Genomic DNA, 138,713 nt, shown 5'->3' with positions numbered 1-138,713 from the left:
TATAAGCCTCAGCAGACAACATGTACTGAAAAGTTACCCCCTCGGCTTATATGCGAGTCAGTGGAGCACAACGGATGGTGGAGCAGGTTCTGTTACTAGCAGAGAAGTGTAAGGATTGTGCACTAGTGATCCTGCTCTAGTGATCGGCTATCATAGCCTATGACAGCCGATCACGCTGATTGGCTGGCAGGGAGAGGGAGGGGGGAATAAATATTCTTCCAGCTTGCTGGAAGAATGGACGCAGCCGGGGGAGGGGTTACTCATCAGGGGGAAACATCTTGGTGGTGGTTGGTTAAGTGAAAAAAGCAAACAAATAAGACTTTGCAGGGAGATGTAATGAGTGCGCAGCAAGTAATAACTCAGCCTAATAAACTGGCCTGACGCACAATCTGTGCCCACAACACACAGCTTTAATGCAGGCGCCAAACAATTCATCTGATTTATTCAAAAATAGGCTCAGGGCCCAGATCTCCAATAAAGTGTGTGTGTGTGTGTGTGTGTGTGTGTGTGTGTGTGTGTGTGTGTGTGTGTGTGTGTGTGTGTGTGTGTGTGTGTGTGTGTGTGTGTGTGTGTGTGTGTGTGTGTGTGTGTGTGTGTGTAGTACCCATAATTGCTCAGACTCCTCAGTTTCTGAAACCACGACTCCAACTCCACAGCCCTGATCTTATACACTCACGTATAAGCCTCAGCAGACAACATGTACTGGAAAGTTACCCCCTCAGCTTATATGCGAGTCAGTTGAGCAGAATGGATGGTGGAGCAGGTTTTGTTACTGGCAGAGAAGTGTAAGGATTGTGCACTAGTGATCCTGCTCTAGTGATCGGCTATCATAGCCTATGACAGCCGATCACGCTGATTGGCTTGCAGGAGGAGAGAGGGGGGAATAAATAAATAAAACATAAAAAAACAGGGAAATATAGTAAAAAATAAATAAACGTTCAGAAACAAATAAACATACATCCAGGGGGCCATCTTGTGTGCTGAGTTGTGCGGCCCTGCAGCGAGGCCTTAAAGCTGCAGTGGCCATTTTTGTGAAAACTGGCCTGGTTTAAACAATGCATATTGCCTGTCTGTCATGATGATCCTCTGCCTCTAATACTTTTAGCTATAGCCCCTGAACAAGCATGCAGCAGATCAGGAGCTCTGACTGAAGTATGACTGGATTAGCTGCATGCTTGTTTCTGGTGTGATTCAGACACTACTGCAGCCAAGAGATCAGCAGGACTGCCAGGTAGCTGGTATTGTTTAAAAGCAAATAAATAGGGCAGCCTCCATCTGCTTCTCACTTTAGATGTGCTTTAAGAATGCTCAGTCCAGCCTGTAGCGAAATCGATTAAAATACAGAATTCTAACCGATAGGATTATGAAACTGACTAAATGTGTTTTATTAACAATAAACTTTATTCCCATCCTTTAAATTGATACATTTCTTATTTTCAAATGTTACTATGAAGGAAAATGAACCAGGATAGAAAGGACCAGTGTGATGTGAATTATCTAACAACATATCTTTCTTATGAAATCTTTATGGTTTGAATGATGATTGGTGTGTCAGGGGCATAATTAGGGGTGTGGCAGTGGCGTGGCTTAAAGGATACCCGAAGTGACATGTGACATGATGAGACAGACATGTGTATGTACAGTGCCTAGCACACAAATAACTAGGCTGTGTTCCTTTTTTTCTTTCTCTGCCTGAAAGAGTTAAATATTAAGTATGTAAGTGGCTGACTCAGTCTTGACTAATGCTACGTACACACATGCGACAACGATCGTTCGTTAAGAACGACGAACGAACTTTTAATTGATGAAAGAACGACCTAAGTAAAGGTAGTTTTAAAATGTGTGTAACGATCTGATCGTTAGAACGAACGTTACATCACAGAAAGCAACTATTGCGCCTGCGCATAAAAATGAGAAGTTCCATGGAGAAATAGTGAAATGCGCATGTCAAGCCTAGTACGAACGATCGTTTCCAACGATGTACTACTTTTGCAAACGATCGTCGTTGGTTAAAATCCGCCGAGACAGAACTTTCTTTTGTAGCGATTTGGCTCGTTCGTCGTTTGCCTTAATAGTCGGTGGTTCGTTTTTTGTAACGATCGTCGTTGGTAAAGATCGGGGAACGATCGTTACAAACGACTATAGTCGCATGTGTGTACGCACCTTCAGACAGGAACTGACTATAGTGTGACCCTTACTGATAAGAAATTCCAACTATAAAGGTGGGTACACACGTCAGATAAAAGTCTTTGGAAAATGAAAGATCACAGACCAATTTTCCCCCCTTCCATGAAGTATGAGAGCCATACTCTACACAGTCTATTCTATGGAGCTGAACTCCCCATCAGATAAAAATCTTTGCAAGATGCTGCACACAAAGATGCTGTACACATGCAACAGATCAGTATCTGCAAAAGATCTGTTCCTGCAAAAGATCCATTCCTGCAAAACGCATTCATAGTCTGATATCTGCAGACCTCATACACACCTTGTTTAACTGACAATCATCTGCAGATCAAATCCACCAGGTTGGATCTTCAGATCGGCAGATAATTGGCTGATCTGCAGATGAATGTCCATTAAACAAGGTGTGTATGGGATCTGCAGATATCATAGACTATGAATGCATTTTGCAGGAATGGATCTTTTGCAGGAACAGATCTTTTGCAGATACTGATCTGTTGCATGTGTACAGCGGTCTTTGTGTGCAGCATCTTGCAAAGATTTTTATCTGATGGGGAGTTCAGCTCCATAGAATAGACTGTGTAGAGTATGGCTCTCATACTACATGGAAGGGGGTAAAATTGGTCTGTGATCTTTCATTTTCCAAAGACTTTTATCTGACGTGTGTACACACCTTTAAACACTTTCCTAGCAGAAAATGGCTTCTGAGAGCAGGAAAGAGATAAAATAGTTCATAGATTTTAGCTCTGGCATACTTCAATGAATGTGTCATTGAGCAAAAACAATAAAACAGTTAAAACTTAAAAAGTAGATGTCAACATAAAGTAAAACTGGAATATCTTAAAAGTCATTTTTAAGAGAAGGAAGATAGATACAATCGTTTATTTCATTCGTTTATATTCGCCTCGGTTGTCCTTAAATTGTCCCTCTTTCTTATCTCAAAAAGTTGAGAGGCATGAATAAGTGATTATTTAACATCTGCTAATAAAAAATTCCGACACTAGCAGCTGACCTCACGCCTGATCGCCGCTGTCATGTAATACACAAGGGGCTTGATTCACAAAGTGGTGCTAACTGTTAGCACGCCTGTAAAAACCCCCTTAGCACGTCTAAACGAGCTTTTTGTGCGCAAAACTTTATGCGCGTAAAACTTTACGCACACACTGGCACTGCGCAGAGCGCTCCACGCGAAGAACCCATTAAAGCCTATGGGATTTAGCGCGCGCATAAAGTAAAATAAACTTTGCGCACGATCTGATTGAGCAATCCGGTGCTAACCTACTTAGCACCCTGGTTAGCACGTCTAAAGACTTTAGACGTGCTAAGTAGGTTAGCACTGCTTTGTGAATCAAGCCCAATATGTAATAGCTGAATTTAATCATTAAATTCCCGTCCCAAGAATAGAAATATTCATAGAATCCCAGAAGGATGATCAATAGTGCTTAATTTTTACAATAATTATGTATAAATGATTTAGTCAGTGTTTGCCCATTGTAAAATCTTTCCTCTCCCTGATTTACATTCTGACATTTATCACATGGTGACATTTTTACTGCTGGCAGGTGATGTCAATGGGAGGAGATGCTGCTTGCTTTTCAGGTAATTGCAACAAGGCTCCCACAGTGTGATGTCAGAACCATGGTCCTGACATCACACTGTGGGAGGGGTTTCACCACAATATCAGCCATACAGAGCCCCCTGATGATCTGTTTGAGAAAAGGAATAGATTTCTTATGGGAAAGGGGGTATCAGCTACTGATTGGGATGAAGTCCAATTCTTGGTTACAGTTTCACTTTCATTCACAGTGCGACGTTGCGTTTTAATGTGGTTAAAGTCGCAACGCGTCTGTATTAAGAGCTAACGCACTTAGACTTTATAACGCAGCTCCGCACCGTGCCACTGTGAATGCGACCTAAGAGGATCATAAACAATGAATTGTTGCTCTACATAAAGATGGCCTAGGCCAGTGTTTCTCAACATTTTATTGGTATGTACCCCTTTTAAAATCCTGTACTCACCAAGTACCCCCTAGCATAGTAAACATTATCACAAGTACCCCTTGACAAATATATATTTAATTGTAGTACATGATAATAGGTTCTAAACATTTTCTAAGTATTTACTATTTACTATATGCTTTTAATTAGCTAAAATACTAATTTGGTGTTGTTTAAATAAGATTTATCATGGTCTAAAACTCTAAATTTGTTGTTCTTGGTTAAGTATATCAAGTCAGAGTACCTCCTGGAACCATCAAAAGTACCCCCTGGGGTACGCGTACCACACGTTGAGAACCTATGGCCTAGGCTATAAGAAGATTGCCAACACCCTAAAACTGAGCTGCAGCAGGGTAGCCAAGACGACTGGACAGGTTCCACTCAGAGCAGGCCTGGCCATGGTCGGCCAAAGAAGTATATACAGAGGTTATCTTTTGCCAATCGACGTATGAGCGGGGCTGGATTTCTGGAAAGGCCACCAAGGCTTTGGGCGGCAGCTAGCCAAGGGGCGGCTGGACATGGAAGAGGGATTGCCATATAAGGAAGAAGAGGCTGCCCAGTTGGACATCTGTGGGGCATCTATTCCTCACACGGGAGGAGTGCAAAGTATCTAACATTCACCAGCTCCATCATGGCGGAGTGGTGGAGGAGCTCTAGTGACCTCCAGGCCAAAGAGAGATAAAGCTGTGCTGGAAAATACTGCTGGGCACACAAGATATTTTGGCATTCCTCACTTAAAGCTGGTTCACACTAAGGGCGCTTTTGGCTTTTTTTAAGCGCTGGCGATTTTCAAAATCGCCCCAATAAGCGCTTGTGTAATGATTCCCTATGAGAGTGTTCACATATGAGTGGTTCAATTCCGATCCACTCACCAAAGACCTGCCTGTACCATTTTTGGGGCGATTTGCCTATGATGGAAGGTATAGGGAAATCACAAAGCGCTTGAAAAAGCGCTTTGTATAGCGATTTCCCGAGCGCATTTTAAAATAAATACATTGTATTTATTATTTTCCGGGTGAAAGAGTTCTCTTCCTGACTGACGTCAGGAAGTGAAAAAAACGAATCGCTCTGCAAAAGCGCTTAGAAAAACAAAAGTTTGCTTTCTTAAAACAGAAAGAATTTGCGATAGTTCAGGTTGCAGTGAGCTTGAGATGTCTCCCAGAGCAACACTGCTGAATATATGCAAATTAACCATTGTACCCTTAGAAGCTAAACACACCTCCAGAACCGCTGGAATGCAATGATGTGTCAGCTTGTTAATGTGTACAGAGCCATAATAATCCAACATGCATACAGACTGTTTCGGATTGTTTGATCCTCATCAGTGCATGGCATGGATTAATTTGGCTCTATGCAGTAGGGCTTGTAACACCGAGAGGTACAGACTAACCAGCAAGCTCATGGTGACCCAGAACTCATTGGAGTGTGTAAGGGACTACAATGGTCCTAAAAGCCCCCTTACTAAAATGCTAAGAAAAACAAAAGTTTGCTTTCTTAAAACAGAGAAATTTGTGATAATTCAGGTTGGAGTGAGCTTGAGATGTCTCCCAGTTAGGAAACTTACTAAAAATCACTAACGCGCAGGTAAGCGCCGGAAGGTGCTAAAAGAAATCGCGCACAAAATCACAAAATTCTGGTGTCAGTCATTGCGATTTATGATGTGAATAAGGCCTTAGGGGTGTATTCAGTTTAGTTGCCAGTGGTTTAGAAATTAATGACTGTGCTGAGTTATTTTGATGGGACAGCAAGGTCACACACCTGAAACCAGCATGCAGCCAGCGGAGTCACACCTAGAACAAGCATGCAGCCAGCGGAGTCACACACCTGAAACCAGCATGCAGCCAGCGGAGTCACACCTAGAACAAGCATGCAGCCAGCGGAGTCACACACCTGAAACCAGCATGCAGCCAGCGGAGTCACACCTAGAACAAGCATGCAGCCAGCGGAGTCACACACCTGAAACCAGCATGCAGCCAGCGGAGTCACACACCTGAAACCAGCATGCACCCAGCGGAGTCACACACCTGAAACCAGCATGCACCCAGCGGAGTCACACCCGGAACAAGCATGCAGCCAGTGGAGCCACACCCGGAACAAGCATGCAGCAAGTGGAGCCACACCCGGAACAAGCATGCAGCCAGCGGAGTCACATCCAGAACAAGCATGCAGCCAGCGGAGTCACACTTGAAACAAGCATGCAGCCAGCGGAGTCACACTTGGAACAAGCATGCAGCCAGTGAAGTCACACCTAGAAACAAGCATGCAGCCAGCGGGGTCACACCTGGAACAAGCATGCAGCCAGCGGGGTCACACCTGGAACGAGCATGCAGCCAGCGGAGTCACACCTGGAACAAGCATGCAGCCAGTGGAGTCACACTTGGAAACAAGCATGCAGCCGGCAGGGTCACACCTGGAACAAGAATGCGGCCAGTGGAGTCACACCTGGAAACAAGCATGCAGCCAGCGGGGTCACACCTGGAACAAGCATGCAGCCAGCGGGGTCACACCTGGAACAAGCATGCAGCCAGCGGGGTCACACCTGGAACAAGCATGCAGCCAGCGGGGTCACACCTGGAACAAGCATGCAGTCAGCGGGGTCACACCTGGAACAAGCATGCAGCCAGAGGAGTCACATCTGAAACAAGCATGCAGCCAGAGGAGTCACACCGGGAACAAGCATGCAGCCAGAGGAGTCACACCGGGAACAAGCAAGCAGCCAGAGGAGTCACATCTGGAAAAAGCATGCAGCCAGTGGAGTCACACCTGGAAACAAGCATGCAGCCAGCGGGGTCACACCTTGAACAAGCATGCAGCCAGAGGAGTCACATCTGGAAAAAGCATGCAACCAGTGGAGTCACACCTGGAACAAACATGCAGCCAGCGGAGTCACACCTGGAACAAGCATGCAACCAGTGGAGTCACACCTGGAACAAACATGCAGCCAGCGGAGTCACACCTGGAACAAGCATGCAGCCAGTGGAGTCACACCTGGAACAAGCATGCAGCCAGCGGAGTCACACCTGGAACAAGCATGCAGCCAATGGAGCCACACCTGGAACAAGCATGCAGCCAGTGGAGTCACACCTTGAACAAGCATGCTGCCAGAGGAGTCACATCTGGAAAAAGCATGCAGCCAGTGGAGTCACACCTGGAACAAGCATGCAGCCAGCGGGGTCACACCCGGAACAAGCATGCAGCCAGAGGAGTCACACCTGGAACAAGCATGCAGCCAGCGGAGTCACACCTGGAACAAGCATGCAGCCAGCGGAGTCACACCTGGAACAAGCATGCAGCCAATGGAGCCACACCTGGAACAAGCATGCAGCCAGTGGAGTCACACCTTGAACAAGCATGCTGCCAGAGGAGTCACATCTGGAAAAAGCATGCAGCCAGTGGAGTCACACCTGGAACAAGCATGCAGCCAGCGGGGTCACACCCGGAACAAGCATGCAGCCAGAGGAGTCACACCTGGAACAAGCATGCAGCCAGCGGAGTCACACCTGGAACAAGCATGCAGCCAGCGGAGTCACACCTGGAACAAGCATGCAGCCAGCGGAGTCACACCTGGAACAAGCATGCAGCCAGCGGAGTCACATCCAGAACAAGCATGCAGCCAGCAGACTCACATCCGGAACAAAAATGCAGCCAGTGGAGTCGCACCTGGAACAAGCATGCAGCCAGTGGAGTCACACCTGGAACAAGCATGCGGCCAGCGAGTCACACCTGGAACAAGCATGCAGCCAGCGCGGTCACACCTGGAACAAGCATGCAGCCAGCAGTCGCACCTGGAACAAGCATGCAGCCAGCAGTCGCACCTGGAACAAGCATGCAGCCAGCAGTCGCACCTGGAACAAGCATGCAGCCAGCAGTCGCACCTGGAACAAGCATGCAGCCAGCAGTCGCACCTGGAACAAGCATGCAGCCAGCAGTCACACCTGGAACAAGCATGCAGCCAGCAGTCGCACCTGGAACAAGCATGCAGCCAGCAGTCGCACCTGGAACAAGCATGCAGCCAGCAGTCGCACCTGGAACAAGCATGCAGCCAGCAGTCGCACCTGGAACAAGCATGCAGCCAGCAGTCGCACCTGGAACAAGCATGCAGCCAGCAGTCGCACCTGGAACAAGCATGCAGCCAGCAGTCGCACCTGGAACAAGCATGCAGCCAGCAGTCGCACCTGGAACAAGCATGCAGCCAGCAGTCGCACCTGGAACAAGCATGCAGCCAGCAGTCGCACCTGGAACAAGCATGCAGCCAGCGGTCGCACCTGGAACAAGCATGCAGCCAGCGGAGTCGCACCTGGAACAAGCATGCAGCCAGTGGAGTCACACCTGGAACAAGCATGCAGCCAGCGGAGTCACACCTGGAACAAGCATGCAGCCAGTGGAGTCACGCCTGGAACAAGCATGCAGCCAGCAGAGTCACACCTGGAACAAGCATGCAGCCAGTGGAGTCACGCCTGGAACAAGCATGCAGCCAGCAGAGTCACACCTGGAACAAGCATGCAGCCAGTGGAGTCACGCCTGGAACAAGCATGCAGCCAGCAGAGTCACACCTGGAACAAGCATGCAGCCAGCGGAGTCACACCTGGAACCAGTCCTGTACAGAAGTGCTGATTAGGGATGATCAATGGGATGCTAATATTTCTGAGTTCATGCAGGAGTATGTCAATTTTTATACAAATATAGGCAGCTTGAAAAATGGACCAATGAATCTAAACCTTGGTGAGACCTGATTGGTCCATTTTCAAGCTGCATAAATTTGCATACAAATTTACATAATCCTGCATGACCTCGTAAATATTTGCATCTCATTGATAATCCCTTGTGCCGATATTCCCTCTCATATTCTCACACACAGTTATTATTATACCGACTACAATAAATGCAAATAATAATGCAAAAAAAACCTCAAAAGGAGAGAGCATACAGAGAGGCATCCAGGAAATGACTGCCGGAATCCGCTGTCTAGACGAAGGCAGGAAATGACAGCAAACGTTTGATTGTTATGTAAATCACAAATCTTTTCTTTATAATCGCAGTCTGAATTGTGTTAAGTAGTAAAATCAGCCTGCAGGTATGTGAGTGGGGGAAACAGCGCAGGGGCGGACGAATCAAATCCCGTGCAACGTAAATGACAGTTTCAAAGACGTTACATTAATGTCACCCTTAATTATTTCTGAATGATTGTTCGGGCAATATTGCAGGAATTGAGGGCTGTACAGACAATCTGCTTGGTGACAGCTGAATTGCGTGTGCGGTTGGCAGAGGGGGGAAAAGGGGCAGTTCACAAGTATGCGGTGTTGGGTAAATTACTCTTACTACTTCCTGATTAGCAGGAAGTAGAGAGAGTGAGCGGCTGCAGACAGAGGAGCCCAGCCGCACTATACCGGGAGCACCTATGCCTGGCTATCTATACTGTGGACACCTATGTCTGGCTACTTGTACTGAAGCACCTATGCCTGGCTACCTATATTGGGGCACCTATGTCTGGCTACTTGTACTGAGGCACTTATGCCTGGTTACCTATACTGGGGGCACCTATGTCTGGCTACCTATACTGGGGGCACCTATGTCTGGTTACCTGTACTGGGGGCACCTATGTCAGGCTGCTTGTACAGAGGCACCAAAGCCTGGCTACTTATACTGGGGGCACATATGTCTGGCTACCTATACGGGGGGCACCTATGTCTGGTTACCTGTACTGGGGGCACCTATGTCAGGCTGCTTGTACAGAGGCACCAAAGCCTGGCTACTTATACTGGGGGCACATATGTCTGGCTACCTATACTGGGGGCACCTATGTCTGGTTACCTGTACTGGGGGCACCTATGTCAGGCTGCTTGTACAGAGGCACCAAAGCCTGGCTACCTATACTGGGGGCACATATGTCTGGCTACATATACTGCGGGCACCTATGCCTGGCTACCTATATGGGGCACGTACGTCTGGCTACATATACTGGGGGCACCTATGCCTGGCTACTTGTACTAAGGCACCTATGCCTGGCTATCTATATGTGGCACCTATACTTGGCAACCTATACTGGGTGCACCTATGCCTGGCTACTTTGTACGGGGGGCACCTATACATGGCTACCTATACTGGGTGCACCTATGCCTGGCTACCTGTACTGGGCCAACTATACTGGCTACCTATACAAGTGGCAACTATACTGGCTACCTATACTGGGACACCTATGCCTGGCTACTTGTACTGGGGGCACCTGTACCTGAATACATATACTGGGGACACCTATACCTGGTTACCTATATTGGGTGGCTAAATATACTGCATCGCAGATAATGTTTGTGAGTCCACTTGCTTGCAATATTTACACCCTCGCCCTGGGTGCAGTTTAGCCTAGAAAATACCCTGCACTAGATGAGTACAGGACAGGTGACAGGTGAGCTGCTTCTACACTCACTACGGGCCCAAGAGGGCATATTACGCCTGCAGGAGGGGGGAGACCGGATGGGGGACTGTCTCTTTGGAATGTGGAGCAGCATAACTGCATCACACCCGACCAACCCCTTTTAACCTCCTTAGCGGTCTGGACGAGCTCATCTCAGCTCAGCTATAAAACACTTTCCTAGCAGAAAATGACTTCTGAGAGCAAGAAAGAGGTAAAAAAGGGAATTTTCTTATCAGTGAGGGTCTCACACTGTAGTCACTTCCTGTCTGAGTCAGGACTGAGTCAGCCACTTACATACCTGATATTTAACGCTTTCAGGCAGAGAAAGAAAAAAAGGAACACAGCATAGTTATTTGTGTGCTAGGCTGTACATACACATGTCTGTCTCATCATGTCACAGTTCAGTTCGGGTATCCTTTAACGAACATTCCGTACAGATCATCTGGCAGGACTAAAGATGTCACCACCAGGGATACATTTCAGAATGTAAATCAGGGTGCGGAAAGATTTTACAATGGGCAAACACCGACTAATTAATCTATAAATGAATATTGTAAACAATAAGCAAGCATGTCATTTTCACTACTGGTCCTATTGGAGAATGCCACTATAATAGCAGTCACAGGCTGCCTCTGTTAGCTGCCTATATCCTTATTGTAGCCAAACAAAAAAGTGATGTAACATAGGGACAGGATTCAGGTCTAAAAACAAATCTATTCCTTCAAAACAGGGACAGTTAGGACCTTTTTCTGTAGTTTACAAATACGCGGCTGAACCTATGCCTGCTGGCAGGGCCGGAGCTTCCATAAGAAAAAATGGGCAATTGCCCCAGGGCCCCAGAGCCTGTAGGGGCCCCCAAGGTGCCCCTCCCCCATCTGAACTGTTGCTCCCCAGGGACTCTGCAGAGTCTGTTAAGTTGGGAGGTGATTGGAGGAGGGTCAGTAGCCAGCTCAGGGGCCCAGGAGGAAAATGTGGCTGCAACAAAGGGCCTCTAATGACGCTTTTTGGTCGGGGGGTGTCTGTTAGGGGGCCCCCAGGCTAATTTTGCCCTAGGGCCCAATTGTTACTTGAACCAGCCCTGCCTGCTGGGACCTGTTGTTCATAAACAGGAAAGGAAAAGGAACGGCATGCGACAAAGCTCCATTGTAAAATGAATAATTAAGTTCCTGGAGAACTGGAGCAGCAATAATTCACCAATCACAATCCTTGCTTCATTCACCAGCTGGAACCTGATTGGCTGATTCCAGCTGCTGCTCCGCTTTTGCTCCAGTTTCTCTGGTCTAGATTAGAGAAACGCTGCAAGTCTGCATCAGGGTAAAACAGTGCAGGAAGCAGATTTCCCACTAAGGTGCCCATAAACAGTACCATTTTATTCATCAGATGCAATCTTTCGATGCATTTTTATGATCAAAAAGTAATCGGAAGGTAATTATCGATTGTTCCCATAAACAGGTTGATTAGGATATTCTCGCTCTTCTAATTAGATTGTAAAACCCAACATTCGAATCGACTGAATTTTCTGTTCCAATCAGCCATAGAATCGTTTTACATTGATTCTCAACACACACACAGCGCAGTTTTCTGTACAATTCAATCGTAAAAATTGCGTTGAAGGATCGCATTGGATGATAAAAAATGTACCGTTAATGGCCACCTTCACCCGAACCAGAACTTTGCATGGAGATCATGAGATTTGGAGGGCTAATGACTGACTGATGACCTGATAGCTGATGATTAAACTAAACTGTCAGGTATCAATCATTAAGGGCTCGTTTCCACTGTAGCGGTGCGGAATCGCCTGGATTCCACCGCAGAAGAAATCGCTTTTCCGCATGCGGATTTACCCGCGATTTCGCATGCGATATCGCATGGCAAGGAGCCAGGCGAATTTAACCATGTCACTGCCTGTGTAAAGCTCCATTGCTTTACATGCGAAATCGCGGGGAAATCCGCATGACAAAGCCGCATGCGATTTCCCTATTGAATGCATTAGCGGCGATTCGCCCGCATTCCTGCCGCACGCGAAATCTGACGACCCTGTCGTGCAGATTTTTCCCGCACGCCGAAACGCACCCGCACGACGCACAAGTGGAAACAATCCCATCCACTTGTATTGCCTATGCGAATCCGCATGCAGTGCCTGCATGCGGATTCGCTATAGTGGAAACGAGCCCTAAAGGACAACTGAAGTGAGAAGAGTATGGAGGTTGCCATATTTATTTCCTTTTAAACAATCCCAGTTGCCTGGCAGCCCTGCTGATCTATTTGGCTGCAGTAGTGTCTGAATCCCACCGGAAAGAAGCATGCAGCTAATCTTATCAGATCTGACAATAATGTCATAAACACCCGATATACTGTATGCTTGTTCAGGGGCTACGACTAAGGGCTCGTTTCCACTATCGCGAATCTGCATGCGTCCAACGCATGCAGATCCGCACATGTAATACAAGTGGATGGGCCTGTTTCCACTGTAGCGTTGTTGAGGTGCGTTTTTTTCAGCGTGAAAAAAACGCACAAAAGAGCCAACGATTTCGCCTGCGTCGGGAATCCGTGCGAATCGCCGCTAATGTATTTAATAGTAAAAACGCATGCGTTTGTTACGTGCGTTTTTACCCGCGATTTCGCGTGCGATTTCGCACCTTTTTCAATTTTATTTAGCCCTGGCAGTGTCATGGTTAATTTCGCATGGCACCCTGCCATGCGAAATCGCAGGCGAAATCGCGGGTAAAAACGCATGTGGAAACGCATCCGCATGCGTTTTTACAAGCGTCGGAATGCGGCCGAAATCGCGTCGCAACAGTGGAAACAAGCCCTAAAAGTATGAGATGCAGAGAAGCGGCAGGACAGACAGGCAACTGGAATTGCTTAAAAGAAAATAAACATGGAAGCCTCCATATCCCTCTCGCTTCAGTTGTCGTTTAAGCCCAGAACACACTTTCAATTATGATTGGCCAATCTCTGACCAATTTTATAGTCTCCATGTAGTATGAAGGTCAACCAACAGATATTGAGTGCTATGCACAGATTGGTTTGGTAAACCATCATACTGAATGGAGGTGGTAAAATTGGTCAATGATTGGCCAATCATAATTGAAAGTGTATATCGAGCTTTAGCCTTTCTGAATTTGCTCATTCAATCATCAGCTTTTGCAAAAAAAAAAAAAAAATGGAATTTAAGAGTAATGTCTCTAGTCTATAGGTGGCCACACACCATAACATTATTTTATATTTCTTTCCAGTTCAAGAATTAAAATAATTTTTTTGTAAACGATTGTATTATTTTGAGAAATCTGACCAATGCATCACACACCTGTGTTCAATTTCTACCCAGTTACGTCAACAATGATTGAAAAATTGCTTTACATCAAGAAATTGACAATCTACCCCACACCATTCAATATTCTGAAAAATGTATGAAAAAAATCCACCACTCCCGATCTACTTTTATTTTAAAAAAAAAAAAAAAAAGGGGGGGGGGGGGGGGGAATTCTATCAGCTTTCTTGAACAGTTAAAAAAAAAAAAAAAAGTTCATTTTTATTGAATTGCAATTAAAATTGAATCGTTTTATTGTATTGTGTGTTCCCACCCAGCTGCAAAAGCTATAAACTATACAAAAAAAAAAAAAAGACACAAAAAATAAGACACCTGTGTGCCCACCCACACACACCAGTTTGGGGCAGCCAGAGGTGCCCCCCAGAATGAGGTACCCCCAATATTAGGTAGCCCCGCAGTTTGGGTAGTCAGAGGGTCTTCCAGTAATAGTCCCCCAGTATAAATAGACAGAGGGGCCCCCAGTATTAGGTAGAGCCAGTATCTCCCCTTTGCTCCGCTTGCATTGCTCGACCCACTGAGGACCCCATTATCTCTGCCGGCCATTGCCATCGGGCCCCCCTTGACTATGGGCCCCATAGCAGATGCTATGGCTGCTATGTTCCCACCTTTATTAAATCGCTCCTGCTTCCTCCAGCAATCCTAGCAGGATGCTGGGGCTATCCGAATCGATAATCAGAATCGTATAATTTGCCAAGTACGATGGGTATCGCACTGGGAATAGTTTTTGGTACAGACAGGCAATAGTGCTATGTAACAGGCAGGGGCATACGACAGTAACTGAACTTTTAGCCAGAGGTTATGTAACTGTCTGCGCACAATTATCATGCAGCCAGACACAATGGTGCCCCTAAGCTGGTTTTCGCCCTGAGAAGTCGCCCTGATTCCTTCAGCTATAGCCGGCTCCTTTGCTTTTTGTCCCATCTCAGTGGGACGTGTAGCTCTACAAACAGCTGGGAAGCCCACAGAGATACCTGCCTGAGGTTTGAAGGGAACCCACCCCCTCCCCAGTGCCACATATCAGGCAGCAGATGCTCGGGGCTGCGTTGGAAGCGTGAGACCATGTGAATGTTAATGGGCTGAGTGGTGCAGCTGTAGAGAGATTACCAGAGCGGAACATGCCATCTGTGCCACTTATCCTATTGCTGCTACTAGCAGCCCTGGCACAACCTCCCAGCTGTCGCTTACCTGCGCCCTGCAGGGGTCCGGCCAGGCTCCACGCCACGAACAGGAGGGCACAGAGCAAACATCCCTCCCGGAGCATCCTGTCCCTTCGCTTCCTCCTGCCCAGCACGAGGAGCCGTGCCCGGGTGTAGCTCCCGCCGGCGGTGCCCTCCATGTCCCCAGGGGCTGTAAGGTGCGAAGGCGGGGTGGGGGGCTCCAATGGGTGATTGTCTCCCTAAGGCTGGAGGGCGCAGGGTGCTGCAGGGGGCAAGAAGCAGCGTAAGGTCCCACAAAGCATTGCAGCGCTACAAGGGGACAAGCTTCTCACACTGCTGCTCCTACACACACTGATCAGACTGGGAGGGGGGGGGGGGCTCGCCGCCACCTCCTCCTCCTCCGCTGCCTCCGCCTTCCCCTCCTGATCACCCACCCACCCTCATGCCAGTCACCAGAGCCCACCGCCACCCTTCAACTTTCATCTTCTGAGACTCAGAGCAGATTCCCCTCTGCAGAATAATAGTATAATCCCCCCCCTCCTCCACCCACCTGCCGGGGGAAGAGGCTTCATTAGTGTCACTGCTGCTGACAGCCGGAATGTGACAGCAAACTTTGCTGCCCTAATCTGTCGCCTGGCACAAGTCGGTGTCCTTTTTTTTTTCTGTAATGAATTACAAGCAGAAAGTTTTGAATAAGGATGACACCTTTTTCCTGGAGTACTTGATAGATTTAAAGGGAACCTAAACTGAGAGGGAGATAGATGTTTCCTTTTAAACAATACCAGTTGCCTGGTAGTCCTGCTGATCTCTTTGACTGCAGTAGTGGCTGAATCACACCACCTGAAACAAGCATACAGCTAATCCAGGACAACTGAAGAGAGAGGTATATGGCGGCTGCCATATTGATTTCCTTTTAAGCAATACCAGTTGCCTGGCAGCCCTGCTGATTCTCTGCCTCTAATACTTTCAGCCATAGACTCTGAACAAGCATGCAGCACATCAGGTGTTTCTGACATTATTGTCAGATCTGACAGAATAGCTGCATGCTTGTTTCTGGTGTTATTCAGACACTTTTGCAGCCAAAAAGACCAGCAGGGATGCCAGGCAACTTGTATTATTTAAAAGGAAATAAATATGGCAGCCTCCATAGTATTCTCAATTTGGTTGTCCTTTCAGTCAGACTCAGAGCACCTGATCTGCATGCTTGTTCAGGGGCTGTAGCTGAAAGTATTAAGGACACAGGATCAGCAGGAGAATCAAGCAACTGGTATTATCATACCTCCCCCAACCTTTTGAGATGAGAAAGAGGGACACTTAAGCCACACCCCTGATCACGCCCCTGTCACACTGCTAGTCACGCATACCTTAAAGATTTTATAAGAAAAATATGTTGTTTTATAATTCAAACCACACTGATCGTTTCTATCCTGGTTCATTTTTCTTCATATTAACTTTTTAAAATGAGTAATATATCAAATTAAAGGATGGGAGTAAAGTTCAGAGTCAATCAAACACATTTTTCAGTAGATAAATATATATATATATATATATATATATATATATATATATATATATATATATATATATATATATATATATATATATTTTTATTTTTTTTTTTTTTTTTTTTTTTTTCGATTTGAGAATTCCAATCTCTGTTTTCAGGCAAATAAGAAGTACCCATACACGGTACAATTTTATCTTTTTTTTCTCGATCAGAGAAATTTGATCGATTATTATTCCATTTGGTCGAATGGTTTTTACAATTCTTTTCGAGGTACCATAGACGGACGTTCGATTTTTCCAAACATCCGAGAAAAACGATCGAATCTGAAGAAAAAGTTGGTTTATCTAACCGTGGTTTCTTACACAACCTACCCTACACTATACAATTTCACAAACAATGAGGGATTGTTCACACTAGGGGTGCTTTTGCCCTTTTTTCAAGCGCCGGAGATTTTGAAAATCACCCTAAAAAGCTTGTGCGATGATTCCCTATGAGAGAGTTCACATCTAAGCGGTTCGTTTCCGATCTGCTCAGCAAAGTGCTGCCTGGGCCATTTTCTGAGCGTTTTTGCCTCAATAGAAGGTAAAGGGAAATGGCAAAGCGCTTTTGCATAGCGATTTCTCCAGCGCTTCGATGAATAAATACATTGTATTTATTCATATCCGGATCAAAGAGTTCTCAAGTGAAAAAAGCCAAATCGCTCTGCAAAAGCTCTTAGAAAAGCGTCGGGAGGGGAGGAAGAAAAATCGAAAATCGCTGCCGTCAGCGATTTCGATTTTAGATGTGAACAAATCCTCACCAAGATTTTTCCAACATGTCCGATCAGATTTTTATCAAAAAAACTGAATAATCGTTCGTTTGGTTTTTTTTTCCTCAATCGAAGAAAAGGATTCATTTCCATTTTCACTCTATTCGATCGTTTTGGTTGAATAAATGAGAAAATTGAACGTTTTAATTGTACCTTGTATGGTCACTATTAGACTCCTCAAATCAATGAACCGCACACACGTGTATTTGGTTGTAATGTGTGTGGCCACCATAAAGTGTACCTAACCTTAGACCAGTGGTCCTCAAACTAAGGCCCGCGGGCCGAATGTGGCCCCCTGAGGCTTTTTAACCGGCCCCCCACACACAAAATATATTATAGATGCGGTTGGTTACATCTTTAAATATTGGTGGTCCGCATATAGAATGAAGCCAGAAAGCAGTAATTCGCTGATTTCCAATCAGATTCCACATCAGGTGACACTGTTGTCCAATTGTACTGAAGGTTGTCACCTTAGTATGCATCACTGTCTGTCCCGCAAAGACTTCTATGTATACTCCGCCCCCCCAGCATTCTGAAGTATGTTGACCCGGCCCTCAACCCAAAACGTTTGGGGTCCCGTGCCTTAGACAATAGTAATGTATACTTACCAATACCTAGGGCTTCCTCCAACCCCCTGTAGTCAGTAGAGTTGGGCCGAACCTCCGATTTTAGGTTCGCGAACCGGGTTCGCGAACTTCCGCGGAAGGTTCGGTTCGCGTTAAAGTTCGCGAACCGCAATAGACTTCAATGGGGATGCGAACTTTGAAAAAAAAAAATAATTATGCTGGCCACAAAAGTGATGGAAAAGATGTTTCAAGGGGTCTAACACCTGGAGGGGGGCATGGCGGAGTGGGATACACGCCAAAAGTCCCCGGGAAAAATCTGGATTTGACGAAAAGCAGCGTTTTAAGGGCAGAAATCACATTGAATGCTAAATGACAGGCCTAAAGTGCTTTAAAACATCTTGCATGTGTATACATCAATCAGGTAGTGTAATTAAGGTACTGCTTCACACTGACACACCAAACTCCACTGAACAGAACAGGTATGCAGTGGCGGGTTCACTAAACAGGTATACAGTGGCGGGTCCACTGAACAGAACAGGTATGCAGTGGCGGGTTCACTGAACAGGTATGCAGTGGTGGGTTCACAGAACAGGTATGCAGTGGTGTGTTCACAGAACAGGTATGCAGTGGCAGCAGGATCACTGAACAGGTATGCAGTGGTGGGTGGGTTCACAGAACAGGTATGCAGTGGTGGGTTCACAGAACAGGTATGCAGTGGCAGGATCACTGAACAGGTATGCAGTGGTGGGTGGGTTCACAGAACAGGTATGCAGTGGCAGCAGGATCACTGAACAGGTATGCAGTGGTGGGTGGGTTCACAGAACAGGTATGCAGTGGCAGGATCACTGAACAGGTATGCAGTGGTGGTGGGTGGGTTCACAGAACAGGTATGCAGTGGCAGGATCACTGAACAGGTATGCAGTGGCAGGATCACAGTACAGGTATGCAGTGGGCTGAGGGCTCACTGAACAGAACAGGTATGCAGCCAGGAAGAAGTTAAGCCTAACTAATCTTTCCCTATATGAGAGACTGCAGCAGCTCGCCCTACTCTCACTAATGCAGGCACACGAGTGGCCGTAATGGCCGCCGCTGCCTGCCTTATATAAGGGGGGTGGGGCTCCAGGGGCTAGTGTAGCCTAATTGGCTACACTGGGCCTGCTGACTGTGATGTAGAGGGTCAAAGTTGACCCTCAGGTGCATTATGGGGCGAACCGAACTTCTTCCGCAAAACGTTTGCGTGCGGTACCCGCACGCGAACCACCTAAGTTCGCGCGAACCACGTTCGCCGGCGAACCGTTCGGCCCAACTCTAGTAGTCAGTTACCTCCCTCACTGTCCTCTCCGGTCCCCTCCATTCTACCCCTGTCAGCAGCAGTGCAGTCCCTGGCTGAGCCAGACGGGGACTGTCTGCTATGCATGCTGGTTCCTGGCCACTTACACCCTATGATTGTCAAATAGACGAAAGCACTCTGCACATGTCGTTAAGACTGTAACTGTGCTTACGCAGAACACTCCAGCCTATGGGAGCGCATGCGCAGAGGCCTGCAACACGGCTGAATAGTGGACTCCACAGCAGCAGATGGGAGGGAACCGGACTGACACAGAGGAAGCTAACTGACCGCAGGTAAGTATAAGAACAGACTGAGAAGTTGGTGATGGATTCTAACATGCCTTGGAAAGTCTGAACTGTCACCAAAGGCTCTTAATGGACAACTGAAGTGAGAAGAATATGGAGACTGCCATATTTATTTCATTTTAAACAATACCAGTTGCCTGGCAGTCCTGCTGATCTATTTGGCTGCAGTAGTATCTGAATCACGCCAGAAACAAGCATGCAGCTAATCTTGGCAGATCTGACAATAATGTCAAACACCTGATCTGTTGCATGCTTGTTCAGGGGCTATGGCTAAAAGTATTACAGGATCAGCAGGACAGCCAGGCAACTAGTATTGCTTATAAAAGGAAATAAATATGGCAGCCTCCATGTCCCTCTCACTTCAGTTGCCCTTTAAATCCCAGAGCAGTCAGATAAGGTTGTTTAAACAGAGCAGATACAATATTATTTACAGAGAAGAGAGGTATTGGAAAAAGTCTATTCTGAACATTTTTCACTTTCAATGTGGTGACCGTTATTTGGAAGTCTATAAAGCGCTTGTCATGCTGATCGTTAGATAAAGCAGATAACTATCTGCAATCGCTGTGATTTTAGGAAACCGGCGGAATCTTACAAAAGTGGCGTTAAGCTGATTGTCACTTTAGTAAACATGGTGTTTAACCGATCGCTGAAAACAGCTACCATTTTCAACGGGGGGGGGGGGGGGGGGGGGGGGGGGAACTTTTCCGCCAGTCATGTGACCATCACTGTTATAAATAGGTCCTTCTGAAGCCTTTGATTATCCTACCTGTGCCTTTATGTTTAGAATTGGCAGTTGTTTGTGTACATTTGCCAAGACTCCATTAGAAAGCTTTTGGGGTTATTTAGAGCAACAAACTACTGCTGAGACTGCCTAGGTAGACAGAAATCCTGGCATGTCAGTACTTACCAAGTGCTTATCTTAAAGTAGACCTGAACTCTTGCACAGGAGATAAGGAAAACAGAGAAATGCACCCTGTACGTATTTTGAACGTTTAGCCTAATTCCCCCTCATCTGTGTTTAATCACAAGTTGTAATATGATCTCTCAGCTGTGTCAGCTGACTGCCACGGCAGGGCAGCCACCTTGTAAGCACAGGATGGTAACCCTATGCCTGCTTCCATGAAAGAAGGAAGTAGACACCCTGCAGATTTATTGCAGGATTTGCATTAGCTGTAACAAAGAAATGAGTTCAGGACGCTTTATAGTAGACATCAATAGACATTCACATTTATGTATTTTTTTTTTATTTTTTTTTAGGGGGGAGCATAGGCAAACGCAGGGGGGTATTACAGCTGCCCAGTATCCCCCCTCAGACCAGGGCCGATGCAGTGTCTGGGGACGGGCACAAGTTGAAACACCATAATATCTGCAGGTATCCTGCAGCTCCCAGCACTGCCCACTTTCTTTCCCTGCTACAGTTGACTTGGGATGTAGCAGAAGCGTGTGTACAGAGCATGGAGCAGCTCTAGTGAGCCAGGTATGCACACAGCCCTGTGTCCTCCTGCTGTGTGAATGCTTCACTTTCTCCTTTATTAAAAATACCAGCTGTCCTCATTATTATCTGCATCCAAACTGCTCCTGATCGACCCGTTGTTGGTCGGATGAGAAATTGCATTATGTGTACCCAGCATGATGTCCCACCATATTATTATACTGTATTGTGCATGGCTGAGGGAGACCTTTCAGGAATCCCCCCTTTGAAAATCCTGAGTTTGCCCGTGGGGAGCAGTGTCGGACTGGGAGCTGGAAAAGCTGAGGAAATCCACCTGCTGGCCAAGCAGCAGTAACCCTGTGTTATCACTCCCAATAGAAACCTGCAGCAAGTGTTCACTGTGAGCAGCAACACCTGATTACTGCTGCTTGGCCAGCAAGTGGGTTTCCTCAGCTGTACCGCTGCCCCCTGCTCAGTGATGTACTCCAAGCTGGGCAGCAAGTACATCACTGGGATTCCCATCCATCTGCGCATGCCCGCCGCGACGCACTGTGCTTTGTTGTTTACACTACATGCATCGCCCATAGACTTCCATTACACCTAGAACCATGCATTAGCTGTCCATGCGTTGGCTCAGATAAGAATAAAATAAGTGAGAAAAGTCTTCTTAGACTGTCATTGCTTTTGCAACCCCTTGCCGTAAAATAGTGGTTAGGCAACGCAGGAACTGCCTGCAAGTGTAAAAAGGGGCCTTCAAAGGAATTCTCCTGTTTTAGATAAGTGCACTACTTGTGCCCTCAGCCAGCAGAAGTCGGTGTGCTGTAAACTCTTGGAAGGCTTTGATATCTCTCTGCTAGCAGAAAATATAGAAACAATGCAGAAGTCTCCTGTTATTGTCTCACACTGCCCCCTAGTGACAAGTGGCCATAAATACACATTACAGCAGTAGTACTTAGTAGCAAGCAAATGTAACAAATAAGAAATGAAAAAGTGCTACAATAAATTGGCCTGGAGCACTGCAAGACTCTAAAAAATTGGCTGTTAAATGGATAAAAAAGAAAAAAGTTGAATTGTGGTGCTTGGCTGCCATCGTCACAGCAAGGTACAGAGATAGCGGGTTTTGCATTCTGATTGATATTTCATCTGACTGATACCAAGTGAGGCACACTGGAGAAACTATTGATATTGCTCCATCAGTTTCTGGTCTGGTAAGTATTGATCATTTAGCCAGTTGGATAAGCATGACATGCCATGTGTGGGCTTAATGTTTAACGCCAGCTTCTGTTTCTTAACGCAGGAGTGTCACCATAAAAATCAAATTTCAACAGCAACTGGTCTGAGTGTATTAAGTGATAAAGATGCTAATCCTGCATTCAAAACTTTTTCTGCTGTTATGGGTTGGAGTTATCACATACCTTAGGAGCATTGGCCCTTTAATTGCCATTGCCAAACAGTTGCATGTTGGGGGAGCTTTTTATCTATAATATATTCCACCTCTTCTTCCCTTTATTTCTCCCTCCTTCTAATGACAGAAGACTGTGCACTTCCTAGTATAGACCTCAGTGGGAGTGTCTGAAGACTCTGGGAGGAGGGCGGGTAACGAATACACAAATAGCAAGAAGAGAAAAAAGAGTGAGGGAGGAAATGATGTCAGGAGGTCAAAGGTAACCAAGATGGAAACTGCCTAGAATAGGATTCTCTGCTTTTCCTTTATAAAATTCACAGGAATCATAACGTGGACACTACAATACATCTGTTATATAAGTAGAATGAGTATGTATCTACTTATATATGTGTTTTTTGTTTCTAGGTTAGCATCTGTGTCACTTGTTCTTTAAAGGGCTGCTATCGTGAAAAATATATAAATAAAAAGTACATTTCTCCCAGAGTAAAATGTGCTATAAATTACCTTTTATCCTATGTTGCTGTCTTTTACAGTAGGTAGTGAAAATCTGACATGTTTTGGACTTGTCCATCTCCTCGTGGGGGGTTCTAAGGGTTTTCTTTATTTTCAAAAGCACTTAGTGAAATGCTAATTGCTTAGCCCAACTGCCACAATAGTGTGCAAACGTGTGTGCTTTTGTAAAGAATAAATTATATACTGAGAAACACCCATGAAGAGATGGGCTATGCAAAAACGTGCCAGTTCTGTCAGATTTCTGCTAACTACTCCCAGGGGCGTAAATAGAAATCACTGGGCCCCCCTGCAAAACCTTGGATGGGATCCCCTTCCACCCCACCCACTTTCTGCACAGGTAAACGGAGAACCAATGTTATTCAGTTGGCTAGTGCACACCTGAATGTGTTTTCCCCATGCAGATAAAAACAGATAGCAGTGAAGCACTGCAGGCATTTTCTCTATCAATTACATTAGCTTCTCTGATAAAATGTGTATGTTTTCACACATACAGACACACATGGGGCTTGAATCACTAAACCGTGATAAGTCATATCACGGCCGCGCTAGCATTTTCGTGGGCAATCGCGAATTTTCGCACACAATCGTGAAATTTTTCATGGAAAACGTGAAAAAAGCTAGCGCGGCCGTGATATGAGTTATCACGGTTTAGTGAATCAAGCCCCTGGTGTGCAGAAAACGCATACAGAAAACCTACAGACGAGTGTGCTCCCAGCCTCAGCTTATTACACTCACTCTGTCCATCTCTGGTGGAGGCGGAGCAGAACTGGCTCTGCAGACTCCTCCAGCATCACTACAGTACACAGCACTTGGGGAGGGGTAGAAAGGCTGGAGGCAGAACAGCGCTGTACACAAGACCCTGTGGAACACTGAATAGGGACTGTCTATAAATCTTTGTCTGCAAAACTTTGATTCCTTATCAGTGGCTGAGCAGATGCAGTCATTAGAACAATTGTGCAGAGAGCAGAAAGTTTTTTTCTCTCTGTGCTCTTGGTTGTCTCTCTCAGGACAGGGAAAAGAAACGTATCCCCTCACGGGGCCGCTTGCAGCTTCTGGGCCCCCCGCGGCTGCATCCCTTGCAGGGTCTATTGTTACGCCCCTGCTACTGTAAGTGACAGCAACATAGGAAAAGAGTAATTTATAGCTCATTTTACTGTATAAGAAACATACTTCTTATTTGTATGTGTTTACATGTCTTTTACATTTTACAATTTTTCTTGATAGTGGTCCAGGTCCTTAACCTGTCGCCGACCGCGTCACGCCACTTTTTCCGCTCCGCCTTCAGTCTCCCAGCGGCGATCGGAGACGCCAAAACTGGCGGCCCTGTACTGGGGACAGCTGTGTGACATGGCTGTCCCCCTGGGGGACACAGTAGCGATTGGCAGTGATAGGCTGGCGGAGGGAGGGGGAAATATTAAAGAAACAGTGTTTTTTTTACAAAATAAATAAGAAAAATATTTATAGAAAAAAACCATTGGGGGAGCGATCAGACCCCACCAACAGAGAGCTCTGTTGGTGGGGCGAAAAGGGGGGGAGGGGCGGGAATCACTTGTGTGCTGTGTTGTGTGGCCCTGCAGCGAACCCTTAAAGCTGCAGTGGCCCAATTGCAGAAAAAATGCCTGGTCTTTAGGGGGGCTTAGCACTGCAGTCCTCAAGAGATTAAACCGTCAGTCTGCCTGTATTGAAGTGGGGGGGGGGGGGAGGGTAGCACCTGAGCTTTCTCTGGTTTGTGCTGCATGACACATGCTTTTTCTGGTGTATACTTTTTAAAAAAAAATTCCTGAAAACATTTTGATTTCTTTTCGCCCAGTTTCGGACAATGAGTAGAAGACCGCAGAGCCGCACGCTGTGCCGGGAACCCCGGCTAAGAATGCTTTTTAAAGGTAATTAAGCTTCTTAGAGCGGTGGGTGCAGTAACCCTTTAATCCAGGACTGACAGTAAAGCGGCGCACATTGTAGCACACAGGAGGTTAATGGGCATCCGGCCTGCTCGCTAAACCAGCACTGATACGGTGAGGATGAGGGTCACCAACCTAAGATCTCCTCCTCCAGCTATTTTCAGCCTCTGTATTGACTGCAAGGAGTAAGCTGCCTGGCATGGGGGGGGGGAGGTAACCGTATATATCTGTAACAGTAGCCTGGCTTTATGGATTATGTATTGCCGCAATGAAGACACAGAGCACGCTGATCATTCCCATTAGCCATTGTCTGTCGTAACGCGATGGAGATTATCGGCCTGTTTTCAGTTAGTGATGGCCCAAAAAAGTAAAAATGTAGGCAATAACTGTCATTTTCTCATAAAACAGCAGGCTTTTGCAGGGGTGTTACTATAAAAAATATATAGCAATAGACCACTGCGCCTCACATCTCTACTCACTATCAATATAGTGGCAGACAACCCAAAAGTGCGTCTTGTTTCAATGCGTATCAGATAAGTCAGCCAAGGATATCCGTTCCAGCAGTGCAGGTTAAAAAAACTTTAAAGGGGCTCTATGGGGGGGAGGGGGGTTTGAAAATAAAACCAGACACCTGGGGTTTCTATCAGCCCCCTGTAGCTGTCATGTCCCACGCTGTCCTCCTCCGATCACCCGTTCCCCACCGCCAGCACCGGGCAATTAATCGTCTAACAAGACGAATAATGTGCGCTCCCGTTCGTGTCATTGGGAGCTTACTGCGCAGACGCAGTACTAGGTTTTCTTCTGATGACACACGCAGGAGCAGTCGGCTGAGATGCCGCGTTAGACCGGGCCTGCGCCGGGGACTGTTGGATCGTTGGAGGACGGCGAGGGACATTACTGCTACAGGGCGCTGGTAGAAGCCCCAGGTAAGTGTCTGTTTTTATTTTCAACACTTCCCCCCCCCCCCCCCAGAGAACCCCTTTAATATAAAATGCCAGGGACTGTGTTACAGGCATATACTCCGACCGCGGAACACAGAGCAGCACGTCGCCTTCAATCCACCCGGCTTCCACGTCTGACGTCAGTGCGTGCCTCCAACTCCGCCCTACGTGTTTCGTCATCAAGGGGCCTGAATGAGTCACACAGCATGACGAAATACGTAGGGCGGAGTCAGAGACGCACTGACGTTAGACGTGGAAGCCGGGTGGATTGACGGCAATGTGCTGCTTTGTGTTCCGCGGCCAGAGTATATGCCTGTCACACAGTCCCTGGCGTTTTACATTAAAGTTTTTTAACCTGCAATGCAGGAATGGATATCCTTGGCTGACTTATCTGATACGCATTGAAACAAGATGCGCTTTTGGGTTGTCTGCCACTATATTGATAGTGAGTAGAGACATGAGTGGTCTATTGCTATAATCTGTCTGGGGTGGAGTGACCCTTTCATTGCTTTGATCCCCTGAGTACTATAAACTTCCCATTTGAAGCGCAGTGGTTCATTGCTATATTCTAAAAAAAAATATATAAAAACTATGAAAAATTTGACAAGGCCCTCCCCAGCATTCGCAATCTTTCCTTTGCCTACCCCTGGTGCAGGGGCTTAACTAGAAATCACTGGCCCACCTGCAAAACTTTGGATGAGGCCCCTCCCCCTGCACACTGAATAGGGTCTGTCTACAAATCTTTGTATGATTCCTTATCAGTGGGTGAGCAGATGGAGTCATCAGAACAATTGTGCAGACAGCTCTCCATGCCCTTAGTTGTCAGTCTCTCAGGTTGGGCCCCCCCGTGACTTCTGGGCCCCCCTGCAGCTGCATCCCTTGCAGGGTCTATTGTTAAGCCCCTGCCCTGGTGACCATCACAGCCAGGGGCGTAAGTACAATTCATAGGGCCCGCCAGCAAAAATTTGATGGGGCCTCCTTAGTGTTCATAATCCTTCCTTTGCCCCTTCTTGGTGACCCTCACCACATGGGGGTCCATCTTGCAAGGGGTCATAGGACAAGTGTGGCCTGCAGGATCTTTACACCCATAACATACAGCCACACAAACACCTGATCTGAAGGATGGGCCCCTGTATCAGAGGGAGTGGAGCAGTAGTTGGGGCTGCCCCTGGGTTTTGGTAACATGAATTCCTTTCCCCAGGAATTATGATAGCTGGATATCCGGCAGCACGGTGGTGTAGTGGTTAGCGCTCTCGCCTTGCAGCACTGGGTCCCTGGTTCATTTCTCAGCCACGGAACCATCTGCATGGAGTTTGTATGTTGTCTGAGTGGGTTTCCTCCGGGCACTCTGGTTTCCTCCCAAAAAACATACAGACAAGTTAATTGGCCTCACCCTAAATTGGCCCTAGACTATAATGGATATATGGCCATGGTAGGCATTAGATTTTGAGCTCTGAGGTGCCAGGCCGAGGCACAGGCGAGAGAGGCTTCAGCCTAAGGGCGCAGTGTAGGAGGGGGCTCACAAATCACTCAGCTATCATTCCCCTATGGCAGTGATGGATAACCTTGGCACTCCAGCCGTGGTGAAACTACAAATCCCATGAGGCATTGCAATACTCTGACAGCTCTAAGCATAACTAGGGAAGGCAGAGGCATGATGGGATTTGTAGTTTTGTCACAGCTGGAGTGCCAAGGTTAGCCATCACTGCCCTATTGTGTTTGAAGCAAAGCGCAAATAAGAAAAGGGGATACATGGCAGCGACTGCAAGTCAGATAACTAAAGATTAAAGTGTTGGGGAGGGGGGTTGGGAGCCCTGGAGCCATGGCTGGATTTCAGGCAAGGCCACATAGGCCATGGCTTAGGGCACCAGGAAGCAAGGGACGGCTTCAGGCTGGTACACTCATGCAGTCAGTCAACCTGCCAACATGTGAACTGCAGCAGGTGGGCAAATGTCTGGAACTCAGGGAGGGAAGAGCCAGCAAACATGGGCAGCTTATTGTCTGTGACCTGAGCTGTCACTCATCACAAGTCTAACTCCGCCCTCCACCAGCTCCAACCTATCAGAGCAGAAAGTATTGATTTGGCCCATAAATGGGATAAAATTATTAATCATTCCGATCATTTCAGATATAATCGATCCACAAAACAGACCGATGAAACAATTGACAGTTGGTCGTTTGTAGTCGATAGGCATCATCAACACTGTTCAGTCCAATCAATCGGTAAAATTGCATCGTTAATAAGCATCTTTAAATACATTGATTACTATGATCAATAAAAGTGTGTGTGTGGTAGGACGCTAGCTGTTCGTCAGGGGGCGGCTAGTGATAGTGGCCTTGGGCGGTAAAAAGTACAAATCTGGCCCTGCCTGGGGCGCTTCTTAGTCTAATAGCAATCAGTGTGTGACGGCTGGGGTGGGAGGGATGGAGGAGGGGCCTCTTAGTCTAATAGCAATCAGTGTGTGACGGGTGGGGTGGGAGGGATGGAGGGGCGCACTTTGGTGTCTCAGCCTTGGGTGCTGGAGGATCTCGTCTCGGCTCTGTGAGGGACAGTCAGTGACAATACATAGTAGTGCCTTTATACTCTGTACAACGCTGTGGAAGATGTTGGCGCCCTAAAAATACTAAATATTAAAGGATACCCGAACTGAAATGTGACATAATGAGATAGACATGTGTATGTACAGTGCCTAGCACACAAATAACTATGCTGTGTTCCTTTTTTTCTTTCTGTGTCTGAAAGAGTAAAAATATCAGGTATGTAAGTGGCTGACTCAGTCCTGACTCAGACAGGAAGTGACTACAGTGTGACCCTCGCTGATAAGAAACTCCCCTTTTTTACTTCTTTCTTGCTCTCAGAAGCCATTTTCTGCTAGGAAAGTGTTTTATAGTTGGAATCTCTTATCAGTGAGGGTCACACTGTAGTCACTTCCTGTCTGAGTCAGGACTGAGTCAGCCACTTGCATACCTTATATTTAACTCTTTCAGGCAGAGAAAGAAAAAAAGGAACACAGCATAGTTATTTGTGTGCTAGGCACTGTACATACACATGTCTATCTCATCATGTCACATGTCAGTTTGGGTATCTTTTAAAGGGAACCCGAGGTGAGAGTGATATGGAGGCTGCCATATTTATTTCCTTGTAAACAATGCCAATGGTATGGTTTAAAAGGAAATAAATATGGCAGCCTCCATATCACTCTCACCTCGGGTCCCCTTTAACTAGAGATGATTGCAGAACGATATGCTTAGGATTGTGCTGCTCTTTAACATTACAAAAGTCTACTGACATAGATCTGGCGCTTTAAACGCCATTGCTCAATGGACGTCACATCCTTGGTCACACCCCTTAATGCTAATAAACACAGCAAAAAAAATTATAGAAATAAATGAACAGTAAAAAAAAAAAGAGGTAACCGTTGCGTACAAAAGACATTACACACTATTTGTGTGCAATTCAGTCTTGTAAAAACTCTGAATTAGGAGGTGAGAAAGCAGGCAGTGGCAGGGCCGGTTCTCTCATGAAGCAAGGTGAAACATTTGCATCAGGTGCAGAGATTACAGGGGCAGCATGTTTGTACTGTGTTTACACTAACAGCAGTCAGAGTAGGAGGAGAAGCGAGAGGAGAGTGAGGTGAAGAGGTCATCATTGGGGAAAAGCAGCTTGTTGTGCTGTGTGAGGAGTCTGACAGTGAGTGAGGAGGGGGGAGGCAGGAGAGCATCATTGGGGAAAAGCAGCTTGTTGTGCTGTGTGATGAGTCTAACAGTGAGTGAGGAGGGGGAGGCAGGAGAGTATCATTGGGGAAAATCAGCTTGTTGTGATGTGTGAGGAGTCTGACAGTGAGTGAGGAGAGGGGAGTTCCTAGCTTTCTGTTAGGGCTGGAACCCACTAGAGCGATTTTTTTGAGCGTCTAGGGAGCGTGAGAAATCGATAGCAATTTCCCTAAACGCTCTGCCAATGTAAATTGATGGTGCAAATTCCACAGAAGCGATTGCGATTAGCAAAATCACAAACGCAGGACATGCAGCATTTTGTTAGCGTTTGCGCTTCAATGCAAAGTATATAAACGCTGGCGTAATCGCTCATCAAAACTTGCATGGAGCGATTTTGCTGGCAAATTGATACACTTTTTAAAATCGCTCCCTAAAACGCTCAAGGAATCGCTTACAAACTGCTCATACGAAACGCTAGCGATTGCGATTAGCGATTGCGTTTTGCAGTGGGTTCCAGGCCTAAGGCAGGACATTCACTGCACGATATCAGCCCAAGAGTCGTGTGAGTTGATCTGCCAGTTGTTATCGGCCACTCGTCTAGTCAATTGTCACGCGTACACATGCACAACTATTGTCCAACAGACCAAGTTTGGAGGATAGTTGGGTGGAAAAGTTGCACATGTCGTGTACAACCCTTTATACACATAACAATTTAAGGTGAAGAGTATCTGTAATCAATTGATTGTAATCTGTGTGCCACATGGGCACATAACCAATCCAGGGATTGAGTTGTATCGACTAAATACATATTTCACTCAATGACTAGAGATGTTGCGAACGGTTCCCGAACCGTTCGCCGGCGAACATCTCTGAATCTATGGGCCTTGTACTACTTCCGGGTCGCTATGACCCGGAGTAGTATGTCTGCGCTGGCCCCGGCAGTGCGCGTCCTAGATCGCGCTCCTGTTGCCGGGCACTTTCTGCGCATGTGCGTGACATCACGCTCATGGCCCAGAGAGTGCCCGGCAACAGGAGCGCGATCTAGGACGCGCACTGCCGGGGCCAGCGCAGACATACTACTCCGGGTCATAGCGACCCGGAAGTAGTACAAGGCCCAGAGAGATTCACCCGGTGAACGGTTCGGGCCAACTCTATCAATGACATGCAGAGAAATTATAACTTTTACACAATGTGATATATATATATATATATATATATATATATATATATTTATTTTTTTTTAGTGGGGTTGATATTTGAACTTTCTAAGGGCCCTCTTCCACTAGCAATCGCTAGCGTTTGCGCTAAACGCTAGCGATTGCGATTCAGCAAAGTCCTAATTTTTCCCGGCGATTGCGATTTAGCTATGCACTGCATATCATAGCAAAATCGCGACAAAAATCGCTCCGCGGCGCTTTAGTAAAAAACGAATCGCGGTAGTGGAAATTACCTACCGCGATTCCTATGTTGTGTGGCAAACCCTAGTGATTTTAAAAATCGCAAGCGATTTGCGCTTTTGCGATTCAGCATTGCAATCGCCTCTAGTGGAAAAGTGCCCTTAGGGCCAGTGCACACCAAAAAGTGCTTGCATAATCGCAAACGCTCAGCGCTTTTTGAAGTGATTTTACAGGGTGATTCTAGGCGTGTGCCTAGCGATTTTCTAATCATGCCTAGCAGGTTTGGGTTTTTTTGGAGCGTTTCGGTGTTGCATTTTTTATATTTTGTTACAGTAGAGCTGTAACTGACCGGCTTCTGTAACAAAAACGCTTGGAAAATCGCTCTGATCTAGCGCTTTTCAGAGCGATTTTCCACTTTCCTATACTTTACATTGAGGCTGAATCGCATCAGAAATCAGCAGAAATGCTGCAGGACCTGCGTTTGCGTTTTGGAGAAAATCACATCGCTCTGGTGTGATCCATTCCATTCAAATACATTAGCCAAGCGCTTTTCAAAGTGCTGGCGTTTTTAAAAGCGCTCAGAAGCGCTCTTGGTGTGCACCAGCCCTTAGTTATAATTGAACTACCATAAAATTACTTACTGTTTGTTACTTTGTAAGCAAGCATCGCACAACCGATAAATTGCCTGTGTAACGATGACTTCTTATAAACAAAGAATAATAAATATATAGACAAGTGTTTGTCCGTATCCAGCCCTTGGCATGGAAAATTCTGGACAGCTTTATGGTTACCATTCTCACAGTAACAATTTTGCTTCAACATAAACAATGACCAAATAATACAGCTTAGTAACACTGATAAAGACCATGCAAACAATCATCTCTTCGTAACTCAATAGTAGTTCATTATGTCTTATCTGGAAACTTCCAGAGTCCATCAATGAAATGTTTTGGTCTTTGCCGATGGTGGATCTGTCACTGACCGGGGGGAGTCACGGTAATACTTTCCTTGTGATTTTCACAAGACGAAGGATTTAGGCCTCACATGCCGGCCGAGGGGTCCGGATGATTCAGCGTAACAAATGATAGATTGTCTGTCCTTTAGATGGTGGGCGTATAATGGTCACTATGTGACCTCTCTGTGATGCTGTATAATCATAATCTTCAGTCTCTCGTATAAAAGCTCTCATTCTTTGTATGCCGAGTGCAGAATGGCAGGTCTTGCTCAAACCTGGAGGGTGTTTTTTAATTACAAAAGCAAAACACAAGCTGCCACTGTTAACCTCTTTCCAAAGACGTTTTGGAGCTGTGTCTTTAGTCCCATCAGAGGCCCTGGGAAGCAGTAATTTAAACAGAAGAGAAATAGGTCTTTCTGGCTGTTGAGGACAGCATGACTGTGGTTTGGTCAGACTGTGGACTAAACACTCGAACTCCGCAAACTTGGGGACAGCATGACTTTGGTTTGGTCAGACTGTGGACTAAACACTCGAACTCCGCAAACTTGGGGACAGCATGACTGTGGCTTGGCCAGACTTTGGTCTGCAACACTCAAACTCTGCAAACTTGGGGACAGCAGGACTATGGAGTGTTGTAGACCAGAGTCTGGCCAAGCTAAACACTGCAAACTTGGGATCAGCATGACTATGGCTTAGTCAGACTCTGGTCTGCTACACTCAAATTTCATAAACTCGGGATCAGCATGACTGTGGCTTGGTCTGACTCTGGTCTGCAATATTCAAACCCTGCAAACTTGGGATCAGCATGACTATGGCTTAGTCAGACTCTGGTCTGCTACACTCAAATTTCATAAACTTGGGATCAGCATGACTGTGGCTTGGTCTGACTCTGGTCTGCAATATTCAAACCCTGCAAACTTGGGGACAGCAGGACTATGGCTTGGCCAGTCTCTGCAGTCCTCAAATTCTGCAAGTGGCATTTGCAATGGCTGAAATAAAGGCCACATCCACATTTTAAACAATGTCCTAAATACTTCTCTTTAGTTATGGGTGAGGTGAGACGTGAATTCAATTCACCTTTTGCCTCATCTTTACTGCTGTTCATAATTGTTTGCTGAAACCCTCCAGTTGGACTCCAGGACAAATGGTGCCAATGTAAAGAATGGACTTTCATGGACTGTGTAGCAAGAGATTTACATTATTATGTTTTTATTGTTTTTATTTATATAGCTCTAACATCTTCCGTAGCGCTGTACATAGTACAAAACAAATAGTGGGGAGCATAGATACATGAGATGTTCAAAACTCAATCAGGACAACCAGCAATACAATTACATACAATGTTGATGAGTGTTTTGAGATATCACCAATACTGGTACATGTTCATATGATAAATTACCACAGGATACGAAACACTAGGAGGAGGTCCCAGGCCTGCCCTTGGAAGCTTACAATCTATAGGGTAGTGGGGTGGAGACATTAGGGAAGGAGGCACAGGGGTTAGCGGATAAGGCAGTGACCCTCCAATGCCAACTATAGCAAATTATAGACTTGTCTGAACAGGTGTGTTTTGAGAGAACGATTGAAGATTTCTAGGCTCTGAGCATGAAGGACTGGCTATGGAAGAGAGTTCCAAAGGAGAGGTGATGCTGGTGAGAAGTCCTGGAAGCAAGAGTGGGAGGGGATGACTAAGCTAGAGGACAAGAGGGTCTCCTGGGTGAAGCGAAAGTTCCAGGTGGGATGGTGTCTGAAGATTAATGAGGAAATGTAATGTAAGGAGGTGGCCACTTATGAAGAGCTTTGTATGATGGACCCTTTGGGTAATAGGTAGCCAATGTAAAGACTGGCAGAGAAGGGCTGCAATAGATGAAGGATAGCAGATGGAAAGCATGGAAACCTCACAAAGCTCTGAAGTATTAGAGAGGAAACTTAAAGCACCCCTTGCCTAAGGCAAACCCACCACTTGTCAGTACTACTGTGCATTTCTGGGAAGGGGGGCTTTTGTCAATTTGAGCAACCCCACTTAAATGGACTCCAAGCACCTTTCATGGGCATGCCTTTAAAGTGTAACTGTCGGGCATAAAATCAAAAATCAATTCTTTATTTTTATCTGGTAAACAAGTAATAAGGATGCTAACCAGGTAATCCAAAAGTTACAATCACTATTACTTTTCTTGTTGATAAATGATCATTCCCCAGATTACATGACTCTGTATTTGGTACACACAAAATTTGATACACAAAAAGGAAGTTGCAGGGCATGCTGGGTTGTCCTTTTTTTGCTTCTCTACTTCCCCTCAGACTTAACTAATGCAGCCTGATTGGCTGAAGCCTCTTTCCCTCCTGTTTTCCCCTCCCACACCTCTGTTCCTCTCTGATTGGCCAATATTTCTCATGCTGAGACAATGCACTTTCTATAGTGAAGGGCAGGCAAATCAGGCAGAGGAGAGTAGGGCAGGAAATGACATCAGGATTGGCTTCAAAATAGCCACACTTAAAATGGTAAATGATACGAAGGATTTTTTATTTTTTTTACTGTAGAAAAATCACTAAAATCAAAACGTGGACAGTGCAATACATATGTTATGTAAGTAGAGCAAGCATTTATCTACTTATATGTGTTTTGGTTTTTTTCTGAGATAGTATGGCTGACTGACAGCTCCTCTTTAAGCAAGACGACTTCCAACAAAGTCGTGCTATGACCTCTCTGGAGGAGCCTCTTGCAATGGCCATGCGAGTCACTTCCTCTTTCTGCTTCATTCAGTAATGCACTTCTCTAACAGAGAAGACAGGGGTGACCTGGAAGTTATAACATAGCCAAGATGGCAGCTGCGATTTTTAAATTGAAATCAACTAAAACTATTTGGTGTAGAACAGAGATTCAGACATCACATGAAAAGTATGCATCTTTAAGTACTTTGCAGTACTGGGCGGGGTCTTAAAGGCATGCCCATGAGAGGTGCTCGGAGTCCCTTTAAAGCATACCTTAAAACTAAAAAAAGAGTTTCACATAAAAGAGCTTCTGCCAACCCCTGCAGCGGCCCTGTGCCTGCACCGTCACTGAGCGATCCTCTAGTCCCCCGGCTCAGATTCATCATCGCCGACTTGCAAGTCGCCATCCACGGCAACTGCGATGCCCTGGCTGTGCACGTCCTTGTTCACACTCCCATCTCTGGGAGCATCCTGCATCGGCGCAGTACGAGAAAATCTCTACTGCACCTGCACAGGGCACTCTCGCCGATGGGAGCGCAAATAAGGAAGTTCGTGGCCTGGGCCGCACAGGTGCAGAAGATGGCGACTGAAGAAAGCGAAGCTGAGCCACGGCGAGGGCTAGAGGATCATTTGGTAATGACGCAGGCACAGGGCCGCTGCAGGGGACTGGCAGATGCCCCTGGTAAGTGTAACTTTTTTTTTTAAAGGTACTTCATATTTCTTTTAAGGATCCTCTGCACAGCCCTGCCTGACACTAATGATGGAGGCTTACTCCTGACACTGGTTGTCTTACTCCCAACACCCCTGGTGATGACAGTACCTACCCTGGGTGCAGCTCTGGAAACAAAAGTTGTTTTTGCATTGTTTTCACTAAGATATCCTCTGATTAATTTATGATCAAACGCTCAGTCCAAGTCGCTCCGTGAACACAGCAGGATAGCGGAATAAAGCGGCACAACTTTTACTTATTATTGGCAGACAGCGATGACCCGATGATCCGCGTTCAGCGCAGTGACAGTGCGTTCGGATGGGCTGCCGGGGACGGCGAGCGCACGATGAGCGGCGCCTCTTCTGTACCGCCGCGCTTTCATGTTTACTGACATGATTTTATTTATGTCTGTTTATCGTTTAGTGAATTTCTGCCTCGCCGTAGATTCTCGCAGTATCGTTTCCATGAGAACATATTTTCAGCTGTCACAGCGAACGTGCGATGTAAACAATCTGCGGAGGAATATCACACGTTATATCATCCACTCTTTCTGTGCCAGAGAATTCTGCGTTCCGCGCCTGCGACGAGCCCCCCCTTTCTGAGAACAACTTGTTTTTCCTTTTATGCCTTCATTTCCAGATCTAAACATGAAAGGAACATTCGGTTGGATGTAGAGATGCAAATAATTTCCAGTTGATGCAAGATTATGCAAATTTTGTATCCAAATGTATGCAGCTTGCGGCTAGGAACACACATAGCAGAAATCGTTTTTGCTACTAATGGTAGTCAATGGGCCGCATAAGAAAATGCATATAAAAACGCATATGCGTTTTATTTATGCGTTTTAAAACATGCTTTTTTTTAAAAATGCTGCTTTTGTTGCATAATTTTCAAAAAAGCATCAAAAAGGCACATAATGAAAGTTGACGGTAATGCAAGGGTATGCGTTTTTCATGCGTTTTTCTATGCGTTTTTTTTATTACTTTCTGATGTATTTCCGCTTCCTTTTGTCTTCCTAGTAATTTGCATAAAATGCAATTGATAAACGCAGGGAAAAAGCATTTGTGTTTTGTATATGTGAACCGCAAACTCATAAAAACACACTCAAAACGCCTCCTACTTACTATTTAAATGGCTGGTGCCGTCATGTCTTTTTTTTTTCTTTGTGTTACCCACCCATCTCTCTCTGTCATTATTGTTATTATGTACTTTTATAGCTCTTTCATCTTCTGCAGCACTTTACAGAGTACATAGTCCTGTCACTGACTGTCCTCAGAGGAGCTCGCACTCTAATCCTGTCATAGTGTAATGTCCCACCCAATTATTATTATGTATTTATATAACACTGACATCTTCTGCAGCACTTTACAGAATACATAGTCCTGTCACTGACTGTCCTCAGAGGAGCTCGCACTCTAATCCTGTCATAGTGTAATGTCCCACCCAATTATTATTATGTATTTATATAACACTGACATCTTCTGCAGCAATTTTACAGAATACATAGTCCTGTCACTGACTGTCCTCAGAGGAGCTTGCACTCTAATCCTGTCATAGTGTAATGTCCTACCCAATTATTATTATGTATTTATATAACACTGACATCTTCTGCAGCACTTTACAGAATACATAGTCCTGTCACTGACTGTCCTCAGAGGAGCTCGCACTCTAATCCTGTCATAGTGTAATGTCCTACCCAATTATTATTATGTATTTATATAACACTGACATCTTCTGCAGCACTTTACAGAATACATAGTCCTGTCACTGACTGTCCTCAGAGGAGCTCACATTCTAATCCTGTCATAGTGTTATGTCCCACCCAATTATTATTATGTATTTATATAACACTGACATCTTCTGCAGCACTTTACAGAATACATAGTCCTGTCACTGACTGTCCTCAGAGGAGCTCGCACTCTAATCCTGTCATAGTGTTATGTCCCACCCAATTATTATTATGTATTTATATAACACTGACATCTTCTGACATCTTCTGCAGCACTTTACAGAGTATAGTCATGTCATTGACTGTCCTCAGAGGAGCTCACAATCTAATCCCTACCATAGTCATAGTCTAATGTCCTACCATATTGTTATTATGTATTTATATAGCACTGACAGGTTCTGCAACATTTTACAGAGTACATAGTCATGTCACTGACTGTCCTCAGAGGAGCTAACAATCCAATCCCTACCATAGTCATAGTATAATGTATAGTGTAATGTCCTACCATATTATTATTATGTATTTATATAGCACTGACAGGTTCTGCAACATTTTACAGAGTACATAGTCACGTCACTGACTGTCCTCAGAGGTGAAAAGAGCCGCCCAAGGTATGATAAAACTGCTTTAAAAACAGCTAAAAGGAAAAGGGTGAGGTGGCTTACCTCAATGAAGACAAATTCATATACTAAACAACGACATTTTATTGGTACTGGCAAAGCGTTTCGTGGGTGTGTGCCCACTTCCTCAGGCCGAATAAAGTACCAGAAGATTAATGAGCCCAAGCAGAAGGCGCCTGGATATGGAGGCAGACACATTTATTTCCTTTTAAGGGGACCCTGAGCACTGGGTAAAAAAGGAAATAGTGACTTACCTGTGGCTTCCTTCAGCGGCGTCCTCCTGGCTCCTCTCCTGGTCCCGGCTGCAGGGCCGTTTTAAGCAACAATGGGGCCCCAGGGCAAAATAAACCTGGGGGGCCCCCCAACAGATACCCCAGAACAAAAATCGGCATTAAGGGACCTTTTTTGCAGCTGGTAAGGTCAGGGTGTGAAGCCCCAATCGGTCGGAGCTCCACATTCTGGCTACCCCAGCCTGCATGGGGGACAAGGGGTTAAAAAGTTTCAGGAGGAGGGACCCCACATAATTAAAAAAAAAATTCCCACAATCTAAACATAAAAAAAATTGGGAAAATAGGAAAAAATACCAGGGATCTTCATACAGCCATATTGCGGCTGTATAGCGATCCCTGGCCAAAGCGCTGCGGCTGCGTATGGACCCCCTGGAAACCCCGTCAGGAAATGTATTGCTCTTTCTTTTGACGCCTGTAAAATTACACTACCGTTAGGTTTGCTACTAAAAGTGACATTTACCGCATTTAAAAGTATACTTTTTTCCTTCGAAACTTTAAAATCGATTTTCTCAAAAACTATAAGGTCTTTTTGAAAAATTGTTTTTTCCTCTTATTTTCAATGATCTCCTTAACATATCCTGCAAATTTAGGGTTTCTAGCGTTTAAGGTGGATTTGCTATTAACCGTTAAAGTCGGCGGGTTTTTAAATGTGTATTTTTTTTCCTTTGAAACTTTAAAATCGATTTTCTCAAAAACTATAAGGTCTTTTTGAAAAAAAATGTTTTTCCTCTTGTAGCCACTGGGGACCCCTAAAGGCTAAGGGCCCTGGGGCAGCTGCCTCCTTTGCCTCTATGGTAGCGCTGGCCCTGCCCGGCTGGCAGCTCCGTGATTAGATGACTTCGGCACAAAGTCATCAGGTCTGCTTCCCTCTTCCTTAATTAGCGGCTTCACGTCATCATGCCGGTGAGAGTCCTGCACATGCGTGGTTCTCTAATATTGAACCGCACATGCGGGGAGGATGCTAAGGAAGAGGGAAGCAGACCTGATGACTTCGGGCCGAAGTCATCTAATCACGGATCTGCCAGCCGGGACCAGGAGAGGAGCCAGGAGGACGACGGGGGACCTTGCGGCCTACACTGGGCACAAGGTAAGTGAATATTTCATTTTTTTACCCAGTGCTCAGGATACCTTTAAAGGGAACCTTAACCCCCCTCTTCCAAGGGGCAAACAGTTTAAAAGACAACTGAAGTGAGAAGTATATGAAGGCTTCCATTTGTATTTCCTTTTAAACAATACCAGTTGCCTGGCAGCCATGCTGATCTATTTGGCTACAGTAGTGTGTGAAAAACACCAGAAACAAGCATGCAGCTAATCTTGTCAGATCTGACAATAATGTCAGAAACACCTGATGTGCTGCATGCTTGTTCAGGGTTTATGGCTGTAAGTATTAGAGGCAGAGGATCAGCAGGATTAGGATAGCCAGGTAGCTGGTGTTGCTTAAAGGGAACCTTAACCGGCGGGGGAAAAAAATTCACTTACCTGGGGGCTTTCCCAAGCCTCCTGCAGCCGTCCTGTGCCCGCGCCGGTCCTTCAGTGCCCTCCGCCGCTAAGTTTCGTTTTCGGACGACTGCCAGTCGTCCTCGGGCAAAGCATCCTCTTCTTCCGGATTCCCCGTCGTAAAGAGCCATAAAGCGCGTCCGCATGACGCGTTTGGCGTCATGCGGACGCGCTTTACGACGGGGAATGCGGAAGAAGAGGACGCTTTGCCCGAGGACGACTGGCAGTCGTCCGAAAACGAAACTTAGCGGCGGAGGGAGACCGGAGGGCACTGAAGGACCGGCGCGGGCACAGGACGGCTGCAGGAGGCTTGGGAAAGCCCCCAGGTAAGTGAATTTTTTTTCCCCCGCCGGTTAAGGTTCCCTTTAAGCAACACCAGCTACCTGGCTATCCTAATCCTGCTGATCCTCTGCCTCTAATACTTACAGCCATAAACCCTGAACAAGCATGCAGCACATCAGGTGTTTCTGACATTATTGTCAGATCTGACAAGATTAGCTGCATGCTTGTTTCTGGTGTTTTTCACACACTACTGTAGCCAAATAGATCAGCATGGCTGCCAGGCAACTGGTATTGTTTAAAAGGAAATACAAATGGAAGCCTTCATATACTTCTCACTTCAGTTGTCTTTTAAACTGTTTGCCCCTTGGAAGAGGGGGGGGGGGGGGGGGGGTGGGTGCCAGGAACAAATAAAAGTAAATAGATACTTAGCAGCACAGAGAAGGTTAAGCGGCCGCGAGCCGGTCTCGGTGGGATTAGGGCCGGTGACCATATGGCACACTCGCCCATATTTTGTGGCTGAATTTCCTTAGAAACTAAAGTTTAAGAGCGTCCAGAGTGATAATCCACTTAGGGGCAGCTTACGATCAGCTGTGCTCCGGTTTTGTGTGTGTCACTCTCAGGTGTTGCAGCTAACAAAAATAATTTAAATATCAATATAATTATTTTTGTTTTGTTCCCCTCTGATTTCCCCGCTAAGGGCCTGAGCCCACTGCTGCGTTTATAAAACCGCATAGAGACACATGAGTTTTTTAAGCGTTTTGAAATGTGTTGAAACGCGTTCAAACACTTTAAAAACACATTTCAAAACGCTTTAAAACTGCTTGCATTTCTATGCGTTTTTATAGCCGCAGCAGTGGGCTCAGGCCCTACAGGGGACCACGCACCATACAATTTTTTAAATATCTGTTCATTTCAAGAATTGCAATCAATTTTTCTGACTGAATGTAACATTTCAAAAATATGACCAATGTACCACACAGGGCGTAACTAGAAATCACTGGGCCCCCCTGCAAAACTTTGGATGGGGCCCCCTCTCCCAGCACACTGAATAGGGACTGTCTACAAATGTTTGTCTACAAAACTTTGTATGATTAGTTATCAGTGGCTGAGCAGATGCAGTCATTAGAACAATTGTGCAGAGAGCAGAAAGTTTTTTCTCTCCTTGCCCTTTGTTGTCATTCACTCAGAATGGGCCCCCCTGCAGCTGCATTCCGTGCAGGGTATATTGTTACGCCCCTGGTACCACACACATATGTTACATTTTTCCCCAACCATGATAGAAATGATTGTAAACTCTGAGAAAATTGCTAGGGTAAGTATATTCATAAATTGACAATCTAACACACACCATACAATCTTTAGAGGAATTGAAGAAAAATTTTAAAAATTCCGGATTGATAAAAATTGAAAAAAAAAAAAAAAATCGGGAAATCCGATCGGATTTTTCAGTCGAATAAAAAAAAACTTGATTTTTTTCGGGAGATCCGATCATATTTATCAAATTGACGTAAAATCAGATCATTTTATTGTATCGTGTGTGGGCCACCTTTAGACTGGAAAGCACAGCTGGCCATTTACTCATAGTCAGAGGGAGATAGGAGGGGGGGGGGGGGGGAAGGGTTTCAGGGGGACCCCAAGATACTTTTGCCCTGGGGCCATTGGAGCTAGAAGCAGCCCTGATGGCACTTGTAGAGGACCTTTTCCGCCACCAGAAGCAAGTCACTTACAATGGTCCGCTGCTGCTTTGCATTATATACAAGAGTACCGCCCCACTTACCATGACAACTGAATACTGTATTGAGGGAGGGATTTGTCGACTGAGCTGAGCTCCACACAATCTAATTACGCCCCTACACAGAACCTTCCTCTACACTTTCATCTAGGCTGCTTCAAGTCACATGAGCATTTTTTTTTAAACAATACTTTTAATTACCTACTTTGACACAAAACTATTGGTTACCAGCTACCCTGAGAGATTTAGCTTTATCAGAGGCATGCTATAAAACCGGGATCGTTGGTCACGCCGACGCTCTGATCGCACTGCGAAATGATGTCACCGTCCTCCTCGTGGACATTCCTGGCATAAGATGGGGACGGAAAATCACAAGCCTTTGATTATCAGAAAGGAGAGCAGCTCTGTAAAATTTCACACGCTGGCTAGAAGGAGGCTTTCCATTACAATCGCTTATTAAACTCTGACCTCGTCTTCTGACCCCGACAGAACTCCTGTGACAATCCTACGCCGCTAACAAAGGGAGGAATGTGAAGGTAAAAGACACCGATGAGGGTGGCGAAGCAGTATAGGTTGGCCAGGTACAGTTGCCCCCAGTATAGGTTGGCCAGGTACAGTTGCCCCCAGTATAGGTTAGCCAGGTACAGTTGCCCCCAGTATAGGTTAGCCAGGTACAGTTGCCCCCAGCATAGGTTAGCCGGATACAGTTGACCCCAGTATAGGTTAGCCAGGTACAGTTGCCCCCAGTACAGGTTAGCCAGGTACAGTTGCCCCCAGTATAGGTTAGCCAGGTACAGTTGCCCCCAGTAAAGGTTAGCCAGTTACAGTTGCCCCCAGTATAGGTTAGCCAGGTACAGTTGCCCCCAGTACAGGTTAGCCAGGTACAGTTGCTCCCAGTATAGGTTAGCCAGGTACAGTTGCCCCCAGTACAGGTTAGCAAGGTACAGTTGCTCCCAGAATAGGTTAGCCAGGTACAGTTGCCCCCAGTACAGGTTAGCCAGGTACAGTTGCCCACAGTAAAGGTTAGCCAGGTACAGTTGCCCCCAGTTGTTTAGGTTGGCCAGGTACAGTTGCCCCCAGTACAGGTTAGCCAGGTACAGTTGCTCCCAGTATAGGTTAGCCAGGTACAGTTGCCCTCAGTATTGGTAGCTTGGTATAGTTGCCCTCGGTATAGGTTAGCTAGGTACAGTTGCCCTCAGTATAGGTTAGCCAGGTACAGTTGCTCCCAGTATAAGTTAGCCAGGTACAGTTGCCCCCAGTATAGGTTAGCCAGGTACAGTTGCCCCCAGTATAGGTTAGCCAGGTACAGTTGCCCCCAGTATAGGTTAGCCAGGTACAGTTGCCCCCAGTACAGGTTAGCCAGGTATAGTTGCCCCCAGTATAGGTTAGCCAGGTACAGTTGCCCCCAGTAAAGGTTAGCCAGTTACAGTTGCCCCCAGTATAGGTTAGCCAGGTACAGTTGCCCCCAGTACAGGTTAGCCAGGTACAGTTGCTCCCAGTATAGGTTAGCCAGGTACAGTTGCCCCAGTACAGGTTAGCCAGGTACAGTTGCTCCCAGTATAAGTTAGCCAGGTACAGTTGCCCCCAGTACAGGTTAGCCAGGTACAGTTGCCCACAGTAAAGGTTAGCCAGGTACAGTTGTCCCCAGTTTAGGTTGGCCAGGTACAGTTGCCCCCAGTACAGGTTAGCCAGGTACAGTTTCTCCCAGTATAGGTTATCCAGGTACAGTTGCCCTCAGTATTGGTAGCTTGGTATAGTTGCCCTCAGTATAGGTTAGCTAGGTACAGTTGCCCTCAGTATAGGTTAGCCAGGTACAGTTGCTCCCAGTATAAGTTAGCCAAGTACAGTTGCCCCCAGTATAGGTTAGCCAGGTACAGTTGCCCCAAGTATAGGTTAGCCAGGTACAGTTGCCCCCAGTATAGGTTAGCCAGGTACAGTTGCCCCCAGTACAGGTTAGCCAGGTACAGTTGCCCCCAGTATAGGTTAGCCAGGTACAGTTGCCCCCAGTATAGGTTAGCCAGGTACAGTTGCCCCCAGTAAAGGTTAGCCAGGTACAGTTGCCCCCAGTATAGGTTAGCCAGGTACAGTTGCCCCCAGTACAGGTTAGCCAGGTACAGTTGCTCCCAGTATAGGTTAGCCAGGTACAGTTGCCCCCAGTACAGGTTAGCCAGGTACAGTTGCTCCCAGTATAGGTTAGCCAGGTACAGTTGCCCCCAGTACAGGTTAGCCAGGTACAGTTGCCCCCAGTTTAGGTTGGCCAGGTACAGTTGCCCCCAGTACAGGTTAGCCAGGTACAGTTGCTCCCAGTATAGGTTAGCCAGGTACAGTTGCCCTCAGTATTGGTAGCTTGGTATAGTTGCCCTCAGTATAGGTTAGCTAGGTACAGTTGCCCTCAGTATAGGTTAGCCAGGTACAGTTGCTCCCAGTATAAGTTAGCCAGGTACAGTTGCCCCCAGTATAGGTTAGCCAGGTACAGTTGCCCCCAGTATAGGTTAGCCAGGTACAGTTGCCCCCAGTATAGGTTAGCCAGGTACAGTTGCCCCCAGTACAGGTTAGCCAGGTACGGTTGCCCCCAGTACAGGTTAGCCAGGTACAGTTGCCCGCAGTATAGGTTAGCCAGGTACAGTTGCCCCCAGTATAGGTTAGCGAGGTACAGTTGCCCCCAGTATAGGTTAGCCAGGTACAGTTGCCCCCAGTTTAGGTTGGCCAGGTACAGTTGCCCCCAGTACAGGTTAGCCAGGTACAGTTGCTCCCAGTACAGGTTAGCCAGGTACAGTTGCTCCCAGAATAGGTTAGCCAGGTACAGTTGCCCCCAGTACAGGTTAGCCAGGTACAGTTGCCCACAGTAAAGGTTAGCCAGGTACAGTTGCCCCCAGTTGTTTAGGTTGGCCAGGTACAGTTGCCCCCAGTACAGGTTAGCCAGGTACAGTTGCTCCCAGTATAGGTTAGCCAGGTACAGTTGCCCTCAGTATTGGTAGCTTGGTATAGTTGCCCTCGGTATAGGTTAGCTAGGTACAGTTGCCCTCAGTATAGGTTAGCCAGGTACAGTTGCTCCCAGTATAAGTTAGCCAGGTACAGTTGCCCCCAGTATAGGTTAGCCAGGTACAGTTGCCCCCAGTATAGGTTAGCCAGGTACAGTTGCCCCCAGTATAGGTTAGCCAGGTACAGTTGCCCCCAGTACAGGTTAGCCAGGTATAGTTGCCCCCAGTATAGGTTAGCCAGGTACAGTTGCCCCCAGTAAAGGTTAGCCAGTTACAGTTGCCCCCAGTATAGGTTAGCCAGGTACAGTTGCCCCCAGTACAGGTTAGCCAGGTACAGTTGCTCCCAGTATAGGTTAGCCAGGTACAGTTGCCCCAGTACAGGTTAGCCAGGTACAGTTGCTCCCAGTATAAGTTAGCCAGGTACAGTTGCCCCCAGTACAGGTTAGCCAGGTACAGTTGCCCACAGTAAAGGTTAGCCAGGTACAGTTGTCCCCAGTTTAGGTTGGCCAGGTACAGTTGCCCCCAGTACAGGTTAGCCAGGTACAGTTTCTCCCAGTATAGGTTATCCAGGTACAGTTGCCCTCAGTATTGGTAGCTTGGTATAGTTGCCCTCAGTATAGGTTAGCTAGGTACAGTTGCCCTCAGTATAGGTTAGCCAGGTACAGTTGCTCCCAGTATAAGTTAGCCAAGTACAGTTGCCCCCAGTATAGGTTAGCCAGGTACAGTTGCCCCAAGTATAGGTTAGCCAGGTACAGTTGCCCCCAGTATAGGTTAGCCAGGTACAGTTGCCCCCAGTACAGGTTAGCCAGGTACAGTTGCCCCCAGTATAGGTTAGCCAGGTACAGTTGCCCCCAGTATAGGTTAGCCAGGTACAGTTGCCCCCAGTAAAGGTTAGCCAGGTACAGTTGCCCCCAGTATAGGTTAGCCAGGTACAGTTGCCCCCAGTACAGGTTAGCCAGGTACAGTTGCTCCCAGTATAGGTTAGCCAGGTACAGTTGCCCCCAGTACAGGTTAGCCAGGTACAGTTGCTCCCAGTATAGGTTAGCCAGGTACAGTTGCCCCCAGTACAGGTTAGCCAGGTACAGTTGCCCCCAGTTTAGGTTGGCCAGGTACAGTTGCCCCCAGTACAGGTTAGCCAGGTACAGTTGCTCCCAGTATAGGTTAGCCAGGTACAGTTGCCCTCAGTATTGGTAGCTTGGTATAGTTGCCCTCAGTATAGGTTAGCTAGGTACAGTTGCCCTCAGTATAGGTTAGCCAGGTACAGTTGCTCCCAGTATAAGTTAGCCAGGTACAGTTGCCCCCAGTATAGGTTAGCCAGGTACAGTTGCCCCCAGTATAGGTTAGCCAGGTACAGTTGCCCCCAGTATAGGTTAGCCAGGTACAGTTGCCCCCAGTACAGGTTAGCCAGGTACGGTTGCCCCCAGTACAGGTTAGCCAGGTACAGTTGCCCGCAGTATAGGTTAGCCAGGTACAGTTGCCCCCAGTATAGGTTAGCGAGGTACAGTTGCCCCCAGTATAGGTTAGCCAGGTACAGTTGCCCCCAGTTTAGGTTGGCCAGGTACAGTTGCCCCCAGTACAGGTTAGCCAGGTACAGTTGCTCCCAGTATAGGTTAGCCAGGTACAGTTGCCCTCAGTATTGGTAGCTTGGTATAGTTGCCCTCAGTATAGGTTAGCCAGGTACAGTTGCCCCCAGTATAGGTTAGCCAGGTACAGTTGCTCCCAGTATAAGTTAGCCAGGTACAGTTGCCCCCAGTATAGGTTAGCCAGGTACAGTTGCCCTCAGTATAGGTTATCCAGGTACAGTTGCCCCCAGTACAGGTTAGCCAGGTACAGTTGCCCCCAGTATAGGTTAGCCAGGTACAGTTGCCCCCAGTACAGGTTAGCCAGGTATAGTTGCCCCCAGTATAGGTTAGCCAGGTACAGTTTCCCCCAGTATAGGTTAGCCAGGTACAGTTGCCCCCAGTACAGGTTAGCCAGGTACAGTTGCCCCCAGTATAGGTTAGCCAGGTACAGTTGCCCCCAGTATAGGTTAGCCAGGTACAGTTGCCCCCAGTATAGGTTAGCCAGGTACAGTTTCCCCTAGTTTAGGTTGGCCAGGTACAGTTGCCCCCAGTACAGGTTAGCCAGGTACAGTTGCTCCCAGTATAGGCTAGCCAGGTACAGTTGCCCTCAGTATTGGTAGCTTGGTATAGTTGCCCTCAGTATAGGTTAGCCAGGTACAGTTGCTCCCAGTATAAGTTAGCCAGGTACAGTTGCCCCCAGTATAGGTTAGCCAGGTACAGTTGCCCGCAGTATAGGTTAGCCAGGTACAGTTGCCCCAGTATAGGTTAGCCAGGTACAGTTGCCCCCAGTATAGGTTAGCCAGGTACAGTTGCCCCAGTATAGGTTAGCCAGGTACAGTTGCCCCTAGTTTAGGTTGACCAGGTACAGTTGCCCCCAGTTTAGGTTGGCCAGGTACAGTTGCCCCCAGTACAGGTTAGCCAGGTACAGTTGCTCCCAGTATAGGCTAGCCAGGTACAGTTGCCCTCAGTATTGGTAGCTTGGTATAGTTGCCCTCAGTATAGGTTAGCCAGGTACAGTTGCCCCCAGTACAGGTTAGCCAGGTACAGTTGCCCCCAGTATAGGTTAGCCAGGTACAGTTGCCTGCAGTATAGGTTAGCCAGGTACAGTTGCCCCCAGTATAGGTTAGCCAGGTACAGTTGCCCCCAGTATAGGTTAGCCAGGTACAGTTGCCCGCAGTACAGGTTAGCCAGGTACAGTTGCCCCCAGTATAGGTTAGCCAGGTACAGTTGCCCCCAGTATAGGTTAGCCAGGTACAGTTGCCCCCAGTATAGGTTAGCCAGGTACAGTTGCCCCCAGTATAGGTTAGCCAGGTACAGTTGCCCCCAGTATAGGTTAGCCAGGTACAGTTGCCCACAGTATAGGTTGGCCAGACACTCTCCTCACTTCCTGTTTCTGCCCGGTGCTCTCCCTAAACTTTTTCCCCCTGAGGAAGGTGCCTCACTTGGCATCATGGGCGGACCGGGCCTGGGCCACAAGCATCATGATTGTCCCTCATGTCACAGTGTATCCCCTTACTGTAGCCATACACTATGCTTCATACATTAGGCCCAGGAGTTTAGGTGATAGAAGAGGACACTAAAGGTACAAGGGGACACAGGGGCACACAAGAGGTGGAGCCAGCAGAGGGAGAGGAGGCACAGTGGGGAAGGTAGGAGGACACACAGGACAGGAACTTGTGTGTCCATACAAATATAAGACATCCCCTGAAATAAACCCTAGAACATATTTTGGAGCAAACAGTAATAGAAGACACTGTATAATTTTTGGGCAAACACGGTTTATGGTCACTGTGGGCGGAGTAAGGCGATGACTAGAAGAAGACATTTTTCACCCTGTTTGCAATTCTATACTTTCCTTTGTAAATTAACTTTTCAAATTAAAATAAAAAAAAACCTTAGCTGTGCTTGCTTGTAGCTAATCGTTCCATACACCCCTAAGCTCTCAGAGACCGGTTATTTCCTGTTAAATTGCTCAAAGGGAACTTCAGCCTAAACAAATATTCTATCATTAAGTTACATTAGTTATGTTAATTAAAATAGGTAATATAATCTCTTACCCACCCTGTTTTAAAAGTACAGGCAAATGTTTGTGATTTCATAGGGGCAGCCATCTTTTTCATGGGGCAGCCATCTTTTTGGTTGAAAGGAGGTGACAGGGAGCATGAGACAGTTTCCAGTGTCCTGATCACCCCTCTCAGCTGCGTGCGCTAGGCTTCAAATCTCAAATTCAAAAAAAAAAAAATTGCACCAAAACAGCACAATGGGAACAAAAACATCAGAAATCCCATCATGCTTTGCACAGCATCAGGGGAAAAATGCCCAGGCAGTTTTCTTCTGTGCAGCTAAAAATAAGGCTTGTTTAAGAAAAACAAAGTTCTGATGCTGTGAAACTGTTAAAGAAACACCAAGTCTTATCAGTGCTGCTAAGTAGGTTCTTAGTCTGGAGGTTCACTTCCTGTGACCTTCAATGTCCCGCCTCCTCATTTAGACACCAACTGTAATGCAGGGATGCTGTGAAATGAAGTCAAGCATCTACTGAGTCACCTTAGGACTATACTCCAGATCAGGTGTTTTTGTGGCTACACTTGTTATGGGTATGAAGATCATGATGGCCATACTTGTTTTATGACCCTTGTGAGATGGGCCCCAGGCCATAAAGGGCACCAATAGGAGGCAAGGGGCGTAAGCACTGAGGGGCCTCCTCGAAGTTTCACTGAGGGGCCCCATGAATTGTAGTTTTGCCACTGCTTCTTAGCATCCTTATAAACAAGTAAAATAAACAGGCACTACAAATAAAGGGGGCCCCCCAGCATTTATTCCCCTTTCTCTTTTCCCCATTGGTGACCACAAAAGCGTGAGGACCCATCAGCAGGGGGTCATGTGACCACGATAGCACCTGATCTGCATCAGAGAAGGTTCGCTTTATGAATCCGTGGCCTCCGTACAGCACACGTCTCCTTCCCTTCCCAATTATCCGAAAGCTGCGAATGCGACAAAGCGTTCCTGCGGGGTCACGGCGTAGAGGGAGGCGGCGGAAGGGCCAGGCGAGCTGCTGGAGATTCTCCGCTCCGAAAACTTTTCACACTCTGGCTTCTCCCCTCGCCGTGCTGCAAATATATCATGAAAGAAACCGCCAATCTTCTGTGAACTTTTTATCTGTCGCTCCAGCCGAGCGTCTGTCAAAGTAACGCTTTCTGGAGCCGGCCCCTGACTACTTAAAGGGATACGCCATGTTTTAAGACCTTTTCTCATCCCCTCCTTCTGATGCGCTCTAAAATGAATAGAAAAAGTTAGCTTTCTCCCTGTGTTTTCAGCCGAAATAAAGTCAGACTTTTAGCTGTAACGAGGCCATCCACAGTCAGGCAGAGAAGGATAGAATCCCATGTGATGCTGGAATTTAAAGGGGAACTGAAGAACGTAATAAAACAAAGTGTTTCACTTACCTAGGCCTTCTGCCAGCCTCATGCAGCCTTCCTGTCCTGCGCCGCTCCTCCACGATCCTCCGTTCTCCCGCCGCAAGCTAGTTTTGTTGCCGTCGACTTGTAAGTCGAAGGTAACTGCGCCTGCGCGCCCCGAGCCACCCCGCATATCTTTTTCTGCGTTCCAGCCTGCAGTAGCGTCCTGCGCTAGCAACGGCAACTGCTGTCGGGGTGACGGCAACTGCGCCTGTGCGCCCCGAGTTGTGTATCTTTTTCCGCGTTCCAGCCGGAACATGGAAAAGATATGCATGGTTCGGGGCGCACAGGTGCAGTTGCCGTCCACTTCGAAACTAGCTGCTGGCGGGAGAACGGAGGCTCGTGGAGGACCGGCGTGGGACAGGAAGCCTGCACGGGGCTCGCAGAAGCCCCAGGTAAGTAAAACACTGTAAACTTTATTCCCATCCTTTTAAGTGATATTTTTCTTATTTTCAAATGTTAATATGAAGGAAATTGAACTAGGTTAGAAAGGAACAGTGTGGTTTGAATGGCAAAACAACATATTTTTCTTATGGAATCTTTATGGTATGCAGGACTATGGGTGTGTCGGGGGCGTGGTTAGGGGTGTGGCAGGGGCGTGGCTTAAGTGCCCCTCTTTCTTATTTCAAAAAGTTGGGAGGTATGTTGTTTTTATAATTCATATTCCTTATTCCTACTCTGGGAAAGTGTATGTGCCAAACCCAATTCCGGGCACAACCCAGTCGTGCTTGGCAATTAAAAGATTTCTGATTCTGACTCCCTGCAACAGCTTATAAAACAATTACAAAATTAATGTGAAAACCAAGAAAGCAATCAATCTGAAGCGTATATTTGACCAGCTGCTGAGATGTAGCCAGCACAGATGCCCCGTGACGGATCAGTGAATAATGGCGCACAGCACCTATGCATAAAAATGGCGCCGCATTAAAAAGATACGCTTATCGCCATTTATCGTTAGTACTGCATAATAATGGCGCACAGGGAAAAAATAAGAAAAATGGCACACACTAACGTTATTTATCAATAGTGGCACACACTAACGGTATTTATCAATAATGGCACACACTAACGTTATTTATCAATAGTGCCGTTCATTTGCCAAACAGCAGACGTTATTGCCCACAGTAACGTTATTTATCAAGAGCGCCCTACATAAGCCAAACTGCAGACGTTATTTAACTGCAAAACGGTGAATAGATTTAATGTAACACTGTCAAGGTTAGGGTTAGGCACCACTGTGGGGGGGTCTTAGGGTTAGGCACCACCAGGGGGGTCTTAGTGTTAAGCACCACCAGGGGGGTGGTTAGGATTAGGCACCACCAAGGGGGTCTTAGGGTTAGGCACCACCAAGGGGGTCTTAGGGTTAGGCACCACCAGGGGGGTCTTAGGGTTAGGCACCACCAGGGGGGTGGTTAGGGTTAGGCACCACAAGGGGGGTCTTAGGGTTAGGCACCAACCGGGCAGGTCTTAGGGTTAGGCACCACCAGGGGGGGTCTTAGGTTTAGGCACCACCAGGGGGTCTTAGGGTTAGGCACCACCAGGGGGTCTTAGGGTTAGGCAACACCAGGGGGGTGGTTAGGGTTAGGCATAGGTACAGAGAGGGTTCTGTGTGTTAACGGTAAATAACAATAAGGCTTTAACGTTAAATAGCGATAAGCGGCAAACGGATTAGCGGCAACACCGTGCGCCATTATTCTCAGGCGCCATTTTCAGATGGATCCGCCCCGTGTATGTACATACGGTAAAATGTCTCTCCAGCCCGGTGGGTTTGCTCACCATATGGCGAAGGCTGAGCGAAGGGAGGCAAATGCTCCGAAGAAATGTGCTTCTAAGGAATGAATTAGGAATAAAATTACTCATCAGTGTACCGAGGAAAAATGCAGCGGCAGAAGATGAAGGGAATGTTTCTCCGGCTTCTGACAAATAATTGGTTGCAGAGGGATTCCGTATCGAGGCGAGACTGAGGTCCAGAGCGAAGGGGTCTCTGAGTCATCCGCTTCACACCTCCATCCTCTGCTTGGTGGTACGCAGCGGACCCCTCTATAACCGAGACGCATCACCCACCTGGGGGGCTGCAATATTACTCACAATCGCCAGGGTGTGGAGAGGGAGAGGAGGAGGAGGGAAAGGGGAAGGAAAGTGGACGAGGGATGGAGAGAGGAGGGATGAAAGAGGAAGACGAGGAGCAAAGGATGACTAGAACAGAGGAAATAGAGACAAAGGAGAGAGGGAAGGGTTGGGGAAGAAAGTAAAAGCAACAGGAAAAACGAAGAAGTAGGAAAAAAGAGGGAGATGAGAGAAATGTAAAAGAGAGCAGGAGGGTGTGTTAAAGGACAACTGAAGCGGTAGGGATATGGAGGCTGCCACATTTATTTTCTTTTAAGCGATACCAATTGTCCTCTCACTACAGTTGCCCTTTAAAGTGGGATTATACTCCCAAAACGGAAATTTCAGTAACTACTCTTACATACATAAGAGAACATTTCCCTGTGTGTACAAATGTTAATTTTCACTAGGAGACGCTTCCTTATCTCTTGTACTCGGCAAAGGCAAATGTAATTGTTGCCGGCTGAAACTCTCTGAGGCATGTGCCTTCACTCCGCCCCCTCCTTTTTTGCTGAACCGATACAGCTGTTGTCAGGGCAATGTGTCTGTTCAGCAGAGGGAGGGGTCAGAGTGAAGACACAATCCTCAGAGAGCTTCAGCTGGCAACAATTACATTTGCCTTTGACAAGAGATAAGCAAGCCTGTACTGCTCTCTGCAGTGAAAATAACAGTTCTACACACAGGGAATGTGAGGGAATGCTTTCAAATGTTTTTTCATGTAAGTAAGAGTAGTTGCTAAAATTTTATTTTTCAGAGTATAGTCTTACTTTAATGGGAACCTGAAGCAAGAGGCGTATAGAGGCTGCCACATTTAAACAATACCAGTTGCCTGGCTGTCCTGCTGATCTCTGTGACTGCAGTAGTGTCTGAATGACACACCTGAAACAAGCATGTAGCTAATCCAGTCAGACTTCAGTCAGAGCACCTGATCTGCATGTTTGTTCAGGGTCTATAGCTTAACCACTTGAGGACAGCAGTGTTAAACCCACCTAAAGACCAGGCCATTTTTCAAGAAATAGGCCACTGCAGCTTTAAGGCATCACTACAGAGCCGCACAACACAGCACACAAGTGATCCCCCCCTTTTCTCCCCACCAACAGAGCTTTCTGTTGGTGGGGTCTGATCCCTCCCATGTTTGTTTATTTTTTTTCAATATTTATCTTATTATTTTTATAATAAATGTTACTATTTATTTGTTTTTTGTTTTTCATCCCCACGCCAGCCGATCACCCCTGAGCCTCTGGAGGGGACAGCCGTGTCGCACGGCTGTCCCCAGTACAGCGCTGCCTTAGATCGCAACACTGTAAGGGGTAATTAGACAGCGGTTTTGCTGTCTAACAGTCTCCTAGCGGCGATCGCCGGTGGGAGACTGAAGGAGGGGCAGAGCTCCGCCTACCAAGTGGAGATGCGCGCGCATTCTCCTGCAAAACAGGCCCGCAGGACCTTAGTTAAGGTATGTACACGTCCTGATTTTCCGTCCAACTTGTCGTTTGAACAACAAGTTGGGCGTGTGTACCGACTGATAGCAGCCGGTTTGCCTGATCCGCTTTGCAGATCAGTTGGACCAACTGTTGTTCAAATGACTGTCAGGTCCGTATGTGTGTACAAGCGACTTCTAGTTGTTTGTCCAATTAATAGACGTTCAAACATACAGTCGTTTGATCAGACATTTAATCTAGCCCACTGTTCTATCCAGTCCGTTGTCCATTATCAAGTTGGTTAAACGACATGTAAATTAGCATATCAGCTCCTGTGTTGGTCAGTGTGTACAGGGCGTTTGGCGTTTGCACTCAAGTCATTCAAATTACCAGTTTTAACGATAGTCAGGCGGAAAGTTCGATATGTGTACGCACCTTTAAAAGTATTAGCGATAAAAGGATCAGCAGGACAGCCAGGCAATATGCATTGTTTAAAATAAAATAAACATCAGCTGCTATATCCTTGTCACTCTACGTGTGCTTAAAAAAAAACAGCAGAGAGAGGAAAGAGAGAGAGAGAAAGGAGTAGATTAAGGAGAAGAGAAGGGATGGAAACCAAGAAAAGAGGGGAGAGGGGGAGGGGGGGGGGGCGACAGAGAAGAGAGCAGATAGGTGAATGAGAAGTGGCACCTCTCTATAGTAAAGCAGGCCATACACTCGTTAGATTAGCAGCAGATAGATCATCAGATAGATCTCTGATCTATCTGATGTGTTTAGGAACATTTTTTACTAGGAACAGATTTCCAAATAGATTTCAGTATGAAATCTATTGAAAATCGATCTGATGGCATTTTTTTGCCATCAGATTTCCATTAGGTCCAATGCAGAATGATAAGCCATCTCAACAGATCGACCTAGATTTTCCAGCATCTCAGATCGATTGAAATCGGCCGCAAATCGATCGATTGGTCAATCGATTTGCGATCGATTGATTGGCCGATAATTGGCTGAGTGTATGGGCACCTTAACAGTGACAAGGTGCCTGGAATGTAAACAGCTCTCATGCTTTCTCCACAGGAAAAGGGACCGCTGGCAGAGGCAGGTGTGACGTCAGCAGTGTAATGGTGTCGGGACAAGATGTCTGATGGTGACAGTAGTAGGGTAAAGCACAGCAGGGGGCAGCAGCTGGAACAGCCACACTGCAGCGGTAACAAACTGACAGCGGCCGTGACGATCCTCATATCTTTATCTGTGCACTGGGCTCCAACAGGAAAATAAGTCTTCATCATCTTTCACAAACTCCGCCCATATCAACTATTAGGCCACGCCCAACTCCCCCTACAATTATTATTTTATGTATAAATCCCCAACTTATTAGGTAGCACTGGACAATAAATACGGTTAAAGAGAATGAAACAGAGCACACAAATACATTGTCATGCGTCCCCGGTGAACGTTTAGGTGTGAGGCTAGGCTCTGGCCCTGAACAAGCATGCAGCAGATCAGGTGTTTCTGACATGATTGTCAGATCTAACAAGATCAGCTGCATGCTTGTTTCTGGTGTGATTCAGACACTACTGCAGCCAAATAGATCGCCAGCACTGCCAGGCAACTGGTATTGTTTAAAAGGATATAAATATGGCAGCTTCCATATCACTTTTACCTTTGGTTCACTTTAACCACTTCACGACCGCCCCCAGCCGATGGGCGGCGGCAAAGTCCGGGCCCAAACGACCGCAATACGCCCATCGGCGGGGGCGGCTGCGGGAGTGGCTATGCGGCGATCGCGTCATTCGTGACGCGATCAGCCGCCGGGGACTGGCTCCGCCCCCCGTTCGCTGTAACCAGGGCCGGCCCTAGACTATTTGCCGCCTGAGGGGGGGCGCGCTCCGGGGGGCCGCCGAGCTGGAGGGGTAGCTAGCAGAATGGGGGTATTGGGCCTAGCGGCGGGGAGGGGGTCGTACCCCCCCTCCCTCGCCTGGGTCCCCCGTGCTCCGCTCCCCTCCAGCCTTAAATACAAGCAGCCGCTATGTGTAAGAGGCACGGGCGGGTAGGACTCACCTCTTCCTCGTTCCAAGCGTGCGCTCCACTGACGTCACTTCCTGCAACGCTGCAGGAAGTGACGTCAGTGGAGCGCATGCTTGGAACGAGGAAGAGGTGAGTCCTACCCGCCCGTGCCTCTTACACATAGCGGCTGCTTGTATTTAAGGCTGGAGGGGAGCGGAGCACGGGGGACCCAGGCGAGGGAGGGGGGGGTCCGACCCCCCTCCCCGCCGCTAGGCCCAATACCCCCGTCCTGCCAGCTACCCCTCCAGCTCGGCGGCCGGCTCCCCGCACCCACGGACGGGCGGGTGCCGCCCCTGGAATTTTTCCGCCTGAGGCAAAAGTTTCACCCCGCCTCATGAGCGGGCCGGCCCTGGCTGTAACCCGCCGGCCGTTCGGAAGCGCCGGCGGGTTACTAGCACCCGGATCGCCGCATGTAACAAGTATAATAGGCTTTGTAATGTATACAAAGCCTATTATACTGGCTGCCTCCTGCCCTGGTGGTCCCAGTGTCCGAGGGACCACCAGGGCAGGCTGCAGCCACCCTAGTCTGCACCCAAGCACACTGATTCCCCCCCCCCCCCTGCCCCCTGATCGCCCACAGCACCCCTCAGACCCCCCCTGCCCACCCCCCAGACCACTGTTTGCACCCAGTCACCCTCCTAATCACCCATCAATCACTCCCTGTCACTATCTGTCAACGCTATTTTTTTTTTAGTCCCTAATCTGCCCCCTACTCCCTCCTGATCACCCCCCCACCCCTCAGATTCTCCCCAGACCCTACCCCAGACCCCCCCCCCCCCCGTGTACTGTATGCATCTATCCCCCCTGATCACCTGTCAATCACCTGTCAATCACCTGTCAATCACCCGTCAATCACCCCCTGTCACTGCCACCCATCAATCAGCCCCTAACCTGCCCCTTGCGGGCAATCTGATCACCCACTCACTCCAATAGATCGCCCGCAGATCCGACATCAGATCACCTCCCAAATCCATTGTTTACATCTATTCTCTCCTCTAAACACCCACTAATTACCCATCAATCACCCCCTATCACCACCTGTCACTGTTACCCATCAGATTAGACCCTAATCTGCCCCTTGCGGGCACCCAATCACCCGCCCACACGCTCAGATTGCCCTCAGACCCCCCCTTATCAATTCGCCAGTGCAATATTTACATCTGTTATTCCCTGTAATAAGCCACTGATCACCTGTCAATCACCCATCAATCACCCCCTGTCACTGCCACCCACCAATCACCCCCTGTTACTGCCACCCATCAATCAGCCCCTAACCTGACCCTTGCGGGCAATCTGATCACCCACCCACACCAATAGATCGCCCGCAGATCCGACATTAGATCACCTCCCAAGTGCAGTGTTTACATCTCTTCTCTCTCTTAAACACCCACTAATTACCCATCAATCACCCCCTATCACCACCTGTCACTGTTACCCATCAGATTAGACCCTAATCTGGCCCTTGCGGGCACCCAATCACCCGCCCACACGCTCAGATTGCCCTCAGACCCCCCCTTATCAATTCGCCAGTGCAATATTTACATCTGTTATTCCCTGTAATAAGCCACTGATCACCTGTCAATCACCCATCAATCACCCCCTGTCACTGCCACCCACCAATCACCCCCTGTCACTGCCACCCATCAAACAGCCCCTAACCTGCCCCTTGCGGGCAGTCTGATCACCCACCCACACCAATAGATCGCCCGCAGATCCGACATCAGATCACCTCCCAAGTGCAGTGTTTACATCTCTTCTCTCCTCTAAACACCCACTAATTACCCATCAATCACCCATCAATCACCCCCTACCACCACCTGTCACTGTTACCCATCAGATTAGACCCCAATCTGCCCCTTGCGGGCACCCAATCACCCGCCCACACCTCAGAACGCCCTCAGACCCCAGCCCTGATCACCTCGCCAGTGCATTGCTTGCATCTATTTCCCCCCTCTAATCACACCTTGAGACACCCATCAATCACCTCCTGTCACCCCCTAGCACACTTACCCATCAGATCAGGCCCTAATTTGCCCCGTGTGGGCTCCTGATCACTCGGCCAAACCCTCAGATCCCCCTCAGACCCCCTTCCGATCACCTCCCCAGTGCATTGATTGCATCTATTTTCCCCTCTAACCGCCCCCTGAGACACCCATCAATCACCTCCTGTCACCCCCCCTAGCACTCCTATCCATCAGATCAGGCCCAATACATCCTGTCATCTAAGAGGCCACCCTGCTTATGACCGATTCCACAAAATTTGCCCCCTCATAGACCACCTGTCATCAAAATTTGCAGATGCTTATACCCCTGAACAGTCATTTTGAGAAATTTGGTTTCCAGACTACTCACAGTTTAGGGCCCCTAAAATGCCAGGGCAGTATAGGAACCCCACAAATGACCCCATTTTAGAAAGAAGATACCCCAAGGTATTCCGTTAGGAGTATGGTGAGTTCATAGAAGATTTTATTTTTTGTCACAAGTTAGCGGAAAATGACACTTTGTGAAAAAAAACAATTAAAATCAATTTCCGCTAACTTGTGACAAAAAAAAAAAAATCTTCTATGAACTCACCATACATCTAACGGAATACCTTGGGGTGTCTTCTTTCTAAAATGGGGTAATTTGTGGGGTTCCTATACTGTCCTGGCATTTTAGGGGCCCTAAACCGTGAGGAGTAGTCTTGAAACGAAATTTCTCAAAATGACCTGTGAAATCCTAAAGGTACTCATTGGACTTTGGGCCCCTTAGCGCAGTTAGGGTGCAAAAAAGTGCCACACATGTGGTATCGCCGTACTCAGGAGAAGTAGTATAATGTGTTTTGGGGTGTATTTTTCCACATACCCATGCTGAGTGGGAGAAATATCTCTATAAATAGACAATTGTGTGTAAACAAAATTAAACAATTGTCATTTACGGAGATATTTCTCCCACCCAGCATGGGTATGTGTAAAAATACACCCCAAAACACATTATACTACTTTTCCTGAGTACGGCAATACCACATGTGTGGCACTTTTTTGCAGCCTAACTGCGCTAAGGGGCCCAAAGTCCAATGAGCATCTTTAGGTTTACAGGGGTGCTTACAATTAGGCACCCCCCAAAATGCCAGGACAGTGAACACACCCCACAAATGACCCCATTTTGGAAAGTAGACACTTCAAGGTATTCAGAGAGGAGCATAGTGAATCCGTGGCAGATTTCATTTTTTTTTGTCGCAAGTTAGAAGAAATGGAAACTTTTTTTTTTTTTTTTTTTTTCACAAAGTGTCATTTTCCGCTAACTTGTGACAAAAAATAAAATCTTCTATGAACTCACCATGCCTCTCACTGAATACTTTGGGATGTCTTCTTTCCAAAATGGGGTCATTTGGCGGGTATTTGTACTATCCTGGAATTTTAGCCCCTCATGAAACCTGACAGGTGCGCAGAAAAGTCAGAGATGCTTGAAAATGGGAAAATTCACTTTTGGCACCATAGTTTGTAAACGCTATAACTTTTACCCAATCCAATAAATATACACTGAATGGTTTTTTTTTTATCAAAGACATGTAGCAGAATAACTTTCGCGCTCAAGTGTATAGGAAATTTTACTTTATTTGAAAAATGTCAGCACAGAAAGTTAAAAAAGTCATTTTTTTGACAAAATTCATGTCTTTTTTGATGAATATAATAAAAAGTAAAACTCGCAGCAGCAATCAAATAGCATCAAAAGAAAGCTGTATTAGTGACAAGAAAAGGAGGTAAAATTCATTTAGGTGGTAGGTTGTATGACCGAGCATTAAACCGTGAAAGCTGCAGTGGTCTGAATGGAGAAAAAGGCTCTGGTCCTTAAGGGGCGAAAAGACTGTGGTCCTCAAGTGGTTAAGACGTTAGCGGCAGGAGTCGGGGCTCTGCGGAGGGGTAACCTATTTCTGATGCTAATTTCTCCTGCCTGGGAATAACCTGGACGGTTTTCTTCGTCATTAGATAAAATGTCTTTCTTGTTCTGTAGGATGACAAATCCCTCCCGCCGTTCACTGCAATTATCCCTCAACCTCTTCCCTTTTGCACAGGAGAAATGCGGCCCTGTATTCCCGACGGGCATTTCACAACTTCCAAAAGAAACATCATGAGGGGAAAAAAAAAGAAACAGATCAAAAAAGTAAAAAAAAAAAAAAAAATTCATGCCATCCAGATGTATTATTCATCGCCAACAACGCGAGCTTCTATCAAGCTCCTGCCTACGCCAGTAACATATGGATCAGCATATTGCTTGATCTACGTCCCAGCAGCCTCCGCGCATGGCGTCCCTTCCTGCCAGTGATAAATGACTCGCGTACCTCGTTCACCGCCTGATAAGCCATAACTGGCTCAGATCAGCTTCCCTCGACAGGCAGAGAATAAAGCCCACGTTCAACTCCATGACAGTTCCTACCTACAGGAACCTCAGTGCGCGTCATTCATTGTCCCCCCCCCCCCTCCCAAGTATGCTGGGGCTCCCCTTTCATATGCAGCAGCACCCTTCCTATTCCATGTGCAGCCCCCTCCTCCATGTGTATAATTCATGTACAGCAGCCCTCCTCTCATTCCATGTGCAGCCCCCTCTTCCATGTGTAACATCCATGTACAGCAGTCCCCCTCCCATCCATGTGCAGCCCCCTCATCCATGTGTAACATCCATGTACAGCAGCCCCTCCCATTCCATGTGCAGCCCCCTCTTCCATGTGTAACATCCATGTACTGCATTCCCTCCCATCCATGTGCAGCCCCCTTTCCCATGTGTAACATCCATGTATAGCAGCCCCCCTCTCATCCATGTGCAGCTCCCTCTTCCATGTGTAACATCCATGTACAGCAGCCTCCTCTTCCATGTGTAACATCCATATACAGCAGCCCCCTCCCATCCATGTGCAGCCCCCTCTTCCATGTGTATCATCCATGTAAAGCAGCCCCCCTCCCATCCATGTGCAGCCCCCTCTTCCATGTGTAACATCCATGTACAGCAGCCCCTCCCATTCCATGTGCAGCCCCCTCTTCCATGTGTATCCTCCATGTACTGCATCCCCTCTCTTTCATGAACAGCTCCCATGGACCATTAGTTTCCCTTTTTCATGTGTTGCTCCCCATTTTAAGTCTACTCTTTCTTATGAAGTAACCCCTCTTTGATTTTCAGGTGCCCCTTGGGCTGCAGCCGCCCAATGCCCGGGCCTCTGTGGCCTCTCCTGAAATCTGGGCCTGTTCCCACTCTTCATTGTGCTCCATTCTTCCATGCTGACACCTGTGGGAGATCCGGGATCTGGTAATCAGGCAGACAGTGTGGTCAGGGGTTGTTCTATGGTGTTGGGTGGGTTGCCACAGTTATAGTTGTCATGGCTACATCATGCTGAAGATAGTTGTCCAGTGCAAAGCCTGCAGGGAAGGATGGTGGTGGTGACAGAATCATTGGTTAGGCTTGTTGTGCTTTGTCTGCCTCTAGGGACATCTTGCGGCCCACCCTTTCCCTCATTTGTACTGTGCTGACCTGACCCCGCCCACCCCATGTACAGCTCTGTGATCACCTGACCTACCCACCTCCTCCCTCTTCACGCCTCTATGATCTCCTGACCCCACCCATCACCTCCCATATGCTACTCCTTGTGCATCACAGAGAAAAGATGGGCAGGGTCTGTTCTGCATTCACAGCAAAAGACTGGATGGCGCCTCCTCCTTGACTTCCTCATATGGGTAATGATGAGATAATGGGAGGAGTTTGGACAGTTTACAGCCCAGCAGCATGTGCCATTAGCACAGGATGTCAGCAATTCAGATCCAGTCAAGGTAGTAATTAAAAAAAATAAAAAATGAATAAAGCACAAATGGTTTATTTGTTGTGCACAAACTTTTAGCATTGCAAATTATGAAATATCCCACACGAAATGCATTCCGATAAGACCAGGAGCCTCGTAGAACGTACAGGCGCTCTAAGTATGAACAAAACCTTCTCAAGTGCTGAAGGAAGCGGCTCTATAAATACATCCTTCCTATAGCTCATAACCTACTTTAGAAAGAAGAAATGACTGATTCCTATTGGTTGCTACAGACAACGCTGCTTCCCCTCCTCCACCTGTGAGCGCCTTGATGTTCCGCCGCCTCCTCCGGGTCTATAGGATGAAGCCAGCGACACAAGACAACAAGAAATCTCAGTGACGAGTTCTGCTGTGTCCACAATTATCCGGAATCGCGAGCGACCATCTCGTTACCAGCTAACGAGCGTCGGGGAAAGCTGGCCGCTGCCACAGCACTCACCTCTCCGGGAAAAGACACCAACATTAAAGGGAGCTTTGAAGAAGTCTCGAAAGCGGCCGCCGCCAGCTTCCATCCTCGTTCTCTGAGCAGCCTTGGTGCATGTGATGTGACGCGCGCTGTGATCAGGGGGACACGGCTGCCATATTGTCAGTCATTATACCGGCTCCTGCAACACTCACAAATGGGAGAAACTGTGTGTGTGGATATATATATATATATATATATTTATATATATATATATATATATATATATATATATATACCATACATACACTTACACTGCACATAGATCAGGGTCAGCCAGTATAAGAATCAGGTTCATTTGCCAAGTACAAGGGTCATAACTGGAATTGTTTTAGGACAAACAGGCTCACATAGTACAATTAACCCTTAGGCCTCGTTCACATTGCGTTCCGCTGCCGCTAGCTTTCGTGTTGGGTGTTTTTTGACGCATTTTTTCCCCTTCCCGGTGATTTCTGTGTGTTGAGTGGTTTTTGTAAGCGCTTTTGCAGAGCAATTCCGTTTTTTCACTTCCCGACATCAGTCAGGAAGTGAACTCTTTGATCCGGAAAAGAATATAATGTATTTATTCTTAAAAACGCTCATGCAATCACTGCACAAAGCGATTTTGTGAGAGTTTTGCGTTTTTCCTATTGATTTCCTATTGATTCCTAGTGATTTTGAGCAAATCGCCTCAAAAATGGCTCATGCAGCGCTTCTCTGAGCTGATCGGAAATGAACCGCTCAGATGTGAACTCTGTCATAGAGAATCATTGCACAAGCGCTTTCAGGGCGATTTGGAAAAATCGCCAGCGTTTAAAAAACTCCTAAAGCGCCTCCAGTGTGAACGAGCCCTTTAGGTGGCCACACACCATACAGTTAAAATATCCAATTTTTCACCAATTTGATAATTTTGATCGGTTGTCCCAAAAAATCGAGAGCTATTCTTTGTTTTCGATCAATCGGTCGGATTTCCTGTTTTTTTTCTATTTGTGGAGATTGGACATTTTCGAAATTTCAGACCAAATTTATGAAGAATTGTATGGTGTATGATGGATTGTCAATTACTTGATGTACAGTTCCAATCAATTTTTTCTGAGCTTTGAATTATTTTATTCATGACTGGGGAAAATGTGAACATCGGTGTGTGGTATTGCTGTGTCCCATAGACTAACATTGCTGCATAAACCGCTACGCTAGCGTTTCTGCTATGTGTGCATCCAGCCTTAGTACCAAGTCTTATTTATTCAGTAATCGTGAAACACAACCATTCCAAAGACCAACAAGCCATTTCGGGGCCCCCGGGGTCATCACTTGAGCTTTGCTTTAACCTCCTAGGCGATACAATAAAATCGCCAGGGGGCAGCGCAGCATTTTTTTTTTTAATCATGTAGCTAGTCTAGCGCTATCAGCGTGGAGCGGCGGCGATCGGTATATACACGCAGCTAGCAAAGTGCTAGCTGCGTGCAACAAAAAAAAAATGCAAGTCGGCCCACCAGGGCCTGAGAAATCCTCTGTGGCGGCGTACCCCGAGCTCAGCTCGGGATTATCGCCCAGAGGGTTAAAGGACAGCTGTAACGAGAGTGATATGGAGAGACTGCCATTTTTATTTCATATAAACAATATACCAGTTGCCTGGCTGTCCTGCTGATCTAATTGACTGCAGTAGCATATGAATCACACAAACAAGCATGCAGCTAATCTTGTCAGATCTGACAATAATGTCAGAAACACCTGATCACAAACGCATGCTTGTTCAGGGTCTATGGCTAACAGTATTAGAGGCAGAGGGTCAGCAGGGATAGCCAGGCAACTAGTATTACTTAAAAAGGAAATAAATACAGTGATTTGCAAAAGTATTCGGCCCCCTTGAAGTTTTCCACATTTTGTCATATTACTGCCCCAAACCTGAATCAATTTTATTGGAATTCCACGTGAAAGACCAATACAAAGTGGTGTACATGTGAGAAGTGGAACGAAAATCATACATGATTCAAAACATAAAAAAAAAAAAAAAAAAAACTGCTAAGTGGGGTGTGCGTAATTATTCGGCCCCCTGACTCAATACTTTGTAGAACCACCTTTTGCTGCAATTACAGCTGCCAGTCTTTTAGAGTATGTCTCTACCAGCTTTGCACATCTAGAGACTGAAATATTTGCCCATTCTTCTTTGCAAAACAGCTCCAGCTCAGTCAGATTAGATGGACAGCGTTTGTGAACAGCAGTTTTCAGATCTTGCCACAGATTCTTGATTGGATTTAGATCTAGACTTTGACTGGTCCATTCTAACACATAGATATGTTTTGTTTTAACCAGCTGAGCGGTCTGGACGAGCTCAGCTCGTCCAACACCGCCAGCGGCTGCCGCTCAGGCCCTGCTGGGCCGATTTTAATGAAATAAAAAGCAGCACACGCAGCCGGCACTTTGCCAGCCGCGTGTGCTGCCTGATCGCCGCCGCTCTGCGGCGATTCGCCGCGAGCAGCGGCGAAAGAGGGTCCCCCCAGCCGCCTGAGCCCAGCGTAGCCGGAACAAAAAGTTCCGGCCAGCGCTAAGGGCTGGATCGGAGGCGGCTGACGTCACGACGTCGGCTGACGTAGATGACGTCACTCCGCTCGTCGCTATGGCGACGATATAAGCAAAACAAGGAAGGCCGCTCATTGCGGCCTTCCTTGTTTATTCTGGGCGCCGGAGGCGATCGGAAGATCGCCTCCGGAGCGCCCTCTAGTGGGCTTTCATGCAGCCAACTTTCAGTTGGCTGCATGAAATAGTTTTTTTTTTATTTAAAAAAAACCCTCCCGCAGCCACCCTGGCGATTTAATCAGAACGCCAGGGTGGTTAAACCATTCCATTGTTGCCCTGGCTTTATGTTTAGGGGTCGTTGTCCTGCTGGAAGGTGAACCTCCGCCCCAGGCTCAAGTCTTTTGCAGTCTCCAAGAGGTTTTCTTCCAAGATTGCCCTGTATTTGGCTCCATCCATCTTCCCATCAACTCTGACCAGCTTCCCTGTCCCTGCTGAAGAGAAGAACTCCCCGAGCATGATGCTACCACCACCATATTTGACAGTGGGAATGGTGTGTTCAGAGCGATGTGCAGGGTTAATTTTCCACCAAACACTGATCAGAAATTCCCCTTTTTATCACTTTCTTGCTCTCAGAAGCCATTTTCTGCTTGAAAAGTGTTTTATAGTCGGAATTTCTCATCAGTGACAGTCACACTGTACTCACTTCCTGTTTTAGTCAGGACTGAGTCAGCCACTTACATGCCTGATATTTAACTCTTTGAACAAACAGAGAAAAAAAATAAAAAAAGGAACCCAACAGTCATTTGTGTGCTAGGCACTGTATATACACATGTCTATCTCATCATGTCAATTCGGGTATCCTTTAAGCACACAATCCACAGGTTGAAAGCAGGACAGACATCAGGGGGGGGGGGGGGGGGACAACTGACACGGCAGTGCAGGGCCCAGGGCTTCTGGGGGCCCTGGGCCCCCCCAAAGTGCTGGAAGGGCCGCATGTGCTGGCTGCAGGCCTGTGGCTCACTAGCCAGCACTCCGCGTTCCAGCACTGTGAGAAGAGTGATATCAGCGCTTGAACGTGGGGAGCAGATGAGTGAGCCCGCTACAGCGGACTATCTATACTGGGGCACCACCTATATATGGCTACCTATACTGGGGCTGGAACCACCTATACATAGCTACCTATACTGGGGGCACATATGCCTGGACACCTATACTGGGGGCACCTATACCTGGCTAGAGCAGGGGGACGAGCTAAGACAGAAGGGGACAAGAGGTAACACAGGGGGATAAAAGAGGCACAGGAAAGAAAAAGGGGGGGGGGGACAAAAGAGAAAGGATAATGGACCTACAACTACCTATCTCCTTTGTTAAACAGGGACTACCTGTATTTTGCTAGGATTTGGCTCCACCCACAACATGCCACGGTCATGCCCACTTTTTGCCGCATCATGCACTTCGTGCACAGACACAGGGGTGGGGTGGCTAGTGGGGGGGCCAGGTCTGATGTGTGAGGGGCCCCAAAATCTCTGATGGCAGCCCTGGTTGAAAGCACTACGTTATAGTGATGGCTCTTTGCTGTGAACAAGAGCCGGTTCTCAGTTTTGAAAGAGCCGATGCCTCAGCCGCCCCACACAGCTCTGATTTGCTGTGTAATAAAGGGCGCTGAGGCATGCTGGGAGATGTAGTCCTCCTCTTGCAGCTTGTAGGGGCGGAGCAGTAGCAGGAGGGATTGCCCAGTCAGAGAAGCAGTCTGGAGTTGTCATGGAGACGGGGGCGGGGCTTTTACTCCGATTCTGAGTGGTGTCTAGTGAATTTTAATGAAGAGCCGATTCAGAGCCGTAAGAGCCGGCTCTTTAATGGGAGCCGATTCAGAAGAGCCGATTCTCCGAGAAGAGCCGGAATTCCCATCACTACTACATCTGCACACGATTCTCAAATTGCATCTACCTGTGTATGTGACTTTCTACATCTGCACACGATTCTCAAATTGCATCTACCTGTGTATGTGACTTTCTACATCTGCACACGATTCTCAAATTGCATCTACCTGTGTATGTGACTTTCTACATCTGCACACGATTCTCAAATTGCATCTACCTGTGTATGTGACTTAATTATTTTTTTATGATCTGCCCTTACTCTAATATCTAAATTGCTTGCATTTACCTGTACCCCCCCCCCCTCCTCCTCCCCCCAGCTATTGTTATCTTACTGTCTGCTTGATTCACACCTCTTTATCCACCCAGCTCTAAGTATTTGCATAGTCCACCCCCATGCTGGTCAACTTCCTGTCCAGCTCACAGCTGATTGTAGTGGAGGCTAATGGTCTCTAGACCAATGTTATTCAAACACTAGGGCTGTGTGGATGTTCATAAGGATGCTGTGTAATCGGCTTTGACGATTGTCGGCTCGCATTGTAAGGATCGCTTTAAGGATCTTACTCATTGAATTTACCAGAATTCACCAGCAATCCAGCAGCATTAAACCACCCTGGCGTTCTGATTAAATCGCCAGGGTGGCTGCGGGAGGGTTTTTTTTAAATAAAAAAAAAAAACTATTTCATGCAGCCAACTGAAAGTTGGCTGCATGAAAGCCCACTAGAGGGCGCTCCGGAGGCGATCTTCCGATCGCCTCCGGCGCCCAGAATAAACAAGGAAGGCCGCAATGAGCGGCCTTCCTTGTTTTGCTTATATCGTCGCCATAGCGACGAGCGGAGTGACGTCATCGACGTCAGCCGACGTCGTGACGTCAGCCGCCTCCGATCCAGCCCTTAGCGCTGGCCGGAACTTTTTGTTCCGGCTGCGCAGGGCTCAGGCGGCTAGGGGGGCCCTCTTTCGCCGCTGCTCGCGGCGAATCGCCGCAGAGCGGCGGCGATCAGGCAGCACACGCGGCTGGCAAAGTGCCGGCTGCGTGTGCTGCTTTTTATTTGACAAAAATCGGCCCAGCAGGGCCTGAGCGGCAGCCTCTGGCGGTGTTGGACGAGCTGAGCTCGTCCAGACCGCTCAGCAGGTTAAGCAGTCACTAAGGTATTTGCATTATTTACAACTTTAAACACTGCCAAACATCTCGGCCTACACCAGGGGCGGCGCCAGGGGGGTGCAAGGGGGTGCTCGAGCACCCCCTAGAATTGTCCAAGCACCCCCAAAGCACCCCCTGGAGTGAACTGACAAGTCAGTTCACAGCGGCAGCCCGAAGCAGCAGAGCAGGGCTACGGTAAGATGGCCGCCCGGAGCCCTGTTCTGCAGACTTCGAGTCTGCAGTGCATGGCTTCGGGCGGCCATTTTCCCGTAGCCCTGCTCTCTGCATGCAGGCAGGAAGTCTCGTCGTGACGTCGGGAAGGAAGAGGATCGTGGGCGCGCGGGCGCTGCGCGCCACAATGAGGTCGGGACTCGGGACAGGAGGTCGGGAAAGAAGGTCTTCTGGCTGTAGGTGAGTAAATGGGTTTTTCGTTTCTTTTTCAGGTGATGCTGATTGTGCATATTGGGGTCATATCTGCTACGGATTGTGCATATTGGGGTCATATCTGCTACGGATTGTGCATATTGGGGTCATATCTGCTACGGATTGTGCATATTGGGGTCATATCTGCTACGGATTGTGCATATTGGGGTCATTTCTGCTACCGATTGTGCATATTGGGGTCATTTCTGCTACCGATTGTGCATATTGGGGTCATTTCTGCTACCGATTGTGCATATTGGGGTCATTTCTGCTACCGATTGTGCATATTGGGGTCATATCTGCTACCGATTGTGCATATTGGGGTCATATCTGCTACCGATTGTGCATATTGGGGTCATATCTGCTACCGATTGTGCATATTGGGGTCATATCTGCTACCGATTGTGCATATTAGGGTCATATCTGCTACCGATTGTGCATATTGGAGCCATATCTGATAACGATTGTGCATATTGGGGTCATTGGACGTTTTTTGTTAAAATCTGCTCACATTACGTGTATTTTCTTGAGAAAACCTGCACAATTATGTGAATTTTCTGGGAAAAGGGTCACCAAAACTTGGGCCCTCTGTCTTTGCGTTGCACTTTTAAAGGGAACCCGAGGTGAGAATAATATTGAGGCTGCCATATTTATCTCCCTTTAAGCAATACCAGTTGCCTGGCTGCCGTGCTGGTCCTCTGCCTCTTATTCTTTCAACCATAGACCCTGAACAAGCATGCAGCAGGTCAGGGGTTTCTGACAATATTGTCAGAACTGACAAGATTAGCTGCATGGCTTGTTTCTGGTGTAATTCAGTTCACTACTACAGCCAAATAGATCAGCAGGGCTGCCAGGCAACTAGTATTGTTTAAAAGGAAATAAATATGGCAGCCACCATATCACTCTCACCCTGGGTTCACTTTAAATTACAGTTAGCCCCGCCCTCATCCGGTCATGACCACGCCCATTTCTTCGCGCGCCGCAGGTTGTAGCCACACCCATTTTTTGCCGTGGCGCGCGCAGGTCGTCAGCTCCCCCGGAAATTGGTCCAGCACCTGCATAGCACCCCCTAAAAAAATTTCCTGGAGCCGCCACTGGCCTACACAAACCATCTCTCCCTACTCTCAAACTCCATGACTCCTCCACCTTTCTGCACACCTCTTCCTCCACTATCTACATATCACAATATGCTCTTCCTCCACCTGCTCCTTCACCACCTAGTCCTCAATAAGGTCACCTTATGTAACTCTACCCTCCCATTTTACCCTCCAACCCCACGCAACTCCCATACCACTCCATCACTGACTCCATGCACACCCCACTCTAAACATGTCTCCACCCCCCTCACAGTTCCTTCCCGCACCCACACTCACTCACTCCCTCTCCTCCCTCATTCCCATCCAGACCTCTCACAAGCACACCACCCCTCTCTCCTGCGCCCTCTGGAATGCTAGATCAGTCCGCAACAAACTCACTGAAATCCATGACCTTTTCCTCTCCAACTCCCTCACCCTCCTTGCCCTCACAGAGACATGGCTCACCCCCTCTGACTCTGCTGCAGCAGCGGCCCTCTCCTATGGGGGACTTCACCTCAGTCACACCCCCAGACCAGAAAACAGGTCTGGGGGAGGGGTGGGTCTGCTCCTCTCCCCGTCCTGCACTTTCCGTGTCCTCACACCACCCCCTTCTTTAAACTTTACATCCTTTGAGACACATGTTATCCGCCTCTACCATCCCCTTCCAGCAGTCATCGCAGTCCTTTACCGCCCCCCATCCACCTCCATTAAACAATTCCTGGACAACCTGGCCTCTTGGCTCCCACACATCCTCTCCTCTGACCTCCCCACAATCATACTTGGGGACTTCAACATACCCATGGACAGTCCTTACTCCCCTGAAGCCTCTCAACTGCTCTCCTTCACTACTTCCCTTGGCCTCTCCCAACACACCAATTCCCCCACCCACCGCGCTGGCCACACTCTCGACCTGATTCTCTCAAAATCCGCCACCCTCCCCAACCTGGACATCACACCCTTCCCCCTCTCCGACCATCACCTTCTCACTTTCTCCATCTCCCCATCATCCTCCCCCAACCCTCCTCCACCCTCAGGTCGTTGGCAGAGAGCTTTGCATAACCTAGACCCAACTGCACTAGCCAACCCCCTCCACTCCCTCTCATCCACCCTCCCTAACGTTACCTGCCCAAACCAACTGTGGCCAAATACAACCAGGCCCTTTCAGCAGCCCTAGACATTGCTGCACCCCCCACATTCCGCCCCAGCCGTCCCATCAACCCCCAGCCCTGGCACAATGCACACACTCGCAACCTCCAAAAACAGACACGCACCTACGAACACAAATGGAGGAAATCCCGCAGCAACTCCGACTTCTTGGCGTACAAGGCCAACCTGCAGCTGTTCTATACCGCATTAACTGATGCTAAACAAAAATACTTTGCTGCCTTGATCGGATCCCAAGCCTCCAACTCTCGGCGCCTCTTCGCCACCTTCAACTCCCTCCTTAACCCCACCACTCCTCCCCCCACCTCCGCCCTCTCAGCCACTGATCTGTCCACCCACTTTACCGACAAAATACCCAGCATCCGACGGGAAATCTCATGCCTCCACTCCACCACCTCTTCCTCCCCCACCAATACCTATTCCCCACCCCACCCTCCACTCACTGCCTTTACTCCTATTACAGAGGACCAAGTCAGCCGTCTCCTAGCCACTTCTCCTGCCACCTCCAGCCCCCTAGACCCTGTGCCATCCAAATGCCTCCGTCCTCACTTCCCTGTTCTGGCTCCTGTCCTCACCACTCTGTTTAACCTCTCCCTCTCTACGGGTACCTTCCCCTCTGACTTCAAACAGGCCACTGTACTTCCCCTACTTAAAAAACCCTCACTAGACCCCTCACTTCTATCCAGCTACCGTCCTATCTCCTTACTCCCTTTTGCATCTAAACTCCTAGAGCGTTTAGTCCACCAACGCATGACCCATTACCTTGACTCCAACTCCCTATTTGATCCCCTACAATCAGGATTTCGGCCAGGTCACTCCACCGAGACTGCCCTCACCAAGGTCGTCAATGACCTCACGCTTGCCAAGGCCGAAGGAAAATACACTATCCTTCTCCTCCTAGACCTCTCATCAGCATTCGACACTGTTGATCACTCCCTGCTACTCCAGTCACTGCAATCTGTGGGTATCCAAGACCGTGCCCTAGCATGGTTTTCCTCCTACCTCTCAAATCGCTCCTTCAAGACCTCCTTCAATGGTTCCTCCTCAACCTCCTTCCCACTTTCAGTTGGGGTCCCCCAAGGCTCTGTTCTTGGTCCCCTGCTGTTCTCCATTTACACCGCCTCCATAGGAAAACTCATCTCCTCTCTGGGTTTCAACTATCACCTATATGCAGATGACACCCAGATTTACCTCCATACCACTGACCTCTCCACCACCACCATGGAGAAGGTATCCTCTGGTCTCTCAGCTATTTCATCGTGGATGTCTGCCAGGTTCCTAAAATTAAACCTGGATAAGACTGAGCTCCTAATCTTCCCGCCCCGTGCTGCTTCACCCCCCACTGACCTCTATGTCACTGTCAATGGCACAATCATTCATCCAACCACACAAGCCCGCTGCCTGGGTGTCACCCTAGACTCGGCCCTCTCCTTCACCTCCCACATCCAAACCGTAGCTAGAGCCTGCTATTTCCACTTACGCAACATCTCCAAGATCCGGCCTTTCCTGACCCCAGACACTACCAAACTCCTTGTCCATGCCCTCATCATCTCCCGCCTGGACTACTGCAACTCCCTCTTGTCAGGCCTTCCTCAAAACCGCATCGCCCCCCTAAAATCCATCATGAACGCAGCAGCCAGACTCATCTACTCCTCCCACCGCTCTGTCTCCACAACTCCCCTACGCAAATCCCTTCATTGGCTTCCAATTCACTTCAGAATCAACTTCAAGATCCTATGTTTGGCATACAAATCCTTACACAAGTCCTGCCCAACCTACATCTCTGACCTGGTCAGCAGATATACACCTGGCCGCCCACTTCGCTCCTCCAACGACCTCCTCTTAACCACCCCACGCATCTCGCACTCCCATGCCAGACTGCAGGACTTCACTAGAGCTGCCCCTATCCTGTGGAACTCTCTCCCGCTGCCCATCAGGCTCGCTCCCACCTTCAACACCTTCAAAAAAGCACTCAAAACTCACTTCTTCAAGGAGGCCTACATCAACTCGACACTACCCTAATCCTTTCTGCCAATAACTTCTTGATGCACCCCCTCCTTTTGTGTCACCAGCCCCTCCCTCTAGATTGTAAGCCTTTGGCAGGGCCCTCTTCCCTTGTGTATCATACTTGACTGTGTGCACTTAACCCAGAATTTGGAACTGGTAATTTTTTACCACTACCATTCCAGTTTATGATCTGGCATTGTACTATTATCTGCATTGTGTTGTGTATCTTATTGCTATTACCTGTATTGTTGTATCTATGGTCCGTTACCTGTATTGTTCTGTCAACCCTGTTATCATTGTCTGTAAGCCTATTTATTGTACAGCGCTGCGTAATATGTTGGCGCTATATAAATCTAATAAATAATAATAATAATAATAATACTACGTTAGCATGATATAGCAGCCCAGCAGGAAGGAGGGCACTGCACACAGAGTCGCTCATTCTACACATCATATCTCAGTAACATACAGATTTATTCCAGCACAGCACCCTGTAGTGTATGCTTTATGGCATGCTGTTTATCTGTTACGCTTTATGCTAATCGGAACCCTTAATGGTCAGATCTGACCCTCATTAGTGGCAGAAGACCCACAGATAATTACAGGGTTTGGATAAAAGTGACCCTGTGCAATGTACAACCTCTCGCTGCATTTACTGATTCCTAATTGGCGTGAAAGGCCGGCATTTATTCCATCACACACCATATCAGCTTGGCTTAATGCATGACTTTATTCTGGATTATCATATATTATTACATCAGAAAGATTTACAGTAACAAGTATTACTGTATGATGTATAAGCTCATTAACCATACATTATTATGTCCATCTAAGAAGCATTAACCCCCCCCCCCCCCCGAGTCTATCCAGATGATGCAATGTAGTATAAATCTAAGACCCTCCCAGGAGATTATGCTAATTCACCCATACATTCTCACAGCTCGTTTACATACTGTATATACAGTATTTGGGTTATTCCTATAGGTTAAAGTCAATGGGAATCAATAAAAATCAGGCAGATACTTACCTAAGGAGAGGAAGGCTCTGGATCCTATAGCCTTCCGTCTCCCGGCGCCTCCTTGGTGCAGTGCTGGCTCCCCCGTTTGAATCCCCCGCCGTAGGGGACTTGAGAAGTCTTTGGGAACCCGAGTGCTCCCGAGGACAGGCGGCTCCATACTGCGCACGTGCGAGTGCGCGAGAGGATGCTTGCGCAGTATAGAGCAGCCCGTCTTCGGGAGCACTCGGGTTCCCGAAGCCTCCTTTGGCGGCAGAGAGAGCAGTATTTGACCAGATTGGTTGAATACTGCTACCAGGGGAGGCAGCGCTGGAACATGGGGACTGAGAGGAGCTCTACAGGAACGCACGGAGGCGCTTGGCATAGTACCAGAGCTGTTTTTGTATATGCTCCATCTTATTGCCTGAGGAAGCGGGTCACTCCCGCAAAACACGTATGTTACTGGAGTATGTAAAAATAGTTTTGCTGAAAATTGATCAGCATTTTGTTGTGGTAAGTCCACCACTACCTCCTAATTTTTAAACATTTCAGATCTTTTTATCCTTCTTGGTGATAGAACTAGATAGGGACTGTAGGTTCGTTCTTAACCTGAATCTGTTCTCAAGTCGGAACGCTGTGCTATCTCTGTCCGTTTTGCCTCCAGTGCCCCCCTGTCTCCCTCTCTGCCTGTTTGTCCCCTTCAGTGCCTCTGTAGTCTCTGTGCATGTTGACCCCCCTCTGTGCCTCTCTATGTCCCCACCTCTGTTTGTACCCCCATGCCTTTTGTACCCCTTCTGTGCCTTTGTTTGTACCCCATGTGCCTCTGGTTGTACTCTGTCTCTCCATTTCTACCCATTGTGCCTCCATTTGTACCCCCCTTTTGAATTGTTGTACCCTTTGTGCCTATCACCCCCCCTCCCCTGCCTCCGATTTTACCCCTTGTGCCTCTACCCCCCCCCCCCCCCCCCTTTATCCCTTCGCGCTCTGCCTATGGACTCACCTTCCAGCCCGAGTCCAACACTGTCTGTCCTCCGCTCTCCTGCTCCATATAGCCACCACTAGATGCAGCATCGCACCGCTTCCTGTATGTCACATGACATCCAGGAAGAAAGTGGATGTTGCATCTAGCGGTGCTGTACGGGGCTATATGGAGCAGGAGAGCGGAGGACAGACATCGTTGGACTCGGTTCAGAGGTGAGTCCAACACTGCTGCGGGTACATGCGCTGGCACTCAGGGAAACTTTGAAGCCGCTTCTTCAAACTTCCCCGACGCAGAAATGATGTAATCGACGGGATCGGGCCGTTCGTATGTCGGGCGTTCGTAACCCAGGGACTACCTGTACTTCCCCTCCCTAGGTAAATATCTGGCAATTTTTTTTTTATATAGATTTCCATTGACTTTAAATAACGTATACTGAGGATTGCAATTACAATCAGGATTCTAAAGCATCGTCCACAAATCTGACTATAGTTGTTTTAAACAATCATTTCAGTAGATATCGGCCAACTATCGTTGGTAAAAATGTACAAAATGATCATTAACACCAACGAACCACGAGCCGTCGTTCCAAAATCCCGACCCAACCTTCCAGGTTTTTTTAATCGATTATCTTGTGTGTTGCGGAAATCATTAAGGAAACCATCTTTCACAAACCACAAAGCATGCATAAAAACAACTGTAAAATGGTATTCTTTTTGCTTTGTTGACCAATCGCTATTTTAAAGTTAGTTGCTCGCTTATTACGAACAAACGTTGTCGTATGTGTGCACACGCCTTTATCCGAGCCTTGCAGATTTATTTGCCAGTACTGTATTGATTTTGGAATTATCAGGCAGTTTGTGAGAATTTTCTGTTAATTATTAATTTGCACTTGAAGTAGGGAATTGTCCACGAAACAGGTTTTATCCAGCAGTGCTTTTCAATATTATAGCATCTTACCTATGGTATTGGCTGGGAGGCCTCTTGGGGATAACATCTCAAGCACCCTTTGGCACACATACAGTGGGATGCGAAAGTTTGGGCAACATTGTTAATCGTTGTGATTTTCCTGTATAAATCGTTGCTTGTTACGATAACAAATGTCAGTTAAATATATCACATAGGAGACACACACAGTGATATTTGAGAAGTAAAATAAAGTTTAGTGGATTTACAGAAAGTGCGCAATAATTGTATAAACAAAATTAGGCAGTTGCATAAATTTGGTCACCACAAAAAAAGAAATGAAATCAATATTTAGTAGATCCTCCTTTTTCAGAAATTACAGCCTCTAAACGCTTCCTGTAGGTTCCAGTGAGAGTCTGGATTCTGGTTGAAGGTATTTTGGACCATTCCTCTTTACAAAACATCTATAGTTAATTTAGGATTGATGGCTACTGAGGATGGACAGCTCTCTTTACCTCACACCACAGATTTTCAATTATATTCAGGTCTGGGGACTGAGATGGCCATTCCAGAACGTTGTACTTGTTCCTCTGCATGAATGCCTTAGTGGATTTTGAGCAGTGTTTAGAGTCGTTGTCTTGTTGAAAGATGCAGCCCCGGTGCAGTTTCAGCTTTGTCACCGATTCCTGGACATTGGTCTTCAGAATCTGCTGATACTGAGTAGAATCCATGCGTCCCTCAACTTTGACAAGATCCCCAGTCCCTGCACTGACCACACAGCCCCACACCATGATGGAACCACCACATTTTACTGGTTTGTGCTGTGGGCGGAGAAAAGGCTTCCTCTGCATCACTCTCGCATACAGCATCTCCTTGTGTAAAGTGCACCGAATGGTTGAACAATGCACAGTGACTCCACCTGCAGCAAGATGATGTTGTAGGTCTTCGGTGCTGGTCTGTGGGTTGACTGACTGCTCTCACCATTCGGTGCTTCGGTTTATCCGAGAATTTTCTTAGTCTGACACTTTGAGCCTTAACTTGAACTGAGCCTGTGGTCTTCCATTTCCTTCCCCTAAACCATGTTGGTGAACAATCTTTGTCTTCAGGTCATTTGAGAATTGTTTAGATATCCCATGTTGCTGTTCTTCAGAGAAATGTAAAAGAGGAGGGAAACTTACAATTGACCCCTTAAATACTCTCTCATAATTGGATTCACCTGTGTATGTAGGTCAGGGGTCACTGAGCTTACCAAGCCAATTTGAGTTCCAATTATTAGTTCTAAAGGTTTTGGAATCAATAAAATGATAATTTTATTTAAACAATTATTGCACACTTTCTTTAAATGCATCAAACTTCATTTCACTTCTCAAATATAACTGTGTGTGTCACTGTCTCCGATATGATGTATTTAACTGACATTTTTTATCGTAACAACCAACGATTTATACAGGACAATCATGACGATTAACAACGTTGCCCAAACTTTCGCATCTCACTGTATATTTGTTAAAGAACAAGTGACAGCTATACTAACCTAGAAATAAAAAACACCTATATAAGTAGATAAATACTAGTTCTACTTACATAACAGATGTATTGTGCTATCCACGTAATGATTCCTGTGAATTTTACAAAGGAAAAGCAGAAAATCCTATTCTAGGCAGTGGCCATCTTGCCAAGCTAATGCTGACACCATATCCTCCCTGACTCTTATTTCCCCCCCTCCCTTCTCTTGCTCATTGTGTATTCATTAGCTGCCCTCCTCCCAGAGTCTTTTTTTTATTTACACATCCAATCACTGAGTCACCTCAGCCTTGCTTGTAAACACAAGTGATCAGCTAGGCTGCAAAATAAATGGAAGAGGAGGAATATATTATAGATAAAAAGAACTCCCAGCATTCAACTCTTTGGCACTGTTTGGCACTAGGGCCAGTGCTCCTAAAGTATGTGATAACTCCAAACCATAACAGCAGAAAAAGTTTTGAATGCAGGATTAGCATCTTTATCACTTAATACACTCAGACCAGTTGCTGTTGAAATTTGATTTTTATGGTGACAATACCGCTTTAAAGAAAACCTGTAACTGAAAAAAAAACCCACTGGGGGATACTTGCCTCGGGAGGGGGAAGCTTCTGGATCCTGACAAGGCTTCCCCCGTCTTTCCGGTGTCCCGGCAATTGAGCGCTGCAACCCCCGAACAGCAGCGAGGTAAATATTTACTTACCACGATCCTGCGCAGGCGCGGTAGCGGATCTTCATTCACGCTAAGGCTAGTCCTTTGTGCCTGCGCAGTAGAGTGGATCGATCTGGCTCAGCTATTTCCGCCTTAGCCCTAAGAGCCGCTACTCCTTGTCAGGCTTTGTCAAGAAGGTCTCGGAGGAGCCAGTGCTGGATTCCCCCAGGCTACAGAGGAAGGGGAGGCCTTATTGGGACCCTGAGGCTTCCCCCTCCTGAGGTAAGTATCCCCCAGAGGATTTTTTTTTGTTACTGAGTCTCTTTAATCATACTCCGTAATTGTGGGTGATGCTTTTTTTAGACATTCAGTTGTGTTTTTAGCTGTCCAGGTCTTTGCATGCAAATTCTAAGCAGTTTTGAATGTATTTGATTAACCTCCTTGGCGGTAATCCCGAGCTAGGGTCGGGGCGGAGAACCGCAGCTAAGAGCGGTAATCCCGACCTCTTCTCGGGGGAGTCACCGGAGGCTGTGTGTAGAGCAATGCGCGCAGAAGGCGTTTGTACGTACCTCCCGGGGGATCCCGACGTCAGCCACCATCCTTCTTCCTCTCCTCCGGGGTTCTGCTTCCTCCTGGTGAGATCGCCGCCTGTCGCCATGACGACAGCCGGCAATTTCACTTTAGAGTTGCACCGCCACCCGGAGGATGGAGGCATAAATGCAGCGCTGGAGCCAGGGAGGGGAGTGATTTTAAAACTGCTTCAGATCTCCATGGCAGCATGATTTTTTTCCAGGTCTTAGGGTCTGAAAGGGTTCAAAAAATTTGCACCGCTTTTAGACCCTAAAATACAGGGGAAAAAAAATCATAAACCAAGGGGATTAATCCAACACCAAGCAGAATATAATTTACATTCATTTTGGATACATGTATAGATTAGCATCTCTATTTTTTTTTTATATAGGCTTTTATCTTTGGTTAGGTCCCATAACTGGCTTGGAAAAGCCTAATGAACACCTATAGTGAATTGAGAACCAGAGGTTTATATCCCTAGTGACCAGGCCATTTTTTTACAATTCAGCACACATCCCCGCCCTAAATTGGCCCAACACTACTATGTCAGGGATTATATTGTAAGCCTATCAGAATGACAGTGACAAGCCTATCCCTCTGTGCAGCGCTGCATTACATACATTTCCTCCTGCAAATAATGATCGCAGCCTGCCAGCACTGATCAGCCGCTGGCAGGCTGCTCGCTGTGCCCTGCAGTGTCTGACGGGAGAGCGCGCATGCATCTAATCTCACTCCTTGCGAGATCACGCCATTTGGCATGACTGAGGAATGAGAGAGTCAATCTGTGGCCACCATCCTGTTTTAGGTGGTCATAAAGAGGTTAAAGGGAACCAGAGACGGAGCACCCTTGTGTATTTTACCATATATATCAGTAAGAACATTAGAGAAAACACTTACCAAGCTCTCTGTTTCATCCTCACTGCTTAAAGTGTCTGTTATCAGCTGTTAAGAATCCCGGACTGAGCATTCAGTCTGGCTTTGCAGGGAATAATTATAGCTGAGTCATTATAGCAGAGCCACAAGGGGACAGGCTTGGGCTTGAAAAGACACCAGAGAAGACAGACTCAGCTATAATCTTTCCTAGCAAAGCTAGACTGAATGCTCAGTCGGGGATTCTTCTCAGAGGTGATAGCAGTCAGATTAAACAGAGAACAATGAAACAAAGAGCAGATTAGGTGTTTACTGTCATGTTCCCACTGATTTATAAGGTAAAATACAGGAGGGTGCATCATCTCTGGTTCTCTTTAAAAGAGAAACTGTAGTAAAAATAATGTAGCGAATAAAATTGCTTTTTTTGTCCATTTATAAATTATGTATTCAGTGTTTGCTCATTGTAAAAACTTTCCTCACCCTGATTTACATTCTGAAATTTATCACAGGTGACAACATCTCTAGTCCTGTCAGGTGATCTCTACAGAATGTTTGGTTACTGAAAGCCAGTACAAAATATACCCAGCCTCCCAGAATGCATTCATGTGGAAATCCTAAATAATTAACTGCATTCGACACATGTCACTGCCATGCCTTGTTATGATTAGAAATAATCTGTGGAACAAATAACTTCTGGCTAAACACCTACCGCTGCTCATTGGATATCCCACCTCACCTCTATTTTAGTTTTTTTTTATTCCGCTTCTCATTCAGTTGCATGTTATTGGGCAGGAATGTGCACAGGCGCATAGATGCTGAACCACATATGCCCAGTGGCAGGAAGTGGCCAGCAAGCATCCCTGTTTCAGGTGTGTGATTCAGGCACTACTGCAGCCAAAGAAATCAGCAGGAAGCCAGGCAACTAGTATTGTTTAAAGTGGACCTGAACTCAGAACTTCCTCTCTGCTCTAAGATACGCAACAGCCTAATAACCTTCAATCAAAAAACATTTCTTTGTTACAGCCGATACCAATCCTGCAATAAATCTGCAGTGTGTCTACGTCCTGCTTTCATGGCAGATGTAGGGTTGACATCCTGTGTTTACAAATTAGCTGTTCTGCCGTGGCAAAGGAGATTCCTGAGCTGACACAACTGACAGATCAAATTACATTTGTGATTAGTCCCAGATGAGGGGGAATTTGACAAGCTAGAGTCTCTAAATACATACAGGGTGCATTTCTCTGTTTTCCTTCTGTCCTGTGCATGAGTTCAGGTACACGTCAAAAGAAATAAGCATGGCATCCTCCATATTTCTTTCACTTCAGGTGTCCTTTAGCATGTATGTTTAGCAGTCTGCCTACATGCAGTAATTATAGGTTTATTGCTTCTCTCCATGAAGTTTGGATGTTTCTCTCCATGTTTGTGAGTACTTCCTCCACATAGCACAGAAACAGAATAGTAAGTTCGCTGGCTCTCCCTTTAGAGACTACAGCAGGGTTAGCAGGATGTGATTGGAGCACACCAGGGTAGCCTACTGAGAGTGGCTGCTGCTCCCCATAGCCCTTCTCTTGGTGTGTACAAGCTCCATAGTACTTGCCGAATGGTAGCTGATCATATAAGTGGCTCACTATCCATGGATGTAATTCATGTGGAAAGGTTTCCCTCTAGTGTTCAGAAGAAGAAAATACACTTTAAAACAGCCAAAGACAACACATGTAAGTTCAGTTCACCTTTACAGTAGCTTCTGAAGAAACCATGACAATTACCGGTCATAGCAGTGCAGTCACACTACCTTCAGGTTCAACATTACACACAAGTGCCGCACCTCGTACAACAGAGGCAATCCGACCGCCGCAGTCCCAGACTCGCTGCTGAACCGCTGGCTTCATTCAATCATATTAAAAAACAAAAAATAATGAAATAAGCTACTGTTCATGTCTCTCCTTGTTCTGTCCAATAAAACAGGAAACAAAATGACGGCGAGTCTGTCTTCTATGATCCAGGCCGACCTATAACCCCACAAATGTCGCAGGGCTGAGAAATGACATTCGTCCTCTCAGTATGAAGCTCCAAGAGTACAAAAATATTTAGTCTAAAAAGAAAAATCGGAAGATCTGGTCGGAAGGGTAGGAGAGAGGGAAAGAGGGGAGAAGGGTGGGAGGAGGAAAGGGGGGCAGGAGAAGCCAGGTTCTGAGGTAAAAAGTCTCTTCCAGTAAACTCTGATCAAACGATGGCGTACTGCGAGTATAAAAGTTCCCGGATTTTGTAAAAGTCCTCACAGATGCAGCCCTCTAATCCGATGCGTCCCGTCTCCGTCTGGAAAAGTATTTGTTAAGACAATTATTTCAGTGCTTATATCTGAGCATAAAATATAACGTCAGTCCTGGTTATACCTCAGTTCAATCTACATCTCACCCATCTATACAATTCATCTCTCTCTGAGTCTAATCATACCACCCTCTCCAAAGCCATGTACCGATGAGAGTTCTAAAAGGTAATGATTAGGGTTCCAGACACTAGATTCTATGTTTTAGGCTGGGTTCACACATAGAAGATATATAGTTCCGTTCCAGTCGTTTAACCTCCTGAGCGTTACGCCGCTCAGGAGGTTTTGTTACTTTTTACCCGATCATGAAATATTTGTGGCAAATGACTGTAAACCCTCTAGCTAGCACTAGGCCAGCTAGAAGTGTCCGGCACCCTCCGCTCCCCCGTTTATACATTACCCCCCCCTGGATCCAGCGATCGCGTAGCCTCCCCGGACAGCTCCGGTCTTCACTATGGGAAGGATCTCACATGACGTCGCCAACGTCATGCGCAAACCCGATCCTCCCCATGGAGAGACCGGAGCTGTGCAGGGAAGCTGCGCGATCGCTGGATCCGGGGGGGGGGGGGGGGGGGGGGTAATGTTTAAATGGGGAGATCGCAGGGGAGTGGCTGGTGCCCGACACTTCTACTAGCTAGCCTAGTGCTGGCTAGAGGGTTTACAGTCATTTGGCCAAAGGGCAGTATGCCCGCCACAGTGTCGGGCATACCGCTAAGGAGGTTAAAAGGAAATAAACATGGCAGCCCCCATATCCCTCTCACTTCAGCTGTCCTTTAACCTTTTCTACACCTCAGAACTTTCTATGTCTTATCCATACATCTGTACACCCCGTACCTTATCCTTCTCTATAGCTCATTACACATCAGTATTCCGTATTCCTCATTACACATCAGGACTCAGTATCGCATCCACGTTTGTGGTTTATACCACATCATAATTTAGTTCTCTCCATTATACTTGCACAGCATAGCGCACCCCCCCCCCCGGCTTTACTGAGCCCAACAAGGGCACATCTGGAGGAGTGACGACTGTACACACAGCAGTCGGGGACAGCGATACTCACCCTGCGCACGGCCACCAGGTTATTACACACCAGGACTCCACCAACAAATTCCGCCTGGATCCCTTCACGGATCAGCACCTGCTTGAAGTCGGATAACCGCGGCTCATTCATAAACACAGACTGGTGACCGGGAACCTGGCAAACACACCAAAGCCGTGTTATTCCGTGACATAATGGACATCTTAAAGGGAAGGTCCAAGCAAAAAAAAAAAAATGAGATTCACTTACCTGGGGCTTCTCCCAGCCCCATGCAGCCATCCTGTGCCCTCGTAGTCACTCACTGCTGCTCCAGTCCCCCGCTGGCAGCTTTCTGACCTCGGAGGTCAGGGCCACATTGCATACATTTTTACGCATTCCCGCTAGTGCAGGAACATTAACATATACATTTTTACGCGTTAGTGGTGAAACGCGTACATTTTTGTTCCTGCACTAGCTGGAATGCGTAAAAATGTATGCAATGTGGCCCTGACCTCCGAGGTCAGAAAGCTGCCAGCGGGGAACTGGAGCAGCAGTGAGTGGCTACGAGGGCACAGGATGGCTACATGGGGCTGGTAGAAACCCCAGGTAAGTGAATCTCATTTTTTTTTTTTGCTTGAACCTTCCCTTTAAGGTACTTCTTCAACTAAAGCTTCTTACCAGATTTAAAAAAAAAAAAATCAAACACTTTAATAAAGCAAACCTATATAAGAATGAGCTCAATAAGTTGAATGCAGATACAACCAGCAATGAGGACTTGCCTATCTCTTTTCATACTTGTGGTCTGCAGACTCTCTAATCCATGTTTTCAGTCTCTTATAGGGGAACAGGAAGTCTGTGCTGTGCCCTGTATTGGCTTTCCTCAGAGTATGTGAAAGTGACAGTCAGTTCCAATGAAACTGTCATTATATAGTGACCAGTTGAAAGAATTGATTGGGAATGCTGGGAAATCTCGTAACAGCTCGATCAGGTGCGCAACAGGGTTTGGCCGACGGACCCCTGGCCAGTGTCCCCCTAAGTGTACGTGTCGCGTTCCCCTCGGGCTCGGGGTGAGTGTTGCAGGCTCACCTGTCACATGGTGAGAATCCTCTCCTCCGCCTGTGTCTGTCTTTTAGAACGGTCACTGGAGGCACCTGTACTACGTGACAATGCCGCATGTACTGACGTCATTGGTGCACCCCCCAGCAGGTGGCAGCACTTAGACAATTTCCAATTGATTTCATGCCAAAATCCAGGTAATAGATCCCTAGGATCAGATTTGATCAGATAGGGGTCTACTATATGATGGTTGATCTGGTGGCAGATCGACGGAGGTATAGCCACCCTACAGTGGATTCGAGATAAACTTTTACTCATTGTATAATTGTGTTCCTTTCATATAGTTTATAGGGCATTCCTCAAGCCAAATACTTTTTGTTTTAATACTCTAATTCCCTATAAACTAAACAAGCCACGCCCACAGGTTTTCAGAGTGCCTTGGCACTTTCAGACAGTAGCAAGGGCTCATGGGAGCTCAGTCTGGGCAGGTGTTACTAGCCAGAGATTTCAGAGGCAGAGGAGGAGGGATTAGGTTTTCACAGACTGAGGGCTGGAGATGCAGAGCAGATTGCCTGTGTGTAATGTTTACAAACAGAACATGGCTGCTGTCATTGTATCACAGGAAGAAATAATCATATTCTTTTTAAGATGCAGCTAGATTAAGTTTGCAGCTAGATTTGCTGTGTAAACTATCTAAATTTTAGATAAGATATATAGACAAGTTACTTGTCAAAGTTAACACCCCTCCCCTGCATAGCAACAGATGTGTCGCTAGCCTAGAGACTGATGACGTATCTGTACAGCATCAATAGTGTTTTGTCGCCCATGGGATCGTGTATCAATCCCTGACGACCTAACGAAGGCGTGGTTTAGCGCTGAAACATGTAGCGATGTCAGACGGCATCCACGTTGCCAGGCTCCATTTAGCGCATGTCCCTCCACACGATCATTGCTCCTGCAGCTCCGGCAGAGCTCAGGGGCTGAGAGAGGACTCGTTGGCAGGCCTGATATGCGATTGTCCAACACACTGTTTGTAAGTGCAACTTTTATGTGATTGTTTTGATTAAAACGTTAATGCACCATTGAAGCGCTTTTTTTCCTCTCGTTTCTTTGTTTTAAATCTATAGGGGATGGGATTGGAGAAATATTGTATTTTCGTTCCTGGTTTTCCCTTTGAAATGCAAAAAAATTACTGAAAACATCCACAAAAAGTATAGATCAATTAGGTGTAAGAAGCAGTGATAAAGTTATGGCCAAATGATTGGGAGAACAACTGATATGTGAAAATGGCTTGGTGGGAAGGGTAAAATAGCCTGTGGGGTGAATTGGTTAATTAGGATCAGGGAATTTTGGAGTTAATGACAAATACGGTTATTGCATTTTAACCTATCCTAGAAAGTTTCATGGGCCCGGGAAGTTACAAAACACAATCTCGGGATTAGTGGTCACATGGTCAGAGTAATTCACAATTCTTATTTACTAGTAGCTCCCCCTAGTGGGTGGAGGAATGATGCGCACCTCATTGCTTGGTAATGGCTCCAGTGTAGGAATGACCTCGCTCTCTTCGGAAAACTCCTTCTCGTCATCTCCAAACAGGCTCTTTATGGCCTTCTGCTGGGCGATGGTGGATTCATCCATGGATGGCACGTCCACTATCATCTCACTGTCCTCCCCTTCATCTTTTACCTCTCCTTCCTCCAGGATGACCCCTGTGTCCACCTTGGACACCCGCATGTCTAGGATTCCGTCCACCCAGGCCAGCTCTGTGTCCTTCGCTTTGCAAAACTTGAGGGAGCTGACGAGGGAATCCTTCAGCCTCACCTGCAGGGGGAAGAGAGACATTCTTATTACTAAAGGTACCGAGCAAGATCAAGAACAATAATATACCGGCCACCGCCCAGCTTCCAATTACTCAAAGCATCCAGTTCAGATCCAGTTCCTCCCACCATCAAGCAAAGCTCTCCATAAACTGCCACCTATGCATGTTTCTCACTAACCTCAAGATGGCCGACACAGGAGACCAGGGTTAAAATCTTGGCTCTTCCTGTTCAGTAAGCCAGCACCTATTTAGTAAGGAGACCTTGGGCAAGACTCCCTAACAGTGCTACTGCCTATAAAGCGTTCCCTAGTGGCTGCAGCTCTGGTGCTTTGAGTCCGCCAGGAGAAAAGCGCAATATAAATGTTCTGTGTCTCGTCTTGGCCAGATATTGCCCCGGCTGCTTCTCTTATGACACCTTCCTGTCACTTCCTCTCACTAAAAAAAGTTGGATACATACCTCAGTCAGGGAGAAGCCTCTGGATGGTCCAGAAGCTTTCCCAGTCTTCCAACCCTCCCATTCCTGCACTTGGACCACTGTTGCAATCTTTGACATTAAAGTCGAAGATTGCTTGTGACCACGCTCCTCTTAGTGTACAAGCGCGGTCGGTCGCAATGCACAGGCGCACAGTGCAGACTGCACATGTCATGGAGCCTTTGGTACATAGCTTTTATTCTCTGTGCACGAATGGCTCCATGCTACTGTACTACATAAGCATGGCTGTCTGTGCGCTGGTGCAGAGTGGCTGCGCTTGTACACTGAGGGGACCGCAGCCTCAAAGAGCATGGCAGCCAGCAGAAAAGGAGTCATGGACCCTAGGGAAGCCAATTCAGTATGCCACTGGTGTAAGGGCTGGATCACACAGGCGTTTTTGTGGCTTTTAACGCGGTGTTTCAGATGCAGCGTTTTTTGGGATCTACCGCCGTCCCATTCAAATGGGAGCGTTTAGAGCTGGCGTTTGCAGGCCTTCATGAAAGCCTGGCGGTAGATCCCGGCGTTGCTTCTAGTCTTGAAAGTAACATGCTGCTTTCAGAGGCGGTAAACGCCAGGAAACAATAGCAGAGACCAGAACTGCTAGCCTTGAAGGCTTTCCAAAAGCTAGCGGCTAAACCAGGGGTCTCAAACTCAATTTATCTGGGGGGCCGCAGTAGGCAAAGTCAGGATGAGGCTGGGCCGCATAAGGAATTTCACAATCGCGGGGCATGGCCGCCTCTGCCCGCCCCTCTCACTCTTCCTTTACAGAGAGGGGCGGGGAGAGGCAGCGATTGACGTCAGGAGGGGCAGAGCTGAAGCTGAAAGCTCTGCCCCTTCCAGGAAATGCCGGCGGATTGCCCCCCGGGCGCTTTGAGGGCTCTGAAGCCCTCGTTTAGCGGCGGGAATGCAGCAGATTACTTGGGAGCACTGAAGCGAACTATGAGGAAGTTTTTGCCAGCGAGGGCCACAAATTATTGTATCGAGGGCCGCAAATGGCCCGCGGGCCGCGAGTTTGAGACCCCTGGTCTAAACGCTGGTGTTTGAACATGGCGCAGAGCAAAAGCTCAGCAGACGCCTGTGTGAACCAGCCCTTAGTATGAACTTTCTTTGTTTTTTAAAACTGCAGAATTACTTTAAGTTTTTGTACTTCTGTACAGTGTTATGGAAGACGTCGATGTTATACAAATGGAAAATAATAAAATTGAATGTAAATACACTGAATGCTTCAGCCTGCAGCAGCGTGGTCATGTGACCTGAGGGAGCCAAGTAGCCCAGTTCTAGGATGTTCAGGGATCCGCTGATACTGCGAGAATTACATTGGGACTACACTCTGCTGACTGAGAACTGAGCAACACCAAAGCCTCGCTTGTCTTGTAGGAATGGTCAATGGGATGCAAATCATTCCAAGTCAATTCAGGAGTATGCAAATTTTGTATGCAAAGACGTGCAGCTCGAAAAATAGAGCAATCAAATTCTAAAGAGGGGCAGCACGGTGGCGTAGTGGTTAGCGCTCTCGCCTTACAGTGCTGGGTCCCCTGGTTCGAATCCCAGCAGGGGCACTATCTGCACAGAGTTTGTATGTTCTCCCTGTTTCTGGGTGGGTTTCCTCCGGGCACTCCGGTTTTATCCTACATCCCCAAAAAAACAATACAGATAAGTTAATTGGCTTTCCCCTAAATTGGCCCTTGACTACGATACACACATGGACATAGGACTATGGTAGGGACTAGATTGTGAGCCCCTCTGTACAACACTGCGGAGGATGTCAGCGCTATATAAAAATACTAAATAATTTTCATGTTGCTTAAATTTTCATAATCCTGCACCAACTTGGCATGATTTGCATTAAAAGGACCACAATTGTGAAAAATTGTAAAGTTTAAAATGTATTTTATACGCATTCGTATAAGATGTAGAGTACATTTCTCTCTGAGTAGAATTCAGAAGTGTTAGAATTTAAGTACCGTATATACTCGCATATAAGCCGACCCGCATATAAGCCGACCCCCCAACTTTTCCCTGAAAAAACAGGGAAAAATGATTGACCCCCATATAAGCCGGGGGTAGGAAATGCTGGATTGGTGCAGCCCCCCAGTGTGTCCCAATATAGCTAGTATAGTGCCCAGTATAGGTAGGTAGTGTCCAGTATAGCTAGTATAGTGCCCAGTATAGCTAGTAAAGTGCCCAGTATAGCCAGTATAGTGCCCAGTATGGGTAGGTAGTGCCTCAGTTTAGCTAGTATAGTGCCCAGTTTAGCTAGTATAGTGTCCCAGTATGGCTAGTAAAGTGCCCAGTTTAGTTAGTATAGTGCCCAGTTTAGCCAGTATAGTGCCCAGTTTAGCCAGTATAGTGCCCAGTTTAGCCAGTATAGTGCCCAGTTTAGCCAGTATAGTGCCCAGTTTAGCTAGTATAGTGCCCAGTTTAGCTAGTATAGTGCCCCAGTATGGCTAGTAAAGTGCCCAGTTTAGCTAGTATAGTGCCCAGTTTAGCTAGTATAGTGCCCCAGTATGGCTAGTAAAGTGCCCAGTTTAGCCAGTATAGTGCCCAGTTTAGCCAGTATAGTGCCCAGTTTAGCTAGTATAGTACCCAAGTATGGCTTGTAAAGTGCCCAGTTTAGCCAGTATAGTGCCCAGTTTAGCTAGTATAGTGCCCCAGTATGGCTAGTAAAGTGCCCAGTTTAGCCAGTATAGTGCCCAGTTTAGCCAGTATAGTGCCCAGTTTAGCTAGTATAGTACCCAAGTATGGCTAGTAAAGTGCCCAGTTTAGCCAGTATAGTGCCCAGCATAGGTGGGTAGTGCTCCCCCCCGCTCCCCCCGCGGCCGCCGCTGCTGCTATTACCTTGTTAGACAGCGGCCGCTTCCTAATCCGCGTTCCTCTTCTTTCTCAGAGTGTATCACAGCAGCGCGCCCGGCGCTGCTGCTGTGACGATGCAGGGGGCAGGAAAGAGCGCGGCTCCCTATAGCGGCGATCTGTATCGCCGTTACCAAGGGAACCGCTCTTTCCTGCCCCCTGCATCGTCACAGCAGCAGCGCCGGGCGCGCTGCTGTGATACACTCTGAGAAAGAAGAGGAACGCGGATTAGGAAGCGGCCGCTGTCTAACAAGGTAATAGCAGCAGCGGCCGCGGGGGGAGCGGGGAGGGGGGGGGGGGAGCGGGGCGCGGACCACCCGACCACCCACCACTAGACCACCAGGGAAGACTCGCATACAAGCCGACCCCCCCAAAAAATTCGGCTTGTATGCGAGTATATACGGTAGGCCTCAGTTACTTGATCTGAGTTTAGGTAAAAAGGCTTGTCCGCAGAGTATGTCTTTAACATAAATAGAGTCTCTTGTGATGCAGGCAGAGGCATCTCAGTGTCTGCTTGAATAAACAAGCAGAAACTGAGAACATCGGAGAACATGTTCCTGAAAGAAGGCCACAGGCCTACACTGACCTCAACATGTACACCACAGGAACAGTAAACATAGGCCATGTTTTCTAAATACCAAATTCCTGTAAGTATGTCAAGAGCCTCATTAAATATTAATCGAGTAGGTGTGTATTATGACACCACGAGGGAGCTAAGCCAATAGTCGTGGCGAAGGTGATGTCACATTTAACTCTTTCCTATCCGCTATTAAAGATGCGGGACGGGCGGACAGAGGGCATTCTGACTGATTCCGGCTATGCTTCCTACTTTAATGCTGACTGGAACCTCTAAGTATTTCATTCCTTGCTGTAATCTGATATAATGTATGCTGTACATAGGTAGTCTAGAGTAACGTAGTCTAGAAAGAAGGTAACGGACTAACCCTCAGGAGGAGGGTTAGCCACGAGCTGTAACGTCAAGACCTTAAACTTGAGGATCTGCTTTGCTAGGATATGATGAACTATATCTGTATATATGTTTCCTGAATAAATAACGTGAATACTGAAGAAGCCTGAGAAAGTCTATCTCCTGCTTGCTGTGATGAGTCGTGTGTGCAACTCTTGCTGATGAGTTTGTTGGTGCCGGAAAAAAGGTGATTTAGAACAGTTTATAACAAGAAGGTCCCCCCCACTAGTTCACCAAGTGATATTTGGGTAGTGGAACAATGCTCTTCCACACCGGAAATAGCCACACCACATAGGTGTTTTTCAAGAGCTGCCCCACCCTCTGGAACGCCCTTCCTCCGCCCATCAGACTTGCTCCCTCCTTCTACACATTCAAGCAAGTCCTCAAAACCCACCTCTTGAAGATGGCCTAGCCACCCCCTACCACACAGTAACTCTCTACTGAATATTTATTTCACAGCCCCACCTAGTGTTTCCACCACACCCCCTTTAAATTGTAAGCCTCTGGCAGGGTCCTCCATTCCCTAGTGTAACCTACAGGATTGTGTGCTCCTTTCCTATGACTGCCTCGTACTTGTATTACTGGGCCTACCTAACCAGTCCATATCACATGATCATGTATCATTGTATATATTTATTGTCCAGCGCTGCGTAATAGGTTTGCGCTTTATAAATACAATAATAATAATAATAATAATAATAATAATAATAATACACATACCCCATGCTGAGAGCCAATAGATTCAGTAAAGGCCCGCATACATGCTTGAATAAAGTCAGCTGAAGCGGACGAGAACAACCACCTCAGCCGACAAGCGTGTGAATGACAGTCCCCGACCCCAAGCGATCCGCTTCGCGGAGCTACTCACCTGACCGGCCGTTAACCCCTCCCCCCCGCATAGCTACAGTATGTGACGTCAGCTACTCAGCTGACACGCCTCTATACTGGACAGCCCAGCAACGTCACTCGAGAGGATTGGGTACCGGTTCCTGATTCGCAACATCAGTCAGAGGTGTGTAGGCACCATAACACACTACACAGGTCCATTAATGGTTAGCACCTTGTAGAGATTTGGCTTACAGCCCATTACAGGGTTTCTAAGAACAATATGACCAGTCATGTGATGTGTTGGCAGATACAGCTGAAATAGATTTAGCAGGGCCCACTCTATTCTCCTATAGGGTTTACAGGTGCGGTCACTATTATACCTGTGCAAAATTAGAGTATTTTGTTGTTTGATAATGGTTTAAAAGGCATTTTAGTAACATGTTTACAAATATCACCTAGGAGGAAAAGGTAAAGCGGAACTGAAGATTACTATAAAAACAAACAGTTTCACTTACCTGGTGCTTCCCCAAGCCCCCAGCAGCCGTCCTATCCCACGCTGGTCCTGCACGATTCTCTGTTCTCCTGCCGATGTGCAGTTTTGTTACTGCCGACTTATAAGTCGATGGCAACTGCGCCTGGCCGCCCCGGGCCACACACACCCGTCATGTTACTGTCCACTGCAGGAGAAAGATACACGTGGCCTGGGGTACGCATGCGCAGTTGCCATCGGCGGTAACGAAACTAGCTGGCGGCGGCAGAACGGAGGATTGTGCAGGACCAGCGTGGGACAGGACGGCTGCTGGGGGCTTGGGGAAGCACCAGGTAAGTGAAACTGTTTGTTTTTATAGTAATCTTCAGTTCCGCTTTACCTTTTCCTCCTAGGTGATATTTGTAAACATGTTACTAAAATGCCTTTTAAACCACCATCAAGCAACAAAATACTCTAATTTTGCAAGTAATTTTTCACCAACTTTTGTGAACTTTTTTCAATTGTAAAATGCTGAAATTATTTTCAAGAGAAGAAAATTATCTCCTAGGAGATAACTCAGGAGAGAAATTTCATTGCCAATGGGCCCCTGTGTTTGAGGGCCCGTTTCCACTATTGCGTTGCGGATTCGCCGGCGAATCACCGCAGGCGAAATAGCATGCGGGTGCAATTACGCATACGTTTTTTTGCCGCGATTTCGCATAGGTTAGGGCAATGCGATTTTAACCATGTCACTGCCTGTGTGAATTAACATGGGTACCTATGCAAAATCACATGCGAATTCGCGGCAAAAAACTCATGGGGAAAACGCATGCGATTTACCTATTAAATACATTGCGTGCGGTTCGCCTGCATTACACACGCAAGCGAATTCTGAGGGCTCTGCTGTGCAGAAAAATCCTGCACAGAAAAACACACAGCAAAACTGACAAGTGGAAACAGTCCCATTCACTTGTATTGGCTGTGCGAATCTGCATGCGGGCAACGCATGCGGATTCGCGATAGTGGAAACGGGCCCTTAGGAGCAGGACTAAATACATCAGGGACTACCTGACTACTTGACCTTGTCCTGACTCTTCAGTGTAAACAAACTGATGTAAAGGTGGTCTTTAATGATCATTTCTGATCGCCATGGTAATCAATTGGAAATGATCAGTGGTGCCCATTAACTCCTGAATTCCTGCTAACTAATCAGATCGATGGGACCAATCCGAAAAAAAAGGTTTCCATTAATCTGATCAAATTGCTTAGAGGGAAATTGGCAGTTAATGAGAATGACCGATCATTTACCACGGCGATTGAAATCAATCAATTGGTAGCGTGATTGAATCGTTATTGTCCACCTTAAAGTGGATCCGAGATAAACTTTTACTCATTGCATAATTGTGTTCCTTTCATATAGTTTATTGAGCATTCCTCAAGCCAGATACTTTTTTGTTTTGTTTTAATACTCCAATTCCCTATAAACTAAACAAGCCTCACCCACAGCTCCTTTTGTGCCTTTGCACTGTAGCAAAGGGTTATGGGAGCTCAGTCTGTGCAGGAGGAGGAGGTTATTATCCATTGATTTCTGAGGCAGAGGGGAGGAGGGAGGAGGAGAGGGGAGTGAATTTACTCACAGGCAAGCTGATAGCATCTCCAGCCCTCAGCCTGTGACAATGTGACAAATAGAACATGGCTGCCCTCATTGTATCACAGGAATAAATAATCATTATACTGTTGAAGCTGTTTGCAGCTAGATTTGCTGTGTAAATGATCTAAACTTTAGATAAAATATATAGACAAGTTACATGTTATAGTTAGTTTTTCATCTCGTATCCGCTTTAAGGGAGTCGGCAGAGGCTGAGATCTCTCAGAAATATAACAAGAAAGGTGGCAGCCACCATGAAACACAGAGCAAATACTGCAGCTCTCACCAGCTGGGTGAGAAGACACTGAGTAACAATAATAGGTATGTAAATCATGGCAGAGATAAGCTTAAGAAGAATCAGAATTGCAGTAAGTAAGGCTGTAAGTTATGCTCGGGTTGAATGTTTTCATCTCATCAGGCCATTACCTGGTAAATGTGGGTTTCACTGGTTGCATCCACAGTCTCATGAAGTTTTGGGGTGTAGACTTTAATGTCTTTGCCCCCGAAAGCTCTGCAGGACTCGGCGAGGTCCCGGCTGGCATCAGGGGGGCCGTGAACAATGACCAGCTGTCGAGGCTTCATCTGGTTGATGATCTTTTTGATTGAGTCGCCATCGGAGCGCCCCTCGTAGTCAATGTATGTCACTCTGGCCCTGTGGTTTGGAAGAGAGCCATTATAATGTATAGATAGGTTTCAAGGGTTTATGCAGGTCTCCCATGACCACACTGCAGAAATGAACAATGCTTAAAGGGGCACTATAACGAAAAATTGTAAAATTTAAAATATGTGCAAACATATACAAATAAGAAGTACATTTTTTTCCAGAAAAAATTGAGCCATAAATTATTTTTCTCCTATGTTGCTGTCACTTACAGTAGGTAGTAGAAATCTGACAGAAGCGACAGGTTTTGGGCTATTCCATCTCTTCTCATTTATTTTCAAAAGCACTTGGTGAATGGCATTTGCTCCGTCCAACTGCCAAAAAACTGTGTAGCAAGCAGGGAAGCTGGCCAGTATCATTGTTTAAAGAGAAACTCCAACCAAGAATTTAACTTTATCCCAATCGGTAGCTGATACCCCCTTTTACATGAGAAATCGATTGCTTTTCACAAACAGACCATCAGGGGGCGCTGTATGACTGAAATTGTGGGGAAACCCCTCCCGCAAGAAGCTCTGAGGACTGCGGTACTTTTGACAGTTTGCCACAATGTAACAAGGTCCACAGACAGGAAATAGCTGTTTACAGCTGTCTCCAACGGCCAAAACAGCTAGCAGCAGCTACATAACCTGCCCACAGTAAAAATGTCACCATGTAATAAATGTCAGAATGTAAATTAGGGAGAGGAAAGATTTTACAATGGGCAAACACTGACTAAATCATTTATACATAATTATTGTAAAAATGAAGCACTTTTTTTTATTACACTATTTTCACTGGAGTTCCTCTTTAAATCCTTTTTAGGGAATATCTTTATGAAGAATAAAAGCCTTGCTGAGAATCACCTATAAAGAGATGATGTATGTTCTCCCAGTGTCTGCGTGGGTTTCCTCCGGGCACTCCGGTTTCCTCCCACATCCCAAAAACATACAGATAAGTTAATTGGCTCACCCCTAAATTGGCGCTAGACAACAGTACTTACACTACATAATACATACCTAGACATATAATAGTTGGGATTAGATTGTGAGCTCCTTTGAGGGACAGTTAGTGACAATATAATATAAATATACTGTACAGCGCTGCGTAAGATGTCGGCGCTATATAAATACCAAATAAAAAACTAGTCCAAAACCTGTCACTTATGCCAGATTTCTACTACCTACTGTGACAGCAACATAGGAGAAAAGTAATTTATGGCTCATTTTACTCTGGGAAAACCGTACTTCTTATTTGTCTGTATAGCTCTATAATAGAGAGCCTTACTTTGCTGACACTAGATTTTACACTGGAAGTAGTCTAATTACAGTACATTGACAACGCATACTGTGTGTCAGTTTCCCAAACTCCTCCAGATCAGCTCACTGGGAGTGTCCTTAAATGCTTCCCAAAGCCTTGTGGGCAGGTTTTACTACTCCTTTTACATGGGCATTACAGGGTGGCTTAGATGGCATAAAAATGCAATTGCATTGTAGCTCAAAATCAAGTAAAAAAATAAAAATAAAATCAAGTGTAGTATTCTATAATTATTAGGGTCAGGCTACAGTGCAAGAACTTTAAGTGACACTTAAAGAGACTCTGAAGCGAGTGTAGATGCACGTTTTTAACTTCTATTTATGTTCAGCACTATAACTAGTGCTAAAACGCCGCATTCCCGATGCAAAACGAGGGGTTTATACCCCCCAAATCCCCTGTGCTAAGTCCGGGTAGCGCTTCCTGCTTGAGGCAGAGCTTAGGGCTGTAGCTCTGCCTCAGCGCATCAATCCCCGCTGATCGTCACCTCTCCCTGCCCCTCTCAATCTTCCTTCACTGAGAGGGGCGGGGAGAGGCGGAGATCCGTGGGCAGATTGACGCGAATGGAGTCAGAGCTGCAGCTCAAAGCTCTGCCTCCCTGGGCAGCAAAATCCACCACCAAGAAAGTAGTGGATTTTGCACAGGGGATTTGGGGGGTATAAACCCCTCCTTTTGCCGCGGGGATGCAGCGTTTTAGCACTAGCTATAGTGCTTAACAAATAGAAGTTAAAAACGTGGATTTAGACTCGCTTCAGAGTCTCTTTAAGCCTGGGGGGAAAAAACAAAAAAACTGTTTTACTCACCTGGGGCTTCTACCAGCCCCCTGCAGCCGTCCTGTGCCCTCAAAATCACTTGCGGATCCTCCGGTCCCCCGCTAGTTTTGTTTTCAGCGACAGACCTGGCCACGCGTCTGCTTCTTCGCGTTCCAGTCCGCAATAGCATCCTGTGCAGGACACTATTGCATGGCTAGGCCTGAGCAGTGTGCCTGTTGGCCGAAAATGAAAGTAGCTGGCGGCGGGGGACCAGAGGATCTGCGAGTGACTGCGAGGGCACAGGATGGCTGCAGGGGTGATTTTTTATTTCAGGCTTAAGGATCACTTTAAGCAATAAAGAAAAGTAAGTGGTGGGCAGAGTAGGAGGCAGTGTAGTACTGGCAGATAAGAGGGCAGTGTTAGAAGTCAGGATAAGAGGACTGCTGCTAACAAATTTCTGCATAACCCAAAGATTCATGTGACTGCATGATTACGTGACTGCAAAAACATTCTACTATGTATACAGTATTTTCTCAAGTATACTCGTCTATGGTGCCACTGTACTGAGCTATCTGCTATGAGATAACTCGTGTGTGGCAACCAAAAGGCTGAAGTAACCAGGCAAGCTAAAGAAGTGTATCAGAGCGCATACCACAGCAGATGCCTGCAGCACTTTAACAGAAGAGCTCATTTAAAGAGGATCTGTAACATGAAAAAGATCCCCTGGGGGGTACTCACCTCGGGTGGGGGAAGCCTCTGGATCCTAATGAGGCTTCCCACGCCGTCCTCTGTCCCACGGGGGTCTCGCTGCAGCCCTCCGTACAAGATGACGTCATTATTTACCTTCCCGGCTCCTGCGCAGGCGCTCTGACGGCTGTCGGCTCTGAACTACACGGAAATACCCGATCGCCGTCGGGTCTGCTCTACTGCGCAGGCGCAAGTTTCCGGCGCCTGCGCAGTAGAGCGGACCCGACTGAGATCGGGTATTTCCGTGTAGTTCGGAGCGGAAAGCAGCCACAGCGCCCCCGCTGGAACCAGCAAAGGTAAATATTGATTTTACAGTCGGCTCTGTCGCCGGCTGTTCGGAGGGCTGCGGCGAGACCCCCGTGGGACAGAGGACGGCGTGGGAAGCCTCATTAGGATCCGGAGGCTTCCCCCACCCGAGGTGAGTACCCCCCAGGGGATGTTTTTGAGGTTACAGAGTCTCTTTAAACAACTTCATAGCTTGCTGCATTTCAGCCTAGCCATAAGAAAAGCTGTACAAAAGCCTTATTTCTGTGACTGGAAATATATTAAAAATGGTAACTGTTCTTAAAGCATGAATATCCCAATGCCACACAGCCCCCTAGTCAATAATACTAATCAGTAAATAGCCCATGATCACCAATCTATAGAGATCTATACACCCCCATCACTAGATGCAAACAGTCAGCAGGGAACTGTCAGAACAGCGGGGGAGGAAGCTGGAGGCGGAGCCACTCACTTGATCTCCATGGGCTCAGTTGTGGAGACACACTTTGTAGGGACATCTGACAGATCCTGATCCATTGGCTCCTCCCCATTGGTCAGACCCGACTCCAGCTTACTCTTCTCTTCCTCTGTTGCTTGGAGTTCCGGAACCAAGAAGTCCTCAGGCCTTATAAGTATGACAGAAACAGGTCACATGGGTTGTATTCAAAAAACACACATCTTCCAAGAAGATCACTATCACAACAGATTCATTTTGCCTGGAGGTCCACATTCATAGAAGAGAGGCCTGTTTGTGGATGCATGTCAATTCTGCCTTATATTTTACAAAGATGCCCAAATCAATCTCTGCAAGGTGCAGTCTTTGCCCCACGAATCCTTTAACCATTTTAGCCTTTTGGACGTGACTGTCACGTCCAAAAGCCTGCTGCTTGAGCTGCTGCGCAAGATCGCGCACATGCCCGCGCGTTCCCATGATCAATGAATTAGCCCGGAGATCAATGAATGGGAACATAGTTCCCATTCATTGACCTAAATTCCCGGTAGAACGACTGACGGCTTCTTATGAGAAGCTGCGGTCTTTCTGAACAAAAAAAAAAAAAAAAATCACGTCCTCCTTATGCTTCCTGTAAGTGAGAGTGCTCGCTTACAGGATGGAGTTTAAAAAAATGAATGTGGCCATCTTGTGGCCAAATAGTAAAACTACATCCACATACAATTTTCTTTCATACAAAACACAATAAATTACATTTAAAATTAACGGTTTACCTCCCACACCCAAAAAATACCCAAATACATTTTTTAACTAAAAAAAAAAATAAATAAAAAAGTTACAATTTAAAAAAAAAAAAATAAGTTACCTAGGGGTCTGAACTTTTTAATATGCATGTCAAGAGGGTATATTACTAATATTTTTAAATTATAAGCTTGTAAATAGTGATGGGCGCAAAACTGAAAAAAATGCACCTTTATTTCCAAATAAAATATTGGCACCATACATTTTGATAGGGACATAATTGAAATGGTGTCATAACCGGGACAAATGGGCAAATAAAATGTGTGGGTTTTAATTATGGTAGAATGTATTATTGTAAAGCTATAATGGCAGAAAACTGAGAAATAATGTTTTTTTTTCCATTTTGTCCTGAATATTCCTGTTAAAATCCTGAAAAAAATAATTCTTAGCAAAATGCACCACCCGAAGAAAGCCTAATTGGTGGCAAAAAAATAAGATATATATCAATTTGTTGTGATAATTAGTGATAAAGTTATTGGCGAATGAATGGGAGGGGAAAATTGCTCGGCTGCATAAGGTGAAAAACGACTGAAGGCTGAAGTGGTTAAGCGGGAATGTCACCATAAAAATCACATTTCAACAGCAACTGGTCTGAGTGTATTAAGTGATAAAGATGCTAATCCTGCATTCAAAACTTTTCCTGCTGTTAAGGTTTGTAGTTATTTCCTTAGCATCACTGGCCTTTTAATAGCCACTGCCATTCAGTTGCATGCTGGGGGTTCTTTTTATCTAGAATACATTCCTCCTCTTCCCTTTATTACCCTGCCTAGCTGAAACATGATCCCCTGTTCACTTGTGTTTACAAGCAAGGCTGAGGTGGCTCAGCGATTGGAGGAGAAAAGAAAAAAAAAAGTAAAGGGCAGAAATGACATCAGGATTTGGCCTAAACTGTGGGCAAAAGACATGGTTGCCACCAGGAACAGAATTCTCTTCATTTACTATATAACATTCACTGAAATCAAAACGTGGACAGTATAATACATGTGTTATGTAAGTAGATGAAGTATTCATCTACTTATATACGTGTTTTCTTTCCCTGGCATAGTATGGCTAATCCTACTGCTTTAAAGGGAACCTGAGATGAGACATATATGGCTGACATAATTATTTCATTTTAAAGGGAGTCTGAAACGCAATTTAAAAAATAATACTACATATACTTACCTAAGGAGCGGGAGGGCTCTGGGTCTTCTATCGCTTTCCCGTTCTCCTCCTGGTCCCCGTGTTTCCCCGCTACGGTCTTCTGCTTCAGTGGGGCTTCGGCAGTCTTCGAAAGCACTCGGGCTTCAGAAGACAGGCTGCTCCGTACTGCACACGTGAGAGGCCCGTCGTGTGCGCAGTACAGAGCCGCCAGTCTTCAGCAGTCTTCGCAACCACTCGGGCTTCAGAAGACAGGCTGCTCCGTACTGCACACGTGAGAGGCCTGTCGTGTGCGCACTACAGAGCCGACTGTCTTCAGAAGGCCGAGTGCTTTTGAAGACTGCTGAAGTCTCCTGCGGCGGAAGATTTAAACCGAGAAGCCTGCAGGTGACCGCGCGGACTGGGAGGGCTCTACTCTATAGGAGGCTTCCCTCTCCTTGGGTATGTTTTTTGTTTTAATTTTGACTTTAGATTCATCTGCATGACATGTATTTATGGCAGACAGGGATATACATGATGTTGCATGTAAATAGCTGTCTGTTCCATCAGTCTGTAAGCAAACAGGATTGAAGCCCGAGGAAAGCTATACAGCGGAAAGATTACTCTTATTCAATAAACGGTATCATCCTGATTCCAAACTTCTGGTCTTCTCCTGTCTCCTTGTGCCTCCTACAGTCACTTGTGCCATGTCTGACCCCGTTTGTCCTGTCTCCATGTGCCTGTGCCACCTCTGCCTCCTTTTGTCCCCCTGTGCCTCCATATGCCTTTCTTTGCCCCCCTGTGCTACCTCTGCCCGTTTCGCCTTCAGTCCCACTCTGCCTCCTTCTGTCCTCATGTGCCTCCATCTGTCTCCCTTTGTGCCTCATTCTGTCTCCATGTGCCTCCTTCTGTGCCCCTTTGTGCCTTCTTCTGTCTCCCTGTGGCTGTCTGTTCCCATCTGCCTCCCTGTGCCTCCTTACACCCCCTCTGCCTTCTTCTGTTCCCCTTTGTGCCTCCTACTGTCTTCCTGTGCGTCCTTTGTGCTTTTTCTGTCCCCCATCTTGCCTCCTTTCTGCCCTCTGTGTGCCTCCTTTAGTCCCCCTGTGCCTCCTTTTGTTCCCCTTTGTGCCTTAATCTGTCCCCCTTTGTGCCTCCTTATGCCCCCCTTTGTGCCTCTTTCTGTCCTTTTTTTGTGCCTCCTTCTGGCCCTCATGCCTTCTTCTGTCCCCCTGTACCGCCCGCTGCCTCTTTGCATACCTCCTATCGTCCTGTGGCTCATTCTGTCCTCCTTTGTGTCTCATTCTGTCCCCCATTGTGCCTCCTTTTGTTGCCCATTGTGCCTCCTTCTGTCCTTCCTGATTCTTATGCCTCCTTCTGTCCCCCTGTGCCTCCCTATGTCACTCTGTGTGCCTTATTCAGAACCCCTGTGCCTCCTTCTGTCCCCCTTTGTGCCTCATGAAAGTGGAGCCCTGCCTATGTGTAATTTCTGGTGAAACACTGCCACATTCTGATTATTTTCTGGTGAAATGCTGCTGCAATACGGGTGAAACACTGGCACATTCCGATTATCTTTGGGTGAAACACTGCCGCATTCTGATTATTTTCCCATGGGGGAGGGGGAGGGGTTGGGGTACGGATGAGGGGGACGTAGTGGCCGCCACCGGGGGGGGGGGGGGGGGGGGTTGGTAGGGGGCGCCACAGGCTTTCTTGCCTGGAGTGACAAAATGGCTAGAGGCGCCCCTGATGCAGCAGATCAGATGCTCTGACTGAAATGTGACTGAATTAGCTGCATGCTTGTTTCAGGTGTGTGATTCAGGCACTACTGATGTATGAAAGAACAGCAAGACTGCCAGGCAAGTGGTATTGTTTAGAAGAAAATTACTTCAAAGGTCCTTTAACTGCAGTATTAAAAGTCTAGGCGGGTAACACATCAAAATGAATAAATAAGAAGGCGCTATTAGTGCTACTGACGAGCTACTGTTTGTCCCCTATCTTATTGCCAGATGAAGCGGGCTGTGCCTGTGAAACGCGTTGCATCTTTTGGGGTACCAATAATAAATTTATTTGTTTAATTCAGACAGTATTTTGAGTCTGCTTTCCGGAGGTAAGTCCACCACTGCCTCCCAGCAAATTTTAAAACTTTTATTACCTTTTATCCTGCTGGCGCCTCTGTTCTCTTACGATAACACATCAAAATGGTTCAATGCAAAGCTGCCCATACACTTATAAATTGCCCAATGTGGCAAAATGATCAATTCCTCTCCGATTCCGATGGATTCTGAAAGGAATCGATTTCTACCACACACAGCACATTAATTTTCTAATCCATTGAACTGCAGCATTGCACTGATGGATCCAGTGGAATGCTATGCTATGGCCTATCAATTGACTACCGCCCCCTGCCCCGCCCCAGATTGACCTACATTTCCCATCCGGTCTGATACGTTCAATTGAAAGCTGATCAATCAGACATTTTGGGTGACTCAGTTCTTGGCAGATGAATTAAGTTTGCAGAGAAAAAAATAAATTAAATAATTCTAACATTTGTATAGATCTTTTCTCCTGTCGGATTCTAAGTGCTTAAAGGGATACTGTAGGGGGGTCGGGGGAAAATGAGCTGAACTTACCCGGGGCTTCTAATGGGCCCCCGCAGACATCCTGTGTTGGCGCAGCCACTTACCGATGCTCCGGCCCCGCCTCCAGTTCACTTCTGGAATTTCTGACTTTAAAGTCAGAAAACCACTGCGCCTGCACGCCCATGTCCTCGCTCCCGCTGTCACCAGGAGTGTACTGCACAGACACAGACCATACTGGGCCTGCGCTGTGCGCTCTTGATGACATCAGCGGGATCGAGGACACGGCAACGCAGGCGCAGTGGTTTTCAGACTTTAAAGTCTGAAATTCCAGAAGTGAACCGGAGGCGGGGCCGGAGCATCGGTGAGTGGCTGCGCCAACACAGGATGTCTGCGGGGGACCGTTAGAAGCCCCGGGTAAGTTCAACTCATTTTCCTCTGACCCCCCTACAGTATCCCTTTAAGAGGCAGCTACCAGCACAGCAGATAGTAGCCATGTTAGGGAGTCTTGCCCAAGGTCTCCTTACTGAATAGGTACTGGCTTACTGAATAGGAAGAGCCAAGATTTGAACCCTGGTCTCCTGTGTCAGAGGCAGAGCCCTTAACCAGTACACTATAGAAACAAACAGAAAATGTTTCTCAACATTTTATTGGTATGTACCCCTTTTAAAACCCTGTACTCACCAAGTACCCCCTAGTATAGTAAACATTATCACAAGTACACCTTGACAAATATATATTTAATCGTAGTACATGAGAATTGGTACTATACAATTTCCAAGCATTTACTATTGCTTTTAATTAGCTAAAACACTAATTTGGTTTTGTTTAAATAAGATTTATCATTTTCCGGACTAAAAATCTACTCAGCAGAAATGAAAAGGCTTGGTGTTTCTTTAACAGTTGCACAGCATCAGATCTTTGTTTTTCTTACCAAAGCATCATTTTTAGCTGCATTTTTAGCTAAGCTCTACCCATCAAAGAAAACTGCCCGGGCATTTTTTCCCTGATGCTGTGCAGAGCATGATGGGATTTCCTATGTTGTTATTCACGTTGCCTAGCAACTGGGAGGGGTGATCAGCACACAGGACAGTTGGAACTGTGTCTCATGCTCTGTGACCACCTTTCAACCAAAAAGATGGCTGCCATCAGGAAATCAAACATTTGCCTGTTCTTTTAAAACAGTGTGGGTAAGAGATTATATTACCTATCTATTTTAATTAACATAACTAATGTAACTTAATGACAGTATGTTTGTTTAATAAACATACAATTTTTATGGCGCTGGTCAGTAACCCTACACAAGCTGCGTGTTGTAGAGGGATACCTTCAACCCTCTCTCAATGTAATACCACAAAATATAATGTAATCACAACTCGCGCTAATTCTGTATTCTATAGAATAAATTTTATTAAAATATAATGTATAAAATTCCACACTCCACACTCATACACACCACAACCACTCAATATTGTTATAGGGCCCTTTAAATCAGCAGTGCTTTAATTGCCAACTAACTATAATAAGTTCGATAGGAATCACTTATCAATGCACAGATGGGATCCAATTTGTGCTTAAACTTGTGAATAGATAGTTCTTATGTTTATAGATAACACATTTATTATGCAGAAGCGCTCATATCTGTGCATGAAGGGGATCCAATTTAAATTGTCCCGTTTTCATTGAGGAAAATTACAAACAGATCCTACTTATGTTGTCTCAGAGTGACAGGGTTCAGGTCTGAAAGTAGTACAGCGAGGGGACTCTGTGGACAACTAGAGCGGCCCCGCCTGAACACCGCCAACAGTGGAAGGCAGCGCGGAGATCGTAGAGAATAAGCACTTGCATCAGAGCGGTTTTCAGAAAAGAATCCGTGGTGAGTGCAGCTGGCTATGAGAGACTGACATATAAGAATTAAACATACAAGGAATCGTTGTACTGGATACTAAGTGATTACTAACAGAGCTCCTATATAAGAGACCTGAACCCTGTCACTCTGAGACAACATAAGTAGGATCTGTTTGTAATTTTCCTCAATGAAAACGGGACAATTTAAATTGGATCCCCTTCATGCACAGATATGAGCGCTTCTGCATAATAAATGTGTTATCTATAAACATAAGAACTATCTATTCACAAGTTTAAGCACAAATTGGATCCCTTCTGTGCATTGATAAGTGATTCCTACCGAACTTCTTATAGTTAGTTGGCAATTAAAGCACTGCTGATTTAAAGGGCCCTATAACAATATTGAGTGCAGTGTTCTCCCCAGAATTTTTTTCCAGCCGGGTGGCATGAAATAGTAGCCGGGTGGGTTGAGATGAAAATGCAGGGCAACTCTGCTTACAGCATAGGAGGAGGTGAGGTGGTGAGCCGATGACAGCCGGGTGGTCACCAAATCTAGCCGGGTGGAGCACCCGGCTAAAAGAGCCTGGGGAGAACACTGGAGTGGTTGTGGTGTGTATGAGTGTGGAGTGTGGAATTTTGGAATTTTATACATTATATTTTAATAAAAAGTATGTTTGTTTAGGCTGAAGTTCCTCTTTAAGTATATCAAGCCTGAGTACCCCCTGGAACCTTCAGAACTACCGCCTGGGGTATGCGTACCAAACGTTGAGAACCTAGGTGTTAAAGTATACCTGAAGTGAGAGAGATCTGGGGGCTGTTCCTCTGCCTCTAATACTTTTAGCCACAGACCCTGAACAAGCATGCAGCAGATCAGGTGTTCCTGATTGGATTAGCTACATGCTAGTTTCAGGTGTAGAATTCAGACACTACTGATGCCTAAAAGATCAGCAGGACTGCCAGGCAACTGGTATTGTTTAAAAGGAAATAAATATGGAAACCTCCATATATCCTTTTAACTTTAGGTGTCCGTTAAAGCAAAACATTTATAAAATTATAAATGAGTGAATGTCTCACTTTATGATCTCTCCGTATTCATCCCATTTGATGCGCTCCTCGGGGGCGGGGAACATGGGGTAAGACTTCTTGGCCTGTTTGAAGAAGCTGCCTTTGCGGCTGCCCTCGTTCTTCATCATCAGGTCGTGTTTGGTCTTGTGAATGATGGGCTGGTCGACGTCCTCTTCGGCGTCACTCTCGTCGCTGGAGTCCGTGTCCGCCCTGCGAGGAGGGTGAGAATTGTAAGCCAATTACAGCTGCAGGGAGGACGCTCCTGAAACTCAAGATACTCACTCTTTGGACTGTTCCAGTTTCTTGGCTGCCTCTTTCTTCATCTTTTCCTTTTCTAGATATTCCTCCAGCTCCTTTCCTTCCAACTTAACACGCTTTTTAAGCTAAAAGAAAACAAAACACTTATTAAAGAGAAGCTGAGATGAGAGAAATATGGAGGCTGACATGTTGGTTTTCTTTTCAATAATGCAGATTGCCTGGCTGTCCCGCTGATCCTATGCCATTAATACTTTAATCCATAGACCCTGAACAAGCATGCAGCAGTTCAGATGTCTGACAAATCTGACAAGATTAGCTGCATTCTTATTTCAGGTGTGTGATTTAGAAGGATCAGCAGGACAACCAGGCATCTGGTATTGTATAAAAGGAAACAAATATGCCAGCTTTCATAGGATTCACATCTCGGGTTCCTTTTTAAACCGGAAGCTCCCTTTGGTCAAACATAACTGAAATATACTGGCTACAACCACCCCGTAAAAACTCACAAGTAAAAGGACAGAGGCAAATAAACCTATGCAAGGCCATTTCCTTTATGGTTATATTGATCCGAAAGAATTGTGCCAAGTCTGGAGTGGAGGGGGGGTCTGGAGTGTGGAGAGAGAGAGATGGCAAACAAGAGAAAGTTGGGGTAGAAAGACAAGAAGAACGACAGGAAGGAAGTGGAGAGAGAGGTGGGGGAGAATGAGGTGACAGACAGGAAAAGATGTGGGGAAGAAGGACAAGAAGAACGACAGGAAGGAAGTGGAGAGAGAGAGGTGGGGGAGAATGAGGCGACAGACAGGGAGAGGTGGGGAGAAAGATGAATCCTCCGTCCTCCTCCACCCGTTCCAGCTATGTGTCCTCCGGAAAACCATGAACTAGCCCGATCGGGTCCGTGATACTGCACAGCGCAGCGAGCTTTGGGAGGACACAGTGCTGGGACAGCGAGGTGGAGGGAGACGGGAAAGCCGCTGGAGGATCCCAATGGTAAGCAACTATCTTGTTACAGATAAACCGTAACCAACAATTGAACTTCATCCCAATCAGTAGCTGATACCCTTTCCTATGAGAATTATTTTCCTTCTCACAAACTGATCATCGGGGGCTCTGTATGGCTGATATTGTGGCGTAAGCGCTCCCACAGTGTGATGTCAGGACCATGGTGCTGACATCACCATCGCCATAATGCCTTGTTGCATTATGAGAAATAACAGCTGTTTCCAACTGCCAAAAAGCAAGCAGCATCTCCTTCCATTGAGATCACCTGCCAGCAGTAAAAATGTCACCATGTGATAAATGTCAGAATGTAAATCAGGGAGAGGAAAGATTTTACAATGGGCAAACAGACTAAAAATGTATACATACATAATTATAAAAAGTAAGCACTTTTTTTTCATTACATTATTTTCACTGGAGTTCCTCTTTAATTCTGCATCTTACCTCTATATCTACGATTTTCACATTGGGGTGATCGATGAGGTCGCGGGCGAGAGTCCCAGGGCTGGTCCGGTAGGTGAGGATGATGGAATTTTTGGGATCTTGACACCACTGGATGAAGAGTTCTTTGGAGAAGCCACACTCCAGATCTGGCTGGCTGGCCAGCACCACCTTGGGACTGGGGACACGGGCCAGGTCTGCAAAGCCGTGACATAAGGAGAGGTGACGGAACTGGAAGGGGTTGTTCCTCTTGTCCTCGAAACACCTCATCAGCTTGTCACTCATCCACTCCACCTGTACAGGAAGGGAGACGAGATTATTGAAGAAGACTGACATCCTCATCTAATAAATGTTCTATTTCATGAGGTACTGCCTCAAAGGGACCCCGAGCAGACAAATGGAAATCTGAACTTACCTGGGGCTTCCTCTAGCCCCCCCCAAAGCCCGCAAGGTCCCTCCGCGTCCTCTAGGCCCCCTCAGTGTTCCCGCTGGCGGCCCCGTTACGTGTGCAACTTTTGATGAAGTCATGCGCGACAGCGCTTGCGCGGCCCATACGCGGACCTGGCTCGATCACGGGCCCTTCACCATAAGCGTCCTGCGCAGTTCCTGAAGGAATGTACTAAGCATGCGCAGGCCACTTACACTGACGGATGACGGGCGCATGATCGAGCCAGGTCCGCGGATGGGCCGTGCATGCGACTTCCTCCAAAGTCGTGCATGTACAGGAGCAGCCAGCAGGACCATGGAAGGGACCCAGAGGACGTTGAGGGACCTTGCATGCTATGGGGGGCTGGAGGAAGCCCTATGTAAGTTCAGATTTCCCTTTTATTTCTCTGCTTGAGGTCCCTTTAATATACACAATGCCACATGTCACAAAGTCTACGCTCCGGGCTCCTATTTGAACCTAGGGTGGTATAAAGAGGATGTATACTAACGCTTATGTATTAATTAAAAAACAGTTCACCCCATTTTGATTTGTGGTCATGTGACTGGAAGCTGTTTACAAATCCACAAGCTTTGTGGACAAATCAGTTGGAACATTATTATTATTATGGATTTCTACTGTCTCTGCTGTTGTCTGCTCATTGCCATGGTAACTGATGAGCAGTGGGTTGGGAGGGGTGTTTGGATTCCGATGTCGCGCCATACATAATTGCTGGACTGATGTCACAAACTCCATGTCCCCCTCCCCCCCCCCCAATCAGTTAATATAGTATGAGACAGGATGCCTAGTGATACAGCAGCCCCCTGATCTTCATATGGTCACTGGTCTAAAGGTGGCCATACACTTGATTTGCAGATTTGCAGCAGATTCGACCATCAGATAGATTTCTGTCACATGCCTGTCAAGTCGAATCTGACAGGAATCTGATGTGTGCCACACACTAGGAACAGATTTCCAATAGATTTCAGAATGAAATCTATTGTAAATCTATCTAAATGCATTATTGGACCTTTAGAATCAATGCAACTCTATGTGGGCCATCGATCTGCTGCCAGCAGCAAATCAACCTAGATTTTCCATCCTGTCAGATAGATCAAATCGTCTGAAATTCATTGAAAATCGGCCACAAATTTATTGATTGAATCGATTTCCGATTCTATAGAATCGATCGATGGCTGAAATCGACCAGTGTTTGGTTTTAACGAACCCAAAGCTCTGCAATCTACTAAACTATGAAACAATGGCAGACCAGAGAAGCCCTTAACCTCTTGCCGACCGATCCACGCCGATTGGCGTGAGCGCGGCGACAGCCCCAGGACCGCTCCATGACAATTGGCGTGAAGTCCTGGGGAGAGGTTTTGCATGAGATAGCACGCATCTCCGCTTCAATAGCGGAGCTCCACGGTCGCCGCCAGGAGACTGTTAGACGGCGAGACCTCCGTCTATTTACTCCGTTCAGCGCCGCTGTGTGACACGGCTGTCCTCCTGTACGGCAGGGAAGCGATCCGCTGTCATAGGCTGAAGCCTATGACAGCTGATCGCGCTGATTGGCTTTCGGGGGGAGGGATAAAAAAAAGAAATTCCAACTATAAAACACTCACTGATAAGAAATTCCAACTATAAAAACACTTTCCTAGCAGAAAATGGCTTCTGGGAGCAAGAAAGGGGGTAAAAAGGGAAATTTCTAATCAGTGAGGGTCACACTGTAGTCACTTCCTGTCTGAGTCAGGACTGAGTCAGCAGCTTACATACCTGATATTTAACTCTTTCAGGCAGAGAAAGAAAAAAAGGAACACAGCCTAGTTATTTGTGTGCTAGCCACTGTACATACACATGTATATCTTATGTCACATGTCAGTTCGGGTATCCTTTAACTGGTTATGAGGAACTTTAGCCTAGGACTGAACTTTATCCCAATAAGTAGCTGATACCTCCTTTCCCACAGGAAATCTTTACATTTTCTCAACTAGATCATCAGAGGGGTCTGAATGGCTGATATTGTGGGGAAACCACTCCCACAGTGTGATGTCATTGACCTGGCCTTGACAGTTTCCTGTCTGTGAAACTTGTATTGTGGGAAATTAGGTTGTTTTCCAGCTGACAAGCAAGCAGCGTCTCCCAACCTTTAAGCCTCAGTATCACATTGTTAGTGGGTGTGTTTCTATGTAATGGCAGTTGGTGCTATATTTTTCTTGTCTGCCAGCAGTAAGGATGTTGACCTGCAGGCTCACAATGGATCAAACAAGATTGAATTACATGTCAAACATCTGGTTTTTAACTTCTTACTTTGCAATGATTGATTCCCCCCCTCCTACAATCATCTTTTGGTAGTTCCTCTTCAATTAAAGCAACATGCTACAGATTGTCAAGTATTAGAATTGGCAAGTGAAACTGGTCTGGCCTCTGGTCCTCAGAATGCAGTCCAGGACTTACCTGGGACTTGGAGAACTCCACCACATTGTAGCTGACGTTGTTCAGCAGTGCCAGGGAGTACACCCCGAGCCCGGCGTCTTTGGTCCTCCAGATCTGATCCAGCAGCTGCGCCAGTTCCAGCACACGCCCTGCAGTGTCCACCGCGATCAGCACATTCCCGTCCCCTCGCAGGGTCTCCAGGACATTGGCTGCACAGAGGAGAGCATAGCATGGTTGATTACTGCAACTCCCTTCTGTCTGGCCTCCCCTTGAACTGCTTTGACCCCTTCAATCAGTTATGAACGCGGCTGTCATCCATTCTTCTCACAGTTTGGCATCCACATCCCCCTCTGTAAGTCCCTGCACTGGCTCCCTATCCGATTCAGGATAAGTTTCAAGATTCTATGTCTGACCTATAAATCTGTGCACAAAACCTGCCCTACCTAAATCTTGGAGCTTGTTCACAGGTATATACATCAAGCCGCCCCTCCGGTCCTCCAACGATCTTCGCCTAACTGTCCAGCGCATTTCCCACTCCCATGCGTGCCTGCAAGACTTCTCATGAGCTGCCTCCACCCTCTGGAACTCCCTTCCACCACCCAGACTTGTCCCCTCCAACACATTCAAGCAAGCCCTCAAAACCTCTTTAAGACTGCCTACCCAACCCTACCACACAGTAACTCTCTACTGATTACTAATTCTACAGCCCCCCCTATTGTGTCCATGTCCCCTCCCCTTAGATTGTAAACCTTTAGCAGGGTCCTCCCTTCCCTAGTGTATTCTGATCGTGTACGCTCATCAATGTGCTCCTTACCGATGACTGCCTTGTACTTGTATTACTGGACCTACCTAACCAGCCCAAAATCACATGATCCTGTATTTTGTACCGTTTGCCTTGTATAACTTTGTCCTATGTAGTAAAACCCTGTTACGTCTGTCAACCCTCCCCTCCATGTACAATCGTGGTCACACTGCACACAAGGCTACACCGATGTCCATGAACCCCTCCACTGCCAGCCACAACCCCCCCTCCGTGTACAAGCGTGGTCACACTGCACACAAGGCTACACCAATGTCCTGCCAGCAACAACCCTCCCTCCATGTACAAGCGTGGTCACACTGCACACAAGGCTACCCCGATGTCCATGAACCCCTCCCTCCATGTACAAGCGTGGTCACACTGCACACAAGGCTACCCCCGACCATGATCCCCTCCACTGCCAGCCACAACCCTCCCTCCATGTGCAAGTGTGGTCACACTGCACACAAGGCTACCCAGATGTCCATGAACCCCTCCATGTACAAGCGTGGACACACTGCACACAAGGCTACCTCCGATGTCCATGAACCCCTCCACTGCCAGCCACAACCCTCCCTCCATGTGAAAGCGTGGTCACACTGCACACAAGGCTACCCCAATGTCCATGAACCCCTCCACTGCCAGCCACAACCCTCCCTCCATGTGCAAGTGTGGTCACACTGCACAGAAAGGCTACCCAGATGTCCATGAACCCCTCCATGTACAAGCGTGGACACACTGCACACAAGGCTACCCCCGATGTCCATGAACCCCTCCACTGCCAGCCACAACCCTCCCTCCATGTGAAAGCGTGGTCACACTGCACACAAGGCTACCCCAATGTCCATGAACCCCTCCCTCCATGTACAAGCGTGGTCACACTGCACACAAGGCTACCCCAATGTCCATGAACCCCTCCCCCCATGTAAAAGCGTGGTCACACTGCACACAAGGCTACCCCAATGTCCTGCCAGCCACAACCCTCCCTCCAAGTACAAGCGTGGTCACACTGTGCAGGCTTATGGATGGCCACGCTTACGCATTAGCATGGAGCTGCTCCTTCACCGAGAAAAAAACAATCAGAGCTGCAGACAGAAGCAGGCGACCAAGCTACCAATCAGAGCTGCAGACAGAAGAGGCTACCAATCAGAGCTGTAGACAGAAGCAGGCAGAAGAGGCTACCAATCAGAGCTGCAGACAGAAGCAGGCGACCAGGCTTTCAATCAGAGCTGTAGACAGAAGCAGGCAGACGAGGCTACCAATCAGAGCGGCAGACAGAAGCAGGCAGACGACCAAGCTACCAATAAGAGCTGCAGACACAAGCAGGCGACCAGGCTACCAATCAGAGCTGCAGACAGAAGAGGCTACCAATCAGAGCTGCAGACAGAAGCAGGCAGAAGAGGCTACCAATCAGAGCTGCAAGCAGAAGAGGCTACCAATCAGAGCTGCAAGCAGAAGAGGCTACCAATCAGAGCTGCAAGCAGAAGAGGCTACCAATCAGAGCTGCAGACAGAAGCAGGCAAACGAGGCTACCAATCAGAGCTGCAGACAGAAGCAGGCGACCAGGCTACCAATCAGAGCTGCAGACAGAAGCAGGCAGAAGAGGCTACCAATCAGAGCTACAGACAGAAGCAGGCAGAAGAGGCTACCAATCAGAGCTGCAGACAGAAGCAGGAAAACGAGGCTACCAATCAGAGCTGCAAGCAGAAGAAGGCAGAAGAGGCTACCAATCAATCAGAGCTGCAAGCAGAAGAGGCTACCAATCAGAGCTGCAGACAGAAGCAGGCGACCAGGCTACCAATCAGAGCTGCAGACAGAAGCAGGCGACCAGGCTACCAATCAGAGCTGCAGACAGAAGCAGGCAGACGAGGCTACCAATCAGAGCTGCAGGCAGACGAGGCTACCAATCAGAGCTGCAGGCAGATGAGGCTACCAATCAGAGCTGCAGGCAGACGAGGCTACTAATCAGAGCTGCAGGCAGACGAGGCTACCAATCAGAGCTGCAGGCAGATGAGGCTACCAATCAGAGCTGCAGGCAGACGAGGCTACTAATCAGAGCTGCAGGGCAGAGGAGGCTACCAATCAGAGCTGCAGGCAGGGGAGGCTACCAATCAGAGCTGCAGACAGAAGCAGGCGGAAGAGGCTACCAATCAGAGCTGCAGACAGAAGCATGTCAGAAGAGGCTACCAATCAGAGCTACAGACAGAAGCAGGCAAACGAGGCTACCAATCAGAGCTGCAGACAGAAGCATGTCAGAAGAGGCTACCAATCAGAGCTACAGACAGAAGCAGGCGACCAGGCTACCAATCAGAGCTACAGACAGAAGCAGGCAGAAAAGGCTACCAATCAGAGCTGCAAGCAGAAGAGGCTACCAATCAGAGCTGCAAGCAGAAGAGGCTACCAATCAGAGCTGCAAGCAGAAGAGGCTACCAATCAGAGCTGCAAGCAGAAGAGGCTACCAATCAGAGCTGCAAGCAGAAGAGGCTACCAATCAGAGCTGCAAGCAGAAGAGGCTACCAATCAGAGCTGCAAGCAGAAGAGGCTACCAATCAGAGCTGCAAGCAGAACAGGCTACCAATCAGAGCTGCAGACAGAAGCAGGCAGACGAGACACAGGAGCGACCAGGACATACTCAGCAGCTGTTCATCTCTCTGCTTCCTCCTGGGCTGGACATAAGTGGCGTTGAAGCAATCTGTGATGAGCAGAGACGGACGGCTGATCACCTCCAGGGAGCACCCATTCAGATGTCTGCAAAAGAAAACAACACCCACAACCAATCAGAACACAGTGTGGTGAGAAGGGAAGGGAGCAACAATCTGAAACACTAAAGCGCTCATGTGCAACCCAACATTTCCATATTGCTGCGTTCTGCATTACAGGCAACACGGATCACTTGTACATGTTAAAGGACTACTATTGGGGTGGGGGGGAGGGGTCTCTATTTTCAAATGCACTAAGTGAATGGCAGTTGCTCCATCTAAATGCCAAAAACGTATGCAGCGGGCAGGAAGGCTGGCTAGCATATTTGTATGAATCCTTTCCAGGGAGTGCCTTGATAAAGAATAAAGGCCATGCTGAGAATCCCCCGAGAGGAGATGGCTGGTCCAAAACCTGTCAGTTCAGTCAGATTTCTACTACCTACTGTAAGTGACAGCATCACAGGAGAAAAGCAATTTATTGCTCGTCTCACACTGGAAGAAATGTATTTCTTATTTATTTTAGTATTACATAACGCCGACATCTTCCGCAGCGCTGTACAGAGTATATTGTCTTGTCACTAACTGTCCCTCAGAGGGGCTCACAATCGAATCCCTACCATAGTTCTCGGTACGATTTTTAAAGTGAACCAGAGACGAAGCACCCTCCTGTATTTTATCATATATATCAGTGGGAACATTAGAGAAAACACCTACTCTCTGTTTCATCCTTCACTGCTCAGCCTGCTTCTAAACAGCCCTGATAAAATCCTTGACTGAGCATTCAGTCTGGCTTTTCTCAGGAATCATTATAGCTGAGTCTGTCTTCTCTGATGTATTTTCAAGTCCAAGCCTGCCCCCTTGTGGCTCTGCTTTCCCCCTTCTGTATACTGCAGCATCACAGAGAGCTGTGATGAGATGGGAGGAGCTGCTCATGTATGGGTATATTGAAAAAAACTTTTATTTCTATTTTTTTTAGTCATAAGAGGTTTTTAGAAATGGTGATTTCATTTTGCACAAAACCCACTAAATAATAAGCTTTTCTGATGAACTGTGTTTTGCGTGGCGTTATAGTAAAAAAGCGTCCATCTCTGGTTTCCTTTAAGACGATCATAAAAATGTGTACATGCGACAGGCCGGACTTACATCTCCCTCTTGTGGTTAAAATCGACAGCGTAGATAATCTCTTCCTCTCCGTCCTTCACTATTTTCCATATGGTGCCCCCAATCATGTGGCCCGCCGGTAATGGGGTGATGGAAAGACCATGACCTTTTCCTACAAAACACAATGTGCACCAATGTTATTACAGATGAGATTCAGTAAATCCAAAAATTGTTAAAAAAAAATCTCCAAGTACAACTCATTAAAATCCTTCCTCTCGAAGTTAGTTTTTGAAGGTAAGTTTTTGAAGCCAAGAGAGGTTAGGGAACAGATCTACAAATTATCAGACCCCCAAAAATTACACTGAGAATAATCTGCTGCCTATTAGCTGGGAGAGCATTAGAAGGCCTGTCTATGTAACTTTCCCTTCACTGACAGCTGTGACATGCTCAGGAAGAACTCACTTCATGTCTGATACTTGCCTAAAGTGTACCTGAGATGGGCATACAAAAAAACATACATACATACCTGGGGCTTTCTCCAGCCTGATAGCTCCCTCATCGTGCTCAGACGCCAGTTTGTTTATCCGCAAATGGCCCCGGTAAGTCAGGCGTTCAGCACCTGCACAGTACTGCGTCTGCACTGACCGGACAACTTACCAGTGCCAGCTGGGATGAACCAGGCGGCGACTGAGGGCGACGAGGGAGCAATCAGGTTGGAGGGGGCTGGAGGAAGTCCCAGGTTTGTTTATATCTTCTTTGTATGTACATCTCAGGTTCCCTCTGAGTAGTGGGACTGCTCTGTATAGCTACAGGGGCAAATCCAGGATTTTCAAGGGGGGGGGTTCCTGATAGGTCTCTTTTGGCAAGCCGCACACTACCGCGCATGCGTTTGCCCACAAAATCCACATGATGCACAGCATTTCTCCACAAAATACACACAATGCGCAGTGTTTCCCTACAAAATACACATGATGCAGTAGTGTTTCGCCAAAATATATATAATGTGGCAGTGATTAAGTAGCCAGATAACCCCCCTTTATTATGGATAACGAAATTACCCCACCCCTCTTTAGTATAGGTGACCAGATGACCCCCATTTTTCACACAGGTAGCCAGATGAGGCCCCCCCCAGTTAGGATAAGTAACCATATGATCCCCATTTATAGTATATAGCCAGATAACTCCCCGTTCAGTACATTCCCCCTTGTATTTCGCCAGATCCCCCTTGTATATATGGCCAGTGTATATAGTCAGATCCCCTGTATATATAGCCAGAGATCCCCCCCTGTATATACCCATATACCCACTGTATGCAGCCAGATGCCTCCCCCTGCATATAGCCAGTGTATATAGCCAGATCCCCCTGCATATAGCCAGTGTATATAGCCAGTTCCCCCTGCATACAGCCAGTGTATATATATATAATCGTAATGTGGGCAGCAGCCATCAGAAAATAATCGTAAAGTGGGCAGCAGTCACCAGAAAATCACAATGTGGGCAGCAGTCACCAGAAAATCACAATGTGGGCAGCAGGCACCAGAAAAATCGCAATGTGTGGGCAGCAGTGACCAGAAAATCGTAATGTGGGCAGCAGACACCTGAAAATCGCAATGTGGGCAGCAGACACCTGAAAATCGCAATGTGGGCAGCAGACACCTGAAAATCGCAATGTGGGCAGCAGTCACCTGAAAATCGTAATGTGGGCAGCAGACACCTGAAAATCGCAATGTGGGCAGCAGTGACCAGAAAATCGTAGTGTGGGCAGCAGTGACCAGAAAATCGTAATGTGGGCAGCAGTCACATGAAAATCGTAATGTGGGCAGCAGACACCTGAAAATCGCAATGTGGGCAGCAGTGACCAGAAAATCGTAATGTGGGCAGCAGTCACCTGAAAATCGTAATGTGGGCAGCAGACACCTGAAAATCGCAATGTGGGCAGCAGACACCTGAAAATCGCAATGTGGGCAGCAGACACCTGAAAATCATAATGTGGGCAGCAGACAACTAAAAATCGCAATGTGGGCAGCAGTGACCAGAAAATCGCAATGTGGGCAGCAGACACCTGAAAATCGTAATGTGGGCAGCAGACACCAGAAAATCGCAATGTGGGCAGCAGTGACGAGAAAATCGTAATGTGGGCAGCAGACACCTGAAAATCGTAATGTGGGCAGCAGACACCTGAAAATCGCAATGTGGGCAGCAGACACCTGAAAATCGTAATGTGGGCAGCAGACACCTGAAAATCGCAATGTGGGCAGCAGACACCTGAAAATCATAATGTGGGCAGCAGACACCTGAAAATCGTAATGTGGGCAGCAGACACCAGAAAATCGTAATGTGGGCAGCAGACACCAGAAAATCGTAATGTGGGCAGCAGACACCAGAAAATCGCAATGTGGGCAGCAGACACCAGAAAATAGTAATGTGGGCAGCAGACACCTGAAAATCGTAATGTGGGCAGCAGACACCTGAAAATCGCAATGTGGGCAGCAGACACCTGAAAATCGTAATGTGGGCAGCAGACACCTGAAAATCGTAATGTGGGCAGCAGAAACTAGAAAAAAAATGCACCTGTGAAAAAAAAAACAAATCACTTACCTGACAGAAGTCTTCTCCTCTCCCGGCATCTGGCTCGCAGCTCCCCGATGATCCTACTGCAGCACATCTCCCGCGCTGACAGGCAGAGTGCAGGGCTACGGCAAGATGGCTCCCGAAGCCCTGTACTGGAGACACAGTCTCCAGAGCAGGGCTTCGGCAGCCATCTTGCCGTAGCCCTGATCTGCCTCCGGGAGACTGCGGGGCTGCGGGGAAGAAGCAGCATATCTGGCTGGGGGGGTCCCTCAATAGGGAGGGTGACAGCGCTCCCCCCCCACACGGCTAACGGGCCCCGGGCCCCCCTACTGCGCACACACATGAGCAAGCGGCAGCTGCACTATTACATTCAGTGGCTGCCGCTGCTCAGATTCCGGAGGCACTTCCGGTCTAGGTGCAAGGGGGTGGTTCCAGACACCCGGAACAACCCCTTCCGTGCGCTAGTGAGCATAGAGACCAAGCGAGACCAAGCGTCCGTAGAGACGTGAGCCGGCTGTCGTCTGTCATTCTAGTGCCCCACCGCACACCTCCGCAATGGTTTTAAAGGCCCAGTGATCCAAGCACATGCCACTGTTGGTAACTGTACAACCGTCAGGTTGAGCTGGATTTTGCTGGACTGACACTACGATAAATTATTATTGTGCATTGGATGGAGCCCGTATTCTGCTTCTGTGTATTGCATTCTCTACCTTCCTTCTACCCACAAGGCTGGAGCACAGCAATGAGCCACTTCAGTAAAGAACGGAGACGGCGCCTATACACGGTGAGATCGCTTACAACTTATCTCGTTCACCTTTAACCATAGTGAGTGCCGCACTGACCACACTTTATCTTAGAGAGACTCTGAAGCCTTTTAAAAATCCTCTTTTTAAATATACATTTATGTCAAGCAGTATCAGCCTAGCTAAAACGCCTTCATTCTGCCGCAGGAATGCGGCGTTTTAGCTAGGCTGATACAGCTTGACATAAATGTATAATAAAAAGAGGATTTTTAAAAGGCTTCAGAATCTCTTTAACCGGATAGCATGGAGCCTTTCACGTTCCCAGTCCAGCCCATCGCTCCTGCGCCGTCAGTTGATAAAGCTGTCAGAGTAGTTCCAAGGACAGGTACATCATTACTGCGGGTGTGCGAGTCCAGACAGGCACCGTAGTGATTTTCTCATTCCAAAGAACTATTAAACCCAGCAGGTCGCACAGCTTTTCAGGCTGACAGCAGAGGAATGAGCCAGACAGAGGATCAGGAAGACTCTATGCTATTCAGAGCCATCCATCCTCTTAGGTAACTTACTTCAGTGTCTCTAACCATTTATGCCGCCTGGACGTGATTGTCACGTCCAGGCGGCTGCTGTTGCGCTGCTGCGCGCTCCTGTGTCGCCCCCCGTTAGCCCGGAGATCAATGAATGGGAACACAGTTCCCATTCATTGATCTAAGTCCCTGGTAGAAAGACAGACGGCTTCTTATCAGAAGCCGCCCTCCTTTCCCATCCTCCTTATGCTTCCTGGAAGTGAGAGGGCTCGCTTCCAGGACTAAAAAAAAAATGTTTTGATAGTGGCCAAATAGTAAAACTACATCTACGTACATTTTGTAATGAAATAAACACACGCCATTACATTTAAAATTAACTGATTACCTGCCACACCAAAAATTACCCAAATAAAATGTTTAATGGAAAAAAAAAAAAAACATAAATAGTTACCTAAGGGTCTAAACTTTAATATGCATGTCAAGAGGGTATATTACGAACATTTTTTTAAAATGATAAGCTTGTAAATAGTGATGGACGCAAAACTGAAAAAAATGCACCTTTATTTCCAAATAAAATATTGGCGCCATACATTGTGATAGGGACATAATTTAAATGTCATAATAACCCGGGAGAAATGGGCACATAAAATACGTGGGTTTTAACATGATATCATGTATTATTTTAAAGCTATAATGGCTGAAAACTGAGAAATAATGAATTTTTTATTCTTAATATTCCTGTGAAAATGCATGTAGAAAAAAATAATTCTTAGCAAAATGTATCTCCCAAAGAACACCGAATTGGTGGCAGAAAAAAAGATATAGATCAATTTGTTGTGATAATTAGTGATAAAGTTATTGGGGAATGAATGGGAGGTGCAAATTGCTCTGATGCATAAGGTGAAAAATACCTGCAGGCTGAAGTGGTTAAAGGGACCACTATTGCAAAAAAAAAATTGTAAAATTTAAAATGAATGAAAACACAAATAAAAAGTACATTTCTAACAGAAATGCTATAAATTACTTTTCTCCTATGTTGCTGTCACAGTAGTTAGTAGAAATCTAACAGAACTGACAGGTTTTGGACTAGCCCATCTTCTCATGGAGGATTCTCAGGGCTTTCTTCATATTCAAAAGCACTTAGTGAACAAAATAGTGCGCAAACAGGTGGGGAGGCAGCCGACATCTTTGTATAGATCCTTTCCTGGGAGTCCTTTTGTGAAGAATTAAATACTGAAAGTCCCCCATTAAGCGATGGACTACTCAAAAACCTGTCAGATCGGTCAGCTTTCAACTACTGTAGTAAACATAGTGGAAAAGTAATTTATAGTTTATTTTACTCTGGAAGAAATTGTACTTCATATGCGTATGTGTTTACATGTATTTTACAATTTACACGATAGTGGTCCTTTAAAGCAGCAGGGACAGCCACACTTACCCCAGGAAAAAAAACACATACATAAGTAGATAAAATTATTCTACTTACATATTGTACTGTCCATGTTTTCATTTCAGTGAATTTTATATATTAAATACAGGCATTTTTCATCTTTACTGCCTCTGACTGAAGCCAACTCTGGTGTCATTTCCTCCCTCACAATTTTTTTTCTCCTAGAAACTCCACTGTCATATTTAGCTTGCTTTGTAAACACATGTAAGCACAGCATAGATCGTATTTCAGCAGCTTCTGCAGAGGGGTGAGGTGTATTTCTCTTCTCAGCTTCCCACTGAACTGTCCTCAGCCAATCAGTGAGAAGCAATAATGTGGGAGGGTAGATAACAAGCTTCCCTCTCCCCGGCAATGTACCAGAATAGAGCCAAGCTGGCTGAGAGAAGATTCATTACAGCAGATACATTTATGGTTATATTAGAATGCTTGCAATGCAGACTGCATGTAGTCTACATAATAAACACAGAGCAGTGTGTAAATGGAATGCGAGTTAGTGGCTGACAATCCCGCTTTAAAGCCACTCTTAATTCTGTGCAGTTTAAACAGTGCAATAGGCAGAATAAGGGTGTAGCTGGCTGAGTTGTAAAATGCCGTACTGCAGCCTCTCACTCAGGTGTGATCATCTGAGCTACATTTCATCAGTGAGGACTGGGGAAATAATTTTGGTTGTAGATTCTCAATTCTTTAGTAATTAAATAAATACACCAGGAGATGAAGTATCTTGTCTTGGTGTATTTATGATATGTCTTGGCCCGGGGGGACAGCAATGGAGCCCACGGCCTACAGGGGAATGAAGGAAGCACCAGGTAAGTATAAATGCTTATGTTTTATTAAATCTCATGTACACTTTACCTACAAAATCTGATGGCTCTCATACTACATGCAGGTGTTAAATTGGCCAATCAAAACTGAAAGGATACCCAAACTGACATGTGACATGATGAGATAGACATGTGTATGTACAGTGCCAGGCACACAAATAACTATGCTGTGTTCCTTTTATTCTTTCTCTGCCTGAAAGAGTTAAATATCAGGTATGTAAGTGGCTGACTCAGTTCTGACTCAGACAGGAAGTGACTACAGTGTGACCCTCACTGATAAGAAATTCCCCTTTTTACCTCCTTCTTGCTCCCAGAAGCCATTTTCTGCTAGGAAAGGGTTTTATAGTTGGAGTTTCTTATCAGTGAGGGTCACACTGTAGTCACTTCCTATCTGAGTCAGGACTGAGTCAGCCACTTACATACCTGATATTTAACTCTTTCAGGCAGAGAAAGAATAAAAGGAACACAGCATAGTTATTTGTGAGCTAGGCACTGTACATACACATGTCTATCTCATCATGTAACACGTCAGTTCGGGTATCCTTGAAGGGGTGTACAAGGCTTTAGAAGGAAGTTACCAGTGACAGCTTCACAAAGTACTTTTTAGGATTTATTTTTTTTTGCCTACCTTTTAAGTGGACAATTTGAGAGAACTTCAGCTGCTGGATTTTATCGAAGGCCGAATCCACATCATCCAGTGTGTACAGGTTGAAATCCTCTGTGTTGTGTCGAGACTGAAACACGAAAACAAACAGATATCTAAACTCTTGTGGAAGCAGCAACACCTGATGTTACAGAAACACAAGAAAAAGAAAAAATACAAACCTGGTAGAGGTCGTACATGAACATCTGTCCCATCTTATAGACGGGGATGGTGGCGTATATTGCGCAGTTTAGCCCCAGCTTGCCCACAGCATAAGGAAGGGCTCCGAGGTGCAGAGGATCTGGGTGGGAGAGGAGCACCGCATCCACCTGATGGACGTATCTAAAAACAGAAGACAGTAAAATCCTCAGCATCTTCAAAGGGATATTTCTCAAACAGGATGGCATGGTGGTTAATACACTCGCCTTGCAGCGATGGGTCCCTGGTTTAAGTCTCAACCAAAGAACTAACAGCACAAAGTTTGTATGTTCTCCTTGAGTCTGTATGGGTATAAAACAATTGGGTTCTCCCTAAAAATTAGCCCTAGACTATAGCGGACATATAAGATTATGGTAGGATTAGATTACGAGCTCCTCTGAGGACAGTCAGTGACAGGACTATGTACTCTGTACAGTGCTGCAGAAGATGCCCGTGCTATATAATTATATAATAATATGGTAGGACGTTAGACTATGACTATGGTAGGATTAGATTGTGAGCTCCTCTGAGGACAGGCAGTAACATGACTATGTACTCTGTAATGTGCTGCAGAAGATGTCAGTGCTACATTATAAATATATAATAATAATAATAATAAGCTAAGGCAGGGTTCACATTTGCGTTAGCAGTCCGGATTTTCCGGACCGGATCCGGAACATATACTGTACAAACGGAACGGACGTTTGGTAATCCCATGATAGTCTATGGATGCGCACATACTCGTCCGTTCCACGCGGACCGGATCCCGGACACTCTTCCAACTTGCTCTATTTTTCACGTACGGAGGATCTGGCCGCCGCACCCGGACCGGATCCTGACCACCATCCGCACAGCTGAAACCAATGAGAAACGGAAAGGAGGCAACACACTGGCTATAAAATCTGTTCTACCCACTTCCTATGCGTTTTCATGGGCCCAGCGTTTGAGGAGTGGAGCAGCAGTGACTTGTGGCTGGAGATATTTGGCAGCATGTCGGAGGAAGAGGTGAGGCCCTACACACCCGAGGTCCTGATTCTATAGCTGCAGCAGCTACCTGCCTGGTGCACCCACCATCTCCTGCGAGGAGCACGCCTTCTTCCCACATAGTATAGGTAAATATCAAAAAGGAGACAATTCCCAGGTAAAATGAGTACAAAAGCACTGGATCCATGGTCCAAACTGCAGTCTCTACATCAAAGGATGGTCTCCACATGTCAGGCTGTCTCCAACAATGACCCCAGGCCTTCTGCAGACCTCCCAGACCCCAAGAATTTATATAGTCTGTAACTCTTTAAAAACGGATCCGGATATCAACCTGATCACCTACTGATGAAAATCCGGATGCAAACGGAACGGATCCGGAGTGCACCCGTACGGATCCGGTCCGGATGCGCACGGAACGGATCCGGACATCAGTTCCGTTTTTGGCAAAAACGCAAGTGTGAACGGGGCCTAAGACATTACACTATGCCTCTGGAAGGATTAGATTGTGTTCTCCTCTGAGGAAAATCAGTGACAACACTATGTACGCTGTAAAGTGCTGCAGAACATGTCAGTGCTATATAAATACATAATAATAATTTTATATAATATTATAGGACATATGACTATGGTACGGATTATATTGTGAGCTCCTCTGAGGACAGTCAGTGACATGACTATGTACTCTGTAAAGTGCTGCAGAAGATGTCACAGCTATATAAACACATAATATGGTAGGACATTAGACTAGGACTTGAGTAGGGATTAGATTGTGAGCTCCTCTGAGCATGGGGGGGGGCAGGTATTTGTGCATGCAACAATTTGTAATTACACTTTTGATTCTGCATGGGTTTCAATCAAAAGTACCTAGAAGGCTTCACTTTAATGAGCACCTGTAGCTTCAAAAAGTGCCCCTGGGGGTACTTACCTCGGAAGGGGGATATCTCTGGATCCTACCGAGGCTTCCTCTGTCCTCCTCCATTCCATGGTGGCAGCGCTGGACCCCCCTCTCCCTCCCCCCGTGGACAAATTGTCGTGCTGTGGCACAGGCATAGTAGCGCCTGCAATATTTACCTTCCCCGGCCCCAGTGCAGTAACGGCTCCCCGATGGGCTAAGGCAGAAATAGCCGAGCTCCATCGGGAGTCACTACACTGCGCAGTAGAGCGGGCCCAATTGGGATCGCTGTTTCCACCTTAGACGGAGCCGGTACTGCACCGGTGCTGGAGTGGTAAATATTTACATCCCCGGCGTTCGGGGACCTCTAGCGCTGCCACCGTGAGGCGGGGGACGACTGGGGAAGCCTTGATAGGATCCAGAGACTTCACCCTCCTGAGAAAAGTACCCCCAGGGGCACTTTTGGAAGTTACAGGTTCTCTTTTAACATTAACAATGAAGAGACAAGCAAATCCACAATCCGTCTATCTGATAATTGTGCGGCAGAAGGTTGCTACGCTGACAGACGTACTTTTTGATGGCTTCAATGATATCCATGGAAAACGTTTCATCCCATCCGCAGTCGAGGAGAAATCGGAACTCATCGACCTGCAGCAGATAGCAGAGCGCCGACTCCTCCTGCGCCCCAGAGAGCGTCGTCAGCTTTATGATGGACGTCATTCTGCCAGGCCGATCTCTTACCAACAATCACTTAAAAATATAAAAAAAATAGGATAAAGAAAGAAATGAAAAACTGAGTTTGGGGTTTCTTAAAAGGCAGAACGCAGATTGGATATTTTTGACAAACATTTAACAAGATTTGCTGCATGCTTGTTTCAGGCGCTTGATTCAGACACTACTGCAGTCAAAGAAATCAGCAGGACTGCCAGTCAACTGGCATTGTTTAAAAGGAAATAAACATAACAGCCTCCATGTTTCTCACCTTGGGCTCCTTTTAACGAGAACCAAGGTAAGAGTGATATGGAGGCTGCCATATGTATTTCCTTTTAAGCAATACTAGTTGCCTAGCAGACCTGCTGATCCTCTGCCTAGAATACTTTCAGCCCTAGACCCTGAACAAGCATGCAGCAGATCAGGTGTTTCTGACATTACTGTCAGATCTGACAAAATTAACTGCATGCTTGTTTCTGGTGTAATTCGGAGACTACTGCAGCCAATTAGATCAGCAGGGCTGCCAGGCAACTGGTATTGTTTAAAAGGAAATAAATATGGCAGCCTCTATATCACTCACCTCCGGTTCACTTAAAAAAAACAAAACAGTATATCAGATTATAGGAAACCTAACTTACCAAGATGCCCTTTACTGGTGTCTAATGATTTCTTGGTTGTGTCTCCTGTTCTGCATTAAAATAGTGTGGGCACACCCCCTCTGATGTCACTTCCTGGTGTCCATAACAATGCCAAGACAGGAACAGGATCATGTAAGGCTGCTGATAAATCCCCCTAAATCAGTTTAATACGGGGAACCTGCTGGGTCTAAAAACAAAAGGATTAGAATCATTACTACTACATGTTTATATAGTACTGATGCTGGGTACACACAATGGCATCAATTCACGGAGCATTATCAAACGTTTATCAAACGTTTGATAATTTACCTCATGGGTAAAATCTCATTTTAAATTCACTAAGGTGTTATATATTTAATCGAACGTTTTACCGATAAAACGTTCAACAAATATATAACACCTTAGTAAATTCAAAATGACATTTTACCCATGAGGTAAATTATCAAACGTTTGATAAAGTGTTTGATAAACGTTTGATAATGCTCCGTGAATTGAGGCCTATGTGTCTTTTCGGTCAATTTTCCGTCCGATCGATTTCAGATTTGATTTTCTGATCAATTTTATCTTTTCTTATCCATTTCCATTCACTTCTATGAGAAATCGATCAGAAAAACGATCGAAAATAAGATCGGACATGTCAGAAATAAACTGTTGAAAGATCTAACACAAAATTGTATGGTGTGTACCTAGCATGACACTTTTTGGTTTTGTTTAGCAGTACAACTAAACCACCAAAGGCAAACAAAACAAATTGTAATAGCAATCAGGCTGATAGGCTGATAGTAAACCATGCAAAGAAGCCAAAGTGAGGAAAGAAAACCTGATGGTTATACACGTCAATACAAAACATGCTGTGAACAGAACTGACTTGCATACACATTAATATTCTCCTGCACTGTATACTAGACCCTTGCTTGACACATTTTGGCAAGTTACAGGGAAAAAGCTCTTGGGAATCAGCTTTGTGTGGCCACATCCCCTTAATGTAAATGTGCTCTCCTGCTTGTGCAATAAAACTATTTACCTGTCCATCTTTTGTGCCCCACTCGCTGCCCATGAATAGCATGACACATGCGTCTTCACACACAAGCCATGCGTTATACGCCAGCAGTGAGTGGGGCGTGGAAACTGCAGATGGTATGGGCACCGCAGAGAGGCAACAGTATAAATGCATGGGCAGGAAGGCACATTAAAAGGAACCTTAACTGAGAGGGGTATGGAGGTTTCCTTTTAAACAATATCAGTTGCCTGGCAGTCCTGCTGATCTTGTTGGCTGCAGTAGTGGCTGAATCACACACCTGAACCAAGCATGTAGCTAATCCAGTCTGACTTCAGTCAAAGCACCCGATATGCATGCTTGTTCAGGGGCTGTGGCTGAAAGTATTAGAGACACAGGGTCAGCAGGATAGTCAGGTACCGGTATATTAAAATCCATATCCTTCTCAGTTTAGGTTCCCTTTAACATCAAGGGGGACAGCGATGAGGTTCAGACGCATTAGTCACTCATCCCAATGTCGCACACCATTACCACCGAACACCCCATCGACGACACTAGTCCGAGATAACCCAGCATGTCCGATTAATATGTTCAACCTATTTGGGGCTGAAATTGATCAAATAATTGATTAGGCGTGCTTGTGATGAGCAACCGATTTGATGATTATGGAATCAGATGGCCGATCGATCGGAAAATCGCTATAAGTATGACCATCCTTAAATAATTGGTGGATGCAAATGTATTGACATGAGCAGGAAGCAGCTATACAGTGATGTGAAAAACTATTTGCCCCCTTCCTGATTTCTTATTCTTTTGCATGTTTGTCACACTTAAATGTTTCTGCTCATCAAAAACCATTAACTATTAGTCAAAGATAACATAATTGAACACAAAATGCAGTTTTAAATGATGGTTTTTATTATTTAGTGAGAAAAAAAACCCTCAAAACCTACATGGCCTTGTGTGAAAAAGAAATTTCCCCCTGAACCTAATAACTGGTTGGGCCACCCTTAGCAGCAATAACTGCAATAAAGCGTTTGCGATAACTTGCAACAAGTCTTAACCACCCTGGCGTTCTATTAAGATCGCCAGGGCAGCTGCATGAGGGGTTTTTTTAAATAAAAAAAAAACTATTTCATGCAGCCAACTGAAAGTTGGCTGCATGAAAGCCCACTAGATGGCGCTCCGGAGGCGTTCTTCTGATCGCCTCCGGCGGCCAAAAGTAACACGGAAGGCCGCAATGAGCAGCCTTCCGTGTTTGGCTTCTCCTGTCGCCATGGCGACGAGCGGAGTGACGTCATGGACGTCAGCCGACGTCCTGACGTCAGCCGCCTCCGATCCAGCCCTTAGCGCTGGCTGGAACTATTTGTTCCGGCTGCGCAGGGCTCAGGCGGCTGGGGGGACCCTCTTTCGCCGCTGCTCGCCTGAGCGGCACCCTCTGGCGGTAATGGACGAGCTGAGCTCGTCCATACCGCTAAGGTGGTTAAACAGCGCTCTGGAAGAATTTTGGCCCACTCATCTTTGCAGAATTTTTGTAATTCAGCTTTATTTGAGGGTTTTCTAGCATGAACCGCCTTTTTAAGGTCATGCCACAACATATAAATAGGATTCAGGTCAGGACTTTGACTAGGCCACTCCAAAGTCTTCATTTTGTTTTTCTTCAGCCATTCAGAGGTGGATTTGCTGGTGTCTTTTGGGTCATTGTCCTGCTGCAGCACCCAAGATCGCTTCAGCTTGAGTTGACGAACAGATGGCCGGACATTCTCCTTCAGGATTTTTTGGTAGACAGTAGAATTCATGGTTCCATCTATCACAGCAAGCCTTCCAGGTCCTGAAGCATAGGGCTGCACGATTTTAGGTAAAAATTGAAATTGCGATTTTTCTCTCATAGTAGCAAAAAAGTTTCTGTACCGTGTTAGCCAAACAAATTATATAGGTAGAAAAAAAACAACTGAAAACAAAAACAACTAGTCCTGAAGAAGGGGACTAGATCCCAGAAAGCTTGCATCATTTAACTCTATTAGTTAGCCATTAAAAGGTATTATTTCTTACAAAACGTTTTTTTTCTACCTATATGATTTTTCTCTCAAAAATTGTGATTTCGATTTTTTTCACGATTTTTCTTCAAATCGAGCTTTGGCACTAAATTCACTATGCCCCCAGTATAGTTTAGCCAGATACTGCGGGCGGAAGATTGCTTTAAGAGAAACTCCGACTCTTGAACTTTATCCCATTCAGTAGCTGATACCCCATCACAAATGGATCATCAGTGGGCTCTATATGGCTGATACTGTGGTGAAACCCCTCCCACAAGAACAAGAAAAGAACGTACTCTTGGCAGTTTGCTGTCTGTGAACCTTGCTGCATTGTGGGAAATAGCTGTTACCATTGCCAACTGTCAAAAACCATGCAGCAGCTACTGTCAGCAGTGTTCACTGGTGTTTATTTTTAAGAGCCGGGGGGGCGGTTCATGTGAGGGCAGCGGGGGGCGGTTCACGAGAAGACGATATAGTTATCGTCACTATCTGCAGTTTTCAGAGTGCCCGCCCGCTGCCGGCACGCTTGTCTGGCTGCACCGCTGTGCGCCGATTGGCCAGAGCCGCCAGAAGCAGTGAATATGCATTATGGTTAATGAGCGGGGAGGGCGGGACCACTCGAGAGAGCAGCACACACAGCTTTACCAATCGCTGGATAGCTATGGAATGACGGCAGCGGTAGGCGGAGCTGTACAGAGCGTACAACTCCGCCTACCGCTGCCGTCATTCCATCGCTATCCAGCGATTGGTAAAGCTGTGTGCCGCTCGCTCGAGTGGACCCGCCCCCCCGCTCATTAACCACAATACATATTCACTGCTTCTGGCGGCTCTGGCCAATCGGCGCACAGCGGAAGGCGGGCCAGACAAGCGTGCAGGCAGCGGGCGGGCACTCAGTAAAAACCGAGGATACTGACGATCACCAGATCGTCTTGGCACGAACCGCGGTTTCGGTTTTGAACCGAAAAACCGTGCAGCCCTACTGAAGCAGCAAAACAACCCCAGACCATCACACTACCACCACCATATTTTACTGTTGGTTTGATGTTCTTTTGCTGAAATGCTGTGTTACTTCTACGCCAGATGTAACGGGACACACACCTTTCAAAAAGTTCAACTTTTGTCTCCTTGGTCCACAAGGTATTTTCCCAAAAGTCTTGGCAATCATTGAGATGTTTTTTTAGCAAAATTGAGACGAGCCTTAATGTTCTTTTTGCTTAAAAGTGGTTTGTGCCTTGGATATCTGCCATGCAGGCCGTTTTTGCCCAGTCTCTTTCTTATGGTGGAGTCGTGAACACTGACCTTAATTGAGGCCTGCAGTTTTTTAGATGTTGTCCTGGGGCCTTTTGTGGCCTCTCGGATGAGTTTTCTCTGCGCTCTTGGGGTAATTTTGGTCGGCCGGCCACTCCTGGGAAGGTTCATCACTGTTCCATGTTTTTGCCATTTGTGGATAATGGCTCTCACTGTGGTTCGCTGGAGTCCCAAACTTTAGAAATGGCTTTATAACCTTTACCAGACTGATAGATCTCAATTACTTTTGTTCTCATTTGTTCCTGAATTTCTTTGGATCTTGGCATGATGTCTAGCTTTTGAGGTGCTTTTGGTCTACTTCTCTGTGTCAGATAGCTCCTATTTAAGTGATTTCTTGATTGAAACAGGTGTGGCAGTAATCAGGCCTGGGGGTGACTACAGAAATTGAACTCAGGTGTGATAAACCACAGTTAAGTTATTTTTTAACAAGGGGGGCAATCACTTTTTCACACAGGGCCATGTAGATTTGGAGTTTTTTTTTTTCACTAAATAATAAAAACCATCATTTAAAACTGCATTTTGTGTTCAATTATGTTATCTTTGACTAATAGTTAACGGTTTTTGATGAGCAGAAACATTTAAGTGTGGCAAACATGCAAAAGAATAAGAAATCAGGAAGGGGGCAAATAGTTTTTCACATCACTGTAGGTCGCCTCAAATAAACTTGCGTCCATATTTGAAGCTGCAAGCTTTCTGCTTCCTCTTATTATCCATACCCAGCCTAGGAAGCCCCTTGAAGGATGGGGGGACTGTGTAATGAAAGATTTTGCAACTTGCCATAGAGAACAGTGTATAACTGCGTAGGCGTGGATTCTCTCTGTTAACACGCCTGTCATTTTTTGCAACCACGAATCCCATTGAACTAGAAGGGGGATTGTTCCCTCCAGGGGGGGGGGGGGGTTATTAGTTGAGCAAGAGGGGGGATTCTTCCCTCCAGGGGGGTTATTAGTTGAGCAAGAGGGGGGATTCTTCCCTCCAGGGGTGTTATAAGTTAAGCAAGAGGGGGAATGACCCCTCCAGGGGGGGTTATTAGTTGAGCAAGAAAGGGCCGATTGTTCCCTCCAGGGGGGGTTATTAGTTGAGAAAGAGAGGGGGGGGGGTATTAGCTGAGCAAGAAAGGGGGGATTGTTCCCTCGGGGGAGGGGTTATTAGTTGAGAAAGATGGGAGAATGTTCCCTCCAGGGGGGTTATAAGTTGAGCAAGAGGGGAGGGTCCTGTGTGAGAATAGGGTTTAGCTGGGTTGGATTTTCTGATACAGATGGTTGAAGTCAATGGTTAGGTTGCACTTCCTGATAGCTGTACCTATAAATAAGTGCAACCGGTTGCAAAATCTCATAAAGTTGCAAAAAAAATGTCACAACACCTGTCCTGTCACCAGAGCAACCAGCAGGAATGTGATTGGCTCAGAGCAGACAGTCCTCCTGGCAGCCCTATAATACCCTCCAGAAAGCCCAGCCGGTTACCCGTCACATGCAGCCGGGTATCAGTACCACCCGCTCCCTCCATCCACCGGCTTCACCGGCCCAGCAGCCGCCATCGCGTACTCTCTGCGCAAAGCCGGAAGCCGCCCGGAACAGTCCATCCCACCACTACACTGCAAGGGGGAGAGCCGGGAGCTACCAATGCCCGCTGATGGGAGGACAACGCTTTCCCCCGGCCGTGTGCCGGTGCTGCGCCGCCTCAACCCCGCAACCCGAGCGCTGCTTCCCTTGCTGCCTTCAGGAAATCTTTATTTAGATGCAGAACTCCCCCCCTATCCAGGAGTGTTGGTCGCGTCCGAGACTATTTCCGGTCTTACGGGGCAATCCAACTGAGCGCAGTGCGGGGGAGATATTAATTGTGTGGCATTATCACCTCAACACAGAAAAGCGGTTATCCAACGCTGCCCCCGCCGAGGAGCTCCGATATTCCGGGACCGGCTGGTTTGCGGCGCCGATAGAGGGACACTCCGGGATTATCTCTCTGCTTCCCCCCCCCCCCCTGAGCTGCACAGTGGTCTCTTCCGGTGTCCTCTCCAGACGCACAGCGGAGCTCCAAGATGCCAGCAGGTGACTCCGAACAGCGGGACTCCTATGGGGGCGGCTCACTACTAGCATCATAGCATGACTCCAGTGGCTGGAGGAGGGAGCGGGGCCCGTGTGCTGGAGGGTAACACGGTGGTCTCGTTAGGAGAGCGAGTAATGGGGGGCGGGGGGTGAAGAGAACCAGCGCAAGTGGCCATGACTCTGGCAGATGGCCACCAGATTGTTATATATTAATACATATATATTTTAATGGTTCCTTCTCAACTCCCACACCCCTCTCCGTTGTAGTCCCCCAGGGCTCTGTTCTGAGCCCCCTAGTGTTCTCAATTTACATCTCCTCTATTGGCAAAGTCATCTTCTCCCTGGGCTGCAAATACCACCAGGATTCGATTCAATACGATTTGCCATTGTTTTGCAATGGCAAATCGAAATGAATTGAATCCTTATCGGACATGTCGGATTTAATCGGATTGTAAATAGAATCGTATAAAGAATCGTATCGTGTAGATTGGGCTATATGCCGATGATACTCAAATTTATCTCCGCACCTCGATCTCTCGCCCTCCACTATGGACAAGGTCTCCTCAGGGTCGGGCAGAGGCGAGAGAGGCTCCAGCCTCAGGGCGCAGTGTAGGAGGGGTGCAAAACTCACTTAGGTATTATTCCCTTATTGTGTTTGAAGCAGAGAGAAATAAGAAAAGGGGCTACATGGCAGTGACTGTGAGGCAGATAACTAGAGATTAAGGTGTTGTGGGCCCTGGGACAAGGGACGGATCTAGACCAAGTTGCGCCTGGGGCAAGGTCAGGTTTTGGCGCCTAAACTGCCAATCCCCACCCAAATGTTGCCGCCTTTTTAACAATTCAACAAACTGCGCCTGGGGCAAGAGACCCGTCTGCCCCCCCCCCCTAGATCCGTCCCTGCCTGGGATGCCTCTAAAGGTGTCCCAGGGCCCACTGTCACCCCTTGCTGCATACACACATCAGACCATAGTCTTTGGAAAATAAAAGATCACAGACCAATTTTACCACCTTCCATGTAGTATAAGAGCCATACTCTACACAGTCTATTCTATTGAGCTGAAGGCCCCATCAGATAGAAATCTTTGCAAGATGCTGCACACAAAGCTGCTGTACACGTTCAAAAGATCAGTATCTGCCAAAGATCTGTTCCTGCAAAAGATCAGTTCCTGGAAAATGCATTCATAGTCTGATATCTGCAGATCATCATACACACCTTGTTTAACAGACATTCATCTGCAGATCAGATCCACCAGGATGGATTTTCAGATTTGCAGATGATTGTCTGATCTGCAGATGAATGTCAGTTAAACAAGGTGTGTATGATGATCTGCAGATATCATAGACTATGAATGCATTTTGCAGAAACGGATCTTTTGCAGGAACAGATCTTTTGCAGATACTGAGTTGTTGAATGTGTACAGCATCTTTGTGTGCAGCATCTTGCAAAGATTTTTTTCTGATGGGGAGTTCAGCTCCATAGAATAGACTGTGTAGGTATGGCTCTCCTACTACATGAAGGGTGGTAAGATTGGTCTGTGATCTTTTATTTTCCAAAGACTATAGTCTGATGTGTGTATGAACCTTTACTCTAATAGCAATCAGTGAGTGATGGCTGGGGTGAGAGGGATGAAGGGGCGCACTTTGAAGTCTTAGCCTTGGGTGCTGGAGGACTTTGTCCCGGCTCTGCTCCTCCTGCCTATCAACCATCTCCTCCTAGATGTCAGCTAGGTTCCCGAAGTTTAACCTGGATAAAGCTGAACTCATAATTTTCCCGCCCCGCTCTGCACCACCCCTCCCAGATATTCACTTCACTATCAACAGCACTACCATCTGCTCTACCTCCCAGGCCTGCTGCTTGGGCGTCACCCTAGACTCTGCCCTCTCCTTCAGCCCACACACAGAACCTGCAACTTCCACCTTCGAAACATCTCAGAAATCCGGCCCTTTCTGACCCCAGACACTACCAAGCTTCTCATCCATGCCCTCATCATCTCCCGTCTTGACTACTCCAATGCCGTACTATCTGGCCTCCCCTTAAACCACATTGAACCCCTTCAATCAGTCATGAATGCAGCAGCTAGACTCATTCATCTTTCCCACCGATCTGCTTCCACTTCTCCCCTTTGCGAAGCCCTACACTGGCTCCCTATCAGCTTCAGGATCAGTTTTAAGGTTCTGTGCCTTACCTACAAATCTGTGCACAAGACCTGCCCAACCTACATTTCTGAGTTTGTCAACAGATCTATACCTGCACGTCCCCTCCGGTCCTCCTATGATCTCCGCCTGACCTCCCCACGCATTTCTCATTCCCATGCACGCTTACAAGACTTCTCAAGAGCTGCCCCCACCCTATGGAACTCCCTTCCACTCCCCCTCAGACTCGCTCCTTCCTTCAACACCTTCAAGCAAGCCCTCAAAACACATTTTTTTTTTAAATGGCCTACCCCACATCTATCGCACTCTAACTCTCTGTTAATCACCTTTTCCACAGTCCTACCTTATGTGTCCCCCCCCCCCCCACCCTTTAGATTGTAAGCCTTGGCAGGGCCTCTCCCCTCCCTTAGTGTGTCCTTCTTCTTAATTTTACTACCCCAGAAATGACACCCTTCTCATGGATTAACTCGTACTTGGTTTGCCGGGTCTCTGTAAAACGCATTTTATGCCCTGATTGTATGTATAACCTTGTGGTATGTTGTATAACCGTTTGCTACTTCTCTGTCTGTCACCCCTTGTTGCAATGTATGTGTCCCTATTTATTGTCCAGCGCTGCATAATATGTTGTCGCTTTATAAATGCAATAAATAATAATAATACAGCACTGACATCTTCTGCAGCACTTTACAGAGTACATAGTCATGTCACTGACTGTCCTCAGAGGAGCTCACAATCTAATCCTACCATATTTTACCTGGTGCTTCCATGGCAGCATACTATGGGTTCTGGCCCCATAGTATGTTGCCATGGAAATGCACCAGGAAATGATAATTTCCGATGGGTAAGTATTAAGTTTCCTGTATTTATAGAGCACTGGAATCTTCTGCAGCACTTTACAGATTACATAGTCATGTCACTGACTGTCCTCTGAGCTTACAATCCAATCCTACCATAGTCATAGTCTAATGTCCTACCATATTATTATGTATTTATATAGCACTGACATCTTCTGCAGCACTTTACAGATTACATAGTCATGTCACTGACTGCCCTCAGAGGAGCTCACAATCTAATACTACCATAGTGACAGTCTAATGTTCTACCATATTATTATTATGTATTTATACTGCACTGATATCTTCCGCAGCACTTTAGAGTACATAGTCATGTCACTGACCCTACCTCAGTCCTAGTCTGTCCTACCATAGGATTATGTATTTATATAGCGCTGACATCGTCTGCAGCACTTTACAGAGTACATAGTCATGTCACTGACTTTCCTCAGAGGAGCTCACAATCTAATCCTACCATAATCTTAGTCTAATGTCCTACCATATTATTATTTATTTATGTAGCACTGACAACTTCTGCAGCACTTTAGGAGAGCGAGTAACGGGGGTGGGAGAACCAGGGTAAGTGGCCATGACTCTGGCAGATGGCCACCAGATTGTTATATATTAATACAGCACTGACATCTTGTACAGCACTTTACAGAGTACATAGTCATGTCACTGACGGTCCTCAGAGGAGCTCACAGTCTTATACAGGCTTTCTCAACCAGGGTTCCTTGGCATATTCCCCCATCATGGGTGAAGTATAACAAAGCACATTGTAATAGGGGGTACTGTAAAAAGAAACACTAAATTGGGGGTCAGAATAATAATGAGCACATTAATAAAAAGCACTAGGAAACTGTATAATAAGTGGCAATGTAATGGGGAGTAGTGAAATAAACAACCTCATCTATTTTAAGACCACGCCTCCTGCAAAATGAATGCAGGGGTTCCTCAAGTTCAAAAAAAAGTTTGCAGGGGTTCCTTGAGATCCAAAAGTTATGTTCAGGGTTCCTCCAGGGTAAAAAGGTTAAGAAAGGCTGATCTATTATTACCATAGTCATAGTCTAATATCCTACCATATTATTATTATTCTGTATTGAAATAGCACTGACATCCTCTGCGGCACTACAGAGTACATATGTCACTGAGGCTAGGTTCAGTGGTCAGTTGCATAACTCACACGTTATGAGTGTGAGCTGCAATGGTGACTGGACATAGACTTCAAAGCAAAGACTGCATGCAGCGAGCTAGAATGTGATTTGTTACTGTGAACAGCTCCATAGAATTGTATGGGCAGTGAGTTGACATGTAGAATTATTCTGCAACGCAACTGACCACTGTGAACAGGGCCAGACTATCCTCAGAGAACAATCTAATCCTATCTTGGTCATAGTCTAATGTGCTACAATATTATGTATTTATATAGCACTGATATCTTCCACAGTACAGAGCATATATTCTTGTCACTATAATAGCAAATATATCGGCGCCAAGGGACAATGGAACCGCCGCTGAGAAGAACAATGTCCAAAAGTTCAGAAGTCAGACATGCATCAAAAGTCAGCGCAGGTTTAGAAAGTCATTGTATGTAGGGAAAGATAAATTCTTCACCACAATATATCACGTGCTCAGAGGTAGGTATCCGCCAAACATCAAAACAAGAAAAGGCTTACCAGCTCCCAACAACCCACATTATAAGGTTGTAAAATGGCTCAGGTCACAGATAACGTCCAGGGAACATCAGACGTCGTGAAAATCCAGTGGACATCCGTATGGAGGTAAAGTTTCAGGAATTTATATAGGAAAACAAAAACGGCAATATCTAAGTGTAACCCGTTTATTTAGATAAAATTTCTTTAAAAGGCAGTAGATATAAAAATAACTCACATACGGGGCCCATAAACAGGGAACCCCAAAAGATTAACCCGCATGTAATGGTCAATCGTAGATCAATAGACAATGGGAAGGTAACAGGCGGCACCATTGTCTATTGATCTACGATTGACCATAGTTACATAGTTATTTTGGCTGAAAAAAGACATACGTCCATCGAGTTCAACCAGTACAAAGTACAACTCCAGCCTGCTCCCTCACATATCCCTGTTGATCCAGAGGAAGGCGAAAAAACCCTTACAAGGTAAAAATTCCTTCCCGACTCCAGATGGCAATCAGATAAAATCCCTGGATCAACGTCATTGGCATTACCTAGTAATTGTAGCCATGGATGTCATTCAACGCAAGGAAAGCATCTAAGCCCCCTTTAAATGCAGGTATAGAGTTTGCCATAACGACTTCCTGTGGCAATGCATTCCACATCTTAATCACTCTTACTGTAAAGAACCCTTTCCTAAATAAATGGCTAAAACGTTTTTCCTCCATGCGCAGATCATGTCCTCTAGTCCTTTGAGAAGGCCTAGGGACAAAAAGCTCATCCGCCAAGCTATTATATTGCCCTCTGATGTATTTATACATGTTAATTAGATCTCCTCTAAGGCGTCTTTTCTCTAGACTAAATAAACCCAGTTTATCTAACCTTTCTTGGTAAGCGAGACCTTCCATCCCACGTATCAATTTTGTAGCTCGTCTCTGCACCTGCTCTAAAACTGCAATATCTTTTTTGTAATGTGGTGCCCAGAACTGAATTCCATATTCCAGATGTGGCCTTACTAGAGAGTTAAACAGGGGCAATATTATGCTAGCATCTCGAGTTTTTATTTCCCTTTTAATGCATCCCAAAATTTTGTTCGCTTTAGCTGCAGCGGCTTGGCATTGAGTACGATTATTTAACTTGTTGTCGATGAGTACTCCTAAGTCCTTCTCCAAGTTTGATGTTCCCAACTGTATCCCATTTATTTTGTATGGTGCTAGACCATTGGTACGACCAAAATGCATGACTTTACATTTGTCAACATTGAATTTCATCTGCCATGTATGTGCCCATATAGCCATCCTATCCAGATCCTGTTGCAATATGACACTATCTTCCTGAGAGTTGATGATTCTGCACAATTTTGTATCATCTGCAAAAATAGCAACATTGCTCACTACTGCATCTACTAGGTCATTAATAAATAAATTGAAGAGCACTGGACCCAGTACAGACCCCTGTGGGACCCCACTGCTAACAGTCTCCCATTTTGAGTACGATCCATTGACCACAACTCTTTGTTTTCTGTCCATTAGCCAGTTCCCTATCCATGCACACAAACTCTTCCCCAGTCCTTGCATCCTCAACTTTTGCACCAGACTTCTGTGGGGAACAGTGTCGAAGGCCTTTGCAAAGTCCAAGTATATCACATCTACAGCATTCCCAATATCCATATTAGCATTTACTACCTCATAAAAGCTGAGCATGTTAGTCAAACAGGACCTGTCTTTAGTAAACCCATGTTGATGCTGAGAAATAAGATTATTTTCTACTATGAAGTCATGTATAGTATCTCTTAGTAACCCCTCAAATAGTTTGCATACAACTGATGTTAAGCTTACAGGTCTATAATTTCCTGGATCAGATTTTTTGCCCTTCTTAAATAATGGGAAAACGTGGGCTGTACGCCAATCCATTGGGACTCTGCTAGTTGCAAGAGAGTCACAAAAGATAAGATAAAGGGGCTTAGCTATAACTGAACTTAATTCTCTTAGGACCCGAGGATGCATGCCATCCGGGCCAGGTGCCTTGTCTATTTTTAATTTATTTAGTCTTGCCTTTACTTCTTCCTGCGTTAAGTATTTAATATTACAGTTAGAAGATTGAGACTCTTCTGCCTCTGTAATTTGCAACAGTGCTGTTTCCTTTGTGAAGACTGAAGCAAAGAAAGCATTTAATAACTCTGCCTTACCTTGGTCGTCCACCATCGAGTTCCCACCCTCATCCTTTAGGATTCCTATACAGTCAACCTTTCTTTTTTTAGAGTTGATGTACTTGTAAAACTTTTTTGGGTTAGATTTGATATCCCTAGCGATTTGATTTTCAGCTTCGATCTTTGCCAGCCTAATTTCTTTTTTACAATTTTTATTGCACTCCTTATAATTGCTTAGTGCAGCCTCAGTCCCCTCCTGTTTTAGGACCTTATAGGCATTCTTTTTCCTCTTCATTTTATCCCTAACCTTTCTATTCATCCATAGAGGCCTTTTTTTATTCCTAGACATTTTGTTTCCATATGGGATATACATACTACAATATTGATTGAGAATACGTTTAAAAGCTTGCCATTTCCCTTCAGTGTCGTCCCCTTGTAGTACATTATCCCAGTTCACCAAACTTAGTGCCTGCCTAATTTGATTGAACTTTGCTTTTCTAAAATTCATAGTTTTAGTGGTCCCGCTGCCCCGTGGCCTATCAGTCACCAGATCAAACGTTATCATGTTGTGATCACTATTTCCCAAATGTTCTTGAACCTGCACATTTGATACATTATCTGGTCTATTAGAAATGATCAGATCCAGTAACGCATTCCCCCTAGTTGGTTCCGTTACCATTTGAGTCAAGTAATTGTCCTGTAGTGCTGTCAGAAATCTGCGGGTTAATCTTTTGGGGTTCCCTGTTTATGGGCCCCGTATGTGAGTTATTTTTATATCTACTGCCTTTTAAAGAAATTTTATCTAAATAAACGGGTTACACTTAGATATTGCCGTTTTTGTTTTCCTATATGAATTCCTGAAACTTTACCTCCATACGGATGTCCACTGGATCTTCACAACGTCTGATGTTCCCTGGACGTTATCTGTGACCTGAGCCATTTTACAACCTTATAATGTGGGTTGTTGGGAGCTGGTAAGCCCTTTCTTGTTTTGATGTTTGGCGGATACCTACCTCTGAGCATTTGCTATATTCTGGTGAAGAATTTACCATTCCCTACATACAATGACTTTCTAAACCTGCGCTGACCTTTTGATGTATATATTCTTGTCACTAACTGCGTTTCCTCCCCCATACCAAAAACTTACAAACATGCAGATAGTGCCCTGGCTGGGATTTGAACCGGGGACCCAGTTCTGCAAATGCTACCACACAATGCACATCTTTTTCATTAATTTCAGCATGATTGACTATAACACAATGTTTTTAAAGCGGAGCAGAACTCAGAACTTCCTCTCTGCTCTAAAAGATACGCAACAGCATAATAACCTTTAACCTCCTTGGCGGTTTATTTTTTTTTTCCTAATTAAAAAATCCTTCTTTTTTTTTATTTTTTTTTATTTTTTTTGTTTCATGTAAAGCTACCAGAGTGGTAGCTACATGAAACACCACTAGAGGGCGCATGTGGCCCTCTAGTCCGATCGTCGCCGGCATCTATAGCAAACAGGGGAACGCGTATATAACGCGTTCTCCTGTCGCCATGGCGACGATCGGGATGACGTCATGGACGTCAGCCACACCCGATCCAGCCCATAGCGCTGCCCGGAACTCATTGATCCGGGCAGCGCAGGGCTCTGGCGGGGGCGGGGGGGGCCCTCTTCAGCCGCTGCGTGCGGCCGATCGCCGCAGAGCGGCGGCAATCAAGCTGTGCGCGCAGCTAGCAAAGTGCTGGCTGCGCGCACAGCAATTTACAGGACACAAATCGCCCCACCAGGGGCTGAGATCTCCCCCTGCGCGGCATAGCCCGAGCTCAGCTCGGGCTTACCGCCAGGGAGGTTAAAGGAAAACATTTCTTTGTTACAGTGGATACAATTCCTGAAATAAATCTGCACTGTTTCTACTTCCTGCTTTCATGGAAGTAGACATATTAACATCCTGTGATTTCAAATGAGCTTAACTGCCATGGCAGTTAGGTGACACCGAAGAGATCAAATTACAATTTGTGATTAGACACAGGTGAGTGGGGATTAGACAGGCTAAAATCTCTAAATATATACAGGGTGCATTTCTCTGTTTTCCTTCTCCTGTGCAAGAGTTCAGGTCCACTTTAAGGTTTTATTTGGAAGTTTAGTCTACTGATAATTGTATGATTGCTATAACAGTGGTTTTCCTCCGGTGTTTCCCAGCTTCCTTGACCGTGAAGGAGTTTGTCCGCGCATACTGGATGCTGATCGTGCCATTTGCTGGCTATGGAGTTGGAGCCTACTTTGACCGCAGGAGTACAGAACAGCTGTCCATGTTCAGAAACAAAAGCAAACTATTCCAGAGGTGAGAAATCGGGTCTGATTCCTGAGCTAGTGGCATTCACAGCTTTATTAGTATGCCGGGACAATGGGCTCCATTCACAAAGCATTGCTGAAATGCAGAAAACGACTGATTTTTAAAAAAAACACTTTGTCAAATGTCAATCCACTTAAGGGGCCCATACACCTAACAATTTTCCTGCCGATATACAGCAAATTCGATCACTGATGGAATCTGCTGTGAAATAGTTGCGCCAACGCTGACAGAACGATCGATTTTCGTCCAAAATCGATTGTTCCTGTCGATCCGTGCGGAAGATTTCGCTTGATCGCCGGCGAGTTGGCAGTGCGTCGATAGCAGCGTTTGAATGTCCGACGACTGATGCTAGCGACAATACATTACCTGATGCGGTCGGCGCGTATCCTCGCTGTCACCGCTGCTCCTTCTACGCTGGGCTCTGGCAGGGTTCACTTCTTCCTGTCCGGACAGAAAGTTTAAACAGTAGGGCGCCCTCTACTGTTTAGACTTCCTCGGACAGGAAGTACAGTGAAGCTGGAGCCCAGAGCGGAGAAGAAGACTGCGGACACCAGGGGACTCGCGCCGGCCAGATCAGGTAATGTATGCAGGGGGGGGGGGGGGGAGGTGGCAGCTTCACAGATTGTGATCGGTTTCATGCTGAAATCTATTCACAATCTGTTTGCAGTAAAGGCAGCCATACGATCCCTCTCTGATCAGATTCGAGGGATCTATCTGTTGGTCGATCTGATGGCAAATCTACCAGAGTATGGCCACCTTAAGGCTGTCACAGCATGGAAAACTAAAATTACCGATTAGTGAGGTCTATTATCAAACGTGTGGGGTAAATCCTTCATAAGCGTCAGTTCATATAGGGTAACTTG

General features: G+C 46.6%; 3 protein-coding genes across 5 annotated transcripts in view; 1 reads left to right on the top strand and 2 right to left on the bottom strand.

Annotated features, from left to right (window-relative positions):
• SLC24A4 (solute carrier family 24 member 4) overlaps positions 1-15,437 on the bottom strand; it is a 178,576-nt gene extending 163,139 nt beyond the window's left edge. For both annotated transcript variants that reach the window (XM_068254605.1, XM_068254606.1), the window contains exon 1: positions 15,114-15,437. In XM_068254605.1, the coding sequence (XP_068110706.1) occupies positions 15,114-15,264 (151 nt within the window). In that variant the 5' untranslated portion in view covers positions 15,265-15,437. The remainder of the gene's footprint in view (positions 1-15,113) is intronic.
• A 64,261-nt stretch (positions 15,438-79,698) lies between these two features.
• CPSF2 (cleavage and polyadenylation specific factor 2) lies at positions 79,699-128,254 on the bottom strand. 2 transcript variants are annotated; one of them, XM_068254602.1, is made up of 16 exons: positions 128,140-128,254; positions 122,336-122,522; positions 121,558-121,736; positions 119,095-119,254; positions 118,898-119,003; positions 112,203-112,332; positions 110,993-111,108; positions 107,583-107,770; positions 104,708-104,998; positions 103,292-103,392; positions 103,019-103,219; positions 95,625-95,777; positions 91,865-92,090; positions 83,904-84,206; positions 81,372-81,506; positions 79,699-80,298 (listed from the first exon to the last, which is right to left on the bottom strand). In XM_068254602.1, exons 3-16 carry the CDS (start codon positions 121,704-121,706, stop codon positions 80,206-80,208), a joined length of 2,352 nt encoding a protein of 783 aa, XP_068110703.1. In that variant the 5' UTR covers positions 121,707-121,736; positions 122,336-122,522; positions 128,140-128,254; the 3' UTR covers positions 79,699-80,205. The 2 variants fall into 2 exon arrangements, with proteins under 2 accessions (XP_068110703.1, XP_068110704.1); XM_068254603.1 differs by lacking the exon at positions 128,140-128,254 and adding an exon at positions 128,040-128,133.
• On the top strand, positions 128,206-137,842 carry NDUFB1 (NADH:ubiquinone oxidoreductase subunit B1). The gene is made up of 2 exons (XM_068254604.1): positions 128,206-128,724; positions 137,697-137,842. Exons 1-2 carry the CDS (start codon positions 128,715-128,717, stop codon positions 137,840-137,842), a joined length of 156 nt encoding a protein of 51 aa, XP_068110705.1. The 5' UTR covers positions 128,206-128,714.
• The last annotated feature ends 871 nt before the right edge of the window (positions 137,843-138,713 follow it).

The sequence above is a fragment of the Hyperolius riggenbachi genome, chromosome 9 (genome assembly GCF_040937935.1).
Source record: "Hyperolius riggenbachi isolate aHypRig1 chromosome 9, aHypRig1.pri, whole genome shotgun sequence".
Classification (NCBI taxonomy): Eukaryota; Metazoa; Chordata; class Amphibia; order Anura; family Hyperoliidae; genus Hyperolius; species Hyperolius riggenbachi.
The sequence above is the reverse complement of the archived record's forward strand: the minus strand, read 5'-3'. Positions and strand labels throughout refer to the sequence as shown.

Bases quoted from the DNA above. Each gene is read 5' to 3' on its own strand.
- CPSF2 (XM_068254602.1), bottom strand. From the start codon at position 121,706: ATGACGTCCATCATAAAGCTGACGACGCTCTCTGGGGCGCAGGAGGAG. The intron at 119,255-121,557 runs GTACGTCTGTCA...TTCTGTTTTTAG, and splicing joins ATCATTGAAGCCATCAAAAA to ATACGTCCATCAGGTGGATG. The intron at 80,299-81,371 runs GTGAGTATCGCT...ATACTTTTCCAG, and splicing joins ACCTGGTGGCCGTGCGCAGG to ACGGAGACGGGACGCATCGG.